The following is a 121369-nucleotide window of genomic DNA, read 5'->3' on the forward strand; positions in this document are numbered from 1 at the left end:
GAGATACCCAGGTTATACCATCGTGTTCCTTATCAGTAAATACAGGATGTATAACTTATAATAATAATAATAAAAAACTTTATTTATATAGCGCCAACATATCAGCTGTATAGATATAGATATATAAAAATATATATATATGGGAGATACCCAGGTTATACCAGCATGGTCCATATCACTAAATACAGGATGTATAACGTATACCAGTAGTATGTATATAATTATATACAGGATATACCCAGGTTTATCACTATATATGGGATGTATAACTTATACCAGCTGTACATATATAATTATATACAGGAGATACCCAGGTTATACCAGAATGCTCCATATCACTATATACAGGGATATATACATCTCCTATATATAGTGATATGGGCCATGTTGGTATAACCTGGGTATCTCCTGTATATAATTATATATGTACTACTGGTATAAGCTAGACATCTCCTATATATAGTTATATGGGCCATGCTGGTATAACCTGGGTATCTCCTGTATATAATTATATATGTACAGCAGGTTATACAATATAACATACCAGCTATACATAAGTATATACAGTGCATACCTGGTTTCACCACATGGTTCGCTTTCCTCCTCCGCTATAAGACACCACCGGCCGGAAGAATCACAACTGCAGTCTCTCAGTGTAGGGAGGATTGCGCCGGGGAAGTCTGCAGCGTGGAATTGGCTGCCGGGTACCAGAGTAACGGTCCCTCCCCTCCCTGAGCGTCACCCAGAGACGGGCCGAGCAGCATACGGCGGTGGCGCGTGGGTCCACGTTCGCAATGGGGTCGGGTCATATTTGTGACCCCTAGCGGTACTCCAGAGATCAACCTCAGACATAGAGAGTTGCATTCCACTCAACAACTCTCACTAGGGGAGGGATTGTTTTTACAATGAGTGTACACTCTGGCGACGCTATACAGAGGGCATCGACATCTTAGGCCGCCTGCATCACCAACATCAATTGCGCAAGTTCTGTGGATCGGACGGCTTCCATTGACTTCAATAAAAAAGCCGTCCGCGCAAAAATGGAGCATGCTGCAAATTTTCCTCCGCAAGCTGAAACCGCAATTGGTTTCCGCTCGTGTGCAGGAAGAATCACTTTGCCATAGCATGCTATGGACAGTATCTGCTGCGGAACTCGGAGACGAACGCCCAACGTGGATTCCGCCATACAAATTCACCCGTGTGCAGGCGGCCTTAATACAAGACGCCTAAGGGATCCTTCATACTGGCGATCGCAGTTTTGTTCTGGCGATTTTTGAGCGTTCGCAATGCTTTTTCTTGATGCGTTTTTACTTACTCTCACACGCGCAATTTTATCGCAGGTGTGAAAGCAACAACAGGCGAACGCGATATCGTGCTGAGAAACCCGCATATCGCACTTGTGGACATGCAATTTACCCGTAGATGCCAGGTGATTTTCAGGCAAAAACACCTCACATCACATCTGCGAAATTCGGATCCTCTCACGCGCCATAAAGGATTGGAAGTGTCCCCCATTTATTTCAATGGGTAACCTCGCATCGCATGCACATCGGACGGCGTGCGCGAGCCATGTGACGCAGTACAGCTCCCATATGGGTGATGCATTAAGAGGAACACGAAGAGAGAGGACGTCGCTTCAGTCAAAAGAATAGCGTTCATATTCGCGCGAGAATTGTGCGTCTCACAACGCACCAATCGCACGTGAGTTTCTCGGCCATGTGAAAGCGGTGTTAGAGTATAACGGCGTAACATAAAAACGGTTGTCAGTTTTGTTCATAGTTTACCCGGTAAAATAGGGGCCGTCTCACATAACAGTATGCGTAAAATGCTGCCCGTATAATACAGCGCTTTACCGCTGCGCAAGGTGGTGATGTGCAGGCATAGCGCTGCGCTGGGCAGCCATTTTACACTGTATCTCACACACACTGTTATGCGCAGGTTTTTTTTTGGTTTTTTTTCATTTCCCGCTTTGTCGCTTAGTGACGTTGCGTATAAATGCAGCACATAGTGGAAATTGCGTGTGTATATATATATATATAGTGTTTATTGGGCGCCCATAGAGAATGATAGAGCTCTGTCACACGTAAAACAGAACATACTGCGCATATTATACGCAATCCAAAAACCGCTAGCGATGTACTTCATTGACTCCATTCACCGCTTATTACGCGATGAAATTACGCAGGTGTGCGCCTGCCCTGAGGTAAAATCACACCTGGTATTAATCATTATTAGTATACTCTCGGTCAGTATTTTTTATGATTACACTGGCATCCCTAGCTGGTGCCATGGTGGCTAGGAGGGTGCATAGTACACTAGGGCGGCCCCCGTGGTGTGAGGTAACTGCGGGACACACAAGTGTAGACGGACTTTGGCGCCGTTTCCCGCAGCAGCCAATCAGATTGCAGCTTTTATGTTTCTCGCCGAGATTGAAGCTAAGAGCCGAGCTCTCATTGGAGCTGCCGGCCTGTGAGGTAAATCATCTGAGGAGAAGGTGTTGCCGTCCCGTCAGTGAGCCGCTGCCGTCGCCTGCCGTGGGAGGGCGCTCTGCCCACCTGGTTCTCCGCAGACTTCCAGCACAGCAGTCCGCTCCAGCTCCGCTGTTCTCCAGTCTTCTCGGACTCATATGGACTTTGACGAGAAAGTGTGGCCCTTGGCGGGCGGCTTCGGGCGCTACACCCGGCTGGTGGCCGCCGCCTCCTGGCTGCCCAACGTGCTCGTGGCTCTGGGCTTCTTCTCCGACGTCCTGTACACCAGCGCCCCGGAGTGCCCGGGGGAGACGGGGGGCCCCTGCGAGGGACACAACAGCAGCAGCAGCAACCACAGCGGCTGCTCCGGGGGCTGGGGGACACAGAGCTGGCTGCAGAACACCATCATCACCCAGGTGAGGGGCACAGCTGGCAGGAGCGGGCAGTGCCCAGGGGACATTAACCCTTCAGACACTGTTATCACTGATCTGCATACAAGTACGGTATTCTGAATTTAGCTGCCACCCCTTTTTAAAAAATGGCGCAGCGATAGGGCGATTTTGTGGGTTTTTTTGTGTTTAGGTCGTCTTCACACGGTGGAATTTTTGCATGGATTTCGGAGCGTTATTCTGCGTTTTCCGACCCACATCACAGGAAAAAACGGAACGTAACTCATTGAAGCGGGCTCTGCGCAAAAACTGTGACGGTTAACAACACGACGCTAATCGGCGGCGCGACAAACTTCAAACACCCGCAGGTTTTTGCCGTGAATTGTTTTACAATTTTGTGTCCGGTTTTTCGGCTTGGAAAAAAAAAATTCCGCCTTCTGATAAAAAAAATTGGGTTACAGTGACTGTTTATAGCGCCCCCTCGCCGTACGGGCATCAGATGTGCCCACAGGCCCCCGTTAACTTTAATGGGGTCTGTCCGGCTCCCATTATGGCCTCCGTTTTTTTCTCGGATGGACCGGCGCGGCGCGCAGACTTGTTTCGTCTTGGATTTTAGCAGAAATCTGTGATGGAACCAGCGGCGCGGGTGTGGAGGAGCCCTTAAAGGGGTCTTCAGTAGCTGATCGCTGGGGGTGGGTTTGCCACCTGGGAACACACTGATTAGCTGTTCGCAGAGCCTGCTGTCAGTGTGGACAATGCATGAAGCGGATAGCGCTGTCTGTACTGCAGTGGTCAGGATTGGTACTGCAGTCACAACTTCTATTAAATTGAATGGTTCGGTAGCTGTACTTGCAGTACTAAACCAGGCCACTGCAATACGGACAGCACTGCCTGCTTCCTGCACTGGAAGCAGCTGATTGTCGGGGATCCCAAGCAATAGATCAACTATTGATGACGTATCCAGAGGACAGCTCATCAATAGTAAGAGTCACAGACAACCTCTTTAATCTGTGCAGTGTGTATCACTGTCTGGAAACCATCAGCAAGTTGCTGTTGATAGATGGGTTATGTTCCGTACTGCATTATTATGGCGGTGTGCTGTGAATGAGCTTGTAAGGACGACCCTTTATCAGATGAGATCGCATCCTTGAGGACAACGGAAAGTAGTGGCGGACATGCTGACTGCCGCCGTCTGTCACTTATGGGGGAAGGTGTAGTAGCTGGAGGGGATGCCTGTGACTACTTTGTAGTCGCATGGTGGTCCCCACGGTCGGTGATGCGTTTTGTGAAAACACCGCTGTACATGCGAGTCGCATGTCCATTTTTTTTTCTTTTCCGTTGCGGCTGCGCTCTCCTCAATGGAAGCGCCGCCGCAACGGAAAAGCTTGTGGCTGAGCGGCTCCAAATCCCGCACTAGTGCCGTGGGTTTTGAAGCAGCGTTTTCCCGGTGGAAATCTCGCGTTTTTTAGCTGCGGCCAAACCGCGATATTTCCGCCGGCAATACGCCCTGTGAGAACCCAGCCTTAGAGTGCGGTGACACATTACTGTATTTTGGCCTCTGTTTTGCGTCCGTAATATGGAAGTGCCTCTCGGCCTGACTGCGGGTATCCTAACCCGAACTTTGAACATTAGATATTTCCGAAGATGTGCAGCGTTTGCTCGCGGTCAGGCTAACACATGCTTCCATATCATGGACGGAAAACGAAGACCGAAGTATAGTAATGTGTCACCGGTCTAATAACGTGGGTCCCATCCCAGGAGGCCGCTGTTAGAAGTTGCTTGGTTTGCTACAGTTTTCTTCCTTTCACGTTCAGTCTTTCTGTTTTCGTCTTTGCTGGGATCAGAGTTCCTCGAGGCAATGAAGTGTGTACATACCTGCCACCAGTTGTGTGGCACCTCGCCTGGTACAGCGTCTCTCACGTACATGTCATACCGCCTGCAGGTAAATCTGACTTCTAATCCTAGTGTGCATCCTACTTCATGCACGGAAGCCTGCAGATCTCTAAATGTACAGATGTAGCAAACCTTAGCTTGGCTGTGATAACTTTCTGCAACATGTTATCTTATTTTAACACAAAAGCCATTGTTAGGCCTCCTGCTCACGGTGGGCTGGACCCTGCATGCAGGATTCCCACAAGGGAGTTCAACCTGGTGTCCAGCCAGTTACCCCAGCCTACCTGTCCGTCCGGCACTCCGTCATGCATGTGCAGCAGCCACCGGCGCTGGCGGGTGATGTGTATCCCGCAATGAGCACTGTGGAAGTATTGCGGAAGTCCCGTGGGACGGACAGCTTTGTTTGACTTCAGTGAAAGCTGGCCGTGCGTAACCCGCACAAAGTCACAGCATGCTGCAATTTATTCTCCGCAAGCGGAAAATTGCAATCGATTTCCGCTCATGGAGATGAAATGGAGTTTTGCCATTGAATACTATGGGCTGTATTTGCTGAGTAGCCAGCCACGGACTCCGTAATGCAAATTCGCCTGTGTTCAGGAGGCCTAAAGCAACTGAAAGGGTAAAGGCCCTTTTACACACAACGGTTGTCGCTCAAAATTCGCTCAAAAGCCATCTTTTGAGCGATAATTGTTTCGTGTAAATGTGTCCATCACTGAGTTCAGGACAATGATATAAGAGGGACCACACGCTGAGTTCTCTGCAGGCAGCGCTGATAACAGCTGATAACATTCTTTAACAGCCACTGTCCCACTGGAGAACAATAGCAATGTATTTAGAGAACAGACAACCCGCTGTTCTCTAAATACATGCAATGAAGTACTAAAGGGCTGATTAAGCCCATTAGTACTCATGTAAAATGATCGGTCAGAACTGTCAATTTTCAGCGATCATCTGTGTGTGTAAATGCACCTTATCCTTTCCAATCCAGTTTTGGATTCAGGGCTTCCTAAAAGGCTTTCTCTTTTTGATGTCATACATCTGCTGGCAAAAAGCCAGTGTGTGTGCGCCAGAGAGGCTCCGACAGTGGAGTGGCTGGTAGACGGTAAGAATATCCTCTCGGACGTCTTCTGACATTGGAGCTGTACAAGCTTCAATCAGAATGTAGGAAGACGTCAGATAGTGGATTGGAAAGGGTTAAGACCCATTGTCCATGGGGAAATTTGCACTGCGGAATCCAGAGCGGGCATCCGCTTCTGGGTTCCACATCAAATACCGGCCATAACATGGCTATGGAAATGCGCTTTTTCCTGCACACGAGCCCAAAATCAATTGCGATTATCCTCTCACAGAGGAAATATTGCAGCATACTCTATTTTAGTGCGGTGTCCGCACGGATGACTTCCATTGAATGCCACAGAAGTCCTCATAACGTTTTCAGAGTCCAGTTAAACTTTGCTACATCGGTAGAGACGCCGGAGATCAGCTCATATCTCCAAGGAATCGTTCACGCTTGCGCTGCTAAATTCTATTCTTTGGCTTCATTCTAAAAACCGAACAATGGTAAAACTAGAAGTGCCAGATTCGGCACATGCTGGACCCAAACAGCGCCGGATGGAACCCAGAGACTATAATGGGTCAGTCTGGCTGCAGATGTAACTCTATAATTTTCTCAAATGAAATGGGACTGTATAGGGCGAAAAAAGGACAATAAAATGTGCAAACCATATGTGAAAGTGTAAAATTCACGGTGAAAATACATTGCACTAAGATGTGCATTTTTGCGCATACACTCCAGCCTAAGGGTGCATTCACATGGGCGAATGCACATGAAATAACCTATTTATTTTTTACCTGGTGACTCGCATGAGCGATTTTTCTCTTGGAGCGATGGTCCAATATAGAGAAGTTACTGCATGTCCCATTTTTGGGCAATTCTCACTTAAAGGGGTTGTCCCGCGCCGAAACGTTTTTTTTTTTTTTATTCAATAGGCCCCCCCGTTCGGCGCGAGACAAACCCAAGGGATGGCTTAAAAAAAAAAGGTTTAGTACTTACCCGAATCCCCGCACTGCAGCGACTTCTTACTTACCTTACCAAGATGGCCGCCGGGATCTTCACCCACGATGCACCACGGGTCTTCTCCCATGGTGCACCGTGGGCTCTGTGCGGTCAATTGCCGATTCCAGCCTCCTGATTGGTTGGAATCGGCACACGTGACGGGGCGGAGCTATGAGGACCAGCTCTCCGGCACGAGCGGCCCCATTCACCAGGGAGAAGACCGGACTGCGCAAGCGCGTCTAATCGGGCGATTAGACGCTGAAATTAGACGGCACCATGGCGACAGGGACGCTAGCAACGGAACAGGTAAGTGAATAACTTCTGTATGGCTCATAATTAATGCACGATGTACATTACAAAGTGCATTAATATGGCCATACAGAAGTGCTGAACCCCACTTTCTTTCACGGGACAACCCCTTTAAGGCTCATTCACACGGCATATGTGTACAACGCTGCGAGCAGCGTACGGGCTGCAATTGGCACTGTGAATGCATGAGCGTATTGACAAGTGTGATATTATTTTTTTGAGCATGGACGCAGATTGAAACACTGCCCCTTCACAATGCCTGCGGTATAGGGGCAGCATTTCATACATAGTCCTTTCAAGGGCTGCGTATGATACGCAGAGAAATAGAGCATGCTGCGATTTATTTCTCCTGTATCGATACAGTGCCCACATAGACTTTCATTGCCTCTGTTCACTGCATATTACATATGGGTAATACGCGTGCTTAATTTGCGGTGACAATACACCTGTGTGAATGAAACTTTAACAATCACCCATTAATTGCTATGGGAACAAAAACAATCGCATTGCACTTGCAGATGCGATTTGCATGCGAGTGCCGTGTGATTTTTATATATATATATATATATATAACCATTTTTTTTCAAAGCGTGTGCAATTTTTTTCACTCACATGAAAACCGCATGGACATAGATGGGATGCGATGCGTTTTTTTTAAATGCAAAAACGCATTGTAATCACAGAGAAATTGCAGTTAGAGTGCGGTGTGGGTCTGATATTCTTGGAACTACATCACACTCGCCTGTGTGAATGCAATGCTAATGCATATGTCATGAGCCTCTCAATAGCTTTCCATGACGTACCTATAGAACAAAAGGAAAATGGCCTCTGGTGACAGGTGCCACTGTCGGATGCATTAAAGGGGTGTGCCAAGTTATAAAGTTGTCTATGCACAGGATAGGGAATCATTTTATGATTGGTGTGATCTGATCACTGGGATCCTCACTGATCTCAAGAACAGGGGTCCTGAAGGTCCCCACATGAGTGGTGGTCTGCTGCTTTATTCATTGCAATGGGAGTGCTAGGAATTGCTCAGTACGATCACTTGGCAATCATCGACATTGGAATTGAAATAAATGGAGCCTCGGCTGCTTCATTCATGTGGTGGCTTTTGGGATCCCTGTTCTCAAGATTGGTAGGGGTCCCAGCTGTTGGACCTCCACCGGTTATAAAGTTATTCTTTATCCTGTGAATTTTGGACAACTTTATGATTTGGCACATCCCTTCAAATGGATGTCACTCATAGGCTGTAATGGCAAATATAAAACATGATGTGAACAGGCTGTAAGCTATGCGTTATAGCTAGTGTTGAGCGATGATTGAAATAATTCGGATCGGGTGTAGCCAAACCCAATTAAAAAAAAATAATTGGGAATCGGTACTCCTGACTTCAATTTCTTTAAAATCAATAGTAGCAAACTCAGGTTCACTAATTTGCCTTCCTTGAACAATGATGGAGGTGGTGATCGACCCAGTGGTTAGCACTACTTTCTTGCAATGGGGTCCCAGGTTCAGATCCCCATCAAGGTCAGATTCAAACCTAGAAATCCCGCACTGCAAGGCAGCAGTAATCGGCCAACGCACCCGTCATTTCTGCTCAAATCGAGAGACAATATTTTGGTGTTTTTTGCTAAAACTTTGATGATCCTATCTGATTTAGCAAAAATCAGCCCAATTCTATCACTGATCACTACAAGCATCACTAGTTACTACATGAATGTATTACATGGTATCCATACCATACTTGGTTGTGATGAGACCTCAAGGGCGTGTATGGACTACTATAGCAAGAAACCCCACTATGATGCCCATTTACCCTGATAAGAAATGTGGAAAGGCTTTGTCCTAATGGGACAATAACGCCTGTAATATCTTGGGCACTTCATCATGTGTGACGTAGTTCTGTCTTGGATTCTAGCTTGCCTTTTAATTCCCAGTCATCGTTACAAGGTTTGTATAAAGAGTCTAACATTGACTTGCAGGAATGCTGCCTTCCAATAGGTGGCGCTGCAGAGGTATTATTCCATCTCCCTTATTTGCATATTACCCAGAGGAGTATGAATGGCCTTATAAGTCTCCTCACTCACCTTCTAGGTGCTCTCCCTAAGTAGAAAAGATAGCTTTCCTGACTGACACACAACACCGGCTCAGCAAATTGCTGTTCATGGAAATTGTCTTAAAAAGCAGATTCTACGCCTACTAAATATGGAACGTTTCAGGAATGCTGCTGAATGCCAGGAAGCACTGAGATGGACGTCAGATCTCAGCAAGGCGTTGTCTAAGAAAAGCAAAATTCCTGTCAGAACCTGAATGGAAGGGGGCACAGCAGGGGGCCATGATGGCTGACGAAACACCGGTGAATAACAGGATTCTCACAATTAAGCTTCTCAGAAATGGGTGTAATATGAGGCATGTGCCCGCTGGAGGGTCAAGCTACTGACATCATTAAGAGACCCAAAATTATTCATGTCGGTCTACTGGGCATAGTCACCCGCTCTACTGACCAACCACAATGACAACTATATATGCATCATGGTAGTATTGCTGGATATAATAATTTATCATTACTATATGGGCACATCTGGTATAGCTGTAGCACTCTGTGCGATGTGGGCACTGCTGGTGGAATTGGGGATTTTTAAGGGCAGAGAGAAGGTGACAGAGCTGATGGATATATTTGAGTGATCAGATAGCACCGCTGGTCTCAGAGTTGTGAGAGGGAGAGTGTGATATCTCTGCTGTAGCAGCTGGAGCATGTTGGCACACAATCCTTGGCACTGCATCTAACCCTCCACCCACACTTAAAGGAACATTCCAGGCAAGAATGGAAATTCAGTGTATGTGTATACAAGGTGTAGCCATAAAGATGGACCCAGCTTTATATCTCAATACTGGTGTCCTATATTGATGTAACAAAGGCGTACTTGAATGGGAAGGCATGGATGCCTACACGATGGCACCCAGACCCTGCGGGCCCCAGAATATGGGTTTCAATATTGTGTTGTGGTCCTTGTAAGAGAGAGTAAAACCCAATTGCAAAGTTAAAGAGTAACATGTGAGAAGCAGAAATCCACTTTCCGCATCTCTCTAAGTCCCGTAGGACCGCTGCTATGACTGAAGTACGGAAAGCGTACTCGGAGTGTCCTCCTTCTGCTGCGATCGGGGCAGATCCTCCAGGAAGTCATCCGCCGTCGTCTACAGGCGATTCTTCTACCGATCCATGTTGAGTCCCTGGAATGAATACAGGTCCAGTGAGGCAATCACGCCAAATTCCAACCAACACGTTGAATCTAAGACTTGCGTTGTCTTGTGATTGGCTCGTGCTCTTACTAGTAGTTTTCATTGGATCTGCACTGAATCGGTGCTCCAGCATTCAGTTACACTGTCCCGCAATGATAGCATCAGCCCTGGACGGCACTGTTGAATGGCTCCATGCATGTATCGTAGCAGAAGGAGGCAACGCGGAGTACGCTTTCCTTACTTCAGTCATAGCAGTGGTCCCACGGGGAAGAGAGACGCGGGGAGCGGATTTCTTCTTCTCACATGCGATTCTTCCACTTTACAGTTGGGTTTTACCCTCTCATACAGGGGCCACAACAAAAAATTGAAATCCATGTTCCGGGACCCGTATGCCATACCATCGTGTAGTACAGCTATGCCTTTCTTTTCAAGTACGCTGTTGTAATTTCCATATAGAACAGCAGTATTGAGATACAGCGCTGGATCCGTCTGTTCGACTACACCCTGTATTTCTGTTGTGCTTGCTACTATTTACTTCTTGCATTTGCTTCACATTGATACAAAGAGGCTTTTTTTTTGGAGAAAGTTAAATACGTTTTCTTTGTAACGTCGAAAGAACAATTTCTATCCCTTTATCACTGTGTCCTGGAGATGGAGTAAAACGTGTTGTGACTGCTCCATTCTGTCATAGATTTTATATATGTGAGTAACTGTGTTGTTCAGGTATTGCTGTGTATATATTTCTGTAGTCTTCTCTACTGGGGTCATGGTTGACAGTCCTGCCTTTTCTACAAGTATCTTTACATTGAGCAACTTTAGTTCAGCTAGTTGCTCCGAAAAGTTGAAGCGTTCGAACAACAATTCACTTGTTTTTACGCAGCACAATGATTGCTCATTAGTTGTTTGAGGACATATTGTTCATAAAGGAGATCTCCATGCAAATTCACGGCTGTGACTTTACACCAGACGACTTTTTATCCACCAAGCACTGTTTTTTTAGGAGTACTGAAATGAAACGACTAGTGAGCGAATTATCAGTTATCACCTGTTTACTATTATTCGTAAAGCCACCCTAACCCACAGAGCCTTTAGTTAGATTTTAGTACAAACCCAAATCTAAACCATTGTGATCTGATAATTGCAGCTATTCACAGCATGTCATATCCTTTTTCAGTGGGACCTTGTCTGTGAGAACGGATGGAAGGTGCCGCTGGAGCAGATCTGTTATCTGACCGGCTGGTTGTGCGGTTACATCATTTTTGGATGTATATGTGACAGGTAAGAAATGAATCCTCTTGTCCCTTGATATCAAGTTTAGTCACTTAGTTGAGTCTTACTCTATTTGCAATTTATATAGAATAGAAAAAAAAAAAGTAGCAAGGGTGAATATATTATATATAACCCGCTCTCATACAAGTGTATTACGGACGCATTTATGTGATCGTAATACGGACGAGTGTCTTGCCGAGCCGCAGGTCAGTGTCCCAATCTCGCAGCCTCATGGATACCTAGAATGTTCTGAGTTTAGATCACTAGATCCATGGTCGGGCTGGGAGACTTGTCCATATTATGGACGAATAAATGCATCGATAATGCGCTTGTGTGAAACCAGGCATACAGACGCACAACTGGCCCACTGTCATCTTAGGGGAAATGTGCTGATTCCCATTGCTCATAACTGCTGATAGTTTACAATACACGGGAGGATTTGGCAAATGAGGGACATACTAGAATAGTTGGATACAAGGGGTCCTTGTCGTCTCAGTAGAGAGCATTACATTCTGTGTCCTCATTGCTGCATTGTAGGGGGGGGTTGTCATTCGACAGGATAAAGCAAGCACATGCAATGGTAGCCCATAAAAAGTGCATTATTGTATCCATCAGCTTAGATAATAGTGATGCAACCACCACCATTCAGACTGATGGGGAAGATTGTCCATAACTATGGCAACAGCTCATGATAATACAGAAATGCCCATGTAGATCCAGACTTACCCACGCAGCATGGGAATAACCTTTGCGACCATACTTTATACATACATGAAGTCACGCACACCCAAATACACGTTTACTGATTGCTAAACCCCTTAAGCATCACCCATGTGGTGGTTTTACTGGACTATTTCTTTTCTTTTTCCCTCGGCTACCAAAACCGTTTTTGCTGCATTTTTTTTCCCCGTGACACACATGGCTATTTTTTAATCTTTTTTTCTTTTTAATATAATATGTGAACTACTTAGCAGTGCAGCATTCAATGCATCAAGTTGCAACTTCCAGCGCTCACAACAGAGGGATGACGAGGGGAGGTAAGTATAACACCTATATCTCCGGATGCGACCCCTCACCTACTTTTAGCCCATAAGTTTAGCTTATAGTGCTAAAAAAAAGCTCACAGAATCTGTAAGTACAAACCACAATAAGGATCCTTTTAGACGAGCCGATTCCAGTTTGAGTGACTGGTGTCACCGCTAGCTCGTTCGCTCTCGTGCAGCCTATTTAGACAGGCAGGCACATTGTTGTTTTGTTCAAATCAAGAATCAGTTAGTCTTTCACTTTCGTTGTATGTGTAAGACTAACGATTGCTGTTTAAACCAAATGATAAGGGAACAAGCCAACAATGATTTCATGCCTGCATAAAATAAACGACTAACGAAAAGTGATTATCGTTTATAGTCCAGTCGTCGGCTCGCGTTTAGACAAAACGGTTATCGTGCACTTTAGCTTGTTTGAACGATTTTTATTTTTTTTTGAATGGTAATCGTTCTGTATAAAAGCACCTTTAGGCCACTCTCACACATACGTTTACAAAGCGCCGCGTTTGAAATCGCAGCATTTTACTGCGATTTCAGGTGGTGTTTTTGAACACGTCATAGTGTTTGACAGCGGTTTTTAATGCACCCCATTATTGTGATGAAGTGTGTTAAACGCAAAAATAATAGAACAGAGTTCAAAAATAGCAGTGTTAAAAACGCTGCATTGGAGCGCAGGTGTGCGAGTCCCCATGAAAATCAATGGGAGCGTTGTACCGCGATTAGCATGGTGTTCGGAATGCCATAATAGAAAGTGTCAGGTGTGAGAGCGGCCTTAAGTAACTGAAGAGTATGCCCTCTATTTCACACCTGGAGGATAAAGGACTGTACATGTCTTGTTTATCGAGTTAGAACATTTGTTTGCCCAATTGGGCCCTATAAATATTCCCACATACAGCCGATGAACAAGCTGGTCAGCTGCACATCTTCTCATACAAAAACACTTTTGCACAGGCTGAGAATTGACTTATAACAAACTATCGGCCGCTCGTTTTTTGCGATTCACACACAGCAGGAGATTGGTGGTATATGGATGAATGATTTTTAGTACAGGAGAATGTTCTAGCCTGATGATTGTGTGGTGAAAGGCATTTAACCCCTCAATACTGAAGCCTGTTGGTACTTTAAAGGGGTTGTCCCGCGCCGAAACGTTTTTTTTTTTATTTCAACCCCCCCCCCCCCCCCCCCCCCCTCCGTTCGGCGCGAGACAACCCCGATGCAGGGGTTAAAAAAGAAAACCGGAGAGTGCTTACCTGAATCCCCGCGCTCCGGTGACTTCTTACTTACCTGCTGAAGATGGCCGCCGGGATCTTCTCTCTCGCAGGGCTTCTGTGCGGTCCATTGCCGATTCCAGCCTCCTGATTGGCTGGAATCGGCACGTGACGGGGCGGAGCTACACGGAGCCGCTCTCCGGCACGAGCGACCCCATTCATAAAAGACGACGACCCGGACTGCGCAAGCGCATCTAATCTGGCGATTAGACGCTGAAAATTAGACGGCTCCATGGAAACGAGGACGCTAGCAACGGAGCAGGTAAGTGAAAAATTTCTTATAACTTCTGTATGGCTCATAATTAATGCACAATGTACATTACAAAGTGCATTAATATGGCCATACAGAAGTGTATAGACCCACTTGCTTTCGCGGGACAACCCCTTTAATGACCAGCTAATTTTTCAGTTTTTTTTTCATGGTAGCATTCCAAGGGCCATAAAGTTAATTTTTTTTCATCAACATAGCTGTGTGAAGGATTTTATTTTTGCAGGGCAGGTTGTACTTTTTAATTGCACTATTTGTTGGTCCATATGACTTTTTGATTGCTTTCTATTTCATTTTTTTGTGAGGCAAGATTAGCTATTTTTGCAGTTTTTTTTCCATGGCTTCCACCTTGCAGGTTAAATAACATTTTACATGAGTCATTACTTTTATTTTATTTTTTTTACTTTTATCCCACTAGGGGGCTTGAAATTCACCACTTCTTGATAATTTTTCTAATGCACTAACATACTTCAGAATTGTAGTGTGTTATAGTGTATTATAGTGCCTTTGAAGCTCAGCCAGAGGTGGCGCCTCATAGGCCACCATAAATGGCTGACCCAGAGGTTATTTCCAAGCCTCCAGGTGCCATAGCAACCCATTGGGACTTTGCGATCGCATTCAGGGGATCCGCTGGGTGACAGAGGGAGCCCCCTCCTTTATTCAGCCCTTTATGTACTGCTGTCGTATTAACCACAGCATGTAAAGAGTTAGACGTCTGATATCGGCAGTTACACCGGTCACCGCCGATACAGCTGGAGCTAGGCTGTCATGAGATAGCCAGGCTCCCACTCCAGCTGGCACAGTAGAGCCAGACTTCTAACACAGCACAGTAAAAAAGCATATGCATCAGAATAAAGTCACTTTAACTGCTATCGCAGAAGAGCATATGGGTGGTTCTTAAGGGGTTAAACAGAAACTTGTGTAGCCAACCAATGATGGCTATATGGGGTCAAACAATTGTATTAGCAATCGCTCTTCCTCATACCAGCAATCCCCTGCTGTGTGTGAATGGTAGTAAATGAGCATCGATTGGCACGCTTTGTCAATGGGCATCTGTATCAATAGTAAGATTCTCAGACTTTCTTAAAACAGCAAATTGCATAAAAGTTAGTATTATATTCTTTTATAATGATAACATCCATCATTTACTCTGTGATGTTCCTTTTTATGCTTTTCATGTCTGTCTATTTTATTGCAGGTTTGGACGACGTAATGCTTTTATCAGTGCCCTGGTGGTGGCGCTGCCCCTTGGGGCGGCCTTATGCTTCTCACCAGGGTACAACAGCTTCCTGGTCATCAGAATAGTCTTTGGTGCGGCTCTGGCTGGAATCTTCCTGTCTTTCTACATAGCAAGTGAGTGCAATATGTGTACTGCTAGAATGGATATTAAATGCAGCTTGGCTCAGTGTCTCTGCCCTTCCTCAAGTTGTCTCCTTTTATTTGCTTTGGGTGGTTTCTGTATTTGCTGGAACTGTGTGACTGAAATGTGAAAGGAGGGGGGGGGGGGGGGGTTGCAGCGTCTGCACAAAATATACATTTAACTCCTTATAAGAACAGACAACTGATGGAAATAAAGCTAGTAGATATTTATTGGGTGACTTGCACCCCCATGCTTTGGCAGCACAAAGTCACTTATGTCTGCTACAATGCTAGGACGGCACCTGGATTTAAATGAGCGACTGACAACACTGAGATCCAATGACATCATGGAAAAGAGTTTGCTGCTCACTGAGCAGGCACTCACAGGGTTAGGGGCCGGGGGACGGATGGTAGTTTGGAAGAGCAGGATGAGCAGGCAGCTAACTGGGTGATAGAAAGGTTAGAGGGGGAAAGAGAACCAGGCAGGCTAGTCCTGAACTGCCACAACCCAACAAGTTGGAAAGTAGGCAGATGAGAGGGATGCCATTACAGAACCAGCACCACTGCAGCACGAAATGCCCTCTGAACGCCAGGGGGATGACTGCTCCAGTGAGAAGGGGACGGGGAGCGTAGGGCAGGTTAGACAGACAGGTCCTAGTGGTGGGGGACTCAATTATAAGGTGGACAGATGGGACAATCTGCCATAAAGACCGGGATCATCAAATGGTGTGTTGTCTTCTTGGTGCTCGAGTCCAACACATCGCAAATCGGATTGACATTACTGGGAGGGGCTGGTGAGAATCCAGTGGTCATGGTGCACATTGGCACCAATTAACAAATTAGACGTCAATGGAGGGCCCTCAAAAACGATTTCAGGCACCTAGGATCCAAGCTTAGGGCGCGGACCTCCAGCGTAGTTTTCTCGGAAATATTACCTGCACCAAAAGCCACACTAGTAAGGCAGCAGGATCTTAGGGAGGTAAACAAGTGGCTCCGGAGTTGGTGTAAGAAGGAGGGGTTCGGGTTCCTGGAGAACTTGGCTGACTTTGCTGTTGGCTACAGGCTGTACCGTAGGGACGGGCTGCATCTTAATGGGGAGGGTGCAGCTGTGCTGGGGGGGGGGGGGGGGATGGCTAGAAGGCTGGTTGAGTGTTTAAAATAGGGGAAGGGCAAAAAGCAAAATGGGGGTACACAGTGTAGATGGCGACCTGGGGCTAAGTAATGGGAATGGGGTTCGAACAGGTGGTAGGGTTAGTACAGTTAGAACTGACAGAACTGCCAATAGTACAACTAGTAGCACAATGAATATAAAGAACAACCATATAAATTGTATGGCAGCGAATGCAAGAAGTCTGATCGGTAAAGTGGCTGAGCTTGAAGCGAGAACGACTGATGAATATTACAGTATAGTGGGCTTAACGGAAACATGACTTGATGATAGCCTCTCTATTCACCACCCAATCGCGGTTATCAAAACTGGGATTAATTACCCTTGAAAAAAGACGGTTAAGGGGCGATCAAATCACTATGTATAAATACATGAGGGGACGATACAAGGATCTCTCCCATGATCTGTTTATACCCAGGACTGCATCGGTAACAAGAGGGCATCCGCTACGTCTAGAAGAAAGCAGGTTTCATCACCAACATAGAAGGGGGTTCTTTACTGTAAGAGCAGTGAGACTGTGGAACTCTCTGCTTCATGACGTGGTGATAGCAAAATCCCTAGAGGAGTTTAATACGGGACTAGACGTCATTCTAGAGCGCTATGATATTACAGGATATAGACATTAGGTGACCAACGGGCTGTTGATCCGGGTCTTGTAGTCGGGTAGGAATTACTATAGGTTGCCATTATGGAGTCGGGAAAGGAATTTTTTCCCCGAATGGGCTAATTTGCTTGTTGCTTCTTCCTCATTGGTTTTTTTTGCCTTCCTCTGGACCAACAATGAGGGGGGGGGGGGGGGGTTATACATGCTGAAGTAGATGGACATTGTTTTCATTCAGCCTAACATACTATGTTACTTGGGATCTTTTTCTCTTTTTTTTTTAAATTTAATATACTGTAGGTATAAGATCTGTTTAAAATACAGCTTCACACAGAATCCCACTTGCATAAAGTATTTCATCCCTTGATTAACATTTCATAAATACAATTCTAATGGCCCATTTACACATAACGAATGAAAGTGAGCGATAATCGTTACGTCTAAACGCGAAGCCATTGTGCACTTTTAGTTTGTCGCTTAGGCTCAGCCTGCATAAAAATCATCGCCGACTCGCTCACTTCTTGTTACATTTAACCCCTTAAGAACATGGCCTATTTTGGGCTTAAGGACGCAATGATTTTTGACGGATTTTCATCTCCATTTTTCAAAAGCCATAACTTTTTTATTTTTCCGTCGATGCAGCCGTATAAGGGCTTGTTTTTTGCATGACGAACTGTAGTTTTTGGGTACATAGACTATATTGTAAAACTTTTTTATTAATTTTTTTTATGCTAGGTAGAGAAAATGCATAATTTCTGCCATAGATTTTTTTTTTTTTTTACATTGTTAATTATGCAGCATAAATGACACAATAAAAACATTTTTTTGGAAGTCCTCTTTATCGCTTGTTACTGGCATCATAGTGGTAATACAGGACGCCTGTAGGTGGTGTCCTGTTACCATGGCAACCAGCGAGAGCCCGATGACGTCACAGCGGGAGCACGCTCCCTCTGTGAACCCTTCCCATGCCGTGATCCACATAGATTGTGGCAGAGAAGGGATTAACAACGGGAGTTGCATCTCCGATGCACCCCCACTGTTGCAGCTGGAGGCCGGCTATAAGTGACAGCTGTCTCCCGCTCCCAGATAGCGTGAGATCTCTTCTGATCTCGCACTATCCACATGACGTAAGGGTACTTCCACTTGCGGGAGGACCCCGCTGCCATGACGTACCCTTACGTCATGTGGAGGGAAGGGGTTAAACACTCCCCACTCAGTGTTTTTTATATAGCGCTAAATGAGAAGTGATGATCTGCCTGTTTAAATGTTCTGCAATTAGCGGTGACGTCGCTCGCTCATGTGCTCATTCAAATGAATATTGTCCCGTGTAAAAGAGTCATAAGAATTTTTCCATGCAGCCCCTGATCAGACAGGTATTTCCTGATTCCACACCAAATCGACAAACGACCTTTTCTTCCATGTCACACTCAGGAAGCTGTTTGTTTAGGTCCTCGCATGTAGAACTTATTTAGCTTGTGGCTGTGCAGGGAGGATCTGGCACTTCAGTTTTTTCCGTGTTTAACTTCTATGACAGAGCTGAACAATGGAAAAGTTAAACGCAGATGTTAACAGACCCTAAAAGAGTTGCACAGTATACCTATATTTGAGCTTTTCAATTAGAAAAAAAAAGTATTTGCAGTGACTGAGAGCCAGTCCTTCAGCCGAGGAGACAGCAGGGTAAAAGATGGCATTGGTTCACGATGGCTCTACCGTGTCCTTTCCTCAAAGGCTGAAGCGTAACCCAGCTCGGCCACTAGCAAGGGAGATAAGATTGTAGCAGGCTTGATGGCTGCAATTCGGTCCTGGATTATAATCGTGACGCCAGTGTCCCTACATAAGTCATTTATTCACGATGAATAAATGAGTTCACAGACAAACAATATGCTTTGAAAACCCGGGGGGACACAGTTTTCTTTTATGCGCATTCCAACTTTGATTTTCCTATACAGGCAGATTTATTAGTGCTTCTTAACATGAAGTTACAGTCTTTGGAACGGTTTCCTAAACTCAGCTGTTCAGAACACAATTGATAATGGACTGTTCTTCTCCCAAAGCATACACCTCCTCAGCCGCTGCTATCTGAAGGGCACTTGCTTGGGTTACACGGTCTCTCATATCCCTCTCACTTTAGGCGTTAGCTGTAACAGACTTCTACGCTTCCCCTCCAAATGCAGTTTAGTGGGGGTGCATACAACTCTTGCATTCTCATACCAACTCTAAAGCAGCATCTCCTGCGCTTTCATTCCCGGAGAAGACAAACGGTCCAGTAGCAGAGACATAGCCTGCCACCCAGCCCCGGCAGCCGCATCAGCCCATCCCTACTGTGCGCACCTCCTTCTCAGACGGCACACATCACACTACTACATTCTCTCACTAACTCCTCTTCTACTCAAACATCCAATCATAACACACTTACAAGATAGGCAAATGAACTTATTTAAAGACAAACTAACAAAAAATGGAGGGACCCTACTGTGTGTGTGTGTGTGTGTGTGTGTGTGTGTGTGTGTGTGTGTGTGTGTGTGTGTGTGTGTGTGTGTGTGTGTGTGTGTGTGTGTGTGTCGGAGGCCTTAAGATACCTTTTATATGGAGTAACTATTGTTCAGAAAGTTGCTCAGAAAAGTCATTGATGCGTACGAACAGCAGTAATTTGTTTGCTTTAACACATGCGACGATTGATCAAGAGTTGTTTGCCAAGATATAATTCATGGGGGGGGGGGGGGGATCTCTGTGCAAATTCATTTGCAAGGCATTCACATGCGATGACTGTGATTTTACTCCAGACTCCTCTTGATCAACCAGCAACCTTTTTTAATAAGCTGAAATGAAACAACTAGCGGCTTATCACGCATCACCCTGTTGGTGGCCATGTTGACACTGAATGACTATCTCTTTCAAGTGATTTTTTTTTTTTTTTTTGGTCTACGGTCTTCCCATGTGAAAGTACCTTTAGACTGTAATTTGTAAGTCATTCACTATTTATTTATCCAGACTGAAGCTATAGTTTAACCAGTCTAAACTTTTCCAGGACACCAGAAAATCTGCCAGTGAGCCTGTTTTGACTAAAATTGTGCATGTAAATAGCAATTAACTGAGTCATTGCAACTATAGTTTGTCTCTGCGCTGATGTTGCAGGATAACTATGCAGTGCTAACGTACATGCACACAGGCAATGAGTTGCACTCTAGATTCTCGGGTGTAACTCGGATAAACAGCGCACAGACATCCCTTCAGTGTGCTGTTTGATGTATGGGGGACAGCACACTGATGTGCTCTTCTCTTCTGAAAATCAGACAAGAATAGGACATGCTGTGATTTATATATTTTTCACTTGGACGATTTGAGTTCAAGAAGTCTATGTGCATACAGCCGTTCAATAGAATGAATAATGGGTGGATTTTCTGACCAAAAAAAAATGGTTCAAAAATCGGACCGAAATGGCAATGGAAAAAAAGCCTGTGCCCATGTACCCTAAATAATAGTGGAACTCCAGGCTAAACTGGTTGACTGAGATACAGAGTCTTCATAAAAATGTCATGTGCAAAACATAATAATGAGCTCCTACTCCCCACCTATCGACCATGGGCAGCTCTGAGTCTCCCTGCTAACGTAATGTTTACAGCCTGCAGTCAGCCTGTGTTGTCCCTTTAACAGGCTGCTGCAGTCAACAATATGTATGCAAGTACTTGAATGAGAATAGAGTAACCGGAGCCGGCATAGGTTTGTAACAATCAATCATGCCAGATTAACCTAATTTCCTTCTATGACAGAATGGCCAACTGGGTTGATCAGGTAAATGCAGAAGATACAGTATATCTTGACTTTGGTAAAGCATTTGACAAAGTATCTCATACCATACTTATTGAAAAAGTGACCAAATATGGCATTGACAAGGCAACTGTTAAGCCTCATGTCCACGGGCATAATTGAATTGCGGAATCCGCGCGGGTCACCCGCAGTTCAATATGCCCATAGACTATCATTGGCTATCCGCAGGTATTTAAATACCTACGGATGTCCTCTTTCTTCCTGGCATGCGAATTGCACGCGGGGAAAAAACACTGCATGCTCTATTTTCTGCGGTTTTCCCACACAGACGGCTTTCATTGAAGTCAATGGAAACCGTCCGGGTCCGCAGCTGTCACTGCGTCCGTGCCACAGACTGCGCGAAAGCAGGAGTTTAAAAAAAAAAACTAAGGCGCTGGCATCCCAAGGAAGATCCAGCTGCGACGGAGGAGAGCCCCGCAGCGTCCGGACAGGTGAGTATAATGTATTTTTTTGGCCTCATGTCTGCGGGCCTGGTAGAATCCGCTGCAGGATTCTGCATGGGGAAACTGTGTGGGCCCGTAGACACGAGGCCTCAGGTGGATTGAAAAATGGATGTGTGATTGTACTCAGTGGTCATAAATGGCTGCATATCCAAGTGAAAGAATGTCTCAAGTAGGGTACCACAAGGCTCTGTCCTAGGCCCAATGTTGTTCAACCTTTTTTCCTAAACGAAAAGATCATAGACTGAACTTGAGTCAACAATGTGATGCAGCAGCCAAAAAGGCAAACACAATTCTTGGATGTATGAAAAAAAGCATAGAGTCTAGATCACGTAATTATCTCCCTCTATTCTTCAGACCTCATCTGGAATACTGTGTCCAGTTCTGGGCACCCCACTTTAAAAAAGACAGACAAATTGGCGCAAGCTCAGAGAAGAGCTACCAGACTAGTAAGCGGTCTGTAAACCATGTCTTATGATGAACGGTTAAAGGATCTGGGAATGTTTAGCTTGCAAAAAAAAAGGCTGAGAGGAGACTTTAATAGCTGTCCACAAATATCTGAAGGGCTGTCACAGTGCAGAGGGATCAGCCCTATTCTCATTTACACAAGTAAAGACTAGAAGCAATGGGATGAAGCTGAGAGGGAGGAGACACAGATGAGATATTTGAAAAAACGTTCTTACAGGAAGGGTGATCAATAAGTGGCAGTGTTCAAACAAAGGCTGGACAAATATCTGTCTGGGATGATTTAGTGAGCCAGCACTGAGCAGGGTGTTGTATAAAAATCACGTCATGCTGCGATTTGCCGCGATGAACCTATTATGGAAAATTGCGGTGACTTTAAGCGTTCTCCCACAGCGGAAATACGCTTGTGTTAAAATGGTATGCCCATGCACAGGCGGCCTTAGGCCCCCTGTCCACAGGCGTTGCGGTATCCCGCGGCGAATATCCGCCACAGGAGCCGGCAGACGGTTCCCAGCAAGACAGCCTATCTGACAGATAGGCTGACCGCGGAGAATCAGGGCAATTCGCAGCATTGCAATCATTCTCTGCTCATGGACACGGGGCGGGCGCTTTCCATAGCAATGCTATGGAAAGCTTCAGCCGGCGTGATTCGCCGATGATTTACCGCTGGCGAAATCACGGCCGTGGACAGGGGGCCTTACACGGGACGGTAATCCCTGGAAACGGTACTGAGTGAAAAATCGCTCATTTGTCGGAATCTCTTAGTTTTTAGCTCACCGGCTTGTGTACTCTGGGCATAACACAGCAGAATAATACGATGTCACGTTTTGTACTAATTGTACGATGATTATGGTTCTTTTTTCTGTAAACTGATCATTATTAATACTGTGAGCTTATATGAAGTTACTAGTTACCCTATATCTGTACACTGGTATTTAACTTCTGCTTTAACATTCCTGTCATTCTCTACTTTCTCGCTCTTATGCTTTCTGGATGTCAGGCTCTCTCAGGTAGGCACCTCTAGTGTCTTCTACCTGCCCTGATGATATACCATGTACAGTACTGACCAGGACTTTGTTGCTCTTCTCCGCAGGGTTAGAGCTTTGCACCCCAGGTCTCCGGCTGATGATAACAATGATTGGAGGATTTTTCTGGTTAGGAGGTGAGCTGCTGCTCCCAGGAATGGCCGTGCTGTGCTCTGACTGGAAAATTTTGCAAGGGGCAATAACCGCAGCGTTATTTTTACTTTCTAGTTATTGGTGGTAAGTGACTTATGTGTTTCATGTATTCTGTGCTCCTGTTAGATAGGTGGAATGTGTCGGCACTGTATAATGATTAGATAGGGGTGATTGTAAAGCTGCCTATACATGTAAGGGAATAGTTGTGTGAAAATATTACACAAACATTCACAAACGACCAGCATAAGACTTCTGTCTGTCAAAAATGTCGTCTGACTAGCTGTAAAATTCCAGCCATGGTTTGCCAAAAATACAAGTGCAAAGTTTGTTTGTCCGATCATTTGCAGTTTACAGAATCCTTGTTTTTGTTTTGTTTTTTACAAGCCGGTTCCGGTTTGGTCAGTTTAGCCTTTCAATTTACAGGTGGGATTGTTCATACGATTTTATGTGCATGGCCTAGTTTAGCCTTATCACTTTCTGTGGTGTTCACATCTCTCCATGCATGTAGCTGCCAGTTACTGTTCCCTGAATCTCCCCGCTGGCTTCTGGCAACACAGCAATTAAATCGATGCAAGGCAGAGCTCCTCCTCTTCTCCAGGGCAAATGGAATAGACACCGGAGATGATTTTGCTGATCGAGAGAATCTGTTTACAGGTGAATAGCAAAGCGGCTCAAATGCTATTAACTATTCAATAAAATTCAGACTTGGGCCTCATGTCCACTTGCACTCACGGATTCCACTGCTGAATCCCGCAGCGGAATCCGTGCATGCCCACGGCTATGGAAAAAAATACAGTTTCTTACCTCTCCGGATCCAACACGGGTCTCCTCTGTAGCGGCCAGATCTTCTTTCTTCAGCACGGCAGATGTCCGGGCGCGGTGCCCGACGCATGGGCAGTACCCTTTTTTTCTATTTTAAATCTCCTGCTTTCCCGCAGATCGGCGGCACATCCATAGTGACAGCTGCGGGTGTGTCGCGGCTCAGAAGGCTTCCATTGACTTCAATGGAAGCTGTCCCTCCAGGATCCACAGCAATATGGAGCATGCTGCAATTCCTTCCCACACGTGCGATCCACACGCCGGGGAAAAAAATCACATCCGCATGCCTTTAAATGCTCTGCGGGCGCCTTAATTTGCAGATCTCCCATGCAGGTGCAGCAAATCACATCTGCCCTTGGACATTGGGCCGTAAAGGGGTATTCCAAAGACGGGACGTTTTTGTTCCAGTTTTCACCTATCCGTTTGATGGATGAAAACTGATAGATCAGTGGGGGTCCAACTGCTGTGATCCCCACTGATCTCAAGAACATGGGGTCCTGTTTTCCCATTACTCCTCACTTCAGGCTCTCGGTGAGGAGTAGATTGAATGGGGTGGTGGTCGTGCATGCGTAGTGCCACTCTATTCATTTTCAGTGGGCTTGCCAGAGATGGCCAAGAACAAATCGCTTGACTATTTCTGGTCACAGCACTCCTATCAATAATGGCACTGTGGGTGGGAAAGTGACCCTAAAGTGAGAAGGAATGGGGAAATGGCAACCCCGTTCTCGGAATCTGTGGGGGTCTCAGCAGTTAAAGCCTTACTGATCTATCAGTTTTTACCCAGACAGTGGATGGATAAAAACTTGAATAAGCATTCTGTCTCTGGAATACCCATTTTGAAAGGGTTAACCTTTTCCATATGATGATTGATCACTGGGTCCCCCATCAGTCACAAAGACAGGGGTCCCATGTCCAGCCATAAGAATGGAGCTGGTTGAGTATGCACACTACTGCTGTTTCTCTATGGAACTAACTGAGATAGCCAACTACAAGCTCTCAGTAGTCGCTCAGAGATTAATGGAGCACCTGTACAAATGCTTGCAGCCGCCACTCCATTCACACGGGAGTACATGAAACACCTGTTTTCATGAGCAATGGGGGACCTAGTCGTCAGACCTCCACCAATCAGTTATTCCCTATCCTGTGGATAGGGGATAACTTTAAACCTTAGGATAACCCTATTATAGAATAACTATCTAGATAGAGGCTATAGAAAGCAGACATCATACTAACACGTGCTGCATTAGAACAGCACCAGCTATTAGCCGTATTAGAAAATGGTAGAATTAGTAATGCTTTTCCACATTAATGATAATCTAATTTTCTTTCTTGTAAGAAATAGACTCATTTTGGGAGGGTTTTCCTCGTCCTCGATATTACAGCTTCTGCAGTCTGTTCAGGACTCGTCTTATTTGGCGGAATGCATTGATTCTTGGATTCACTGCGTAAGTCCCTTCCCAAATGTCTTATGTTTTATCCAAAATTTCTCAATTCTTCCATATATTCAGTATTAAATCGTAGGTCTGCCAGATGTAAATGTGTGTAACTTCGGAAACGCTAATATAATATGCTTACACCCGAGTGAGCAAGTTGAGATTTTGAGGTTTTCCTCCTCTAAAACTATTTCTGCCTTTGCCAAAGAAAATCATCTCAGTCTAGTACGAAGGAAATGTGGAGCAACTGTCCATACCAACAACTGCAGCTTTCGTTTTTCTGAGACCCTTTGGAAAACCGAATTAGTTTTTCACAATTTTTCTAGTGTAAGAGTAGTGGCGTTCACCTGGGATTGCTCAGAGAAATCTTCAGATGTTAGGGGTTTGTCAGGTCCGTTGGCATACTAGAATACAGGCCCCTATGGATATAACCCTATATCTAATTAAATTGGAGATCCTTCCATTACTGGCCAGGATTTGTGCTTTAGTAATTTGCACAATAACTTTGAGTAGTGTTTTTTTGTGCCAGTAATCCTATAGTCACATTTGTTCCATCTCCTATCCAGGTTCATTGGCTGTGGCATCAGACCGTGCTTTACCCGGAACCTCATGGTTCTAGGTAGCTCTATAACTTATTTTCTCCGGGCCGGTAGTGATCTCCTTGCTTGTATTTTCCTCTGCATCACTGTGAACCACTGGGGACGTCGGGCAGTTCTTCTCCTGTGCACCATCCTGACCGGGTTCTGCTCTCTGCTGCTCCTGGCCCTTACACAGTGTAAGACTCTCACATTTGCTATTTTGTCTTGTAGCCTAATTTTATTTCCATCATTACTAACTAGTTTCTCTCCAATCCAGATCTCTTTACTGCAGTTACTATAGCCATATCTGTACTGGGGTCCCTCTCTTCTCATGCTGTAGTGATGCTGAGTGTCTTTTTTGCCAGTGAGGTGTTGCCAACTATAATTCGGTGAGTACAATAATCTGACCTGGTACAGAATGTTTTGATGTACACGCTTTGTCAAAAAAAAAAATCCTGCCCCTAGAAGAACTTATCATTTTTAGTGCAAAACCCTGCACGCAGTTCCATCTGAGGCAGATATGTAAATGATGAGAGTTGTAGCGTGAACAGTCTTGCCACCTGAGGCCCTAAAAGTGGTTCCACCTCTGGCCTATACAAAGGCTCTCAGAGGTTACTTGTGTTTAGTGGACTTTTTTCTGCTTGTGCAGAGCTTGTTGGCCACTAGATGCCTTTATGACTCAATAGAAGAGATTTCACTCCGTTATCAGGGTTTGAATTTGAATCCGAGAATCTGGAAGGTCGTATCAACAAATTGCCTGCCACCCGGGCCATTCTAACCTGACTGTTAGGAGGTGTTGGGACCAATGGTTGACACCCTAAACAGGCCACCAGTAGAGACGATCATCAGACAAGCATGAGCAGCTCTAACTGTTTTGTTGTCTGCCATCCAGACACAGTTGGCGCTATCGTTACAGGTTTCTGTGTCTGTTGGAACCATTTCCAGGCATTTGACTGATGTGCGCCGTGAGTGGAACCAGGTTTTTTTCAGTGAGGAATCCTGGTTTAGTTTGGGCACTGACGGCAGTTTTCATGTCTGGTAGACCTAGGGGTGAAGCCTCAATCCTGCCTTTGCTGTGGAGCGGCACATTGACCCCACTGCTGGAGTGATAGTCTGGGGGGCCATCGCATACGAAAGTCGGTCTCCTCTAGTAGTTGTACGAGGGACAATGACTGCTCAGCGATATGCTCAGGACATCCTACATGTGTTCCTCTCATGGCAGCTTCCAAGAAGCATTTCACAACAGGATAATGCTTGGCTGAACACACAAGGAGGTCATAGGAATGTCTCCACAACATTGTCACACTTCCGTGACTGCCCGGTCACCAGATTTATCTCCTATAGAACATGTAAGGGACCATCTGGGACACCAACTTCAGCAGCCTACGCGTTTGCATGAACTAGAGGCTCAGTTACAGCAAACGTGGACCGATATGCCGCAGGATACGATACCTGTATCACATCTTGTATCCAAGCTAGAGGCAGTACAACAGGGTACTAGAGCCTCCATGCTCACCCGTATCACATCTTGTAGCCAAGCTAGATTCGGTACAACAGGGTTCTAGAGCCTCCATGCTCACCCGTATCACATCTTGTATCCAAGCTAGATTCGGTACAACAGGGTACTAGAGCCTCCCTTCATAGTGATCAATTTTCTGCAATAAATGATCCTTTTGCTCGGATATTGTAATCACTTATATCAAAGTTACAATCACAGAGAAAGTTTCATTCCATTATGACAACTACTTCAAGGGAAAGCATGTTGTTGTCTTTTTTTTTTGTTTGTTTTTTACGAGTATACTTATTGTATGCAAGTTGCAGAAGAGAGTGGAGTGATGACTGCTCTGACCCGATTTTTGTCACTTGTCTACTCAAACTGTACTCTGTTACATGAGCACGAAAAGGCCTTTTACACAATTTCCATCCATTTTATCACTAGATCGAACAAAACTGAATGCCTATCATTCAGTGTAATCACTGCCAGCGACTGAACGACTAATGAGCTAATGATAACTTGTTCGCTTATCGTTTGCTGTACAGTTTATGCATGCATAAACATCAAATAATGATCAGCCAATCTAAACAGACAGTTCATTTGTGAACGACTGCCTATTTACTGTAAATAGAGGTAGGCAATTCCCATTCACTGTGCAATGATCGGTTGTGTAAAAGTGCAGGAGCGATAAACACCTGCCAGTCGTCCTGTGTAAGAGGACCCTTACTTCTACAATGCTGCCCCATATATATAGACAGGAAATTGGAGCTGTTAATTCTCATTGGCTTAAAGGGGTATTCTTTTGTGTAGATTTTTTAAATATTTTTTTTTGTTAATAGAATAGGAAATTCTACACTTTTATAATAGACGCATGAACAAAATTTGGATTACATGTATATCTTATAGTAGTGCATTGGCCAAAGTTGGAAAAATAGTATAATGTGGATTAGGCTCCTTTTACATGGGCAGGAACTTGCCCGTGGTAACAACCACTGATTGACAAGGAGCATGCCGTCAGCGCTCGTTCCCTCTTTGTACACTTGCAGATTATCTCCTCTAGGGGGAATGACCAAATGTTAAAACGATCATTTGTTCCTCTGCGGCTGTCGTTGATCAGCTGCACATCTCCCACTTTACATGGAGATGTGCAGCCAACCAGCGAGTATTTTTATGTTCACCTAAATTACACAATCTGCCTATGAATGAGCATTTGATAATTCGTCCTTACATGGCCTGATTGTTGGCGAGTGAGCATTCAGGTCTGATAATAATCGACCCATATAAAGGGACCTTTAGTCCTGAGTAATACATCTGTAAGATAACGGAATAGAGCTGAACATGGTATAATTCTGGTGAATAGTAATTTGAGGAGCAGGACAGTATTACTAACTACAGCAGAAGGTCAGCATCATGGCTCTCAGAAGCCTCACTGAAGTTGTTCTACCTGGTTTTAATGTACAGTTAACTTTTTAAAGCATCACAAAGTCGCCAATTAGTTTTGCACTAGTAGTCTTAATCCATTATGACATGGATGTGTATTTTATGTTGACGTAGCACATGTAGGTCATACATTCTTGTTACTAACTGAATACCAAAAAGTTATGATGGACGCCATGTTTAGTCCTATTCACTTAGCATGTAGATGCATTAAAGAGGACTGATTTATGGCCAACACCATACTACTGTATGTACAGGAGGCAACTGCACTGATATAAGAAAGGTAAGAGCAAATCATATTTTTTAAATTTTGCTAGCAGATGGTATAGAAAAAAAATGGAATAGCCCTTTAATTTGTAGGTCTATACAGTTCATTACTAGCCTTCTAGAATGGATTTATAAAATCTATTTTTTTTTTCAATCTAGGGGTTCTGGCCTGGGCATTATTCTGGGGCTCAGTTTATTGGGCCGCGCTTCCTTTCCAATCATCATTCTTCAACAGAGATCCGGCTTCTTCCTGCACCATGTTGTCTTCTCATCTTTCTGCATTCTTTCAGTTCTTAGTCTTCTTCTACTGCCGGAAACTAAAAGGAAGGGTCTCCCAGACAGTCTGAGACAAGGAGACAGCCTGCGGCGGCCACCACTCCTCCTACAAGCCACTCAGGATGCAGTACCACTGCTGTCCCACGGTAAACCCCGTGCTGATTACAACCCAGATAGTTATGCCCGGCTAGCAAGCTCTACCAAGAAAATGATTAAAAGGAACTCCACAAATGGGCAGGATAATAAAGCTCTGTCCAATGATGAACTGGACCTCGCCAACCCCAGTGTAAATTATATCTAAAACGGAAGGACCAGAAACTATTTCTTTTCACGGATGGGAGAGATCACTGGGCAGGACACCTGTTTGCCACAAGGATGATTTTTATTACAGGTATAAAATGTGGAATTATCAGAAACTTTTCCACAATGTGGAACCATCAACCCTTTTTCCATCAAGGTGTAATGACATCAGTCCAAGCATCAACCTGCTCCTTCTGCCAGTGACACTCCATTATTTATCAATCCTCATACTTGATCCCAGTGCATTAATATAAGATACCCTTGTTGTCCGTGTGCAAGCTCTCTGTCCTTGTCACTTTAACAACCCACCTGCTGCAGAATAAAGCCCACTGCTTCCCTCTGCTAATACCCTCAGTGTTATCTACATCGCCGTACACCACCTGTTCTCAGAAGCTGGTCCCAATCTTACATCTACTGTAAACAATTATTTAAAACACCAATAGACTGGTGTTGTGCCTCCAGCTGAAGTATTCGACAGAGGATTTATAGTCTCTTCATGGAGATTAGTCGTCATAGTCATTGTTTGCCATACATGTCTGCCAGCCGGCGAAAGCGTGGACCCCACTCCTGCAGATAGTCGTACTCCTGGTCGCTGTCTTCTTCACTAGATAAGATAGAACTCAGTGTCCCAGCAACCGACCCCTCTCCTTCATAATCGTAAATCAGTGCAGTGTCATATGGGGGGACACTGGGGTCTGAATCTACCGCTTGCAACCCCTACAGGAGAAACAAGGGAATAACATTTACATCTCAATCACAAGACTTCAGAACAACGGAAACTATAAAACCCAAGAACTCACATCTTCTATGAAGTCTTCAATATCAGAAGGACGGTCAGAGAGTCTCCGGGGGTATCGGGGAAGTGTCTGACTGTAGGGAGCATCTCTCCGGATTGGAGGCTTGAAACGAGGCGATAGTGGCACTGCCATGGCTGGGTTCCTGAGGCGGTTCATATCATAGGCATCCTGTGTGATAAGGAAAATCAGTATTGGTAATTAACACTGCCTGCCCTTCCTGCTGTCAGTAGGAGATTACAAACTGCAGCACTCTTGTCTGTGGACTGTTTAGGGCAGTGTAGCTCAGTCGTATAAACAAGAGTGGTGCCCTTGCTGAAAAGAAAAATGCAGTCCGGTACCTGGTCCTCTTCTCCTCCTCCCTGCTCGTTGTAGTTGAATATATTGTCTCGCACGTCCTCCTCTGAGTCTGACAATAACCCCTTCTGGCCTGCGCTACCAGCAGTGCAGCGAAATAAGAGAAGTAGCAAAGCAAGAACTGCAACAAATAACATGAGTTACACAGATGTATAATTATTACAGTTTTATTTGGCATGGATCGTATGGTGTCCAGCTGAACTTACTACTAATTCCTTATCTATGTCTCAATGACCAGGATGCCGGAGACTGCTCCTGTCCCCAGGTTTGAAGGGTCAGTGGCCCATAACCCACATTATGTCACTGTGACACTGCAGAGCCTTCTATTGTTTGCCGTGTTTGAGCTCCAATTGAGGAGAAACTATTGCAGTGAACATCTAGTGCACCTGGTATTAAGGTATCTTTACACGGGGCGGTTATCGCCCAAATAATTACTTGAAACTGATTTTTGGCAATAATTTCCCTATGTGTACACAGACAGGACACTGAGCGAGAACTCAGTAGTTGCAAGACGCTTTGTTTCAGCTCACTGAACCAAAACTACTGCTCACTCAGTGTAAACCAGAGTTGTTCTGTCTCTTCGCAGTGCATGGAGGTCGGTGGGAAGAACATTCCCGCACACTCTGCCTCAATTCACTGAATGACTATCGCTACTAGGTGAAAGCAAAGGGGCGATGGTCATTCTGTGTAAAGGTACCTTTAGGAGAGAGATTGCAACTTTTATGGGGGACCCTGTTGCATTGCAAGGCTAGCATAACACAGGTGTAAGTGTATTAACGCTATGAGCATTGCGTTTTTTGAGCACATCTCTGCATATTTTACAGTATTTTTTGCACATGAATACCTTGTGTATTCGCGCACGCAAAAAAAACCCAAAAGCCTGCAAGCATGTGCCTTTGATTTCAATGGCCAGTTACATTTAATATGGGCTAATTGAGGTGTAATACGCACCAAAATGGGACATGCTGTTTTTTGGGGGTTTTTTGTTTGTGCAACCGAAATGCGCTACCAAAAAAGGCATGTGACTAAACCCATTGAAATCAATGGGTTCTATTTACCGCGTATTGCATGTGCAAATATTGCACGTGTAATACACGGCGCAAATGCGGTCGTGTGAATAAGCCCTAACGCACAGCAGAAGAAGCTGAGCAGATTCATATGTTGAAGATTTACTTAGACTGGTGTTTTTATACACTGGCGTAATTGGCCATTTACATGGGACGAATTTGAGCAATAATCATTTAGTGTAAATGCAAAAACATTGTTACTATTTGTTCACTACTCATTATCAATGACTTTCAGCATAAAAACCATTGTCGCTCAGTGTAAATGCTCCCCACTCAGTGTTTCATATAGAAGAGCGAGAAGCCCGCATTCCAGCTGTGAAGTCTGTCTGTCTAAATGCGCTGCATGAACGCTAACGACCTTAGCAGTGAGGTCTGCGATCGTGCATCTGTTAGACGACTGTCGTCCTGTGTAAAAGGGACATCAGAAAAGATTGTGCTGATGTGAAGGATGACAAATATATTAAGGGGCACAAGACTCCTTTGGGCCAAATTTGAAACCTTTTCAGCAAATGTTATTTGTTCAATTTAAGTTCTACGATTTTCCCATTTACTGTCTACATTGTGTTGAAGATTTGTTTGTTATTGTGTAGTTGCAGTGGATGAAATGTGTCCTGGTCATGTGATGGCCGCATAGGTTTACTGTAACGAGCTGGACACCTATCAGAGCTGTCTAGTAACGAGTTGTGCAACTGTGTTTCCATAATGCAACAGGACAGATTTAATTGCACCACAAATAAACAATGGACGTTCATACTGATCAGCAGCAAGCGGAGATCTTTAACACAGTAATCAATGTTGACCATTTTAAAGCACTATTAATTTTAGGGGTGCAGATCCAGAAAGTATAATGAAAGGACTTTTCATTATGCCGCATTCGCACGAGCGTATTATAAGCGCACTAATGCATCCATAATAGACTAGTGTCCTGGCCCAACCGCGAATTTCCTGCCCTGAACTCAGTGCATCACAGGAAACTATGAGGCTTCGAGTTCGTGTCAGAATACCTGCGGTTGAGCTGGGACACTTGTCTGTATTACGAACGCATAAATGCACTGATTATACGCTTGTATGAAATGGGTTTTTATAGAAATAGCCTTTATTTACTCAAACTAGAATATCCATTTAAATTGTCTCACTTGTGGTGGAATCATTTCTAAAAACTATTGCAATAAAAGTCCACTATATCACCTATAGCCACCAATCATCAGATTTTATTTATTTTTTAAAGTGCCCTCTCGACCTGCAAAACAAAGATGGCCGCCTCTGACTACCTGATGCAGTGTGCATTGGTATGCATTATTAGTCTAAGACTCGACATGCTGCGTTGATTAGTCAGTGGTGCCGCCCAACCAGATCAACATGTAGTATGTTAGACTACCGATGCATACTAGTGCATCAGGTAGTCAGAAGTCCATGTGGCCATATTGGTTTGTCAAGACCCGGAGAGTCACTTTTAATTGGACTACAAAAATTAATCTGATTCTAGAAAGAATCTGATTGAGTTGTGAACTATAAGGTCACTTTCAAGTCTCTGTATTTTATAAGGCTTCTTTCACAAGAGCGGATATCGGCCAGCTGATATATGCTACGTCTGTTGAGAAAAATGTAGTGAACGGGCGCATAAATCAAACGTTTGTGCGCCCATTTAGATGGCCTAGTGAGCCCGGCGCAAATGCACAGCTCACCAGGCCATCGCCCATTTTCCCTCCCTCCCCATCACAGGCTCACCTATCTTCCTCCCTGCTTGTTCTGTGCAATGGGAGGGGACGGGGCAGAGCTAAGCGCCAGTCCGCCCCGCCTCCTCCCATTGATGGCTATTGAAAGTGGCAGGGAGAGGGCGGATGCTTAGCTCTGCCCCCACCCCGCCCCTTGTCCATAGCATCAATGGGCAGGGGTGGGGCGGGCTGGCGCTTGGCTCCGCCCCCTCCCATTGCACAGAATGAGCGGGGAGGAAGACAGATGAGCCTGCACAGGGTGAGGAGAACAGAGGGAGGGAGTTTAGCAGCATGCTGCTATACTGCCCCCCACTTACCGCCGCTGCCATGGGTTCCCATAGGAGTCCATGCAGTGGCTGACATATTCCGGCCCAAAACATAATTCCAGAACTATGTTTTGGGTCCGATGTAAAAACGCCCGGCGCTATATTGGCTTGGCCAGGCATTTTTACTCCTCACAAATACGCCCATGTGATCTGATGCATTGGAATAGGCCGGTCGATATGCGCTTATGTGAAAGTAGCCTAAAGCTGGTATCACATGAGCGAAAGCACATTTACGCCGTGTACTTGCATGCGCAGGTGCGTGTTTTACTTTACTATTTGCGCGTGCAAAAAAAAATGCAGCCCCCAAATGGGCAATTAATTTAATAATTCAATATGCACCACTTTTGTGAGCATCCTGCATACTTTTTTGTGTGAACAAAATGCACAATACGCTTACGTGAAACAACCAATTGAAATCAATGGGTTCTATTCACTGCCTATTTTGCATACGTAAAATGCTGTGCAAATACGTTCATGTGACACGGGCCTGAGTGCTTTGTTGGTTTTATAACTGGTGAATTAATCCTCAGCGATAGGCAAGGCTCTTTTACATGACTAAGTATTTGGGGCAAGTGGTTAAAAAAAACAACAACTTTCCAATCACGCACAAATAACATATTTTTTTTTAAAGCTTTTATATCGTGCTATATTTTTAATATTTCTCGCCATGGACTTGGAGTACCTAAAATGTTTTAATGTACAGAATAGGCAATTCTAAGCAATATTTTAATAGGTTTTATCAGCCTATTCTGTACATTTTTCTTACAAAACCTCTCTTGCGTTGTGCAGCTCGGTGAATATGGATTTCTCAGCCCCATCTTCACCTAGCTGCATAACAGTAGAGGGCGCTCAAGATGTGTCTGCAGCTATTCTCTCTAGAACAGCTGCAGACAACTGTTCTGTTCACATATACCAGGGTTTAATAAGACTGTCGATTACATAGAAAAGTATATTTTTTAAATTAAGAAAATGGTTTAAAATGTTTAAAAAATGAACTTGAAATGATTTAACCTAGAAACAATTCCTCAAACATTGAAAGTAAAAGAAAAACAAAACACCTGCCCGTTAACACGCAAGAAGTTTTGCTTCCCACAAGATAAACACCTGCCAGATTTCTGGTGTCAATCTCCTTTCTCACGCCACAGCTGCTCCTCAATTGGGGAAAAGGAATTGGGGCCGACAGTTGTTGACCAAGCTGGTAAAAATATGCTCAGGGTTCTTTTTCTATTTTGAAAGGTTTTATCCAGAAATACCTTTATCCAGTCCGGTTCAGTGATGCCTGGTTTTGACACTAGGTCATGTGGTTTACTTGTTTCCTCCTCCCACCGTTTGACGTTATTGCAGGGGGCTGGCTTCTTGCCACATTTCACTTGCTAAGCCAGACCCCCTACTTTGTCACAGTCTATGCAAGAGGGCTGGATAGCAGGACTGGATCAGGTAAGTATTTCAATCCCTGGATAATCCCTTTAACTTTTTGCTTTTGGAAATCCCCTCACCTTTTAGTACGGGTGCATTGTGTTAATTAAAGGGTCCCTGTCGTCACTTTTTAGCTTATTAAATCATGCAGAGTGAAGTTCATTTGTTTCAAAAATGTAGTGTGTTATTGCTTCTTATTAAAGCAAACCTGGAGAAATTGTCTTTATATATTTCCTAATCCTCATACAAATAGAGACTGGACAGTGTCTGCTGGCTTGGTGTTTCCCATTAACCCACCCTTCGCTGTGCTGCAAGTCATAGGCTAGTGGAGAAACCTGTCCCTTTTATGGGTAGATTTGACTGCACACGCCAGTCCGCAGAGACTCGCATCGTTCTGTGGATAACGTCTAGTACATCATCTGCACCCCAGCAGCAGAGAAGAGCTGGTTAATGGGAAACACTACAGCCAGCAGCGATGGTCCAGCCGGCCTCCTGGACTGGGCTCTATCATTTAGTTACTTTACTGTATCAGAAGGACCTACAACTCAGACAACACTAAGTAGAAAAACAAGCGATTGGGCAAATAAAGGGTCTTAAAAAAAAAATAAACTGACTAGTAAGAATATACCTGCCAGAGGAATGAAACTGGTAACACTACTCAGGTACAGCCTGGAAGCATTTGATGGATGTTGTATAGTAAAATGTGTGAGAGGGGCAGGTAGTTTCAGCTCTGTAGGTTCACATACAAGAATCGTCCAGGGCATGTTGATCCACTCACCTAATACCAAGGCCACACTGCTTAGGATAATGATGAGTGCACTCAGGCTGATACCCACTCCAGAGCTGAAGAGAGCAGCGGCACTGCCACTACAGATGCCAAGTGCATCACAACGACAGACAGACACATTCAGCATATGCAGTTGTGCCAAGGGTGGGTCACCAGAATCGGATACCAGCAAGGGCAAAGTGTAAACCCCTTCCTCAACTTCACTGAGCAGTTCCAGCATAGCATGGGTACCTGAGGAGAGGAGACAATATTTGCTTGGTGAAGCATAAGTATTCAACAGAACTCTCTGTTCTAGAGCGCTGACCTTTGAAGTGGTTAAATTACTGCCAACTCTGGGATAAATCACTGTACAAATATTCACTCAGTAATGGCAATTGCTTCTAACAATGTAAATATGAGATCATATTGGAGTCCCGTACTCCTCCCAGATCCATTGTCAAACTTTGCAAATCTAATCACAGCCGATACTTATGTATTTTATGCTGTAGCTGGTACGGTCCCTGCGCCGTCTCCATGATTTAAGACTGTAAATAGATTTTAAGACCTAGATATATAATGTTCTATATGGGGCATTGCAAACGTATGCACAACTGTTTGTAGCATCGATCAATGAATAGAATATATATATATTTTCTACTTACTATTAACTTCACTGATGCTCCAATTAAGGGTCAAGGCTATGGAGGATTGATCCAGTTGGAAGTGGAATGGGTGTGACTGGGGTGGCATGTCTTCATCCGTGGCACTCAGTAGTATCCCGTGACCATGATGTGAACTACTGCATAGCTCCCCAGAATGCTGCCACAGCACCGGAGCGTGGTCATTAAGTTCTATCACCTCCACAGATAGCGTCCCTGTGGAGCTCAGTGGGGGAACAGCTGAAATACAGGAAGATGAGGGGTTTAGAATAAGCACTATTGTAGAATAGTGTTAACTACACATCCCAGCATGCCCCATTGGCTTATTTTTGGTGGGAGAGGTGGAGATCTTTAGTTCCACAACAATGTATTACATACATAGGCACCTCATCGGCATGCTACAATTGCGTGGCCCATCACCCGCCTGTGCTCTCACCATTATCAGTAGCAGCGATCAGCGCCGTGTACCACCCTCTCTCTAGAAATGGTGACTTCCGTTCCATGCTGTATCTGGTCCCTATTTGCCCACTCTGAGCATCCACAAGCAGCCAGTTTGCAGGGTCAGAAATCAAAGAATATCTGGAAAAATAAACCATTATTAAGGCCTTTATAATGGCTACTCCGCAAATTGGAATCAGGGGTCGTACCTGCTACATAAAGAGGCAGATCTAGGCCCAGGGATAGCTGATGTAATGTCAGCCAAATTGGCTGTCACGCAGCTTTCTGGAACTGTAAGGGCTCTTTCATACGGCCGTGGTTTTAGCACTGTATAGACGCGTGAAAAGAAGCGGCTATACTGCACTATAAGTATTGTGCACAGGCAGTTTTTCACACGCAGAAGACCTAGAGCTTCATGGACATGAAAAATCGCAGCAGTGTGTTGCTTAAAAAAGCACAGCTGCTCCAGATGGAGGGAGAGATGCCCTGCAGGGCTTCAGGATTTCCTCATAGCAGGGGGAGAGAGAGAGAGAGAGAGAGAGAGAGCGGGGCCATGGGGGATTCTCTGAGGGATATCCCCATAGCGCAAAGAAGGTGTGTGGCAGGAATTCCCCATAGCAAGTTGAGGGGTTGGGGCTACAGGGCAGATCCCTCTAACCCTGCCCCTCTCTCTCCGCTGTGGGGCAATCGCTTTGGGGAACCCGATGCTGGAGAGAAAAGTGGAGGGAGTCCCCTGCTGCTGGGGAATTCCCCACTGCTTACAGCAGGACATTTAAAATGTCCCGCTGTAAACTCCTGTTAGTCCCCGTAAGGAAGAAGGTAAGCCCTGAGGGTTCCCTTAATCCCCGCAGAGACTAACAGGAGTTTACAGCGGGACATTTAAAATGTGCTTCTGGGTGTAGCGGCGCTGCTGCTGTGTGGCAGAAATCCTTTTAATGATTTGTAATCTTCTTTTCAGAGCGTCGGACACAGCTAAACTCCAGCTTCCATATGAGTCTGTGGAAACTCCTGCGCAGCACGCACCAAAGATAGGTCAGGTCTAAAGATGAGCGAACGTACTCGTTACGAGTACTTACGCACCCGAGCACCGCCATTTTCGAGTACAGCGGTACTCGCGCGTAAAGATTCGGGGGGCCCCGTGGCGGCACGGGGGGTAGCAGTGGGGAGTGGGGGGGGAGAGGGAGAGAGAGAGGGCTCCCCCCCTGTTCCCCGCTGCTCCCCCCCGCACCGCCGCGCCTCTCCCCGCCCCCCGGCGCCCCCCGAATCTTTACGCCCGAGTACTGAAGTACTCGAAAATGGCGGTACTCGGGTGCGTAAGTACTCATTACGAGTACGTTCGCTCATCTCTAGTCAGGTCCTATCTTTTCACACAGTGTGGACCTTAGATGTGTACATTGTAGCCACCCATGTCCTATCTTTTGAAGGTGCGAATTTTGCGCGTCTAAAATTCCTTTATCTAAACGGTTCTATAGGAAACTATTAGTTCTAATAGACGCAGTTTTTTCACTCGGCTATAGGGCTCTTTCACACGAGCGTAGCACCGCCCCATGCCACCTCCTCCCATTGCTGTCCATGGACAAGGGGAGGGGGTGGGAGCTTAGCTTCGCTCTTACCCACTCCCATTGCAAACAGCCGGAAGTGAGGAGGTGAGTCGGCGAGGGAGGGGGAAATAGCATGGCGGTCTCTGTGTTTATGCGCTGGGCCCATGCCGTCTGAATGGGTGCACAAACGTTAGATTTGTGTGCCCGTTCATTTGTTTTTACGCATCAGATCGTAGCATATATCGTCCGGCCGTGATTAGGCAGCCGATATACGCTCGTGTGAAAGAGCTCATACCGCATGAAAACGCCCATGTGAATGAGGCCTAAAAGAAACGCTTAAATATACAGTTGTAATAAAATAACCCCTATTCGTTGGGCCGCCTGCAGATGGGCGGAAATTACGTGGCGGGATTTCCCGTGACATTTCCGCCTGTGGAAGCTGCCATAGCATTGCGTTAGCAAACGCAACCCTAGGCAGACGGCCGCGACTTGTCCGTGCGCAATCTCGCGCGGCAAACAAATTGCTGCATGCTCTTTCTCTGCAGTACTCACAGAGCCCAGTACAGAAATCTCACTCCCCAGCCGCCGGCTCCGGTCTGCGCATGCGCATGCGCCGGCAGCCGGCACATCAAACAGCTGAAGCCGCGGAAGCAGGTGAGTACACGCTGCTCTCTGCAGGGGTTCGGGTCGGTTCCCGCTGCGAGAATTTTCGCAGCCGGATCTGACCTGGCCGTCTGCAGGCGGCCATAGGCTTGCCAAATTTGCAATTTTTATTTTTAATAGGACAAGAATAAAATTACAAAAAAGAAAAAGTGATTTGTCCAGATTCAATACAGAAAAAAATATACTTCTTGTAATGGCTACTGCAGTTTCAGATTTATCCAACCCCCCCTGAATAACGTTTCTCACACTTGCAAATTGTGCTTTAGCTCAAGCACACCTGATATAACTAATTAAGAGCTTCATTGGTTGCTTCAGGTGTTCTTGAGATAATACACATCAGTCACCTGGAAAGGTTTTGCCTTTGTTGACTGTGATGTTTAATGGCATGTTAGAAATCTGGCTACAGTATTTGTGCACACAAAGCTTACGTGTATAGTACGCAAAAAATATAACCGATGGATTTGGTCACATTCGCGTATTTTTCCTGAGCATTTCAGTCACATTAAAAATACAGCATGTTCATTTTTTCCTGTACATTTGCACAGCCAAACTCTCAATAGAGGTCAATGGGGGTGGGGGTGCGCAAATGCACATGCAATACACTGGGAGCTATGCGATATGCTTTGTAATTCTGCTGGAAAACCCATCTAGCGCTCCTTAGGCTAATTAGCAATTTCAAGCAGCTCGCAAATAAATATACTTTGTGGGTGAAAAATGTACAGTAAAATGCGCTGATGCACACAAAAAAAGCATTGTTTGTTCTGCAAAAACACTATGCTCATGCGCACGCTCGGGTGAATCTGGTCCAAGGCAAGAGAGTGGTCGAAAAAATTAAGAAATCATTGTCTTGTACAAACGAGGAAAATGATATAAAAAAAGATAAAGGCGCTGAATATCCCTAGAGATGCAGCTGGAAGCAGTTCACAAGTACAAAGGTGAAGGACCACTGCAGTGCCTAGATGTGACAGAATGTGGAAGCCGCCACCAGCTTCCTGAGGAGGTAGGTGGTCAAAAACCCTCCAGTGCCTGCAGAAGACCTGCAGCTGGATTTGGTGGCAGCAGGCACTGAGGCTTCAGTTTACACAGAGAGGCACATACTAAAAGCTGAAGGTCTTCATGCCCGAACTCCAAGTTCACCTCTACTGACCCAACAGCACAAGAAAAATCAGCTCTGATATGTTCAATATCGTATAAATCGGCCACAGAGGTTTTGGTATTCTGTTTTGTGGAACAATCAAACTTGAACTTTTCGGACCTGTGGATCAGCAGTGTGTCTGGAGGAGGAAGAATGAAGCATGAGGAATGAGCTAAGGTTCCTCAGGAACGCAGTCAGAAGCCGGTGTCTGGCTATACATCACGTCTGGAGCAGGAGAGAACAGCAAAAGGTGCTCTACTAAGTGGGCTTGTCATGAAGGGGTGAATAATCCTGAGACTGCAGGAGTCATTAAATGTGACCTCGTGTTGACTGGAGAAACCACTTGTTATAGTAGTTGTTTTGAATTCTTTAAAGGGAGACTGTCAGCACCTTTGAGCCCCCTAAAGTACATGATGGGGCTCAAGGGTAAAGGAACGGGGAGTTCAGAGAGGTATGTTTCATACTTACCTAGTGCCCTGTTCCTGCGCAGTGTCCCCATAAAGTCAGTGGGAGTCAGCGGTTTGGGAGGTGTGCGCACAGAGCGAGTCAAGCTGTCCGTGTGTGCTGACTTCTTGGGGACATGGCGCAGGAACGTAGCGCTCAGTAAGTATGAAACATACCTCCTCAGACTCCCCCGTTCCTTAACCTCTTGAGCCCCATAACGTAGGTTATGGCGCTGACAGTGTCCTTTTAAATTGTTCTTGGTTTTGCAAACAGCTGAGAGTTTGTAAATTTGGCAACTAAACCTAATGTCACACAGGCGAGTGCGGTTTTCCCCGCAGATGTAAGGCGTTTTTATATTGATACCGCCTCGCATCACGTCGGGAGAAGTAGCGATCCTCCGCCACGGCTGCCAGATGCAGACGGAGAAGCGTTGTAGGAATTCAAAAAGGAAGAAATTTGAACATTTTTGTTTTTTTTAAACCCACTAGCTGTGGACAAAGATGAATTAGAATTCAGTGTTTTTCAAAAATGCTTCTGATTTGTTACAGAAAACTTCACGCCACGGGAAGGAGATTTTTAAAAAAATTCCCTCCACATGGCTTGTACTGTAAATGCTGTAGAATTACTACAGCGAATAGAAATTCCTCAGCGTGTAAAGTTGGCCTATGGGGTAAGGCTAGTTTCACAAGGCCGATAGTGAAATCACGGCAAAAAAAAACGCAGCGATTTTCTCACGCGAAAGTCAGTAGGAGTGTCTAATGTTAAAAACATATCGCACAAAAATCGCAAGTTTGTGTGTTGCAATACGATAAAAAGGAGGCTTCATAGGGAAACAGTTAAGTGAAAAAGGAAAGAACGGCCTAAATCTAGAAGTGCGCACAGAAGGCAAGTTACTGATGATGTCACACACTGCAGACGCCTCACCGGATCTCCTGGGACAGACTGATGTCCGGGTCCTTTGCAGTGAAGACACCAATGACGCTTCCTGGGTTAATCCTCTCCTTTACTCTCACCATCATGGGGTTCTCTGAAAAGACTGGCGGCTCATTTAGGTTCTTCACAATGACCTTGATCCGGGCTTGAGCATGAGATGTGCGGGGAACTGATGGCAGAAGTGGAGCTTCATTCTCAGCCAACACAGTTAGATTATGGATGCTGCTTGTCTCGTGGTCCAGAGGCTGGAGGAGATAACGGTGATTAACGCTGTATACATAGTATCACATAAAGCCTTTCCACAGCTGTTTTGAACATAACTGTATATCTTAACATAATAAGGTTCAGTAACTTTGAGATATAACTCCAGAGCAGGATAAGGGTGGACACCCACTTGCGATTTTTTTTTTCCCCTGCGATGCGACAGCGATGATTATGAAACCAATGATTCCAATGGTTTCATACTCATTTGCGATGTTTCAGTAGAGCTTCGCATCGCAGAGAAGAAATCTGCAATATCGCTCAGTGTTCTCAAATGGGGCCAACGGCAGCAGTGCTAGCCCCATTGAAAACATAGGGAGTATATCGTGGACTTCTGCCACAGCTGTGGCAGGAGTTTCCTTCATCCCCTCGGGGATGAAAGAATCCTTTGCCACAGCTATGGCAGAAGTCCAGGGTGCTATCCCATTGCTTTCAATGGGGTTGACGCTGCTGCCAGCCCCATTGAAAGCAGTGGTTTTGGCCCAACCCCCGCAGCATGATTTTCGGGGAAGAGCTTGAAATATAAGCCCTTCCCTGTAAATCATCCCTAGCTGGTTAAAAAAAGAAGAAAAAAAACACACCACAAACCCTTACTCTTCGCTCAGACGCATCCTCCGGCTGGCTCCCCTGCACTGCTGTCCAGCACTTTCAGCAGGTGGGGATTTAAAAATTCCCACCTCCTGAAAGGGCTGTGCTGATTGGCTGAGCGCTCAGCCAATTACAGGCAGTGCTTAGCTATTAATTAATGAACTGCCATTGCAAACGCTGGCGGAGGAGAGAGTCAGTGAGGGGGAGGGAAGGGGACTGCTTAGATGGAAGCATACATCACCCGGCCGTGAAAACGCCGGCCAATATACGTTTGTGTAAATAAGCTCTTAACATTATAAAAAGACATTTACCTCTAAAATAACTTGCGAAAGCTGAGCTGCATTTCAAGTAATACAGTTGTACAGTCTTAAGTTTTCACATTTGCAATTTGAAGACTAAAGATCTCTGCAAAGCTTAATTAAAGCAACCCTCCAGTCCTGGAGAAACAAAGATGGCCACACCAGCTTCTCTGACTACCTGATGCACACTGTGTATTAGTTAGTATACATCGGTAGTCTAAGACGCTACACCTGCTTTGATTGACCAGTGCTGTTCATATGGGCATTATGTGCTAGCAAGATCAGCATGTGGTGCCTTAGGCCGGGTTCACATGGACTCAAAATCGCGAGAGGAGATTTGTGTGTTGTGAGACGCACAAATATGACTCGATGCGATACTATACGGGAAACAAATGGCAGCAGGTTCTATCTTGAAAACAATGGGAGAACTCCATGATCCTATACCGTAGCTGTGACAGCCGTGACGGAGGATCCCTGCATCCCCAAAGTGATGCAAGGCTGTTATGCTATGAAAACAAACATCTCACATCCCTGGGGATTCCACATGGTGGGGGTGGGATTCACGGCCCCATACTGCGATCGCCCGTGCGAAGTTAGCCTTAGACTACCGATGCATACAACAGGGTGTATCACGCAGTCAGGCTAGCTTCACACGGACGAGCGCGATATGGGACCGTGACTATAGCCCCCGTATCGTGCTCCCCGCCCCATGTGAAAGCCCTGTACATGCAAGACGGTTTCATTTGAAAACTGCTTTGCATTACTTCAGGGATGCAGGGATCCTCTGGCACGGCTGGCACAGCTGCGGAAGAGGATCGTTAAGTTCTCCCATTGCTTTTAATGGGGCTTCAATGTGAGATCACGCAGCCAGATAGCATTGCGGTGCCATGCAGGAAAACATCACTCGTGTATAAACGCATTCAAATGAATGGGGTTCATATTCATCAGTCTCAAAACGCACAAATCTCACGTGAGTTTTATCGCCTGTGTGAAGCCGGCCTCACAGAAATGGTCTGGCCATCTTTGTTTCTCCAGGACTGGAGGGTCACTTTAATGCAGGTGAGGGCTCTATTAAAGAACGTTGGCAGAGATGGGTTTCTATAACGTGGACCCATATCTACAATTCTGGTACTTTATTATTACAAACATTCTAGGTGTTAACTATCTTAGATTTGACACATTTACATGAGAATATCACACAGTTGTCAAGCGCAGAATATCCCACAAAGCATGACAAAGTTACATAACTCCAGGTCGGGGTGTCCTTGGTAAAATTGTATATTCCCACAGAGTATCCTGACATTCTGTAGCACAGAGCTTCTTCTGTATAATCATAAGGTGTACAGCACCACCTGGGGGCTATTGGAGGGTACTGCTAGTAGTATATGTAGAATTGCATCCTGATCCACTGATGATGGTCCTTGTATTATCAATAATAACAGCTCAAAAAAACAGACCGAATTCAATCCTCTCACCAGTCCTAGAGCATCTTCTATGTGTGCAGGTATTGGTGTTACCTTGACAAGGGACAGAATGCCCTCGCTGGTCTGTGGGTCTGTGCGAATAGAGAATGCACCATGGGGGTCTCCGCTGATGATTGAGTATTTGACCATCCAATTTGGGGATCCACGGAGATCTCTGTCGGTCACACTCACTCTGCCAACATCTAAACCAGCGATCTGCTCTGCGACCTCCATGACAAACTACAACGAAAGAGAAGGAAGCAAATAATACAAAGGGAGCGACAACACAGAGATGTAAAATGTACGGACTTATATTAATAAAATTAGGCATATAGAACTGCAACAGCTGACCAAGATACCCACAAGATATGGGCAAGTCTTGTCTGACTATGCTGTGCCCATCTTTATGACCACGTCAGTCATGGTAATAATACAACATCAACAGTTCCGTAAAAGATGCTCATTCGCCTGTAGCCATTAATATATTCCACCCAGGGTTGCCACCCGGCCAGCAAACCACCAGCGTCGCTGGTTATTAAGGTCCAATCATTAAGGTTACTGATCATTTAAATGGACGGTAAAAAAATAACTTCCCTGCGAGCATCTTTAGCCGGGCAGCAACCATGGCGCCAAGTACTTTACTCGCTGAAGCAGGTCTAGGCGCCGCAGCTGCTGTACATAGAGACCTGGTTTCCTTCCCTGTCATCCGTGTTCCTGCACGTATAGTACGCAGCGCAGATGCCGGGAAGGAGGCAGGATCTCTGCATATAGCAGCCGTGGCAGCTAGACTAGCTCTGCTTTAGTGAGTAAACTACTTGCTGCCATTGCTGTTGCTCATGGGTAAGGAGAGTGCACCATTACTAATGGGGCGACTAGCAGTGGCACTATTACTATTGAGGACACTAATGGGGAAGGAAGGGGGGACTATAGGGGGCACTAGAATAACGGAGGTAAAGTCATACATTGTGATATGCCATGCCTCTTTTACATTGGCTGGTATTTTTTGGTGACGTTTGCAACCCTAATTCCACCTCCGGGCAGATCATTCAATCTAGTATAAGACAAAGGAATACCAAGCACCAAGACAATCACCGACAATCCTGATTTGTTACTATACCTCTTCCTGGGTGAACAGAGGTGCATTATCATTGAGGTCACCTATGGAAATGACTGCATTGGCTGTAGTGGATAACCCGTCTCCCAACATATCCGCAACTTGTACCGTGAGGTTGTACGATCCCACCACCTGTAGGAACAGAGACAGGAATCTGTTGATATTCCGGTAAGATCTCATCAATCTTCTCCATACATGTAACCTGCAGGCAGCCTTACCTCTCTGTCCAGCCCCACTTGGACGGTCCTGATCTCCCCGGTGTCCTGATTAATACTGAACATCTCTGGACTGTCCTGCTGAATTATGGAATATTTCAGCTGACCGTTGTCTGTGTTGGCATCATCTGCGTCGGTGGCGATCACCCTCATTACCAATGTTCCTAAAGGGTATACGAGATGGTCATACCCTATACACTATGTATAAGCAGGTCTCTGCCCATCACCTTCATAACTGAGCCTCCTGCATCCAGGAGGACCCTGAACCAGCAAATATACCACTGCTATAGATATCGCCTTAGCCAGCAAGTAAAGCTGTGCTTACCAGGAATTGCATTCTCCAGCACGTATCCTTTGAACAGCGCCTGCGAAAACACTGGACGGTTGTCATTCTGATCCATAACAACTATCTCTAAATCAGTGGGGTCTTCAAGGGGAACTCCATCACTATCCAGTGCGAAGGCGCGAAGCTGAGGGAGAGGAGAAAAGCTGATGAAGCCTCAGCAATGACTACTCATATCTGCCAATACAGTGAAATAACACATCATGGAGGAGAGAATTTGCATCTGTAGGCTACACTCCCACATAGCAAATGTTTCCTGAGGATTTTGTTGCAGAACCAGAAAAAAAAAATTTGCACCAAAATTTGCACACAACGCATGGCGTTTGCTGCACATTTTAATGCGGATTCCACCCCCCCCCCCCCTCTCATTTGAAGAGAGGAAATCCATGCTAAAAATCTGCAGGATAAATTGATATTCTGCGTGTAAATCCGCAGCATGTTTATTAATGCAGCGGAATTCAACCCTTGAAATACAAATTCTGCAGCTGATCCACAATTAAAAAGGTGCCTAAATTCACACCATTTAATGTGGATTTGGCCACCGTCAATTTCCAGTGGAACTGCAACGGGCAATCCGTTGCAGAATGCCTGCAGCGATTTCACCACATGTGAAGGTGCCCTACAGCTCGTATGTCCTCAAGGGGTGGATTTGTCATGGATTTTCTAGCCAGACTTTCCCACAGCATTTACAGTAGCAGCAAACTGGGTGAGATTTTAAAAATCTCATCCACACATTGCATAAAAAAAAAAAAAAATCTGCTGCAGAAATTTACATGCAGAGCAAACTTTAAATCCACAGCATGTCAATTACAGCAGCGGATTTTCAGTGCAGAATCCACCTTTTCAAATGAGGGTGTGAATTCCACACTAAATTCTGCATCAAAATCCTGTTTTTTTCATGCAGATTTTGCGCTGCGGAATGTTTGCTGCGGACACACAAATCTCACATGAATATGAACCACATGGAGTCATACACATGAGCAGCATGTCCCATCTTCGAGCGTGCCCTCGCATTGCATCACCCATTGTTTTTGATGGGGACGGCAATGCATCGCACTAAGTGCACATGAGTATGATGCGAGGTTTCCCACTGAAAACAATGGGAAATCCTCCACCTCGGCTAACAAAAACACCTCTCATCTGCCGGGAAATTTCACGTTGGAAAGCACAATATTTGGTCGCGGTTTGTGGCCTGATATCGCATTTGTCTGTGTAAAATTAGCCTTAGGGCTTATTCACAAGGGCATATATCGGCCAGGTTTTCACACCCAAGCCGATATATGCTGCACCTCTGATGCATTAGTTTACAATGCATCAGTGCACAGGGGCGTATCTCTGCAGCGTAAAAGCGCCCGACCAGCTCCTATAGGAGCCAATGACAGCTGCAGGAGGTGGGAGGGACTGCTAAACTCCATCCCCCTTCTCTTCTCCGCCCCTTGCCGCTGTTTGCAATGGTAGGGAGGGGGCGGAGCTAATCCCCGCCCCTGTCCCGTTCCTCCCATTGCAAACAGCGGCAAGTTCTGCTAAGCTGCCTCCCCCCTGCCTGACGGCGTATACGCTGCCCCGTGTGTCACACGGTAGTGTATATACGCTCAGGTAATTAAGCCCTTAAGGTGCTTTTTAAACGTAGCTGATTATGTGCAGATTTTTACTCTTTCAATTTAATTAAAATTAAAGGGGTTAAATCTGCTGAAGATCTGCACCAAAATCTGCAATGTCTGAATGCACCCTAAGGCCACTCTCACACAAGCGTTTAGCTCAACGCCGCTTGAAACCGCTGCATTTTACCGCAATTTCGAGCAGCGTTTTTGAACGCATGTCACAGCATTTGACACTGCTTCTTAACGCATTCCCATCATTGTGATGGGTGCGAAGGTGCATTAAAAAAATGCAGAAAATAACACAGACAGCGTTGTGAGGCCCCATTGAAATCAATGGGAGCATTGCACCATGATCAGCACGGTGCTCGGGACGCCGCTCTAATCACGGTAAAAAGCAGCCAAACTTTGTTGCTACTGTAAATGCTGCAGATATGTGCATCAGAAAACCCACAGCAAGTCTGCGCCGTGTGAATGTGACCTTAGAGTAATAAGAGGCGACACAAGGTGAAGACTCCCATACAGCAGGGACTATATCATTGTGTGACATGGTGTATAATATTACCTTGAAGCGATCGATCTTTTCACGATCCAGCACCGCATTCAGATACACAATTCCCGTTGTCTTGTTAATAGTGAAGATTCCTTTGGGCTCCTCGTCGACTCCGGGCCCCTTGATGCTGTAGATCACGCTGCTCTGGTATTGCTTATCTGACTTAATCTAAAAGAAGAACATACACAATCACCTATGTTATATCCATGCACTCTGCTTCAGGGATATCCATCTATCCAGATGGGAAACATAAGAAATTGTGAATCAATTTCACCTGCTTCTGTGCAAATGAAAGTGACGACAGGTGCGCTAGAGAGCCAACGCCGAGACGCCCTCGAGGAAGGGTCTGGTTTTGCATGTTGTAGCTGTAGACAATTCTTCTCTTGTCCTTCCTCAGGCCGGATTCACACAGGCGTAAGCGTACTTGCAGGCACCTTAGCGGAACAAATGATGTTTTTTTTGCATGCGCATCGCCCGCAAGGCATGTTCATTTGCACGCAGCAAACAAAGACGCTTCGATTGAAAAGGCTAATTAGTCCTAATGTATTGCGGATATGTTCTTTTTCCTGTGCAGTCATACAATGTTTCACACGTCTCCTTGCATCTTGTGTGCGCACCCCCATTGACTTTTTTTTGTGCACTGATGAGCAGAACGACAGACACTGATATTACACAAGCGCTATCAGATGCCGCCGGTACTCACATTTCTCTGACAATTGCACAGTTGAACCAGCAAGCGGAGGTACTGCTCAGCAATTGGCGTTACTATGTAAGTGTTAATAGTGTTTGTATAATAGCACCCTTCGGCTAACCGTATACAGACGAGCGTGATATCGCGCTTGTCAAAGTGCATTTTACCCATTAATGCGAGACAAATTTCAGGAAAAAACGCTATGCTTCTGTGAAATTCCAATACTGGATGATACCTGGATAACATGAGACCCACATGGCTCACTGTGATCACATTGCAGGGGGCGGTACAGGACCCCCGGACATCAGTCGGAGGATGTAAATGCCGCTGTCAGAATTGACAGCGGCATTTAAAGGGTTAAAAGCCCTGATGAGCTGCAAGGCTAGTCAGAGTTGTTGCACGCGGGTGTCAGCTGTAAGAAACATCCAGCGCCCACGGTGTATGGAGGGAGATCGCCGTGCAATCTCCATTCATATACGTCCTACAACGGCAGGACATAAAAACACATAGGGCGGTCACTAAGGGGTTTATATTTTGCACCTCAAATTGAGGTTTGCAGCAGCTGTGCCATGTATTCTAAGGAATATTGTACCCTCTCATGTAATATATTATAAAGAATATTAGAAGTCGCCTCAGAATTCCACAACCGTAGATTCTATATGGTCACATAACTCCTTGGTGACTTAATATCCTTATAATTTACTGTCTGCAAACATTTTTGGAAGTAGGTAAACCCATGTTCTGTTATGGGAGTGACCTGTACATGGGGTCAGTAGCAACTTTTCCAAAACATCTATGCTTTGTAATTCCAATTGTGTACATTAGAGGGCAGCATTAACCTCATATCTTGTAAACTACATGAAGAAATTAGATTTCTCGTAATTAAGGAAGTTGATGCTGACATATTTTTGACATAGATAGCAGCCAGTGCAATTTCTATAGAGCCACAATGGCCCTCCGTAGTAATAGTGTCCCCCACAGTTGCCCTCAGTAGTAATAGTGTCCCCCACAGTTGCCCTCAGTAGTAATAGTGTCCCCCACAGTTGCCCTCAGTAGTAATAGTGACCCCCACAGTAGGCCTTAGTAGTAATAGTGTCCCCCACAGCACCCCTCAGTAATAAAAGTGATTCCCATAGTGGCCCTCAGTAGTAATAGTAACCCCCAGAGTGGCCCTCAGTAGTAATAGTGACCCCCACAGTTGCCCTCAGTAGTAATAGTGACCCCCACAGTAGCCTTCATTAGTAATAGTGTCCCCCACAGTGACCCTCAGTAGTAATAGTGACCCCCCATAGTAGGCCTTAGTAGTAATAGTGTCCCGCACAGCGCCCCTCAGTAATAAAAGTGATTCCCATAGTGGCCCGAGTAGTAATAGTGACCCCCACAGTGGCCCTCAGTAGTAATAGTGACCCCCACAGTGGCCCTCAGTAGTAATAGTGACCCCCACAGTGGCCCTTAGTAGTAATAGTGTCCCCCACAGTGGCCCTCAGTAGTAATAGTGGCCTCAGTGCTAATACGATTACTACTGGGGCTGATATAGGGGACGCTGTTACTAATAGTGTTCCATATATCGACCCCAGTAATAACAGTGACCACCACAGTAGTAGTAGAGCCCCCATGAAACCGATATACTTACCCTCCTCCTGGTCTTCAGAGTGCCACTACTTCTCCTCTTCTCGGGGCTGCTGTGGGAGGAAGCATGTGTGCCTGCAGCAGAGCCTCCTCCCTTCCCCTCTCCTCTTGCGGAACTAAAGAGGAGAGGTCAAGGGAGGAAGGTTCTGGATGCACACACTGCCGTCAGTGTGTGCATCTGCTGTGGCGCTGCAAAGTGATTACCGGCGGGGAGCTGCAGCACCCCAGCTGGTAATCACTATAGTGACCAAACATCTCCTGAAAGCACAATAAAGGCAGGACAAACATCCCAAAAGCGGGACAAATGGCTGTCCCAGCAGAAGGCAGGACACAGGGTCACAAAGTGGGACTGTCCCGCCTAAATCGGGACATCTGGTCACCTTATCTACATACAGGAGGTGCACAATACTGTTAATGACTCCTCACATATTGCTTTCCTCACCTGAACTACTTGGAAGGGGATGCTTTTCAAATTCTCAGAGACTGAAATTGTCGGAATCACCCAGGCTCTTTTAAACCTTTGCATCTCGCCAGTTGCCTTCTCTCTCCATAGACGCCTGACAGGGATGTCTTCATCTTGTGGTGTCACGCTGATGACCTGCAGGACAAGATGGACATTGGTTTCATCATAGTGAGATCTGCACTGAATAAGCCAGGGAACAGAACTAGAGCACAACCTAAATATCTGTCGTCCCCCCCCCCCCCCCCCCCCCCCCGGTGAAGAACAGCCTAGTTAGGACTAAAGTATAATGGAAGCCGTACAGTGTGTCATCCAGCTTCCAGGAAATAGAAGAGGACATCTCAAGGAACTTATATTTACAGAGCATTTTTGGAACGCGGCGCTCTTTAATCGCATCTGTCATATTGGTTTATGATTACCTTATGTTTGACATGCGGCTCAATCTTAGGCCAATTACTGTAATCACTGCTGATAAGCCAGGAAGTGTGCGTGATTACTGTTCCTGCAAGTTTCTGAAACTTTATCCACAGCTGCAAAATCTGTCAATCAAAAGGTGAATTTCGGTGATTCGACGGATTATAACAAAGTTCCAGGCTGCTCAGCAACTGCATCCATACGCGTGTATGTAGGTAGTACACGGAAGAGAAGGGCCCCATAGCAAATCGTAAAAACGGCCCTCTTACTATCACTTACATTTTTGCCATCCTAGTCACAAGGATCTGACCTTCCTCTCTGACCCTTAAAGGAGTTGTTCCAAAATTGACTTCTATCGTCAATCCTCCATATGATATAGGACAAAAGTCTGATCGGTGGAGGCCTCACTGCTGAGACCCCCATGGTTCCTGTGTCCCCTCTTCTCCCTCTGTGGGCTCAATGCACCTCCCATACTGAGGAGTAAATCCAATGGAGCTCCATTCATGTCAGAGGGGCTGACAAAAATAGCTGAATACAAGCACTTGGTTATCTCCGGCAGTCCCACTGAAGATGAATAGAGCGGCATCGTGCATGCTCAACCACCACTCCATTCAATCTACTCCTCGCTATGGAGCGTGCAATGATCCCTCAGTGAGGAGCAGAGGAGAATGTTGGACTCCCATTCTTGAGATCTGTGGATGTCTCAGCAGCAAAACCCCCAGCAATCAGAATTTTGGCAGAACCTGCCTTGTTTTCGTTTTTTTCCGGGAAATAGAACATGGAAATCACAAAATTGCATGAAAATTGGGCCATTTTTACAGATCCCAATCGTCCGTATGAATACAGCCTTAGGGCTCCTTTACTGGAGCGTGTGCGTATTTGCACGTGTCTCAGCGCAACTTTTTGGTGAAATGAACTATGCTTTTGTTGCGCACATATCGGCGTATTTTACTGTACTTTTTTCACCCGTAAAGCATGTTCATTTGCGCACAGCAATCAAGACACAACGCTTGAAATAGCTAGTTAGCTCCAGATATGCTCTTTCTCCCATGGAATTATGCAGAGTATCATCCATCTTCTTGCATATTGAGTGCACATTTGCGCACTCCCCATTGACTTCTGTAGGAACCCTTGGTGCACAAATGCATTGAAAAGTAGAGTATGCTGCGTTTTTTGTGCAACCGAAATGTGCGTGTGAAATATGGGAATGTGAACGAACCCATTGAAATACATGGGTTCTATTCTCTGTGTATTGCGCACGTAAATACACCCGTGTGAAGGAGCCCTAAGGCCATATACCATTGTTTGCTAGCAATGAAAAAGGGATGGACAACCAGTGCTGGGCCCCCTCTCTGCAAGGGCGCCACGGCAGCCACATGGTCCTCCTCTATAGCGTGTACGCTCTTGTTACTAGACAGCTGGTTGTCACCCAGGCTTCCACATACCCTTATGGTGCATTCATACATGCATATGTACTTGTGGTTTGTGAAAAACACGCCGTTTTCACTGTGTGTTTAGTACGTTTTTGGTGCAATATGCTTTTTTTTTTTTGCAACCGTGTGTCATCTGTTTTTGACGTGCACAAAAAAAAAATCCTCCGGGTCTCACTGAGATGTGGAAGGACAGAGAGAAAGTGAATGTAAATGAGGAGACTGATAGATCCGCCACTCTGTGCCACCATCATTCCTCTGCGGCTCCATCTGATCCTCTTCACGTCTCCCTGTGGAGTCTGGATGTCTTTGGTTACCTGAACATCAATACCACGTGAGCTCCAATGTGAACACATGGGCACTGCCAATCACTGTGCCGGCTGTCTGAGGCCGCAGGTGCCACAGCACTGGTATCAAGACGTCTGTCTGTGAACACCTGGTCAGTCTCGTTATAGACGACGGATCCTGCGAATGTACAGAGCCGGCCTAATCCCACAAAGACAAGTGTGAAGGAACAGGTGCGGACGGAGAAACCCTACAAGCGGTCATGGCCACCAGGCTGTATTCACACTGGCCAATGTGATGTAAGTCAGTGAAAAACCGTTTCACCTGCGATTTCTCTGCGGTTTTCTGTGTGTACAATGCAGTTTTAAAATAAAATGTGCTTTTTGCATCAGACTTACATCCACTACTATTAACACACATGAAAAAAACTAATTGTAGGTCGTTCCAATAGTACAATGCATGTAAATCGCATGGCATGTGACTGCGGCACTATTTTTATTTTTTTTTTTGAACTCCCATAGAAAATAATGGGCAATTCTTGAACAAGAATCACCTAAAAATAGGACTTGCAGCAATTTGTCAGACTCGGACTATTGGTCTGTGAAAAACAAATCACTTGTGTGAATTAGGGTGGCTTCACATCTGCGCTCGAGGTTCGCTGTTCTGGAAGCAGGAAAGGGGAATCCTCGTGGCTGAACAGCTCTGTCTCTGGACAGAACCGAACAAATGGACCCCATTGATTTCAATGGAGCCTCGCAGACAGGTGCTGGAACACAGCACTGTCTGTTCTATTTTTTGTGTTTCGCACCCCTCATCAATGGGGTGCAATAAAGCCGCTGTCGGAGGCAGGAACGCTGCCTCTGAAAACAAAAGTAAAATCACGGCAAAGCACGGTGATTGAAATCGCTGGGGCCACGTGTGAGAGCGGCCTAGGGGGCTACAAACAAATTTTCATATAGTTCAAGAAACAAGTCATGTTTGGAAAGCTTATGCCAAGGGGCTAGAGCATTATGTAAATTCGTTTCAGTTGTATGTAGCGCAGTAAGTACTAGGCTGGACCTGGGAGAGTCTATTGATATCGTATATCTGGACTTCTCTAAAGCGTTTGACACCGTGCCGCATAATAGGCTAATATATAAAATGAGACAGCTCGGATTGGGAGAAAACGTGTGCATCTGGGTAAGGAACTGGCTCAATGACAGGAAGCAGAGGGTGGTAATAAATGGTTCATACTCTGATTGGGCCACCGTCGCTAGCGGGGTGCCACAGGGTTCAGTACTAGGCCCCATAATATATTTATCAACGACCTGATAGAGGGGCTGCACAGTAAAATATCAATATTTGCAGATGATACAAAACTATATAAGACAATTAACACAACGAAGGACAATGTGCAGCTACAAAAGGACCTAGATAAACTGGGGGCTTGGGTAGAAAAATGGCAAATGAAGTTCAATGTTGATAAATGTAAGGTTATGCACATGGGCAGGAGAAACGGATGTCACCAATATACACTAAATGGGGTACTGCTAGGGAAAAGTGAGATGGAAAAGGACCTGGGGGTACTAGTGGATTGTAGACTTAACTGGAGTAACCAATGCCAGTCAGCTGCTGCAAAAGCTAATAAAGTCTAGGGGTGCATTAAAAGAGGTATAGGGGTGAGGGACGAGAACATTATTCTCCCTCTATATAAGACACTAGTCAGGCCTCACATGAAATACTACGTACAGTTCTGGACACCCGTCCTCAGGAAAGATGTTGTAGTGCTTGAGGGGGTTCAAAGAAGGGCAACTAAATTAATAAACGGAATGGAAGGACTGGGATACCCAGAGAGGCATCAAAACTGGGATTATTCACTCTGGAAAAAAGACGGCTAAGGGGTGATCAAATAACTATGTATAAATACATGAGGGGACAATACAAGGATCTCTCCCATGATCTGTTTATACCCAGGACTGCGTCAGTAACAAGACAGCATCCTCTACATCTAGAAGAAAGCAGGTTTCATCAACAACACAGAAGGGGGTTCTTTACTGTAAGAGCAGTGAGACTGTGGAACTCTCTGCCTGAGAACGTGGTGATGGCAGAATCCATTGGGGAGTTTAATAGGGGACTAGACGTCTTTCTCGAGCGGAAGGATATTACAGGATATAGACTTTAGGTCACCAGCAGGTTTGTAGCTCCAGGTCTTACAGTCAGGTAGGAACTATTAGGGGTTGATCCAAGGATTAGTCTGATTGCCATTAGGGAGCCGGGAAGGAATTTTCCCCCAAATAAGCTAATTGGCTCCTGCCTCTTGGGGTTTTTGCCTTCCTCTGGATCAACAACATGGGAGGATTAATAGGCTGAACTAGATGGACATTGTCTTCATTCAGCCTAACATACTTTGTTACTATGTTACAGTTTAGGTATAGATATGGGTACATCAGTTTTTTCCGCATGTTAAAAAAAACAGAAGGTGACCTAATAAAGTTTATTTAAAACTTCCATTGAAGTCAATAGGTGCATCTACTGTAAAAAAAAGGAACACACTTCTAAGCTATGCGAATGCTAACTGTTTTTAATGCATCAATTGACTTCAATGGGTGATTCTCGTCCAAGAATTGGACCCAGATAGAACATGTTGATTTTTTCTTATTTCTAACTCGCTGTCCAGGTAATAAAACACTCGTGTGAATAGTATCATTGACATCAGAGTTCTACTTCCATGTGAGTTCAGTCTGACTACAAATTGGACCGTATTCGCACGCAGAAAACACCCGTGTGACGTTCTACAACAGCGGAACTACTGGATACCTCTATCTGACTCGATTCCTCAACGCGTTCCACCATCTATTCCAAAGTCTCCTCTGTTGAGCGACTCTTTAGGAACATTGCTGTATATAATTGTTTTTTAACCCTTCCGCTGCCAATATAGTATAAAGTATGCGGTTCTCTTCCTCCCAGTAACACATGAAGTAATTTGTCCCTGACTTAAGAATATCCACTCTGTTGCTGTCTGCCAGAAAAGCCAAATGGTGCCTGTCACAGAAGGGTCAACAATTAATGAAAAGCCATCTGTCGGGGTTACTCACCCTCCTTGGCGCTGGACTCCCACTACTGTCGCCAAAAGCCGCTCAGTTATGTAATGAAGACCGTGGAAAGAGTTTATTGCACTTTGAAGTTTAAGCAGGTTGTTCAGTAAGGCCAGCTTCAGTATAGCGCCAAAATTACAGACAGCCCCCCTTATTTCCTAGATTGGGGGTCCACAGTTATTACAATCATACAATCTGGACATTATAATTCCCTCCAGTACATAAAGCTGCGGCCAAGGATACAAAACATACTCTCCATCGATAACACAGGGAGCATTATCATAATACTCAGTTTGTATCGTAGTGACTGATGGTTATCTATGAATTATGCATTGAGCTTAGACCCTTAGAGGGCGCTCTACTGATACATTACCATATGGAAACCTGACGTTTGGCTAAACCACATGATACGTACTACTCAATGTGGTGGCAAAATGACTATTTCAAGAATTCCATTGGAGGGATTCAGATTTCCCAAATACATTTATATGCTAACAAGAAATTTGAAGCTTCTGGGAACTAGTGCAAAATCAGGGCCCCCGTCTAGGGCCTGGCTGAAACATGGTGATTCGGGGACAGGGCAGATTAGGCAATCCTCCCCCCCTATATTCCCAGATTAGATCCCATAATTGAAATAGATCCCCAGTTCCGACCCCATTATTGAAGCAGATCGTTATCCAACCCCATAATTAAGACAAAATTCCTTCTGACCCTGACCCCATAATTAGAATAGACCCTAAATATATTCAACCCCGTAATTAGAACAGACACCAGATCCGACCCCATAATTAGAAAACACCTCTTATCTGACCCCATAATTAGAACAGACCACATATCTGACCCAATAATTAAAAGAAATCAAAGATCCAACCCCATAATTTGAACAAACCCCAAGTATAACCTCACAAGTAGAAAAGATCCCAGATCTGACCCATAACTAAAATAGACCCCATAATTAAAACAAACCCCTTATCTGACCCCAGAATTAGAACAGACCCCAGATCCGAGCTCATAATTAAAACAGACCCCAGATCTGACACAATAACTAGAACAGACCCCTTATCTGATCTCATAGTTAGAAAACACCCCTGATCCAACCCCATAATTTGTAGACACGATACGCCATATCAGATCCCATAATGATTATAGCCCCATAATGAATCCAGAACTTAGACTAGACTTCAAAAGCAAGCATAAAAAGAATGATTCTCTTGACTCCTTCTGTCCGGGTACTGCCGCAACCCTATGCCTGCTTTGGGTGCTGCCGCCGGTGACACCTCTTGACTTCACTAGGTCTTCCTCCCCTGCAGGCGCTGCGCCATGTCCTGATACCAATGTCCTTAAGGTGGGCCGCACTGAAACTAAGTGCAGCGCTGGTGATCGAAGCAATGGAGAACCAACCCGATGCGAGAAGCGCTGAGCAATACAAAGTATACTCACCTTTCTCTGGGTCTCCTGTACCAATAAGCACTTCCATGACTGATGGAAGTACTCATTGAGGGACCTGTATAAAGGCTTTAATGCCAGTTTCTAAAAGTAAAAAAGTTGCAACTTTTTGCACAAATATTTGTGACTTTTTGGCCTTTTGTGTCGTCCTCACCACTTTTGTTTAAAAAAAGTGTGTCTGAGGGAAGGGGGGGAGTCATGGCAGCTCAAGACTGACAGATTTAAGTATAACCTACACCAGAAACTGATGTAAATGATGTCATGGAGAAGCCGAGATGTGCCTAAAACATGAAAAGACGCATGAGCGGGGAATAATTATACTGAGACTGACGTGGAAATGCTAGGCTTAGGAAATTTTCCCCATTGAGTAAAAAGTTCAGTGTTGCATAAAATTGCCCCCTCATCCACCTGTGGCATGGAGGTGCCATAGGCAATTGTCTACCCTCACCTATTCCTTATCCCCACCTACCATGTGCTTCTTAGAACACTGGGTCTTCTTGGTCTTTAGAGCCCCTCAGTCACGGCCTGGGTATCACTGCTACCTCTGCCATATGTGACGTGCACCCAAGAAACGTCGGCACACGGACCCCATTCACTGTAAATCCTACTTTCCTCCGTAATAACTTCCATGTGAATAGCCTAATTGGCTACGAAGGCTTCATGTGCCATCCGTGTAATACATGGATAGCATATGGACCGAAAATAAGCTGATTAAAAGAGGTCCTGGGCGGAAGGTCCCTGAAGTTCTGTTATGGATGGCATAACTTGTGGTTAAAAAGGGGATCCCCCTTTGGCCTTAAAAAGACTCTCGGCGGCTCCTTGTGTGTAGTGACCTCTTCTTCCGCTTGTTTGGAGTTTGTTGACCAATAGACGTCTCTACGACACAAAGAAGAGATTTCACCCCGTTACAAAAGTCCGAGAGGGGGCGCATTATTGGGATGTGAGAAGCTGGATGGCCGTATCCACGAATTGTCCCCCACCGGGCCGTTCTGACCAGACCGTTAGGAGGTGTTGGGTCCAGTGTATGCGTGAGGGCACACAAGGTGATCGGCCTCAGGACCCCCGACAAACCACCAGTAGAGAGGAACATCTGACCAGACTGTTAGGTTGTGTTGGGACAAGTGGATGCGTGGGGACACACAAGGCGACCGGGCTCAGGATGCCCTCAACAGACCACCGTCTGATCGTCCGACAAGCACCAGCAGCTCCAACTGTTTCATTTTCTGCTATCCAGAGACAGGTGGTGCCATCGTTACACCCCTGTGTTTGTCGGAACCAGTTCCAGGTGTTTCGCTAAAGAACATTTGTTCTCACAGCGCCCATTACATGTACGGCATTGGTGTCGTAAACGACAAAAGTGGATGCTACGGAGTGGAACCGGGTTGTCTTCAGTGATGAATCCAGGTTTAGTTTGGACAGTAACGCCCATGTTCGTGTCTGGGGACCACGGCTGAGCACCTCAATCCTGCCTTTGCTGTAGAGCGGCACACTGCTTCCTGCTGGTGTGATAGACTGGAGGGCCATCACATATGACAGTCGGTCACCCCTAGTGAGGGACAATGACAGCTCAGTGATATGTTGAGTTCCTCTCATGGCTGTTTCCAAGAGGCAGCAGGATAATGCTGAGCTGGACACACACAAGGGGGTCACAGGAGCCCCCACAACATTGTCACACTTCTGTGGCTGCCTGGTAACCAGATTTATCACCAATATACCATCTGTGGTGCCAATTTCGACAATCTACGAGTTTGCACGATCTGGAGGATCTGTTACAGCAAATGTGGAACGATATGTTGCAAGATACCATACAGAATCTGTATGCTTCCATGTCCGTATCACATCTTGTATCCAAGCTGGAGGCGGTACAACAGGGTACAAGAGCCTCCATGTGATGCGCCCCGGTATCACATCTTGTATCCAAGCTAGAGATGGTGCAACAGAGCACTAGAGCCTCCATGCCTCACTTCCTCCCCGTATCCTCTCTTGTATCCAAGCTACAGGTCGTACAACAGGGTACTAGAGCCTCCATGCTCCATCCCCCCGTATCACATCTTGTATGCAAACTAGAGGTGGTAAAACAGGGTATTAGAGCCTCCATGCACCCCGTATCACATCTTGATCCAAGCTAGAGGTGGTACAACAGGGTACTAGAGCTTCCATGCCCCCCTGTACCACATCGTGATCCAAGCTAGAGGTGGTACAACAGGGTACTAGAGCTTCCATGCCCGCCCATATCACATCTTGTATCCAAGCTAGAGGTGGTACAACAGGGTACTAGAGCTTCCATGCCCGCCCATATCACATCTTGTATCCAAGCTAGAGGCGGTACAACAGGGTACTAGAGCCTCCATGCCTGCCTGAATCAGATCTTGCATCCAAGCTAGAGGCGGTGCAACAGGGTACTAGAGCCTCTATGCCCGCCCGTATCACAACTTGTATCCAGCTAGAGGTGGTACAACAGGATACTAGAGCCTCTCTACCCCTTGGTCAGTTCTCCGCACTTAATGATCCTTTTTCCTTGATATTGTAATCACTTATATGAAGTTTAACTCCATCCGCCATCTTCTAGGGAAGGGATGGTTTCTGACAATGAGCGTATTATGGCAGATTTCCTGTCACATGACATACGTCCACGCTGCTATTTACGAACACATATTATTACATGGATTTCATGGAAGCTTAATATATATTTTATTTATTTTCCCCACAGCTTTTACCTTTAATACTGCAGATAAGATGTAAGATTAGCTTCTCCCCATAAAATGTGCAGCGGGACAAAATACAGATTCGTTTCCCTGCTTTTATGGCGCACCGTTTAACCCCTTGGTGGGCAGGTGTGAAGACATTACTAGATCCCTGCTGAGTGCAGTAACTGACTATCCAGCTGCCCAGTGGGGGGAAGGGAAACAAATGTGGGATTAACTGCAGTTTAGCCGTCCCCAAGGGCTCAGAAAGTGCCAGCTGCTGCCCCAGGCCCCCCTGTATTTAAAGGGCAGCATCACATTACAGGCGTCCAAAGAATTTACCTCATTCCTACACAAAAATGGGTGTGAGGCTCGCCCTACTGACTGAGGGAGCTGGCAGAGCATGGCTGCCATCTCCTATCAAGGAGCTCCCTTGCCATTGTACACAGAGGAGGAGAAGGCCTGAGGTGTCGCCCCTAGCAACCATTCCAGGTGCATTTCTTAGCAGACTTGAAAATAAAGGCAAGCACGTGATTGGTTGCTACGGGCAACAGCTGCAGTCCCAGTATATCATAGAGGAACCAAAGTAAAGGCCAACATGGCCGCCGTTACAGCTTGTCCCCACCCAGCTTTCCAAGAGACCTAAACGCAACCTAGAAGTGTAATGTCAACCATAATGGCTGCCACCCAGATATTGCGTAGTGACTTAAAAAACATCATCTAATTGGCTTTAAAAAGCACCAATTTCTGAATCTATTTCTCCATAAAATGTAATAAAAGTGAAAGCAGGAAGGCAGATGGTCTGAAACGTTATAATGAAATGGTAGATTTCGCGGCCTCAGCGGCGTCTATTATCGTCTGACATTTATAGACACAACACAGACAAATAACACATTCCGGGGACGAAAAATAATAACGGAGTTTCCAAAAATGGAATCTGTCGTGGAGTTATAATGTAAGGCAGATCACCGATATCCGCAGCTTATCTGAACTGCTGATGACAGACTGCGCAGCGCAGACACGGGACGCATTACATACACGGGGTCACACGCAGGCTGGTTGCCAGTAACAACTAATAAGATTTGGGCGTTTTCTGCTTTGGTCTGGAAGATACAGACGGTACCTTCTCTTCTCTCTAAGGCTTTATTCACACGTGGCTATTCATTTACGTGGCTATTTAGCCGCATTTTTAAGCCAGACGAAAAGTTGTGGAACGACCAATATGGCCACCATTAAAGCTCCTATAAGGGTCATCATACAGCTATATAGAAAGATCCATCAGTTTGCCCCAGAGGTGACCATCAGTGGTTATCTCTTCTGGAAAAGGGCAAAAAAATAAAGAGTTACATCTATCTCTTTGGTTAATTGATTATCCTATGAATATGGTTTTTAGGGCTGACACCCACTGGCGATATTTTCTTCTTGCGCTGCGAGAGCACGTGAAAACTCTCGCCTCGCAGCGCAAGAAAGACGCCGAATTAAGACCAGCATATCGCCAGTCTTATTAATGGGGCCAGCGGCAGCAGCGCCAGTCCCATTGAAAAGATATGGAGAATGCCGCGGACTTCTGCCACAGCTGTGACAGCTGTGGCAGGAGTTTCCTTCATTCCCGCGGGGACCGCAGAAGTGCAGCATGCTATCCCATTGCTTTCAATGGGATCAGCGCTGCTGCCAGTCTCATTGAAAGCAGTGGTTAGTAGCAAACCCTGCAATATGATTTTCGGGGAAGGGCTTGAAATATAAGCCCTTCCATGAAAATCATCAATAAGTGGTAAAAAACAATTTAAAAAAATTACTCACCTCTCCACCGCTCAGACGCGTCCTCCGGCTGGCTCCCCGACACTGCTGTCCAGCACTTTTAGCCGCCTCCTGAAAGGGCTGTGCTGATTGGCTGAGTGCTCAGCCAATAGCAGCTAGTGCTTAGCTATTGACTGAGCGCTCAGCCAATTATAGATAGTGCTTAGCTATTCTTGCATGGTGACCACAAAAAGTTCCTCCAACAATTGGGCCGTATAAAGTGACCAACGATCCAAGGAATGAACAAATGCTCATTCATCAGCTCATCATTCAGTTTTAGTGAGCATCAAAATGCTAATGGCTAAACAGATAGCCTAGAGGGATCAAGGACTGCAGCAGAGATTGTTCCTTCCTACAAGTCAATTAGCCCTTGTAAAAGTAAATGAAGAGATTGCCAATCAGCGCTCGTCCTGTTAAAGGATCATTACTCTGGAGATCCAACTGAACAAGTTGGCATGGGGCAGACAACCTATACATAAAAGGGACATATGTTACCTATTACATTGTCCTATAATATCATTACATTCCTCTTTCCCTCCACTGTTCCTGGCTTGGCACACACGGAGGGTCAGGAAGGTGGGCACTGGCCATCTGATTAGCTGCTAAATGCATTTTTGCCAGGGATGGTGCCAAGGCATCCAGCACAGTCTGACTTCTGATATACACGGCTGGTACGGTTAGGTGCCCCGTCTGGGAATAAGTGCAACTTGTTTATATTAAATAGACCAGACACTGGTGTGAAGGCCCAGTCTGCAAAGCTTACAGTCACGCTCATTGCTGATGGACAAACTTACAAATGTTGCAAACGTAAGCTTGATGTGTAAGGCTGTATTCACACAGTCGTGTACAGGTTGTTCCCAGGAAAAACGGGCGCAGGACACAGTGAAAAGCACATGGACACCCGTCCTCAATGTACTGTCTAATGCTCACAGACCCCACACATTGCGCGTGCTATTCTCATTCGGTGAAACCAGTCAAGAATAGGACATGCTGCAAATTTTTTTACAAGCAATGTTTCCGTGTGAAAAATCCCCATGGACAGCGCATGACCCAAAATTATGGCCACGTCAATGATCCCTTACACATTAGAACAGTTCCAGCAAACTTTAACTTGACTTTTCAGTGGCTTTTGATGTGTCAAGTGTAAGTTTAAAGTTTGCTAAATCTATTCCCAAGGGAAATTCCTTATAATCTGGAGTGTCGGACTATAAAATATTCTAAAATGCCCTCAAAAGTTTAGATTAAATTTATTAAAGCGACAGTCCTAACTACACTACTTCTTACCATGACTCTGTCTTGATGATCAGATGATTGTTGCAGGTCCAGTTTCTCTAACCATGATGATCAGTTGTTATTGCCCAGTAAACTATAGGCATCTGCAGCGGCCCACAGCCTAAAAGATGAAGGGATTACCCGACCAAGTTACTGCTGGGGGAGGTCACAGGGAAAGGGCAACTAGCAGTTATCTTGCAGTTCTTTGTCACTCGTGACTCCACCATTTCGTCCTCTGTCGTGAATTCCAAAGTTGTAATAAACAGTCCACACAGAGGGGAAACTTTCTGTGCAAAACCGGGAACGGTTGGTAGAGCTTGTTTACTTGGTAAAACATTAATTGTCCATGAACATTACATCAGCCAGCAAAACACACGTGCCATACAGGATAGTTGTGTGACAGGAAGGATTCTCAGGCTGGCAGAAAAGGCCACAGTCCCAGTTATCTGTGGGGTTCTGCTTCCAGTGACTCTATTAACTCTTTCTCCAGCTCTTTACCGGTACACATTCACATTTGAAGTTGCACTCCGCATTGTGTGGTGACTCCTCTCTCACTCTCAGCACTCCAAATCAGCACAGAGGAGGCCTGGGTGACTTGTGCCTAAGACAAGTAGCAGGCCATCGCTCAGACTCCTAATACGAGGCAAGTTTTCTCCTACTCACTAAAAGTTCGTCTCTAGCTTAGACTCAACTGGACTGTTCTCACTAACTGTCCCTCTCTTGCACTCTACTTGCACAAACCTATATATATATAACATGATCACGTGACTAGAGACTGACAGCACAGAAAAATACATTTCTCAGACATAACCCAGACATTAACCCATTCAGAGCTGCAGAGGTGCAATACACAACAAATGCATACAACATAGAAGACACTGACAATACAACGTCACGAGAAAAACCGTTAACATTATGGAGGGGCCCGGTTAACTCTGGGTTACTACACATCCACTTATTTTTCCTGTAGAAGCCACTGCAGAGGAAATGCAATATCACATTGAACCTATTCAAATAAATGGGTGACCCTGTAATACACCATCCTACCAAGCAAGAATCAAATGAACTGTAGTATTTATTTACATTTATTAATACATACTGGGGCTCATTTGGCCCTAATGACGTCGAATACTCTTAGTGGCATACTTTTTATTACTGCTTGATACACTTCAGCTAGAATTTCCCTCCATTCACCCTGCAAATGTTTGGAGAGTCCTCTTAAAGGAAATGCACTGACTCATCTATAATAGGGCAAAGAGCGTAATCATTGGACAGTTGAGTAATGGAAGACGTTCTGTGGAGTCACAATTACACTATTGCATCTTTACATCAGATGGATGTACCTGGGTGTGGAGGATGTCTGGTGAACGACTTTTGCCTGAGTGTGTTGTAGCAGCCGTTTTTGTTTGGGGTTGTTTTATGTGACATGGTCTCCGTCTATTGGTTGTAGTGACAAGAACCATGAACATGGAGGTGTACCCTGACATTCTAGACAACAATGTGACAATACTTATGGAATGAAGGATGAATGGAGGGAAATATCAGCTGAAGTGTATCAAATGTTAGTATGCCACAGAGAATATCCAATGTCATTAGGGCCAAAGGAACCCCACTAAGTATTAACATATGGAAATAAATACTAATTTTGATTCTTGCTCAGCTGTCCAATTACTTCTGGTAGGATAGTGTACCTAAACATGTTGGGACCCCTACTCTATGACATCTATATGCCCTAACGTAGAAACTTGAGAAGGCAAATTTGATTATTAGTACAATCACATGATACTGGTCCAAAAGAGACAGCAAAAAGCCCTTTGGATTTATTTTGAGATACATCTAAGTAGACACAAAGCTTACAATACTGGGTCATTGGAAAAAGTTACACAATAGAAAGAGCGATGAGGTACTATTAGATGGAATTACCATTGGGCTTGCTGTTTCCAGCGATCGTAGCAACTAGCTGCCAGCATCTAGTGTTTCACGCCATGTTTCATTGTGTGCCTGGAGTACGTGGGAGGATATGACACCCAGCTCCGCTCCCATAGACTATTACAAGTATGCCCAGCTGTCTGCCCATAATATTTGCAGTGCATTGTAGGAAGAGGGTACAGTAATGAGTGGCACAATGCGGGGATGGCAGTGAGTCTTATGACTTTATTTAGGAACTGATGTAGACTCATATCATGGACTCCTGCCCCTGTTAGAGTAGCAGATCAGTGTGCCATCACTTGTATATAAAGTCTATGTACTATGTATAAGGCTCTACTATTAGTTGCACTATATAGTTCTATGTATACAGAGAGAAAAAGTCAGAAATGAATCAAATATCTGTTAAATGTCTAATGTTTGATTGATGTTAGTGCAACTATGTATTGTTCCTACAATGTATCCTGGCCCAAGCCATCCTCAACTATTTAGGTATATATATACTCTCGTTGATGGAAAAAATGCACCAAGAAGGTATGTGTGAATGTAATGATAATATAAGTAAGTGATTACAATATTAGAGCAAAAGGATATGTTTATTGGGGACAACTGTACAATTCAAAAGAGGCTCTCGTACCCTGTTGTACCATCTCTAGCTTGGATACAAGATGTGATAGGTGGGCATAGAGGCTCTAGTACCCTGTTGTATCGTCTCTAGCTTGGATACAAGATATGATACGGGCAGGCATGGAGGCTCTAGTACCCTGTTGTACCGTCTCTAGCTTGGATACAAGATATGATACGGGCTGGCATGGAGTTTCTGGTACCCTCTTGTACTGCCTCTAGCTTGGATACCAGATGTGATATAGAGGGCAAAGAGGCTGTAGTACACTGTTATACCACCTCTAGCCTAGATACAAGGTGTAATATGGGCGGGCATGGAAACATACAGGTTCCATATGCTATCCTGCAGCACATTTGTCCACAGATGTTGCAATGGGGCCTCTAGATCCTGCAGCACTCGTTGGCTGACGAAATTGGAATCCCAGCTGATCCCATTAAAGCTCGATCGGTGATAAATCCAGCGAGTGGGCAGGCCACAGAACTGTGGCAATGTTGTGAAGGCATTCCTGTGATATCTGCCTGAGATGTAACTGCATGCCGAGTTTTGCAGCAATCCGACATTTCTATCTGGCTGCATTATGTCTTTTTGTCACCCTTGTGTGTGCGGACGAGCATTATCCTGCTGCCTCTTGGAAGCCGCCATGAGAGGAACATATATGGCCGGAGGATTTCCGGAAAATATCTCTGAGCTGTGATTGTCCCTCATATCACTACTTGACCGACTGTCGTATGCAATGGCTCCCTAGATCATCACACCACCATCGGGGTCAGTGTGATCCTCCACAGCAGAGGCAGGATAGAAGTGCTCACCATGAGGCCTCCATACTTGAACATGACCATCGTCAACTCCCAAACAGAACCTGGAATTATCTCTAAAGACAATACGGTTCCAGTCCGTAGCAGTCCAGGTTTCTTGTTCACGACACAACTGCAAGCAAAGGCGATGGTCTTAGAGTGTTAGTGGCAGGATATGTAATGGGTGCCATGACACCAAATTTCCTTCTGCTAAGCGCCTGGAAATGATCCGAGCAGAGACCGGGTTCTGTAATAAAGGTGCCATCTGTGTCTGCATGGTGGACAACAAAACTGCTGGATCTGCTTCCGCAAACAATCCTCTCTACTGGTGGTCTGTCTGGCTGTCTTCAGCCTGTTCGCTGTGTGTGCACGCCCTCGCGCAATCACTGCTCCCAACATTTCCTAACAATTGCTTAGATGCCGTAAAGGCCCATTTACACGACACGATTATAGTGTAAACTACTCGTTAGATTGAATGGTTTGCACGATAATTGTTAGGTACACACACGTGCAGTGAAAGAACGATCAGCAAGAAATAGCTGATTGGACCCAAAAATAATAGTTGATCTGCAGCTGCATCAGGCTGTGTAAACAGTCCGCCAGTCATCTATGAAGAATGGTCTGCTTAGTGTGAATGGAAGCAAGTGGGCCAGAAAGATCTCCCACGTGTTCTACCTCCATTCACTGAGCAACGATCGCTGTTGTGTAAAAGCACAAGACCGACCATCATTGGGACAACTGTTGGGAACTTTAGCACGCAACAGTCATTCCATATAAAAAGGCCTTAATTCGTGAAGCCAACCATCCTGCTTCTCTTAATCCAATGATGTGCCCCTCTCAAAGTCAGTTAACTGGGCAAAATGTCTTTGAGTATGTCATACAGGTATGTCTAGCAGTCAACGATCTCTCAACAAGAGGTCCACTACACAAATGTAGCCTCTGGGAGTCTTTTGATAGGGCAACGAGGAAATCACTTTTACAGCCTTGGTGGCAAGACCCAGTGTCTAATCATACCACAACTGTAATCATCTACATATCCACCTGAGATGTGACTGCATGCCACGTTTTGCAGTAATCCAACATCCCTCTCTGGCTACATTATTTATTTATTGTCAATAAGTGTATATACTGTAGATACATAACCAACACCAGTTTATCCATTATCCACAGAGGGCATCTGGCAGCCATACATTTTGCCTTGTTGATAAAGCCCCTGGCCTCATCACGTCCACAGCCTAGTATGCATCATCATAACCAAATTAATGTAAAAGCTGTATATAAATTATAGAATTGGGTAAATTTTGTGAAGCTACTGATTCCACATAATAATGTATCAAACGTGCTATATATAACCTTATATATAATATTACATTATGTATGTATATGATGAAGAGCCAGGCCATTGGTGATCCTTTCTTATAAATTCCCATGAGATCATATGTCTTATCCATCCTCGCTGTGACCCAGATAGATGAGGCATCCATACCATGGCTAAATGAAGAACCATTTGGTCCTCGCTGAGTCACAAATGCAAAACATTCCTGACATTTCATGGCTGTCACAGATTCCTTTGCTGTATCCCTCTGATCGGTGTTGGGCTCACAGTAGAGAGTAGAGTAGAAAAACAGGGTGCGGTCGCACGTCCGTTCTCTTGGTTAATGTATCCTTCACATTGCTTTGATATCAGTTTAATTCAGTGGAAACATGAAAGGGATGTGAAATAGAACTTAAAATACAGCCAAGTGGAACGGGCCAAACATGGTGGTATGACAGGCAACATTTATTTGGGGCAGCATCAGCCACTGGGCAAAGGTCTAGTAGCCCCATAAATTGTCTACTTATCACCAGTCCCTATTGGATGGGTTCCTAGCTCAATAGACCTTTCTCTATGGGTTAAAAAGCCTCCAAATGAATAGGGAAGACAGTTATCTGGTCATATGAGGTTTGCTTGGCGGATGGGCCCACATATATTGATCAAAATGTGTGCTAAACCTTGCTTTTTTATGTGGTTAGAATAAAGGACAGTTGTGCAATTATTTGCAGATATTAGCTGTGTATGAGTGCTGAAGCTTGCCTTTGCTACTATAATTTTCGCAGACATATCTTATGTGTACCTTCATATTTAATTTATTTGTTGAAAGTGCTGACTTTGTTTTTTGTTACATGTACACTTGTGTATGACTGGCTGCATACACCTGCCATACACTTCATTCATTCATCTGTTCTAGGTGATTTAGTAAGTGTATATAGCCATGTATCCAGCTTTCCAATTCATTTGGCACCTATTTAGCCCAAAGAAAGGTGTCTATAGTGCTAGGAACCCATCCAATATGGTTCGCCTGGACGTGGCGGATGGACCCACATATTTTGATCAAAATGTGCGCTAAGAACCTTGCAGTTATTATAAACAACAGATGCACAATTGTATGCAGATATAAAATGTATATGAGTGCTGGAGCATGTGTTTGTTACTGATATACCACAGCATGCACTGCGGTGGAACCCAGTGGACTCCATTATAAGTTAACGGGATGACTCAGTTGCTGCTGAATGTCCATCGTGCAATGGACCCAGCTTTGGAGCATGAATTCCACTCATGACAGAAACCCTCGTGCAGTTTAAACTGCCGCCGTTCATTAGTGACCGGCTGCTGTGTAATCTCAATGGAGAGGACCAGGGGAGCGAGAGGAGAGAAATCTCTTGCACTGCCCCGTCCCCCTGCTGGCCGCTCTGTGACCCAGCCTGCTCTGCTAGCTCCTGTGCAGAAGTACGAAAGTGTGGAGACACAGGAACGAGTGTCGGGCATCGTTTGTCCGACAGTCGTCCCGTGTAAGGGGACCTTTAGTGGGGCTTCTTTGGTCCTAATGACATTGGATACTCTACGTGGCATACTTTCTACTAATGTTTGGTACACTTCAGCTGGTGTTTCCCTCCATTCATCTTGCATATATTTGTTGAAGCATCGGCCCGTCTACAATGGTACAAGGATCGTCGTCACTGGATAGTTGAGCAATGGAAGAATGTTCAATGGACTGACTAATCACACTACTCCATCTTCACATCAGATTGATGTACCTGGGTGTGAAGGATGCCTGGGGAACGTCTTTTGCCGGAATGTGTTATGCCAACATTTAAGAACGACGAAGGTTCCATTATAGTCTGGGGATGTTTTACGTGGCATGATCTCTGTCTGTTGGTTGTAGTGACAAGAAACATGAACCTAGAGGTCTGCCTTGGCATTCTAGACACTGCTGACAATGTGGTAATACTCTGGGAATTGTCAGCCATATTTACAACAAGACAACACACCTTGTCACAAATCCAATGCTGTTTTACGTTGGTTTGAGGATATGGATGTTCCATGATTGGACTGCCCGTACAGAGTCTGACCTGAACCCTACTGAACATGGCTGGGATGAACTGGAATGTCGGATCAGGAAATCTGAACAGCCTCCATCTTCTTTGAGAGAACCCCTGTTTGCAGGATGAATGGAGGGAACTACTAACTGAAGTGTATCAGACGTTAGCAGAAAGTATGCCAAGGAGAGTATCCGATGTCATTAGGGCCAAAGTAGGCCCTACTAAGTATTAACATATGGAAATAAATACTACTTTTGATTCTTGCTCAGGTGTCCAATTGCTTTAGGTGTGATAGTGTAGTTTCTGTTTCTTAATGGAGGCATACTACACCAAGTATAGGATGTTTAAGGCATCCTTTCAGCTGGTCCTAGAAATAAGATAATTACTAAGAGCCCTGATTTTCCCCATTAACAGAAGCACTATCATTTGAATGTACCAGCAGGAGCTAAGTGGCGCCATATACATTTGTCTCATACTTGGTATCAAAATTATAAATGTACAAAGACACTGCACTGTACCCACAAGCTTAGCATGATACGGTATGTGTTTTACACTGTGGCCATCTACAGAACAAAGACTAAGATACTGTCCTGGAAGACCCCTAATCCTGACACATTTCTATACAGTCCATCATAGTGCCATAAAGACTTAATGATGACAGCTACAGGTCTTTAATGTTTGAAGATGCACATACTCCACATTGTCAGACAATACTGGGAAATCCCAAATATCCATTACCAGGCCATGGATTGAACATATCAACTGAGCCAGACATACGGATCATCTTACTGACAGACAACAGAGAACAACAGCTTAACACATCCAAGACTTCGTGTTGTCTCCCCATTTTCCTTAAGGTGACTTACATGCCTGAGACCTCACTTGAGAAACCAGCCTGATACAACATTTTCCAGGGAGCCTAATAAATTGCTTACTGGCCTTTAAAAGGGGTATTCTTGTCTCACAAGATGGGGAACAACTTGCTGATTGGTTCAACAGTTGGGACTAGTATGATCTCAAGATTTTGTCGCCAGTACGTCCCGAACTTGGCTCTGGCATTCCAATGGAAGTGAATGGAACAGAGTTGCACAGCCACCAGCACTCAGATCCCCACTGATCAGCACGTTACCCCCTATTTTGAGGATAGGGGATAACATTCTGAGACAAACCCTTTAAAGCTTTCTTACAAACTATGGGCCTAGATGGTGCAATAGTCCAGCGTGCTGGATAGTGATGAACCCTGTTATGTATTCGCCATTACTCAGGTGCTCATGTCTCTGATACGGTGATCCCTCATGTGTAGGGAGCGCCTGGGACCATTTATTATCCCGTCTGTTGCTCATAAGCCAATTCCCACCACCGCAGAGTACGATCTTCTATCTTCTCTCACCATGAATTCTCCCCTCCGCATTTTCCATAATGCGCCTTTAATCACGAGTATAAAGGAGCAGTGTCGTCGTTTAATCATTACATTGATTTTAACTGTGTCATTTCCAGTGTAAGTAGCTGCGAGTGCGTGCTGGGCTCTCGTCTGCTGATTGTATCATAATGAAGAGCGATCATTAATCTCCCCAGACAGATAAAAGCACAGTTACATATGTTTCAGTTCACAGGCTGCTGTGAGAGACACCAAAATTATCATAAAGATTCCCATTAATCAAACCGCTACCACGGGGGATGCAGAGATACATCACTAAGGTGTTATTTATGCCCGCGCTGTCTCTTTAAGGAGAAATTATTAGGACAGTCTGATATGTGCTAAAGAATTATCATGGTGGACATCTGGACATACTCAGTGCAATGCCATAGCTGTCACTAGTAGATCTTCATTCATCACCAACCGACTAACCACACGCTAATATTATACAGTACAGAGCAAAATTCCAATAATCTGGAATAGAAGCATTCTTGTGTGCATCCAGGAGGCTAAAGGCCTGTGCTGATCCTATGCAACTGATACACTGCGACGAGCCCCGCACAACCTCTGGGTGTAAACGAAAATATTTTCATTCCCTGGCAGAAAGCAGAGATCTTGAAAATAGTGAGAACTTGAAATAAAATGGAAATTAGAAAGTTGCAGAATATTCTAATATATGTTTTACTTATATGGAAGCGGGAAATAAATACTCTGAAGTTTTCCTGCTTGACTTGGAAATGGGTCGAAGAGGCGGGCCAGACTCTCCCTGCCTGCATTATACAGAGTGACAGCTTTTGTTTTATGGAGAGAGCTGTCAGTCAACATGCTGCAGGCAGGGAGAACGCGGCGCGGCCCACCTTTGACTCAAAAGCCCCATTACCGAGTCAACGGGCAAATATCAAAGTGTGCTTATTCTTAAATGCATTTCAGAATAACACTCAGATTGGGGGCACTGCGCATATCTGTCCCAGATTCATGATGCCTATAGTTCAGGCAGCACATACCTGATGATGGGTTCCATGTAAAGGGGTGTCAGGTCATGAAAAAGTTTACAAACTCTATTTCTGACGCCAGGCTTAGTAGAGGCATACGGAAGCTTCATGCACCTTCTCAGAAGTCCGACATGGCATACATTTCTAGGTTCTGTTTTTGACCACCCAAGATGGGGTGGTTCCAATTTTCAGACTACCTAATCCCCACAGTGCATTGGTAGTTTTAAACTACTAATGCACTATACCTGCCACTCATGATAACAGCACTGGCCAATCAGAGAGCAGTACAGAGTATGCATTAGTTAGTTAGAAAATTGCTGCAGCCGTCTTGGATGGCGGATTGGAGGGGCAGCTATATGGAATCAGTGCACCTCTATGAATTCAGGTTCTTTAGGAAATTTATAAAGCATTTTACGTCAGATTCGGGCATAAAAAGTGGCACATTTTTGTGTAAGCTGCACTTGCACAAAAATGTAGTAACTAGAGATGAGCGAACGTGCTCGTTTAGGACAATTACTCGATCGAGCATCCCTTTTTTCGAGTAACTGCCTACTCGGGTGAAAAGATTCGGCGGCGCCGGGGTGGAGCGGGGGATAGCTCTTTCTTTCTCCCCCCCATCCACACTCCCCACCACAACCCCCTGCTCACCCCCGGCGCCCCCCGAATCTTTTCGCCCGATTAGGCAGTTACTCGAAAAAAGCGATGCTCGATCGAGTAATTCCTCTAAACGAGCACGTTGACTCATCTCTAGTACTGACTTGTTAACTGCTACGTCAGCTCATGCCACTTTCCCGAAAAGCAGGGGTAATGGCTTGCCAGAAGGGGGTGTGGCCATCCTAGATGGACATATTTATGTCAAGCTTATCTGTGGGGCTTTATGCACCTGTTGGAGGCCAAAAGTGTCCTGTACTGTGCTAAACAAAGGGCCACTGCAAAAACAAAAAGTAAACCGCATGGTATACATTTGTTTTCCCCACAATTGGAGTAATCAAGAAATGTTCCAACATGTAGCTTTAATGGAGGACTCCAATGCAGTGAGCACCGAGCCTTAGAGTGGCTTTACATGGGACGATTACGTTACTCTGCTTTCGCACAGGAGCGATAGTCGTTCGGTGAATGGAGGCACAGCACACCTCTCCGGAGATCTCTTCCAGCTGCCCGCCTCCATCATTCTGAGTAAACAGATGAACGACTGCCTGTTTTCGTGGGCCGATAGACTCTTGCTTTTTAGGTGAGCGACTCAGACAGGTGAGCGATTCTCACTCATTTTCTTTGTTGAGTCCCGTGTTGGCACGGGACCACAGTCACCCATAATCGCTCTTTTGAGTTATAACTCAGGTGTCTGTCGGCCCATGAAAAGCCACCCTCGCTCTACTAGAACCTGTGGGCACAGAGTTCTGTTTCCAAACCATCTAGTAGGCCCATTACTTTAAAAGGTATTCACATTTAAGACCTTTTAGGTATATTCATAGGATATGCCATAAAAATAAGATAGCTGCCGATCCCAACCCTCTCTAGTTCTGGCCCCCGGCCTGGCTGTATACAGTGACCTGCAGTGGTCGGGAGTTATGGACAGGAGCGTAACTATAGGGGGTGCAGGGGATGCGGTTGCCTCAGGGGGCCCATAAGGCCTCTCTTCTCCATATTGGGAGCTGAGTACTATGAAAAAAGCATTATAGTTGGGGGCCCTGTTACAGATTTTGCACCGAGGCCCAGAAGCTTTAAGTTACGCCTCTGGTTATGGATGAAGCTGAGCGGTCAGTCTAAGGGTTCAAACCTCGCTATTGGCTCCATCCAGGGGTCCCGTCAGGGTTTCTGTTTAAAATCCTGTGGAGGGCTGTGCTATTCTTTCCAGCACAAAATGCCAGAACTGAATGGAAACCTGCTGAAACAGAGACCTATTGGTCTCCGTATCAGCAATATTCATTAGTGACCAAGTGAGGCTCCATCTAGCAGTACTGTTTTGAGCATTTTAAAAAGAACCCTTGATAGGACCCCTAAACAGAGCCAGTAGCGAGGTCTAAATAGGCCATTAGGCCGGATTCAGGCGGCTGTGAAACTCGCGCGAGTGTTGTGTGTTGCAAGGCGCACAAATCTCGCATGAATATGAATCACATTCTTTTGAATGGTGTCAAACACAAGCGATATTTTCCTGCACCGCATTGCAGCATGTCCTATCTCTTCGCGTTCCTCTGTACGCATCGCCCATTGATTTCCATAGGAGCTTTAATGCATCGCATGGCTCTCACATGCCATTCGGTGTGCATGAAAGGGAACACTTCCGATCCTCGATCGCGCATAAAACTTGTGTGAGAGGATCAGAATTTCACAGATGTGATGCGAGGCGTTATTGCCTGCAAAACGCCTCGCATCCGCAGGTAAATCGCATGTTCACAAATGCGATATCATGCAGAGTTTCGTGGCCCGATATTGTGCTCACCATTTGTAGGTAGCCTTACACTGTTTACGTAAATTACACATATGTGAATATTACAGGGAGCTACGGTGTTTTCATAGTTCTCGAGTTACGGAAACAATGTAGCTTTCTATTCTACACTATTTCAATAAGTCTCATTGACTTCTATTGCATTTATAAAAATGGCGCACCATGGCCTGCTTTGTGATTCCTGCAGTCCAGGGCACAGCGCTGGGCTTGTATATCAGCCATGGTGGTCTGACATAGGAATACCTTTTTTTAATGCTGAACATGTTGTGTCTTTTTCTACTTGGAGGCTAGAATATAACGCTCTTACCAGAGGCGTAACTTGAAGCTCCCGGGCCCCGATGCAAAACCTGTAACAGGGCCCGCAACTATAATGCTTTACTCATAGTACTGGGTTCCCTATATGTAGAAGAGAGGCCTTATGGGCCCCCCAAGGCTCCTGGGCCCGGGTGCGACCGCATCCCCTGCATCCTCTATAGTTATGCCCCTGGCTCTTACATAAGGGAGTACGGAGCTCCAGTACACTGGGGGTCTCTATGCTATGTCTTAACCTAGAAGTTCATCTTTAAGTTATAAACCTTTTGGGCTTCTATGGGGTACAGCTCATTCCTGTTGAGTGGAACATCCTCTAACAACTTTTAGTAATCTCTAAGGCCAGCTTTACACGAGTGCAAGTGTATAAGAGCGTGTTTTTGAGGAATGAAAGTTGTGTTTTTGCACGCACATTGGCCTATTTTACTGTACTTATTTGCCAAGCCAGAAACCTACTGCACACTGATGAGGGGCAAATATCCCGAAACAGCTGTCTGTGTATGGAATCCTGGCTTGGCTTTCAATTCTCAGTCATTGTTACAAAGCTTGTATAAAGAGTCTAACATTGACTTGCAGGAATGCTGCCTTCCAATAGGTGGCACTACAGAGGTATTGTTCCATCTCCCTTTGTTTGCATATTACCCAGAGGAGCATGGATGGCCTTATAAGTCTCCTCACTCACTCACCTTCTAGGTGCTCTCCCTAAGATAGGATTCCTGACTTACTGTACTATTTGCACACGCAGGTTTTGCACATTTGGACTTGCAAAAAAATATGCACTAATGCTCTCTGACTTTTTATGTGTTCTTCTAAAGCATGCCGCGTTTTTGTCTTTTTTGGCGCTACGCAATTGCTCAAAATATGCACTTGTGAACGAACCCATTGAAATCAATGCATTCCATTTTCTGCATGTTAGTCTTGCAAAAGTTTCATGCGCACATATGTCTGTGTGAATCCGGCGTAACACATAGAGAATAATATAAACAAAGCCTATAAGGCTGGGGTCACACGGGATGGAATCCCGACGGAAATCTCGCGGTTTGGCCGCAGCAAAAACCGCGAGATTTCCGCCGGGTGAACCGCTGCGGAAAAACCTGCGGTGGCTTTGAAGCGGCCTGGCCGTTCGCTCTTCCGCTGCGGCCGGCGGTCCCATAGAGGAGAGCGTGGCCGCAGCGGAAAGAGAAAATAAACAGACATGCTGCATATTCTAAAGCGGCAGCCGCAGCCGCGGTTCCTGCTGGACTTACCGCACCGGATTGGCCGTCCCGTGTGGACGAGATTTCTGAGAAATCTCGTCCACATGGCTGGCTAATCCTGAGATTAGTGTCCGCAGGCGGATTTGCCGTGGCGAAATTCCACGCGGAATTTCCGCGGCAAATCCGCCCTGTGTGAACCCAGCCTTACTGGAAGGTCACGTAAAAAGTTACTACTCGGGGAAAACAATCAAAAGGACATCTCCGGTTACACGGATGTAGACAGGCTAAGCAGTACAAAAAAATTGATTGCTTTAAAATGCTGTAAAACGGAAGTGAGAAGGGAATGAATGGAAAGCATACTTTCCGTTTTTTGAAGGATCCTTCTGATGGATCTTTTCTGTTCATTTTTGTTTCGCTTTATTTTGTACAGTTCCGCTTTTTTCGTAAAACAGGATCTGCCAAAAAAACGCTAGTGCGAACATAATAGAAATTTACTAGGCCTGGCATTTCCCAAGGCGGTCTTAGTATAATTTCCCCCAGTGCAGGATGCGCATCTCAGCACTTCTGTGTGCCTACACTAAAATATACACCATATCCGACCTGCGCATACATATCTGCTGTAAGTTACTCCCGTTTCTGGCATAAATCATACATAAATCTGTTGGTTTTAGGGCGGTCATGCACTCTCCCTTCAAGCCCTGGCCGCCTTTTACAAAATTGCGAGGCTGGTGAGAAAAGCCAAAAAGTCTCGAATTTTACCCAAATCCCCACTTGCTCAAAAATTTGTGACTTTTTTATGCTAGAAACTGGTATATAAACCTAGCTCCAATGAGTACTTACAGTACAACACTGATGCACGGGCTCCCATCTAGGCTGCCGATCACGGATGCCAAAATTACCATACCCATTCATAAACACATCACGGTATACCTATAGAATCAGCCAGCGGTATGGGGCAAGACACTGCTGCCATTACTAGTATCTGCTTTTCCATTGTTATGTTTTATAGGCCAGTTTTAGAAGAGCGTGTTGTCCCACATCCATAATACGGACGCATTATAGATGACGCTACAATAGTATGTCATCAGTATTTGCCTTCGTATTTGCGGTAGTGATTTTTTTTCTATAGGGCAATTACAGATCCGTATTTTCCCAATAGAAAATAATACAGATGAATGCAAATAAGGAGAAAAAAAACGGACAAAATTAGTGCATATGGCGTGAAAAATACGGCCATGTGAACAAATACATGCATTTACATTAGCACCGTACTATAATCTGTAAAACGCGGACTAAATACGGAGTAACAATATGCTGATCTGCAAGCGGTCGTGTAGCGAGTACTTATCCCCACATTTATATATTACATGTTATTATTAAAGGCTGCTTATACACTTAAAGGGGAACTTAGCAATATGACATCAGAAGATAACACTGGTGGCAGTTGGACCCTTCTGATTCCCAGAACATGTCCTCCGTAGAAAACCCTTGAGTGCAGCCCATGACTGCTTCAATTGGGGTCTGAGTGCGCACTTTAAAGGGATTTCAAGACAATACTTTCATTTTATACCTTTCTGCCAGAAACTTGGAAAGTGATCCTATTATTGCAGCCCCCTTCTATAAAGGCTACCTAAGAAGGTCTGACCCCTACAGGTGCACACAGGGTATTTGCCCACATTGGGCAGAAGGACTCTTACCTGCCGGTAGGCAGACATCAGGCAGCACATGGCCAGCAGTATCCCTCTTTCCATCCTGCCTGGAATGAAGTTGTCTCTGTGGGAGAAGGACGAGGGTCTGTGTGCGCCTGCCTGTGTCACTGATTCCCTTTCCTGCTATGACTGACAGCACAAGTGTTGCGAGTTGTAACTTTACTCCAGTGGGGTGGGAGGGGGAATCACTGGGGTGCTGGGGGTGTACGCCGTGTGTTTGTACAGGGGGGGAATGGGGTCTGCAGCTGTGCCCATTACAGACTCTACTCTGTTCAAGGTCACTTCCCGGCTCCGGGACCCCTCATTTCTTGTGGGAGAATTCATGTATGTGCAATGTAACAAATGCCACCTGTCTTCAGATCAAGAATATCACTATGACAAGGCTGCCTATTCCCTGATGGGATAAAGAAAGGGTTAAAAAGGGTCTTGCGAAGAACGACGGCCTCGTTAATGAATCTTTCATCACAAGGGATTTTCCAAACTTTTAGAAAACCCTCATAACAATGTATCGCAGGGATGAAAAAAAGCAGTTTGACATATTTGTCAAATTACGGGACAAATCTTGCTGGGGTTGATAAGTTCACGCCGAAGGATCTCCGCTTTATTTCAGTCGCCCGTTTGTGCCAAAGCATAAAAAATGGAGATGGTGGTGCTGTATAAATTAGATGCCAGCTTCAATTGCAAGGCGATTGCATGCCCCCCTAGTGATAGGTGTGCTTCACTGCTCTTCCACAGGGGCCATCTGTTGTCTGCTGCTGTGGATAACACTGATGAGAATACCTGATCTACAGACTTTGGCCAATAAACTCCATTACACTAATTAAGAGCTGACTTTAGAGATTCGCATGATCCCCAAGATGTCTGTTGTGAATCCAGACTTCCTGCATTTAGACACAACTCTTCTACCTAAACACAAAAATCACTCTGTCCTTACATCATCACTGCAAACAATTCCATTACGGCAAGCTGGATGATATCAAATACGACCATCAAAACAGATCTAATAACTAGGTCTAACTTATCTATAGCTCTACAGGGCAATAAGTGGTCATATAAGGGACCCAAAAGAACTGAGTGACCATCCCTAAGCTGATGCCCATAGTGGTTGTTAGTCTTAGATAAACGTACACTATCCTACCAAAACAAATTGGACACCTGAGCAAGAATTAGAAGTAGTATTTATTTCCATATGTTAATACTAAGTGGGGCTCCTTTGGCCTTGATGACATCAGCTACTTTCCATGGCATACTTTCTACTAATGTCTGATACACTTCAGCTGGTATTTCCCTCCATTCATCCTGCAAATGTCTGGCGACTTCTCTCAAAAAAGATGGATACTGTTCATATTTCCTGACCTGACGTTCCAGTGCATCCCAGAGATGCTCAGTGGGATGCAGACCAGTCCAATCATGGAACATCCATATCCTCAAACGTGACGAGGCATGTTGTCTTGTTGGAAGTACTGCTGACCATTCCCAGAGTATTGCCACATTATTATCTAGAATGTCAAGGTATAGCCCCGTGTTCATAGTTCTTGTCACTACAACCAACACACCAAGACCATGCCACATAAAACATCCCCAGACCATAACAGAATATCTGGTGTACATAACTGTTGTTTTAACACTCAGGCAAAAGGCGTTCCCCAGGCCTCCTCCACACCCAGGTACGTCCATCTAATTTGCAGTGATTCATCACTCCATAGAATGTTCTACCATTGCTCAACTATCCAATGACGAAGCTACTTGCACCTTCTAAATGAGCCGATGTATCTTCTTTGAGAGAACTCACCAGTCATTTGCAGGATGAATGGAGGGAAATGCTAATTGAAGTGTATCAATTGTTAGTAGAAAGTATACCACAGTGAGTATCCAATGTCATTAGGGCGAAAGGAGCTCCACTATGTATTAATATATGTTAATAAATACTACTTTTAATTCTTGCTCAGGTGTCCAATTACTTTAGGATAGTGTACATATTTAGTATGGGGGATGACTAGGGCTTATATTTACTGAGATTTTTCTTTGATTTGAGAGAAGAAATCCCCCCCCCAGTATAAGATGATGCGATCTCTTCAGCACTGGACAGATGAAGCCTCCTTGACCCTTAAAGTGTTAACATCCTGTTATGTAAATTTAAAGGGAAAATTGGAATTTCAGATGTTATCCAGAACAAACCCCGGATTTTGCAGTTACCGTGATGTTCAGATGATATCACCGTGGCTGGTAATTTTCAATTAGTTAACTCAGTCAAGTCCAGGCACAGATGATAGTGTGCAGGTCCCTTTAGTTTGTGGTCACCATGGGGTAAACATAAGGGGAAAAATACGATAAAAGATAAGAGGATCTCCAGGGAACTTCCATCTCTCTGCAACCTTAAATGTCGCTGTCACAACAGCCTTCACTAGCAATGAGAGAGTTACATATAAAAGAGATGGGAGAGTCTGAGACAGCTGTTTTCAGTGACTCACACTTACCAGGCACTAAGACAGTTGGGGATAAACAGCGAGAGAGAAAAAGAAAAGGCTAAAGAGATAAAACAATTCCGAAGACGCGGCCTTTGGGCACAGTGATGTTGTCCCATGGAGCATGGCCAGATCGGAAGGATGCGATTGCCTTGAGTACGGTGGTTCTTAATAAGCCTCCTTTCTCGATAGCTGTTTGGTGACTCAATCTAGTGGAATAGAGGTGGCCATGTATACACGTGGCTCTCTCTTTGAAGTCTAAATGAGTCGCTCACTCAGTTGTCTCCATAACTTCCATACTCTTCAGTGGAGAAGGCTATGCACTTGTAGATGTGCGGTCAATAGAGATTAGCAAGCATACTCGCTAAGGACAATTACTAGAGCAAGTATTGTCGTTAGCGAGTACCTGCCTGCTCAGAGGAAAAGATTCGGGTGCCGGCGCGGGTGAGCAGTGAGTTGCGGGAGTGAGCAGGGGGAGCGGGGGGGGGGGGGGGGGGAGAGGGAGAGAGATCTCTCCCCTCCGTTCCCCCCCACTCTCCCTCACCGCTCCCTGCCGGCACCCGAATCTTTTCTTCCGAGCGGGCAGGTACTCGCTAAGGACAATGCTCGCTCGAGTAATTGTCCTTAGCGAGTATGCTCGCTCATCTCTAGCGGTCAACTATCTTCTGCTCTCTCCTCTCCTGCACCTTAGCTATCTATGACAACAACAAAATTTCCCTTTGTTGTGGACATAAATTGGCTGAGAAAACTTCCAGCGGAGAAGAGAAAAGGGCTGAAAACCAACTCGTCAGTCCAGCCTCACTGACAGATCTCCTGTTGAGACTTAAACTGCAGTGTCTACATACAGTGATATGTAGAAGCTGCAGAAGTGGTGCATAAATTTTAATCAAATTGCAAAATGATTGTCAGCCCAAAATACATACATTTATGGGAAAAAAACGTCCCCCAAAGTGTCCATAAGCTTTAATTTCTCCTGCAGCAAATAGAGACTAACTAGCCCTTTCTTAGGGTTGGCTGCACACCACTGGGTCGGATTCCGCATGCGGGAGCCCGCTTTAGAATCCGCCCCTGTGCCCAGCTGGCGTCCGCGCATACCTGTCATTTCGTCTTCTCTTCTGTACTGCGGATGGTCTGCATCGGACCTGTCGGACATGCGCAGTACAGATTTTTTTTAAACACCTGCTTTTCCCGTGTCATTGCCTAGCGATGACATGGAATCCGCGACCTTTCTGCAATGTCAATTGCGGAAGGGGCGCTGGTGGGACGGCTTCCATTGACTTAAAAAATAGAGCATGCTGCAATTTTATTTTTCTGCGAGCAGAAAATCACAGCCGCTGTCCACTTGTGTGAGCGGACATGCGGATGCTCTATGGGTTTGAATTGGTGCGGAATGCCGCAAATCATCCGCGTGGGAAATGATCATGGATTCCGCAATTCAAACCTAGTCGGGTGCAGCTGGTGTAAGGCAGCTAAGTTGGCTGTAGGGAACTGCATTGAGTGAAGGTGACCTACCAGATTGGTCGGGTTGTCTAGACTTGATGACCCTTATAATGCCCTTTAAAAAGGTTGTCCGAAATTAGAAAAACATGGCTAATTTCTTTCAGAAGCAGGATGGTATCTGGCAGCTTGGGTCCATTGAAGTGAATGGACTGCAATACCACGCACAACCTGTAAGCAGATGTGGTGCTGTTTTTGGAAAAAAGGCGGTCATGTTTTTCTAATACTCCACAACCCCTTTAAATGCATGCACAGGGTTAGGTTAGTAGAAAGGATTGTTAAAATGAACTAAAAGCAACTGTACGAGATACATACAATATAATCAATGAACTCCATCAAAAACGTGTAAGCCGTAGAGTCTACCTTTTGCACACTAGGTGGTACAGTTCACAAAAGCTGTCTACAGCAGGAACCTTCTCCCACTGTTCTGCAATGAGAGACCAACCAGAGCTAAGCTCCGCCTAGAACAACCTAAGCACCACCTCTTTTAGTCTAGCCCAGCCCCCAGCAAAAAAGGACGCTTGCAGAAAGTCTTGCAGACTAACAAACTTTGTGAACTTTTTAAACTTAATCTCTAAGTTTATCTTTTACGAGAATCGGTGATTTTCTTACAAGCTTTTACATTGTGCAGTTTGTAAAGAAATGGTTAACACGCCGTCACGGGTTCCATTGATTTCTGTAACTCATTATAACAGCAGCTGGTAGCGTTCAGGTCTGGAGTGTGTAAAATCACTATCAATAAAGTACCTGCATTAGTCATAGTGATCAGCGGACCATTACTTCTGCAGGATGATGCTCGGTTCACATTCGGGTGAGCAAAAAAATCTAACATCTCTACATAACAATTCATAATATAGGAAACCACATCAAGGGCGCCGCTGGATCAATTGTGATGGAGACTCTCGAGTCCAAATTGTTGTATAAAGACCTCTTTATACAACAATCAGACCATAAAGTACAATGTGTTTCAACCCCTTCTGGGGTCTTCATCAGATAGTAAATTACTCTACCAACTCCTCAAACTTATATAGCGAGTGGGTGGGATTAACCTTACTCATCATCCAATCATACTTCATTAATTTTAAAACATAATACAAATTCACTGCCAGCCATTAAAATATCACTTCTATTCTTAAAAACATATTAAGGACTTATTCCGACATCGGAATGCGTTTTCACGCCCAGCCAATATACGCTGTCCCTCTCTCTGCGGGAGGGCCGGGGGCCGGGCCGGGAGCAGTGCACTGAGCTCCTGCCCCCTCTCCACCTCTCACCACTATTTGCAAGGGGAGGGGGGCGGAACTTAGCACCGCCCCTCCCATTGCAAATAGTGGCGAGAGGCGGAGAGGGGGCAGGAGCTCAGTGCACTTCTCCTGGCCCGGCCTGCCTCCTCCCCCTGCAGAGAGGGACAGCGTATATCAGCCGGGCGTGAAAAACCGTCTGATAAACGCATGTCGGAATAAGCCCTAAGACCGCTTCCACATGGGCGACAGCGATATCACTGCTAGAAAATCATATAAATGGACAATTTCTCGCTATCAAGTCCCAAGCTTAATTAGTGGTGAAATTGCCCATTCACACGAATGGGAGCTGCAATTTCCTGCAAAAGATAGGTCAAGACTAGAGATGAGCGAGCATACTCGATAAGGCAAACTACTCGAGCGAGTAGTGCCTTATTCGAGTACCTGCCGGCTCGTCTCTAAAGATTCGGTTGCCAGTGCGGGTGACAGGTGAGTTGCGGCGGTGAGCAGGGGGTAGCGGGGGGGAGAGAGGGAGAGAGGGATCTCCCCTCCATTCCTCCCCGCTCTCCCCCGCCGCTCCCCGCCCCCCGCCGGCACCCGAATCTTAAGAGACGAGCAGGCAGGTACTCGAATAAGGCACTACTCGATCGAGTAGTTTGCCTTATCGAGTATGCTCACTCATCTCTAGTTAAGACCTATTTTGTCACGCAGCAGGGGATTTCAGTTGCTGAATCCCGCTGCTGATGTCCTATCTTTTTTGTTGCGACTTTTTGACACGGCTAGAAATCGCGCATCCGAAGGTTTCCATAGGAATCCATTGGTTCTATTAGTAGTGATTGTTTGAAGCATGTAACTAACTTAGCTGCAGAAAATCGCCCGTGTGAAGGAGCCCTCAGGGTCTGTTTAGACAAGCTGATTTCTTGTTTGCACAAGCGAATGATGTCATCGCTGACTCGTTCGCTCTCGGACAGCCTGTTTATACCGGCAGATACGACGTTGGCTTGTTCAAACAAGAAATCGTTCATTCATTCACACTCTCTGTATGAGTGACTTAGAATGACTGAACGATCGGTAGTTTTACTTAATGACAGGTGAACGAGCCAATGATGATTTTTATGCCTGCAGAAAATGAACGACGAATGAAAGGTGAATGATCATTCGCCGTTTGGTCTTTGGCTGCATTTAGACTGAAAGATTATCTTTCACTTTTGCTTGTTTGAACGATTTTTTTTTTAATGATCGTTCTGCATAAAAGGCCTTAAATATAGCCAGGGGATTGTCCAAGATTGAGGACTTGATGGAAGGCGCTCTGTTAAAACCAATATTACTCCATAACAAGTGGGAAGTAAATGAGGAGTTGCGGTGAGAACATGAGTGTGAAATGACATGCGAAGCGTTATGTGCATCCGTGTTACTATTTCTCGGGTTAATTACATCAGCATTTAGCAGCAATATCATGGACTGTTTATTCCTTTTGTTTTAATTACTTGTTGTTAGTCTTAAGTGACTAACTTAATATGATACTAAATTAATGAAGTTTTTGAAAGGGGTTGTGAAGCTGCAAACTATCAACGGCCTATCCTTAGGATAGGTAATCAATAGTAGATCGGCACGGGTCCGTTGCTAAGAACCCCTGCCGATTAGCTGTTTTCTGTTCCATTCTGTGGCCAAGCTTGGTATTAGACACATTCATTTCAATGGAAATTTGGCCTGCAGTACCAAACCTGGCCACTATAGTGGGAACAGAGCTATCTACTTCCTGTACACATTAGCTCATAAGCACATTGGCATGGAGAACAGCTAATTGGTGGTGTTCCCAGATCTGCTATTGCTGACCTGTTGTGAGGTTAAGCCATCACAATTGATCCTGCAGGGTCTTTGATGTAGTTTCGTATATTGTAGATGCTTCCTTGTACCGGGTCTTGAAGTGTATTGGACGACACCTTTAATAGATGATTTTGGAGTTGTCTCCTGAAGTGCACAACATTATCAATGGCGTATTTCTTGAATTTTTATTCCTCTCGATGTATAAAATCGTAATATACTACTCTCAGGTCAGCACACCTAGCTGTTTCTTGGGAGCCCGACTGCTGGAGTCCGACTGCGGATCAGGGACACTTTGGGCTAATGTTCTCCCGGATGAAAGGGGTGATGGTAACACATGTACACCACTGCTGCATTTGTTTCAGTAGGACTGCCGGAGACAGCATTCAAGCGCACAGCTATCTCTGGCGGTCCCATAGAAATGAACAGAAAGGTGGTGGGTATGCATCACAATAGCTGCATTCTTTTCGGGACGCTATGGAACACCTTTCTCCTAATCGGCAGCTCCCATCAGACCCTACTAGAAAATACTTATAATCTATCCTATGGTTAGGTAATATAGGTGTGATTCTGAGAACAGGGGTCCCATGTCTCACCCTCCTCACTGCGGGCTCACTGCACCCTGCACAATGAGAAATATTGTTACTCATCTTTATCAGACAGGTGTTAAAATTACCCCAAATTTAGCTAAATTGAATCAGGTAAGTCTAAATCGATTTGGGCGAAAATCGTGGGAAAATCAAATTCCCCATAGTGCTTACTGCAGAGTTCAGCATGCAGCCAATCTTCAGCCAAAGAGCCTTGCTGATGTCACCAAAAGTGCCCCCATCTTGCATATGGGCAGCATTTTCATTGTAAGCCTGCATCACATGACCTAGCCATATATGACATAGGTACAGTATAACCAGTGCCCATTTTACAGTTGAGCACAGGATAAAGAAGCTGCATCGTGTTTATAGGCCTAGGAATAGATATTCTACAGAGGATATATTGCTGCTGGTGTGAAAGCTTGTATACGCAGAGAACTTAAAAGGGGTTCTATTGGAGAGAGCACAGAAAGAAGCTGCATCACATTTATGTGCCTATACGCAACATGGTCTGTATATTGGGAGAAGGTATATTTCTGTTGCTGTCACCGTATATAACAGCAAAGCAAACAAACTACACTTTGGCACAGAATGTTGCAGTTCTCTGTTTGTGGCCTCAGATGTCATTTAAAGTCGCCAGTCCGACCACTATGAATTATTTGCAGATCTTACGCAGCTAACAGTGGGGTTTGGGATATTAAATTATGCTGCACCAAACAGGAACATAGATATACAAGATGTACTGTGTGCCCTTGTGTTCTCACATTGCATGCCACACAGGGATTACAGCTTAATTAGTTGGTGGGGGTGTTTTGTGTTAATATAAAGCAAAAAGAAAATTAAATAGGGAAACAGCAAATACACACAGTGCGCGTCAGCGGCCTCAGATGTGTTCAGTCAGGAGTCCAGCCACTACGAGTTATTTGTAGGCTTAAGGCCGCCTGCAGACGAGCGGAAATCCCGCCGCGGGATTTCCCGCGGGATTTCCGCCGCTGAAAGTCTGCATAGGAGTGCATTACAATACGCACTCCTATGCAGACGGCCGCGGTTTGGCCGCGCGAAATCCCGCGCGGCAAACAAACCGCGGCATGTTCTAATTTTCTGCGGGGCACGCACTCACCTGGCCGCCGGCTCCGGTCTGCGCATGCGCCGGCTGCGCGGCAGCTGGCACATCAAAGAGCCGGGGCTGCCAGGCGCGGGTGAGTACGCGCTCGTCCCTGCAGGCTCTGGGGTCGGATCGCGCGGCGAGATTTCTCGCTGCCGGATCCGACCCGCTCGTCTGCAGGCGGCCTTACGCAGATAGCAGTGGTATTCTGCAAACTACAAAGTTAGCTGATAAGTTACATAAAACTACACTAAAAAGTAAAAACAAAAAATAATAAAAGAATAAAAGGTGGTGGTTGAGAGGGTAGAGGACTGGCCAAGTTGGCACTTCAAGTGGTTCCCACTGAAGCGAAAGCTCCAGCTCTTGCTTTTTGCAGCATACGACATTGCGGGGGAAAAAAATCACAGGTTGCTACAGACGTCCGTGACTTGCGACGTTTTGTAGCCCACGTTTCCCTATGGAGCTTTCCTCTCTCTTGCATCGCACGAAAACACGGTTTTTATGCAGTGTGATGCAACTTTTACAGTAGGAAATCCTAACGTAAAAGCCCTAAAATAAGCCCTAGCTGAAGAAAACCCCCCACAAAAAACACATACATCAACTAAAAAGCGCTGTCCGGCCCTGCCGCATCTTCACCCCGTTTCCCCACAGTTGTCTTCAGGCATGTCTTCTGGTCAGGGGTTGGAAAATCCCCGCCTCCAGGAAGCGCTGCCTCTGATTGTTGAGTGCGCTTTACAGCATTGCACCGCATGGCTTCATGGTTAAGAGAATGCTGATGTGAACAAACTCCAATATTAATATTTGCCTTTATATACTAAACACAAAGTACAATCATAGCAGTTAAAAACACTGAAAACAAACTTGTCTATATTTAGCTAATCTACAAATATCAAACACAACCAGAAGGTGGCGACAGAGTACACCATATGGTTACCCTGAAACGCTGGTCATATAATAATGTTGTATCTTTTGGTCTCAAATATGAGACCATCCCTGATCCTACTTTTTATTGGGCTATATTACCTTGCATGTATACTAGGGGACCATGGGTATTTACATGTGTAATCGCCTAGGGCAGTGATGGCGAACCATTTAGAGACCGAGTGCCCAAACTACAAACCAAAACCCCCTTATTTATCTGAACGTGACAACACGTCAGGGGGCGGGGCTTATCACGACGTATGATTTTACCCCCGTCGTTCTAAAAAGGACAGGACCGTTTAAAAATAGACAGCGTGCAGATTTTGACTGCTTTTTGGATGCGAAAATGCTGCAGAATGCTATTTTGAAACAGCCTTGCCCATTTCCGTCACATGTAAAAATACCCCAGCGGTAATAGTGACCCCCCCAGCGATAATAGTGACCCCCACCCCAGCCAAAATAGTGACCCTCCCCAGCGATAATAGTGACACCACCCCAGTATAATAGGGACACCCCCCCAGTATAATAGTGGCACCCCCCCAGTATAATAGTGACACCCCACATAGGCCCCCATTGTAGTAGTGAGACCCCAAAGCGACCCCCGCTATATTCGGGATACCCCACAGCGGCCCTCTGTATAATAGTGTGACCCCAAAGCGACCCCAAATATATTAGTGATACCCCGCAGCGGCCCCCAGTGTAATAGTGACACCCCACAGTAGCCCACAGTGTATTAGTGACACCCCATAGCGGCCCCCAGTGTATTAATGACACCCCACAGCGGCCCCCAGTGTATTAATGAGACCGCACAGCGGCCCCCAGTCCAATAGTGAGACCCCACAGCGGACCCCAGTGTAATAGTGAGACCCCACAGCGGCCCCCAATATATTAGTGATACCCCACAGCAGCCCCCAGTGTAATAGTGATACCCCACAGCGGCCCCCAATATATTAGTGATACCCCACAGCGGCCCCCAATATATTAGTGACACCCCACAGCGGTCCCCAGTGTAATAGTGAGACCCCACAGCAGCCCCCAGTATAATAGTGAGACGCCACAGTGGCCCCCAGTGTAATAGCGATAACCTGCAGCGGCCCCCAGTGTAATAGTGACACACCAAAGCAGCCCCCAATATATTAGCGATAACCCGCAGCGGCCCCCAGTGTAATAGTGACACCCCACAGCAGCCCCCAGTGTAATAGTGTGACCCCAAAGCAGCCCCCAGTATTTTAGTGATATCCCACAGCGGCCCCTAGTGTAATATTCAGACCCCAAAGTGGCCCCCAGTGTATTAGTGACACCCCACAGCCCCCCTGAGACCCACATACTTACCCCCTCCTCCTCCTCCTGGAAGCTCAGCTCCTCTTCTGCCCAGCGATGATCCCGGCATACACTGTAACGTCAGTGCGCTGCCGGACACCTCCTCCCCCTGCTCTCGCGGAACCTAAGAGGAGACGTCGGGGGAGGAGGATCCTGGCTGCACACTGACGTCAAAGTGTGCGCTGGGATCAGCACTGCTAGCAGCGCTGTGAGTAAATGAGTAAATACCGGCAGGGGAGCCATGGCCCCTGCCGGTATTTTCTAGTGGTGAATGGCCGAGGGCGGCGCAAGCCAGCAGGGAGGGCTCTGCGTGCCGCCTTTGGCACGCGTGCCATAGGTTCGCCACCACAGGCCTGGGGTATAAAAGAGAGAGGGAACCAATGTAATGGACTCCAATCCTAGGGTATTACTTCAGGGAAATGGCTTTCTACCCAAGCATACGGCTGGAGTTGGGAGGGTGTAGTGTGTGGACCTGCCACGGTGGCACTTACCAACTCCTGGTCCCGGAGGGAGTTACCGCAGCAGAGGATAGGGACAGTAGTCCTCAGCATGAGGTGGTAGTAGTTTACAATTCATGATGCCACCGTTCCACACACCGGCATTCATACTCGGCGTATCGTACCTCAGGTCCTCAGAAACGGTTGAGGCCCGGTAAAACTTTATTTGAATAACTTTGCAAAACAGGTGATTACAGGTAGATTCACGGCAGCAGTTACAGGCAGAAGCTCAGAGGGTGGGAGGCAGAAATACACAGAAACAATACGGCCCTATAGTCCACGTTATCTATATGTCACTGGTCCTGGACATGAAATATACTCCGGAGGAGGCAAAAAGACAAGAAGTTCTCAACGAACTCTCTGGCAAGACAAAATAGAAGAAGACGTAGCTTAAATGCACTCGCCGTGGGCGTCACAATCGCATACCTCTGTGTGGAGATCCCATTGGCGGACGACCACACAGGAAAAATAACTGCCGCAATGGTACCTGGTTCAGTAGCAATTTGGGCTTGGTGTCCTCTCTCTCTCTCGCTGGACGGTGCTCACTCCTCTACATCCATACTCCATACACTATGGGATGTCGTTCCTCCTCTTCCATCTTCACCAACATGGAAGCTGATGGTGCTTCCATGCAGTTCTGTGTTAGCACTCCAGGAGAGCAAAATGGAACCCTGTTCCAACACAGAAGGAAAACCCAGAATGACGACACAGAAAGACCACCTCCCGCTCTCAGACACTCACTTTTATAACCTCACTTGTACCACATGACACTATAAGATAGATACATTCAGCATGCAGCAGAGCTGACAGGCAATGATTTTAGGGGAGTTAACCCTTCAGACGCTGCAGCTGTGCAACACACATACAAAAAATAGACATGACAGCTTTGCACAGTGCATCCACATAAGACAAAACATGTATGACAATTATGGAGGGGACAGGATGTTATTCTGGCACACTACACATGGAGTGTGTGTCTTCATTTTTATAATAATAATAATCTTTATTTGTATAGCGCCAACTTCTGCAGCGCTTTCAAGCATGGGAGAAATACAGACAATACAACAATTACATGTGATATACAATCAGTTTGAAACAAACAGGGTGGGGGTGATACAGGAGCTTCCAAGGAGGGGGGGGGGGTGGCATGGGGAACACAGGCAGTACGAGAATTACATGTAGAAATCAGTTATTAGAAAGCAAACAGGGTGGGGCGGTAAGGAGGTGCAGGGGTAGAGGTCGTATGCGATAGGCAGGGTGGAAGGTGTGGGGAGCCATAGGGAGGGGGACTAGGTCAGGAGATTTGGCATGCCTCCCTGAAGAGGTGATTTTTTTAGGCGCATGTGAAATTTCGGACATCGTGAAATGTCCGGATACCCTGGGGTAGAGTGTTCCAGAGGATTGGTGCTGCTCTGTTGAAGTCCTGGAGGCGAGCATGTGAGGTTCGTATTAGAGGCGTATTTAGTCTAAGTGTGTTAGCGGATCGGAGTGAGCGGTCTGGGTTGTGTATAGTTGGGTGACGTCAACGTAGATATGGTATTGGAGGCCGAATTTGAGGATGGTTTGTCCATTTGGGGCTGTGTAGATAGAGAAAAGAAGACCAAGGGCCGAGCCCTGGGGTACACCAACAGCCAGAGGAAGGGGAGAGGAGATAGAGCCAGCAAAGGAGACACTGAAAGAGCGGTCAGAGAGGTAGGAGGAAAACCAAGAGAGAGCAGTGTCCTTTAGGCCAATAGAATAGAGCACAGTGAGAAGAAGGTCATGGTCAACAGTGTCAAATGCAGCAGAAAGGCCAAGGAGGATTAGTAGGGAGTAGGCGCCCCTTAACTTGGCCATCATTAGGTTATTTGATACTTTTGTGAGGATGGTTTCAGTTGAGTTTAGAGAGTGGAAACCAGACTGGAAGGGGCCGAAGAGAGAGTTGTCAGAGAGAAAGCGAGTAAGCCGGGAGTAGAGCAGGCGTTCTAGTAATTTGGAGATGAAGGGGAGGTTTGAGACGGGTCGGTAGTTGGCGGCATCGGTCGTGTCAAGGGTTTATTTGTTTAAGCAGCGGGGCCATTGTAAGCACATTATAGCTCATGGATAGGTGGAATCATAGTGACACACACATATGTATATATATATATATATATATATATATATATATATATATATATATATATATAGTTTAGGAGTAGAGATGAGCGAACATACTCGTTTCGAGTAATTACTCGATCGAGCACCGCGATTTTCGAGTACTTCCGTACTCGGGTGAAAAGATTCGGGGGGCGCCGGGGGGCGGGGGAAGGCGTGGCGGAGCAGGGGGGTAGCAGCGGGGAACAGGGGGGAGCCCTCTCTCTCTCCCCCCCCCCCACTCCCTGCTGCAACCCCCCACTCACCCACGGCGCCCCCCCGAATCTTTTCACCCAAGTACGGAAGTACTCGAAAATCGCGGTGCTCGGGTGAAAAAGGGGCGTGGCCGAGTAGGTTCGCTCATCTCTATTTAGGAGTATTATTTATGAAAGATAATTGTGCTGCCTGTGACAATTAAACAAATACACAGATATGATTGGAGTCCGATTAGTTGCACTTGACACAATGCAATCTTTGGTGGATCTGGGACTATCTATCCATTAAAGATGCAGTATTGATAAAAATGAGCTACAATCAGGGCCGTCCTTAGCGACGTGCAACCTGTTTAGTATGGGGCGCACTGGCGGATTTAGGGTAGAGGAGATCATCCCCCTTAGGTCTACCTGGCCAGATGATCATCTTCCTCCATGTGGCAGCATCTTGTGAAGCTACATGAATCATCCTTCTCCCAGGTCTGTCTCCTCTCTTGTGCCTCAGAGGGACAGAGATATAGTCAGGAGGAGGATGATTCATGCAGCTCCATAAGACATTGCTGAATGGAGGAAGTGAGCATGCTAAACGAGTATGCCTAAATTCTGCACCGAGGAGAGACCTCTGGAGCACAGAAGGGGCACTATTACATTGTGGGAGCAAAAAGCTGGAACTACTACATTGCTGGGCCACTATTAACTTATGGGGCACAAATAAAACACTATTATTTTATGGGCATACAAAGGCAACACTATTACTTAATGGGTGTACAAAAGTAGCACTATTACCTTGTCGAAGCACTATAACTGTCTGTGGGCCATATAATAATGTTGTATCTTTTGGTGTCAAATATGAGATATTCCAGTGTGGTCATGGGAATGACACTGAGGAAGGCTCTCTGGGACACTATTACCTTATAGGGCCACAAAGGAGGCACTATTACCTTATAGAGACACAATCTGGGCAGTATTACATTGTGGGGGCAAAAAGCTGGCACTATTACATTGTTGGGGCACTATTAACTTACAGTGACACAAAGGGGACACTAACTCATGAGGCACAAATACCACTATAACTTTATGGGCACATGTAGGCAGCACTATTACCTTACAGGGGCACAAAGGGGGCACTATTTCATTGTGGAAGCCAAAAGCAGGCTCCATTACATTATTGGGACACTGTAAACTTATGGTGACACAAAGGGAACACAGACCTATGGAGCACAAAGGCAGCACTATGACTTTATGGGGGCACAAATGGGACACTGTAACATTGTGGGAGCCAAAGGCGAACACCACTGCCATAACTATAGGGGATGCGGTTGCACCCAGGCCCAGGAGCCTTAGGGGGCCCATAAGACCTCTCTTCTCCATATAGGGAGCCCAGTATTATGAATAAAGCATTATAGTTGGGGGCCCTTCTACAAGTTTTGTATTGGGGCTCAGGAGCTTCAAGTTACGCCTGTGCGTTAAGAGGTTAAGAGACTTTGGGGGACCACGAGATAAACTTTTGCACCCGGGCCCATGAGCCCTTAGCTATGCCCCTGGTGAGCACCATTACATTGTCGGGATGTTATTAATGTATGGCAATACAAAGGGGACATTATTAAGTTATGGGGCACAAAAAGCACTATTACTTTATGAAGGCAGTAAGGCAACACTCTTACCTGTTGGAAACACTATAACTGTGTGGGTGCGGGGGTCCCCAAGGCGCTATCTAACCTCAATCCGGCCCTGTCTACAATAGAACACATTTAGCATTTCATTCACACAAGTCCGTAGACTGCAATATTTATTCTAGGAGTGGCTTCTAGCATTGTTCATCCAGGGCTTCCTGGTTCATGAATAGAATGCTATGACATACTAAGGGACGCAGAGACATGTAAGTAGGAAAGAAAGAGCAGAAGGCAATGTAGCTCTACATAGCAATACAGATATCACTCAGCATCTGCACAAGCAGCGTGCCAACCTCCTGCAATAGTAGCCAATAGTAGTTATCATTCAACATCTAAGAAATCACATAATAGGTGAAGAATACGACGTAGCAGTTTTCTTTAATCTCCTATGGCCATGTTGGGGAGATCTTTTTTTTAACTATCTCCATAAATTGTGAATTTCATGACATATTGAACAGAGACTTTTATCCAGACTTCAATACCCAAGTTGTGGGTCCCTGTAGAGCCCCTTCTACGGTCAGCGAAAGAGTTAATGAGATTATAGTCACCTTCACTTGTGTGTTTCTGTCAGTGAGACTTACTTCAAATAACTTATTTAATCAGTATGTATTGTGCGAATAAACATACAGAGGCGGGAGAGTTGCTGCCGCAGGCTGTAGCGCTGTAGAGGCCCTCCTGGCTCCTGCTGTCACAGCTCATATAGTCACAGAAGCTGTGCCATGCAGGATGCCCGCAGGCTGTGCCATCTTGTCAGCCCACATATGCTCAGCTCTTATGACAGCAGCTGGAGGTAAGAGGTGGTGTCTACAACACACACACATATAGTGTATATGTTCATCCCACCTGACTGGTCCTTCTCTCTGCCACGGTCAGGAGTTGTACCAAGTGCTAGACGTCCTCGGAGTCACAGCTGGCGACTAGACTGGCGCACACGGCCTGTTTTACACAGAAAATTTCACATAGAATGAAAAGCGATCTGGTTCTCTGCACATAATTTAAAGGGCCGGTAAACGTAATACTTAACACGGAGGTGAAACGTGACAAATGTTACAGTATATGTGAACCACATTTCTCCGGCTGGTATTAATTTGCAGTATTTTTGGCTCTGCAGCTGATGTAAATGGACTCATCAGTTTACATTATGGGGACGACAGATGCACACAGTCCCATAAAAATCAATGATTCATGACAATTGTGAACTCAGTCTTATATACCATTTCTCAGCTTTTTTTCGACATTCTTAAAGGGGCTCTCCCACCACCTAAAATTGCTTCACAACCGCTCTGTCTTTCTTGGTTGCTGCAGACCAGGACATATGACTGCTGCAGCCAATCACTGGCCACAGCAGTGACCTTCTACAGCCAATGATGTCCTTCTACAGCAGTCACATGTCCAGGTCAGCAGCAATCAGGAAGGGCAGAGTGATTGTGAAACAATTTTAAGTAGTGGAAAAACCCCTTTAAACTGAATGTCCATCATTTTACACGCCGTCACCTTTAAAGAAATGGGTCATCAGAAAATGATCTATCGTGTATATATCATTTTTTTTTTCATTTTAAACATATTTTTAAGAAGTTTTGGGGTTTTGCTTTGTCAAGGTCACAATCTAAATTTTTAAAAAATCCTACAATCCTGCAGTTCTCACACTGACCACTAAGCGTAAAAATAGTCTGACACTTCCTGTTCTGTGGGGAAAACTTCTCAGTAGTCGTCTCGTTATGCACAATCTTCAGACCCTGTCACTTTTTTTTTTACACCTATTATGTTGTGGTCTTGTGCAAGTGAAAAAAATATATTTTTTCCCCATTATTTTGCAATAACCCATAGTGACAAAATGAAAACAGAATGTTAGAAATCTGTAAAAATAAATAAAATACTAACATTTAGCATTGACATAAGTATTCAAAGCATTTGGCATGGCACTTGAAATTCAGCTCTGGGGGCCACCCATCACTCTTGATCATTTTTGAGATGTTTCTACACCTTGATTGGAGTCACCTGGGATAAATTCAGTTAATTGGACATCATTTTAACAGACATCCCCTGTCTTTATACGGTCTCACAGCTCACAATGCATGGGGGTGTTTTTGGGCAGCTGGAACAGGAAGACTGGTCAGGGTCGAATGGAACAATGTACTGAGATATTTTTAATGTAAACCTGATCCAGAGCACAAGGAACCTCAGACTGGGCAGAAGGTCCACCTTCCAACAAGACAATGGCCCTAAGCACACAGCCAAGACAACACAGGAGTGGCTTAGGGACAACTCTGTGAATGTCCTTGAGTGGCCCGGCCAGAGCCCTAAGTTGAACCCGATTGAAAGTCTCTGGCGAGTCTGAAAATGGTTCCACAGACGGCCCCCATCCAACCTGACAGAGCTAGATAGGATCTGCAGAGAAGAATGGCAGAAAATCTCCAAATCGAGATGTGCAAACCTTATGGCATCATAGCCAAGAAGACTGGAGGCTGTAATCACTGCAAAAAGGGCTTCAACTAAATACTGTGTACAGGGTGTGAATACTTAGGTAAGTGCAAAATGTTGGATTTCATTTAAAAAAATTGAAAGATTTCTAACATTCTGTTTTTACAGTGTGGCATAGAGTGTTAAGGCAGCAGAAATACAGTTCTAAGCTCTTGCTCACAACCTAAAGGTTGCGAGTTCAATCCCCGCTTGGTTCAGGTAGCTGGCTTAAAGTGGATTCAGCCTCCCATTCTTCCGAGGTCGGTAAAATGAATACCTAGCTTGGTGGGCGGTAATAAATACATTACCTGAAAGCGCTGTGGAATAAGTTGGCGCAATACAAATAACAAGATTTATTTTACTTCATGGGGTACTGAGAGCAGAATAATGGGGGAAAACTTGAATTTTTCCGAATAGACTGTATATATAGATTATAGAGAATCTACCATTCACAATAGGTCACAGCTCACCTCCTCCCCCTCCCTGAACAAAGACCTCAGGCTTACATACTATGTTTACTATTTAATTTTAGAGAGACGGGTCTATTTTTCTGATACAAAGATCCAAATCCCCACCATAGCTGGGTTTAAAGGGAATCTGTCAGCTCCTATGATAAAGTTATGGGCTTATAGGAGATAAAATAACATGATTATTTACCGGTAATCCGTTTTCAATGAGCCAATGAAAGCACCCATGAGAGAACCCACTTCCCATTCAGACAGGAACCAGAAATCTCTAGATCTCTTTAAAGGAGGGAGCACCCTTCACCTCCTCAATTCTGCAGCAGGATCCATGGACTATTATAGGAGGTTCTCTTCTATATGTTTAAACCTAAACTTTTCTTTTTGGAGGGGTGGGTGCCATTATGGGCTCATGGAAAACCTATTACTGGTAAGTCATCTTGATTTTTTCCTTTATGCCCATGACAGCACCCATGAAAGATTAAACTAGATGAATAACTGGGGAGGGTGGTGGTGGTGGTTGGGACGGGGGGTGTTAATAGCCTGAAGTACTATTCTATTGACGACTAATAGCTAATTGGATTGCAGAATCCTCCAATAGAGTACTAGTGAAACTGCAGGAAGCTGTCTTATAGATTTGATAAGTGAAAGTATTGGTATGTTCTGCTCCTGATATTGAGACCGTGCCGCATAACCAGATGGACATTCCAACCCTACAGAAATATATATTAGCTTGTTAGTCCCCAGGATCCAACTGACTCTGATGTAATGGCTTTTCTATTACAGCCATCCAAACTATGGCACTCCCTTCTTCAGATAACTACTGTATAAAACAAGGTCGACAACTGCCTTCCTGCTCAAAGAAAGCCCAAAAAACGGGTCATCGTGGAGAAGGAGTTTAGACTCTTTCAAGTACATTTCTCCTTTCACCGCCAATAGAAATGATCCTTGAAAGTGTAGAGGCAGCCAAGCAACACTTTCCAACCTGTCCCATGGTCAGGAACTGAGGAGTTGAAGCATGTTCCCACTTTAAAGAGATCTCGAAGGTTAATATTTCATGTCCAGATGGGAGGCGTTTTTTTCATGGTTGCCGATTATGGACGTAATGGAAATGCTGAATTTGGGGATATCACTATTATACTTACCTCCTTGACGTTCCCTCGCTGTCCTCTTGCCAAGCTGTGTCTGCGTACATCCCACGGACTGCAGATTTGTGCAGAGTGCCAGGCCTAGTTCTGGCTTTCTGTGTACGCACTTATGTTGTCTTTGGGAACGGTGGGTCTGAGAATGGACCATGGGGGAATGCCGAGGAGGGCAAGTTTAAGAGTGACATCCCCAAATCCAGCATTTCAGCTCCTATGAGCCCATAACTTTAGTTTATGGGATTCATAGAAGCTGACAAAGTCCCTTTAAACGATGACAATCTGCCTGCCTGAAGCCACCACTAGAGTGATGTTAGGGGATTAATGCATACTGTTCACCCATTGAATTTAACAATACACAGTATGCATTAAGCTCCTAAACCTCCTCCAATGGTGGCTGCGGAAAGAAATTTTAACTTTAAGCCTCTGTAGAGGATTAGGAGTGCTGTATCAGTGTAACAGAGCTCCAACCCTATTAAAATAGATTAAGAAATTAATCAGCACAGAATTATGGACCTATTAAAGCACGCTTCACATATATCGGTAGTGTGAGGCCAATTGCTTATGCCTTTTCGTGCACCGGTCCGGCATCCATAGCTGGATAGATAAGAGATGCATGCAACGTCTTTTTGTCCAGCCGCGGGAGAGATCTGAGGCACCAGATGCCATGAACAATTTGGTAGAAACCTATCGGATCGGTTTTGGCATCGGTTTCCCCTTCAACGGTTCACTAGAAGAAGAAATCAACCACTAGATATGTGGGAACCGGCCGAGATGCACAACACCTCCTAGAATACAGGGAACAGGGCGAACAGTTGATTGTCTCGGTTCTTGCTTTTGGCACACCCGACTCAGCTGATCATCAGGTGTGCCAACAGCAAGAACAGAGACGATCAACTGCTCGGACGCTGTAACACTAGGATGAAAGAAAGCCTGCCAGATCCTGAGCCACTCTGGGTCATAGAGGCGGAGGGTCCAGAGTGGAAGACTCTGAACTATGATGTTTATATACCCTAATAGGGTATATAAATAGAGGATGCCATCTTGGCACATGCCCTTTAAGTAGAAACTTTAAGATAGTCACCGAAAGCCATGGAGAATGTGCAACTATGCCAAGTAGCCTTGACAACACAAATGTAGTAGTGCACCATATAATGCAGCATGTTAAGTAGTTTGCCTCAGGTGGCACCCTTCCACGACCAAAGGAGGACCATCCTGGCACATTTACAGTTCATTCTTGCATTCTCCTATTCCAAATCTGAAGAGGGCGCAATTTCACTTTTTGGTTAGAAACTCCTAATTTAATGTAACCTGTGCTGCCACAGCAAAAGCTTGGCATGATTTGAACAACATGGATATACTTTTGCCCCAGCTCCTGTTTAATGGGCACAGGCACTCCCAATAACATTTCTCGTAGATGACCCCAATAAGTCATAGATATCCAATAAGTCTAGCGGCTCATAAGAAAGTGCTGCCCTTGCCATAACTACAAGTCCATTAATCCCCAGCAGAGGGAGTTCTTGAACTGGCACACTATTTTCTGGGTAAAGGTTGGCAGCTGTTGGTACCACACTGCAGAAAAGCCGCGCTCACAGCCCCCTGTAGTCTCCCTGTGGGAATGTCAGCTCCGCAGCAGTGTACACACAGTCAGCCTTATCTTCAGTTATGGCTGAGAACACACAGGACTCCTGGAATACAGTAATGCGGGCTGGAGAGAGCTGGCATTAAGTTTACAACTTTATTCCACCGCTGGGGATAATATGCCGCGTGTACAGATGTGGGGATGGGAATTAGATGCTGAGTGTATTAAAGTGTTAATGGCGGAGTTGTGTTAATTTTTACAGCATGCTGTGCGCAGTGATGGATGTGAGTGCAAGACGATATGTACAGAGGTGTTAACTGTCCGGCACACATATCCAACTAGTTACGTGCCGATGCGGCTGGATGGATGGATGCACAATGTCTAAGTGGATGCACTATTACTAGCTTGCTGAGAGTCATTAGTGGTTGGTGAATGCACTGACAGTATAGGATACTGCATTCCCACTTAATGAATATCCGCGTCCTTCCTGGGATATTATGTGGTGATAATAATAACGTGCTGGTGGTACTTCTGGTTTTAAAGGCTATTTCCACTTCGGCATTATGTAGAAAAAGATGCAACAACATCCCAATATCCATCAAAAAATATATACCCTATGTCGACAAAAGTATTGGGACGCACATAGAAGGTGATGAAATTCGAATTTATTCATATTTTTCAATCCGGCGTTGGACCGCAGTTGGTCTCAATGACTGCAGTATCTCTCCCAGGCCGCTTTCCACTAAATTCCAATAGATGTATGGAGGGATTTGCCTCCATTCCTCAAGGAGAGCTTCAGATAGTGATGCGGGGGATGATGGACGTGCACAGACACGGCATTCTAGTTCGTCCTAAAGTCGCTTGATGGGATTGAGATCCGGACTTTGGACTGGCCAATGAAGTTTACAGATATTCTGCTCCTCAAACCAAGCCTCAATACTGCGTGCTGTCTGACATGGTCTCCGGCCATGTTGGTAGAGACACGGAGCTGTACCAAAGGATTGCCACAGGATAGGTAATGCCACATTGTCCAGAATGTCTCTGTACCCATTGGTGTTGAGGGTGGACTTTACTATAACCAATGGCCCTAGTCCTTCCCAGCAGAAACACCCTACACCATATTACAACCTCCTCCAAACTTCACTGTTGGGACGATGCAGTCATGTAGAAACCGCTCTCCGAACAACCACTACATCCAAGTGTGGCCATCTGATCGGATGATGTGTTATTCAGCTGTCCACAACACTCACTGCCATCATTTATAGTCCAAGAACGACTCTCCAAGCATCGTCGCAGGCGCCTTTGTGCATTCACTGCTGTGATGTTGGGTTTCTGTTCAGCCGCCATTAGAGATGAGCGAGTAGTGCCTTATGCAAGTACCTGCCCGCTCGTCTCTAAAGATCTGCCTGCCATCCATGGTAACCCTTTGGATGGTTCAGGTGCTAATGGATGTTCCAACAGCCTGTGAGACCTCCTGAGCGAGGACAGACAATGTGTGTGATGCCTTCGCGGCTCGTACAAGGCTCCGCTGTCCACTGTTAGGAGGAAACTTACCAGGAAGTCGGGTCTCGGCAGCACGCCGATCCAGCTGCGGGGGTCCAGGCACGGCATTCTTCCTTCCGGGTCCAGTCGCGTTTCCCTTAGGGCAGCCGCGGAGCTCTGGGAGCCTTTTCTCATGTGAGTGGGTGGTATTCTTCCTCCACCCACCAGCATGTCATTGGCCCCGCCCCTTTTCTAGGGATAAGAGGCAGCAGCTGGCAAGTTTCATTGCCAGTGTTTGTTTGTATCTAGTGAGGTTAACTAGGTCTCTCTCTCGCCTCTTAGTCCTTGTGCTTCAATCCTTGCCTTTCTTTGGAGTAGTTTCACTGAGCCTTTTGTGCATCTCCGTGGTAGTTTCTTTCTTAGTTTTTGTGCTCCTTTTCCCCCCCGTAGTATCAGGCTATCCCTAGACAGTATAGGGACTGTCGCCCAGTTGTCCCCCTGGGTTTAGCCAGGGCAAGGCAAGTAGGTAGGGTCAGAGGTGTGGGTGGTTTTTAGGGACTCCCAGTCTTATCTCCGTACCTGCCTAACATCCACGTTCTGTTAGTTTACAAGCTCTCCCTGAACGTGGCTGCACCGCACACACCGGGTGGTTTCCATTTCTGAATAACAATGCCAACAGTGGACTTTGGAAAGTCCAAAAGTGCTGCGATGTCCTGTACTGATTGGTTGCTCAGGTGACATCCCCCCGCCAGTCCCCATTGGAATTCTGACAACTCTATACCTGGTGGTATTCTGATGGCTTCTCTACTGAGATCTGCCTATGTGATCCTCTCCTTCACTAATGCTCACACATCCAATTTGCCTATCCGCTTCGCCTGACAACACAGGATTGGTGGGGATCTTAATACTTTTGTCAACATAGTATATGCCATAAAATATAATGTTCCTTCTAATCTTTGGCACCTCCATCTAATCTGTGGCAATTACTAGAGTCTCTCCTATCCTCATGAGCCAATATTCCTGTAGAACGATTTCATCACCTAGTGGAGTCTATGCGGTTCTGAAGGCCAAAGTCTCCCAACGCACTTCTAGATCGGGGTCTCTAATTAAGTGTCCATTCAGTGTAAGATACATTCATGAGCAGAATAGAGACGTTGGTTTCTATAGGTTGCTATGTGCAGGCAGGAATAGGTCATAATAGGGAGCTGCCCTTACAAATGTATCAGTCTATTCAGAATAAACCTGGCAAAAAGGACAGGTGCATCTTGCGCTTCCCCTCCATCTGTCAATAATACTTTGATATTAGCTATACACATGACCATATTACAAACCATACTAGTAGGAAGAGTTCAGAAGAATAAAGCCACCATTCAGTCTCCAAAGGTAAAGTCATAAAAGGTTAACTGTAGTCATGGTAAGGAAACCTACTGCACACTGATGAGGAGCAAAAACCCCCAAACAACTGTCTGTGTACCGTTTTCTGGCTTTTGGTCCATTCCCAATCATTATTATAAAGACTTGTATAAAGGGTCTGACATTGACTTGCGGGAATGCTGCCATCCAATAGGTGGCACTGCAGAGGTATTGTTCCATCTTCCTTGCTTGCATATTTCCCAGAGGAGCAACATGGACTTATATAGAAAGCGCTGTGGAATAAGTTGGCGCTATACAAATAACAAGTCCCTTATATGTCTGCAACGTCCCATAAGGTGACCCCAGACACAAGGCACACCTTGAGGAGCTGGGAGGGAAGAGTGGTCACTTGTCACGGTGGCACTCACCAGGCTGCCTCCCGGAGGGACACACATAGCCTCGACCAGAGCAGCACTGGGCTTTTTCCGGACACCCCTAGGATAGGGATACCCAATAAACTGGAGAACAGGGATAGCAGATGTCATAGATGACGCCACCTTTCCGTTACCCACCTGTATGACCCTCGGCAGTAAATAAACGGAGTCGCAGACAGAAGTAACGTACTTCAGGGCCTGGCAAAATAGTTGCTAAGGCAAAACCTCTGGATACAGGTATAATTTACATAACATTGGCAGTGCAGCAAAAAAAAAAACAGATTTGAGAGTACCTCCACCTAGTGATCCCAGACTTCAGGATGGTCAGATGTGAAAAGCAAATGGGTGTACCTCTATGCGGTGATCCCAGACCGACAATCACAGAGTACCTCTGCACTAGGCCCAGTCGTATGAAACCTCTCTCTTGCTCAAGCTCTCTCTCTCGGGGACTCACTCAGCCACAGTTGTTGTCACACAGGTAGTCAGGAACCGCTCTTCTTCCTCCATTCTTCACCACATGGGAGTTAAAGGTACTCTCATGCAGCCATCACTCTCTCTCCCAGGAACCCAGAAGAAATGGAAACTGAACTCCTTTCCCGCTCTCAGACACTCCTATTTATGCCACTTATTCTCACTCACTACCACGTGACAAGACAAATTGATACATTGCAATCATCACCCACACTTTTGCAGACACTTAACTCCTCACTTACTGCAGCTGTACAATACACAAAACAGAATGACAAGACAATTTTGCACAGCGCACCAACACAAGACATGACATGTATGACATTTATAGAGGGGGTCAGGAATAGATGTACTGAGCCACTACAGGTCTCCTCATTCACCTTCTAGGTGCTCTCCGTAAGGAGAGAGCATACCATTGGCCTGCATTTTTGTATCAGGCTAAGTGCACACTAGTGTTTTTTCAAAGGATCCAGTTTTACTAGAAACGGAAGTAAACGGAAAGCATTCTATCTGTGTTTTTGGCAGATCTATTAAATGGATCAGTCAGGAAAATGAATAGAACGCTTTCCATTTATTTCAGTCACATTTCCATTTCCAAACAAAAATGGATAAAAACAGAAAGCAATCCGTTTTCATCCATTTTTAATTTCCATCTCCCATTGACTACATTGTAACAAAAAATGGATCCAGTTTTGTTTGGTTTGTGGAAGTGGAAATGAATGTGCGGCAGTCTGAGTTTTTGTTCCAGTGTGAAATGGAATGGAGACAGAAAGTACAGAAACGGATTGAAACAGAAGGTCTTCAATTTCAATACATTTCTATGGGCAGGAAAGCAAAACTCTACTGTGAAGAGGCCATAAACATGCAGGTGTTCAGTTAGTACCAAGAAAATATGGCATTAATCTTATAGATAATACTATAAGGGGGACGATTTGAGGTTGTCATACGTTATCCGGAAGAGGAAAGGCTCAGGAGATAACCTAAAACATTGAGTTTCTAAAAAACAAAAAGCATTGTACTGCAAAGTACAGGTGCAGCTCAAGACAGGTTTTGCAGATGGAAAGGGCGCAGGGTGGCACCTTTCTCACAAAAAAATAGTGGCCAAGTTAAAAGAGGTGCGGTTTTGGGGTGTAGATAGGACACCACTTATAATGATGTATGTTTTTAACTCCATTATTCTAGTGACCTCAACTAGTAATTTTGTGCCCCTCAGTGGCCCCAATAGTGATAGAGCTGCTATTAGTGGACCCAATAGTAATAGTAACCTTGCTAGTAGTCCAAGTAGTAATAATGACCCATTTAGCGACCCTTGTAGTAGTAATACTCCCATTAACAGCCCCAGTAGTGCCTTTATTAGTGGCTCCAGTAGTAATAGTGACCTCCCTTCATTGGCCCTAGTAGTAACAGTGACCTTCCACAGTGGCTCCAGTAAGAGTGCCCCTCCCAGTGGCACCAATAGTAACAGTACCTCCCTCAGTGGCCCCAGTAGTAATAATGACTCCCATAGTGGCCCACTACTAATTGTGACTCCTATAGTAGCTCCAGTAGTAATAGTGACCCCCCCTACAGTTGTCCCAGTAGTACCAGTGACTCCTATAGTAGCCCTAGTAGTAATAATGACCTCCATAGTGTAAGCCCCAGCCAGGAACCTGTCGGACTAGAAAGCGCATTCACTTATTTTAAGTTCAGTTTCCGGATGATGCCTGTTGTAAACTCACAGAATACCCTGGACTCCTCCCCCCGGCGTTTGCGTTCCAGACGTCGTCCATTCACACAGTGCCCTGGACTGCTCCTTTGGCATCTGCATTCGTAAATGTACTGACGCTGGGGAAGGAGTCCTGGGCCCAGGCGTTTGCGTTCCAGACGTCGTCCATTCACACAGTGCCCTGGACTGCTCCTTTGGCATCTGCATTCGTAAATGTACTGACGCTGGGGAAGGAGTCCTGGGCCCTATGTGAGCGTGCGGTGCCCACAAATATTGGAGTCCAGGGCGCTCTGTGAGTACAATGGGCGATGCCGGAACAACACCTCAGTCATGTGAATGTGCTGGTTGCTGCCCGTCCGGAGCTGCTCAATGCAGGCAATTATGTTTTACTGGTAAAAAATAAATAAATATCGGCAGCGGCTGCCTGGACAGACTACCAGCCGGGTGACAACCCTATAGGGAATACAATATAATGAAAGGCTGAAATAGTCACCAAAAAGGATGCTGCGCATTAAGGCCCCCTGCCCAGGGGCGAGGTGGAATATCGCTAGCGATATTCTGTGCCGGGGAGCAGGGGAGAGAACTATCAGTTCTCTGTGATGAGATAGGCTCACCGCGGAGAATCTTGGCAAATTGCAGCATGCTGCGATTTGAGTCCTGCGAGCGGAGAATCGCTATGATTGTCCGCTCGTGGACAGGGGGCTGCGCTTTCCATAGCAATGCTATAGAAAGCGTGCACTGCGTTACTAACGCAATGCAAGATCGCCCGTGGACAGGAGCCCTAAGCTGGATGAACACATTGCTACAGAAATTACTACTATTGTGATCAATTTTGTAAAGTTAAATACAATTTTCTATGTATAGGAACTGCGAACAGACATTCAGCTCACTTCTGGTAAGGAACAAGACAGCGGGCCCCAGAAAATCTTTGTCACCTTCCCTCCCCTGGCTGTCACAGTAGCTGTCACTCCTCCCTGTCATCCGTGCTGTCTGTACATCTCCCCGTGCCCTTGACAAATGTCACTGACGGATATTGTTTATCGTGTTAAAGGACTAGACAGTTTGAACAAGAACGCAGTCCTCCCCCACTCCGCAGTTCACATGAGTGCACATCCTAGACCCGTAGGCACTACCCTTCTTCCCCTCTCTGACCCGCCTGCTGCCATGCAGGACCGGGGCAGCTAAGCAGATGTTGCCTGCCACTGGCACTCTCTAGCCCGGGCATAGCCACATCACATCACATTATGCCAGAGCAGCACAAAGCATATTCTGTCTGTCCTCCACACCAGCTGAAGGATTCACGTTGCCCTGGGCACTAATACTACAAAGGGAGAGACAGAACTGAAAATCTCTCCACCCCCCACTGCCATAATAGTAAAATGAATGCATCACCTCATATACATAGCATCTATAAAGGAAGACGACGTGATGTAGTAATTGTGCGGCACGCTCATGGTGCACTCACAAGCAAAACCTTCGATCCGGCTTCATCCTGGATCATAGAATCTAGCGCACCATCGTCTCTCCTTACCCGATAAGACTTCTGAGCATCTTATTCCTTCTCCAATATTTTCAAGGCATTGTTCTTTATGTAGTATATAACTATGTGCTTCCATACTTTAGTCACTTTAGGTGCATATTCCAACCTATTGAGTTAGAATACTTCCGAATGGCATAACTATAAGACGGTGATTCCAAACTGGGGTGCCGCGGCACAAAAATACAGTGTATCACCCGCGTTAAAACCCACTCAAAATCAGCAGATTTTCCGCAAATTCCATCGAGGTGGGTTTTGACTTGAAATTAGCTGCACTTCCATAGCTGATTTCAGAAGATACCGCACTCCCTCTTACTTCTAAAGTCTTTGCGCGGTCAGCGCCTCCTTCACTTGTCACCCTGTGGCCTCTAGTGAGCGCAGTGCCGCTAGTCAGGTGATGTGGAAGTGGCCAATGGTGCTGCACTCACTAGAAGCAGCCGGGTGCCCAGAATATTAGAGATAAAATCATAAGTCATGATAAACCATGCCCCTAGCCATGTCCCCTGACCATGCTGCCTTCTTGGTAGGGGTACCCCACGGTAAAAAAAAATTTCTAGGGGTGCCCCAAAGCTGAAAAGGGTGGGCAACACTGCTATAAGGGTTGCAAGATTGTAATCGTGGTTGGGCCCCAACAACTGAAGTGTCCATATTCTACCAAGCCGCATTAGAAAATAGTGTGATCATGTTCTAAATACACTGAATAGTCACTGCATTAAGACCAGGTTGGTCCATCTTTTTGGGTGATCATGGTTTTCAGACATCGGGGACAAGATTCCACAAGGTGGAAAACAGGGCAAGCTCCAGGTTTAAGCAGGACCTTAGCAACAGAGTCTCAGTAGGTTCCTTTGCAGTGTTATGACACATACAGCAGTAAATCTGCAATGGTGCCCAATGACCATTTAATGGTAGATACCAGTTCTACACAGGGGTTTTGCAGACCATACAAGTGATTACAGTATTGTTATATCCAGAAATCACAGGTGATGTAATCTCTAACTGGAATCATTCAGGTCCCCTTTTTCTTGTGTATTCAACCCAGACTACCATGACAACTTCTCCTAACCACAACTTGTCTCTACAAAATTTGACACATAGACATCTTTAGATCCTTGCTTTTCCAACACCCTCATGATGTTATCTGCACCTTTACACAATCCCTGCCTTCTATTGTACCCAAGATAGTAATATTGCCACCTGTGGTACCCTACAGAGTAGTACTGTCTCCATTTTTGTGCCCCCTGTAGGCCCGAAACAACAAGTGCTACTCATAGAGACCATCAACACAGTAAAAGTACCCCCACCTAGCAATAATGCCTTCTTTATGTCCACACTCAGTAACACTTCCTTGGTTTCCACTCAGAAATACTGTTCCGTTTGTCCTCATTCACTATTTAATGCCCCCTTTTAGAAATAATTCCGCCTTTCAGGAAGAATGCCCCAATTTAGGAATAATGCCCCTATTTGCCCCCTTTCAGAAATAATGTCCTCATTTGACTTTTTTGAATAATAATGCCCCCAATGGTCCCTTGTATTTAATTACGGTCATGGTATAATCACATGAAGGCTGCGGACCTAAGGCCGGGAATTGACTATAGCGATTTTTGAGCTCTGTCTGCTCTATCTTTGGCCATTTAGCGCACCTTATCACCCATCACAATGATGGGGTGCGCTAAAACACGCTGTCGGATGCAGGGAGCTTCGCCACATTCATGTGTGAGAGGACCCCAAGTCCTAAAAATAAGAATACAAACCTTCTTCAGTGTCTAGATGGGGTCAGCTCCAGAGCCTCTACTTGTCAGGTCTTTTTCTACCTCTAGATGTCAGCACTTCAAAGCCAACTCAGTGTCTGAAGTTCCTATACATCTAGATGTCTGCAAATCGTAAAAGGCAAGCTGCGAGCACTTAGGGCTCAGTCACACGGGCACCGATCCAGCCGTGTTACTGAACAATAAAGACGTTCGCACCGTGTGTGGACGAATCTCCGCATGACCGGCTCCATTGCCAGTCAAATGGGTTTTTTTTCCGGCCGGTGCGGAGAGTCGTCCGCACCTGCAGTGTGGCCGTCTTGTCATCCAGAAACACAGGCGGATCGGCACTCGTCTGAGTGAGCCCTTAGGTTACCTGTAGGTATATAACATTTCCAGACCTTCTAGCTATCAGTCATTCTCTGACACTATTTAATAGTTAGCGGCAGTGCATTCTATGTCCTTCAATTATTGTAGCAATATCCACTTCTGAATAAAAATAACAAGAAAACGCCTCTTTTTAATATTTTAAGTTTATTTTTATTTTCACATTTTATATGGATTTTAAGCTAAACTTTATGCTCCATTTGCATCCAACACTAAATTCAGCTGGTTTCCCGTTTTGCATTATGGTTGACATTTAGGCCAGTTTCACACAAGCTTATTATGGGTGCATTTATACTGCCTGTCAAAAGGTTTAGAACACCTCAATTTTTCCAGTTTTTATTGATATTTACACAGCTTAATGTCTCAAATGTATTTTAAAATGAAAGCATAGAATAAACAAGCTAAGATGAATAAAAATAATGGCTTAACTTTGTTTCACCAAATTAAATCTACAACCCCAGTTCTAAAAAAGTTGGGATGCTGTGTAAAATGTAAAAAAATGTAAAGAATAAAAAATAATAATAATTTGCAAGTCTCATATAAGCATATTTTATTCACAATAGAACATACAAGACATAGCAGAAGGTTAAAGGGAGAGACTGTTCCATTTCATTAAAAAAAATAACTCCCCATTTAGAAATTGATGGCAGCAACACATCTCAAAAACGTTGGGGCAGGGCCATGTCTCCGTTGTGTTGCATCCCCTCTTTGGCAACGTAAGGAGGCCAATTGCTGGAGTTTAGGGAGAGGAATGCTGTCCCATTCTTGTCTGATATACACTTCTAGCTGCTCAACAGTTCTGGTCTTCTTTGCCACATTTTTTGTTTCATAATGTTTTCTATTAGTGAACAGGCCAGTTCAGCAGCCGGACTCAGTAACATATTTCTGAAATTGTTCCACAATTTTTAAATGCAGTTTTTTACAGATTGGTAAACCTCTAGCCATCTTTGCTTCTGAGAGACTCTGCCTCTCTAAGGGCTCACACCCACTGGCGTTTTTTTCTCCACTGCGCTGCGAGAGTAAAGGAAAAGTCTCGCAGCGCAGTGCGAGAAAAAAAACGGCATCACGCTGGGATATCGCCAGTCTGTTCAATGTTGCTATTCATGAATGAATAGCTAAGGGCTATCTGTCATTGGCTGAGCGCTCAGCCAATAGCTAAGCACTAGCTGCTATTGGCGGAGCCCTCAGCCAATCAGCACAGCCCTTTTAGGAGGCGGGGATTTTTAAATCCCCGCCTGCTGAAAGAGCTTAACAGCAGTGCAGGGGAGCCAGCCGGAGGATGCGTCTGAGCGGCGGAGAGGTGAGTAATTAAAAAAATTTTTTTTTACCACTTATTGATGATTATCGGGGAAGGGCTTATATTTCAAGCCCTTCCCCAATAATCATAATGCGGGGCTTGCCAGAAAGCAGTGCTTTCAATAGGATCGGCAGCAGTGCCGATCCCATTGAAAGCAATGAGATAGCATGCCGCGGACTTCTGCCACAGCTGTGACAGCTGTGGCGGAGGATTCCTTCATCCCCGCGGAGATGAAGGAAACTTCTGCCACAGCTGTGGCAGAAGTCCGCAGCATTCTCCATCTCTTTTCAATTGGGCTAGCGCTGCTGCCGCTGGCCCCATTGAAAGCACTAGCGATATGCCGGTTCTATTCTATTTCTTGCGCTGCGAGGTGACAGTTTTCCCGTGCTCTCACAGCGCAAGAAAGAAAATATCACCAGTGGGTGTCCTAACATGCTCTTTTTATGCAGTTATGTGACTTAGTAGAAAATTGACCCTCCATCTGTTTTCCATTAGTACTACTTACTTTTCCAGGCTTTTCTAACCCCTGTCCCAATTTCTTTGAGATGTGTTGCTGCCATAATTTTCTAAAATGTTAGTTTTTTAAAATGAAATGCAAAAAATGTCTCACTTTCACCTTCTGATATGTCTTCTATGCTCTATTGTGAATTATATATGGTTAGATAAGGTTTCCAAATCATTGCATTCCTTTTTTCTTTACATTTATTTACAGTTTACACAGTGTACCAACTTTTTTTTGGAAGTGAGGTTGTACATTTTTGACTCTTCAAAATAGCCACCTCTAGCTCATTTAACAGCTTTACACAATCCAGGCATTCTTTCTAGAACTGCATTAATATATTGTTCAGAAAATGTTTCCCAACATTGTTGCAGAAGTTCCCACAAATGTGCTGCACTTGTAGGTTGCTTTGCTTTCACCCATCTGTCCAGTTCATCCCAAACAAGCTCAATGGGGTTTAAGTCTGGAGGCTGTGCAGGCCATTACATTATTTGAAGCCTACTGGCTTCTTCTTGTCTTCTTAATAGTTTTGACATAACCTAGAAGTATGTTTTCAATAATTGTCTTGATGTAATGTGACCCCTTGACCAACTAGGCGTACACCAGAGGGTATTGCATAACACATCAAAACACAGGCCCGAACACGGCAGGGGCGGGTAGTTTGAGTATATGCTGATTTGTTATGTTACTACATGCAGAAGGGCTTTTACCAACCAACTATAACTTGGACAGTCCCTTTAACTTTACCGCTTAGATGAATCATTGCTTCCTCACTAAAAATGAAACTCGGTAAAATCTGTGGTCCTCTATTGTCTGTAACATCGCATCGCTAAATTCTACACATTTTCCTTTGTTACCTGCATGAACAGGCGGTAACATTTGCAACCGATGACTTAAATGTTACCATAACACACACCAGACAGTTGTATGAGGGATCACAAGTTCTCGACTGGCACAAGTGGCTTTTCCTCTGAAGTGTGAGGTCGCACTCCGCTCCTCCAATTACAAATATAGCCCGTTTCCTCATATTGGCAGTACTAACGATGAATGCTCTTTGGCATTGGTAGTTGAAACACGCTGCACCACAATTACGGATTCTGTCTTGCTGAATTGCAAAATGCAGAACGCCTTGTGCTGTGGGGTTGCCATCTTGCAAATGCACGGAGAGAGGCATCTGGCGGTAAACATTTGAAACTCTATGCCTCATCCATTCAAGTGGTAAGACTTTCATTTATGGGTGGTGGTTGCAAAGATATAGCGATTTCAAACTGGGTCCAACTTTTTGAAACACCATGTACAGCACAGTGGGTTTAAGTTTCTTTTGGATGATCTCCACACTTTCATCATGGCTTAAATTTTGCAAAACCAGGAAGCTGTTATACATACATCAAGCTTCATGGAAGTTGTGCCCAACATAGCACAACTTGATCAGGTGATAGTTTTTACATCATCTGTTCGTTCTCACCAAACCTTGACTGCTACATTTTGATTTACGCTCTTGTTCTCTCTCTCTCTCTCTGTTCAGGTCCAGGAAAAAAGTCTATGGGTGGCAGATGCCACTAAGCAGCATTTATTATATGTATTTGTCCAAGGTTTCCATGATAAATCTTCCCGATGGAAACTTCAGGCATACACAGAAGATATAACATGAACGCAGCCTTTAAGGAGGCACATGTCTGCAAGCGAAAAGTCTGAAACTGAGAGCATTCTTCAAACTGCACATTGTGGGGGTCAGAAAATGAAGGAAGGTTCCGGCTTGAATCTTACTGACACTGTTAACTCAGGGTAACTACTAGTATAATGTATGTAAAAGCTATCTGACCCCTAGCTGCAGTACCAGATACAGTCTCATGGGTGGGAGTAGTGCTGCTGCCCCTTCTTTTTGCAGATGAGAGGGGGTATACCATGGGAAGGACCCAATGACCACTATGGAATATTTGCCGATGAGAAAACAATATTGCAGGTGAACTAAATCTTGACAAATACACTGTAGCCCTACGATACGATTGGCATTCTGTTACGTGAAGCACATATACATCGTGTATATAAGACAAAATAGTGTGATGTTATGAGACCACCCATCTCAATACTAGGGTCTCTGTTTTTTTTTTAGGAGGGGAATGCTATTCTTATTATATTGCAATTGTGCTGTGATACACAGACATATAGACGAGGACTGTGCCCTAAGAAAACGTGGCAGAGGGGCATTATTCCCCTCCCCCCCCCCCTTTTGCAAAGTACCAGAAGTGTACCGTGTGTTGTCAAGGGAAAGAATCCTGTGAGGATAGGATGAGCTGCACATATAGCAGTAATAAAACCAGCCGAGCCTAGAATTTTTATCTGGCAATAAAAGATAATGTCAGCTATAAAGAAACTTGGAAGCCCAGCACCCCCCGGGCACACATTCCACCGTCTGCTGATTGCTGCAAACACAGCACGGGCAGAGCGCAGGGAGTTCGCACAGCAGAATACAGGGAGCAGACAACAATATACCGGGCACAGAGTACAGAGGGCAAAAAGCAACGAGAGCAAGAATGGCATAACCTCTGAGTGATAAGCGTTCATTTCAGCAGACGAGCAGGGCACAGCGGGCACAACGGACACATAATGGCATGAAGAGTTCAGAGCTGCTACCCAATAGACTCTTTATGAAGGGTTACCTTGTAAAATACTAACACGTCCATAGTAAAGGACAAGCGTCACTAGGTTAAAAGCATATAACACTAGGCATACCGATGGATACAAGGGCAAAATAATGTGAGACGTGGAAGTTTATTACGCACGAATGATACCTCCATAGTAATGAAGCGCAGGGCACGGCATGAAAAACACAATACTGGGCATGCAAGTCATGAAATGAACTATGCACGGGATTACTGGAGCACCATGCGCCGTGTACAAGGTGTTAAAGGGAAAATAAACCCACACTCAGTCTTATCCTCTGTCATATGCAATCTATTGTTCTCTGCTATCAGCTGGGTGAGGCTGACTCGAGTGTTTTTCAATGGAATGACCGACAGACATGAAAATCTGAAAAATAGGTCAGCCCTCTATGGCAAGGTTTGACAAAGGTCTGTTTTTGTCCCCAACTCTCACCATATCCTTTTCTGGTATTGCAGCTATGCCTTAAGGCCCATTTAGACAAAACGATTATCACTCAAAAGTCGCTCAAAAGACGTCTTTTGAGCGATAATTGTTGTGTACATTTACACGACAAGATGATCGCTCAAAATTCGCTCACACGGCAGTTTGACAGTTTTGAGCATTCACTTTGCAAAAATGTGTAAATGAAGGCTTATGCTGTATGCAGAAGACAAGCTGGAGCGCTATCTTCTGCATACAGCTGTTGTCTTCTCGGAGTGCTCAGGGGTATACAGAAGACAGCTGCAGCGCTATCTTCTGCATATGCCTGCTATGTTCACGGAGTGCTCAGCTGGTATACATCTGAGCGTTTTGAGCGCAGTATGCAGAAGACAGCTGGAGCGCTGCCTCCTGCATACTTCTGCTGTGTTCTCTGAGCGGGATACCAGCTGAAAAAAATAGTATCAGCGGTATTCCACTGAGAACTCAGCGCTGGCACTGATAAGGCTCATCGTTCTCCTTCAGCTTGCTGAAAGATGACGATGAGCGGCTCATTAACGAAAACTACATGATGTCCGTGCAGTTAGACCCAACAATTCTCGATCAAAAGATGGCTTTGAGCGATTTTTGAGAAAGAATCGTTGTGTCTAAATGGGCCTCTAGTCTGCTGAATGAGGCTGGACTGCCAAATAAGACCATGCAACATGAAGACTAAGCTTGATGCACACTAGCGTATTTTGGGGTTGTGTGATGTCCATGTAATAACAGGCAGCACATGGACCAATTATACACTGAATGATCACTACATTAGAAATACCTACTCCATAGCAGGTTGGTCCACCCTTTGGGCAATTATGGCTTCGGGGAATAGATTCCGCAAGGTGGCAAGTCGCCCCATGCCCGCTGCAGCAGCTCCGTCAGTTGGTGCCCATTATGCAGATACGTGGGAGCAGATTTCACAGCCCTTTCCAGCATCCTAAACATGTCAATGGGGTTATAGTCTGGTAAGTTTAGGTGCCAAGGCAATGTGGAGAATTCCTTGTCGTGTTCCTCCGACTACTCCCTAGTGATTCAGTGATGGCACTGTGGTTAGGGAAGACTTCCTGAAGCTATGAGTGCAGATGGTGAGATATGAGATCCTTGTAGCATTCACAATTCAAGGATTATGGTATGCTGGCAAGAAAATTCTCCCCAGACCATAACATCGCCACCACCAGCCTTTTGAACCCCAACAGTACTCCCATGGGATATGACTTCATGCTGTTTATTCCAGATGTGGACCCGGCTATCTGTATGGTTCAGCATGAAATGGGGCTGGTCACTCCAGACAACCTTCTGCCATGTGACCAAGGTCCACTGATGTCTGTTATACGAGTCATTCTTAAAGATGATGTGGGGTCATATAGGGCACCTTTGTCAGTCTTCGGCTATTGAACCCCAGTCAATGTGGAAATTGGTCCAACTTTTCCACTGTTGTACTGCTTGGTCAGTTGGTTCACGATGGCATGCTGTCAATGGGATACCATAAGTGCCACCTGACACTCGTCTCTAGAATCAGCCATACGTGACCTGCCACTGTGTGATCTGTCGGAAGTCTGTCCATGGTTCAACTAGTCTTGGTACCACCGTGGTTTGGGAACAGCCAACAAGTACGATTGTTTGATGATGGTCCGTGTGAAAAATTGACCAGCATTTCTTATTACTATCCATTTCACATATGAGAAATAGGACATGTTGATGCATGTGCTGTGTCCGTGTATATCGTACAGCACACAGACTGGTGTCCATGTAGTGTCTGATGAGCATTGCGCCCAAGTGTCTCAGGTGCAGCTTGCAGTTACAGCTAGGGTGCACCCAACTTAATTCAGCTCTCCTGAAAGGTTTCGTTCACATGGCATTTGGGTCCACATCTAGGTATCCCATACAAGGGTTCCATCTGAAATACCAACAACACAATATAGGCAGACCCCGGATGGAACCATAGCTTGCCATTGGTAAAACTTGGAACAAAGTTGCAAGCTCACTGTTCGTTTCCAGCATTTTCGTTTGGACAGAAAAGAATATTCTATGCATTTCTGTCCAGTAAAAAATGGCAAAAACAACTAGGAACCTGCTAAAATGGAGACCAAAGGAGCTTTTTTACTAATTACAGGCTATAGTTCCATCTGAATGATGTTTTCGACATTTCAGACAGAACCCTCCAGACGAAAAGGCTGGACAAGGGCCTGAACGCTATGTGAGCGAAGCCTAAGTGGCACATGAAGTAGTTTGTCTATCACATATTAACACAATTCCAGATAGCTGAAGTTGCTAATGAGCAGATGTCTCACCGATGAATAAAACATCCGCCGCTCCTTGGATCACTGAACGGTTCTTCAGGGAAAGTTGGATTTCACAGAGATTTTCCATGTGCAATATAGAAAGTTTAAAATCATGGGAAGCATTCTGTAGAACTGGGCTGTGCATGGGATATAAAAGTGATTAACAAAAAAGAAGACTCACAACCAGATGGGATCAGGAAATAGAATTATGGGTAACAAAAAAAAAGTCACAAAACAGCATCTTCAAAAATCTCATCCTGTTTCTTGACTCTTAAAGCAAACCACTTAGAATAACGACTGTTCTTCACAATATACTATTTTTGCTATATCATTATATTAGGGTATTTTGCTCTTCAACCACAGCAAGGACCAGTCATGGTGTGTACGCTTGGCTGTACCCAACTAAACAGTAGGAGACATATAGTCCTGCTGTGCCTCCTAGGCTACCATCTTCAGTGCAGGACGCAGTGCTCTACAAGCCTATGGGGCTGGCTCCAGCACATTAAACGGTAGCCTAGGAGGCACAGCGTGATTCGGTCTCCTATTGTTTAGTTAGGTGCAGCCCAACAGACGGACCATGACAGGTCCCTGCTGTGGTTGAAGAGCAAAATGCCTTGATTTAGAAAAAACTATTATATTGCAAAGTGTTTCCCAATAGCTGTTTTTTTGAGTAACTAGAAGAGCTGTATGCTTTAATGGGTATGCCCACAGGATAGAAGACAAGGAGCTGATCGTTGGGAATCCGACCATTGGGACCCTAGAGATCCCAAGAACGGGGGTCCAGTGCATCCAGAAATGAATGGCAGTAGCATGTGCGTGCTGCACTCTATTTATTTCAATGGGACTGTCAATAGAGATAGCCAAGTGGTTCAACTCAACTACCTCCGGAGGTTCCATTGAAAAGAAAGGAGGAGCAGAGCACATGTGCAACGGACACTCCCTTCATTCCTGAGCACGCGGGGGCAGTGTTTGCAGATGGATAGGGATAACTTGCTTTCTTGGGACAAACCCATTAAGAAGTTCAAAATTTGCAGTTTTGGATACTTTTGATCCTGATGTCTTATTTTTTTTCTAGGTCTTAACAATCATAAATAAGATAGAAAGTCTAGAATTCAGTGTACAAATTAAAGGGGTATTCATAGAATTATAGAATGGTAGAGTTGGAAGGGACCTCCATGGTCATCGGCTTCAACCAGGGGGGGTTGCTGCATCACATTCCTCACTCATGTTCGGACTATGATCTATTAGTATACCCAAGTCTTTTTCACATATGCTGCTGCGTAGCCCAATTCCTTCTATTCTGTATGTGCTTTCTTCATTTTTGTAGGACTTTGCATTTCTCCTTGTTAAATACCATTCTGTTAGTCGCCACATACTGTGCAAGCTTTTTTAGATCTTCTTGAATACTCTCTCTCTTCCCTAATGTTAGCTATCCCTCCTAGCGTTGTGTCGTCCGCAAATTTGATCAGTTTCCCATCAATTCCCTCTTCCAGATCATTTAAAAAAATGTTGAACAACACTGGGCCCAGGACAGAGCCTTGTGGTACCCCACTTGATACATTCTTCCTCTTGGGTTCAAATAAATTTTATTGAATACAACTTTGTCATGGTAATTTGCTTATACATTCTTCCTCTTGGATGTGCAGCCATTTATGACCACTCTTTGAGTACGATCACTCAGCCAGTTGTGAATCCAACTAACAGTTGCCTTGTCAATCCCATATTTGGTAATTTTTTCAATAAGTATGGTATGAGATACTTTGTCAAATGCTTTACTAAGGTCAAGATAAACTATACCGCAATTCCCTGATCAACCCATGCTGGCTCTGGTTAATTATTCCATTTTCATCCAAGTACTTGCATACATGCTGTTTAATAATTTGTTCAAAGATCTTTCCCGGTATAGAAGTCAGGCTCACAGGCCTGCAGTTTCCTGGATCCACCTTCTTCCCTTTTCTAAGATAGGGACAACATTTGCCCTTTTCCAATCTCCTAGTCCCATTCCTATTCCCATCATGGCTTTTAATGGCAGAGATGGGAAAACCTGGCTGCACAGTTCCACCACTTGTCGGAAAGAGCCAAGAGCTCAGCACAGCCTTGTTCCCATAGTCTCACTCCGAGTTACAGAAACAGCATAACTCGCTGTGCTACACTGTTTCTTGCATTCCCATTCACTTCAATGAAAGCTAAGGAAAGAATGCTGCACTAAGCTCTTGGCTCTTCCCATAGGCTCTGCCAGGGTGGCCGATAGCCATGGCACTGGTTTCCCATCATGGCTATGAAAGACCAAGATGGGAATACTCCTTTGAAGAGCTTTTCCAGGACTGCAATATTGACAAGCTATCCTTAGTATAGGTAGTCATTACAACATTGGCCCGCAAACAAAAATGCTTGTAAGTACACACCAATTTGCTTTAATGGGTCCATGTGTCCATATTCAGTCAGTAAAAAGTATAGACAGCACCCCAAAAAAATATGCCTGTGTGAATGGGCCCTTATTCTCTTTTTGTTGGTCTCGAATCCCTGTGTCATGCACCATCCCTTTAAGCCTTGCACTAGGCCATGACACATTTTGCTTCGAGAGTTCCTTTAAAATCTGACAATTAAGAGGCCAACTCGTGATCTATTGATTTCAGAGGAAAAAGTTGTTCCGATGCTGGAGAGTTGAGAACTGCTAGAGAGCTATAATATTCTAGTAACGCACGGAGTACTGCAGTCTATTTGCAAACTATAAATGCACCGTTTTATGGGATTCATTGGCCCCAGACTGTGCATTGTCATTAGTCTTGCAAGAATTAGTCCTGTCACTAGTCCTGTGGCTAGGTCAGGAGGTTAATTGTAGCATGGCGGAGCCAAACACTCCCATTTTAGATCCCATTTATCACAACAGATTCCTCTGGAATTATACTAATGATACAGACCCCCAGTCCCTCCCGTCCCCCCCAGTCAACACACAAAGAAACGCACATATTCCCCTCCATTACCTACGGTTGAACTGGCCCAGAGATGGATCGTTAGCGGCCGGCCTGCTATTTATTCCCTGCTGGGTCCTGCCTGTCACAAGAGCAGTTATGAATGAGCCTCTGCTGCTCTGTATTGATCAGACTGCCAAGTCCAGAAGATGTCACCAAAATCAGGGCCACACCGGGGACCAAAGCCAACAAATTAACTCTTTGTGCTGCTCATGAAAGCAATCGAGGTATAGAAGTGTAATTAGCAATGTGCTATAATGTAGTATATCGTTTTACATATAGAAGGTGGTTGTGTTTGTTACTAGGCACAAAGAGTTATCTGCGGTTTTATATAGAACTTAAGGGTATTTTCACATGGCGGAATCTGAGGCGGATTCCACTTTTAAGAACCAAGGCAGAAATCTGGGCTAAGCTGTAAATTTCTGTTGCAGATTCATATACAGATTTAGCTCTGTCAATGGAATTTCCAATACTATTCCCTGTGGATCTGTGTTCGGGTATGTTCACACATCGCAGATTTGTTGCGCAATTTTGGCGGCGGATTTCACACCAGAATTCTGCACCAATGTACAATACAATGTAAATGAATGGAATGTTAACAAACACCATTCACTTACAGAGAATCTGCAGTGGAAGATGGTCATATGTGGATTTTCGACATTGCAGCATGTTTCGTTTGTTGCTAAAATGGCGCGGAATTCTTTTATTGCAATGCAGTGAGTGAAAACCGCATCAAAATCCACAATGAAATCCGCACACAGATTTTGGTGAGGATTTTCTCTGTGATGTGTAACCTTACCCTGAAGAAGTGACATCAGCGGTACTTAGAATCATAGACTGGTAGAGTTGGAAGGACCCCCGGGGTCATCGGGTCCAAACCCCTGCTCAGTGCAGGATTCACTAAATCATCCCAGACAGATGTCTGTCCAGCCTTTACTTCTCTAGTCCCACTTGCCCTGCTCATATACAGGATTTCTGGGATTCCCCTTGACATTTGGGGCTTTGTCATCCTTAGGTGTCCAACTGGATTTCTTGACCGCCTTATGGCCCCCCTAAGGCTCCTGGGCCGGGTGCAACCGCACCCCCTGCGTCCCCTATAGTTACGTGCCTTATGAGTTTGTGCAGATAATTACAAAATGACCACATCGCGTTCTGCATATAATATGACTGCTCTGTAGGTGATTACGGTATTGTGCTCTGACCGTGGGACGGCATGCACATAATGTTCTATGTTCTATGTTTTACAATCAGAGGACAGCAATTAATTGACCTTGCAACGTACATAAGACATGACAGCCCTGTGTATAATTCCAGTGCGAGTCTGGGATATTTACGGTATAATGTACTCTATGCGGTTTTGTAGGTAATTACGGTATAATATACCCCATGTAATATGACTGCTGTGCAGGTAATTGCTGTATTAAATACTTCATGTTATATGACTTTTTCACATAATTACAGTATATTGCTCGTTGTGTTCTATTCTGTAGTTATTTACTGTAAAAAAAAATGCAGCATGTAAGAGGACGGCTCTGCAGGTAATTATAGTATAAGCGTACTAAATCTTGTATGCCTGTGCTGTAGGTAATTATGGTATCGGGCACACCATGTTATATAACTGCTCTGCACATAAATATGGTATAATGTACACTATGTTATGTAACTGCTCTGCAGGTAATTACAATGTAATATGCACCATGGTATGGGACTGCTCTGCAGATAATTACGGTATCATGTACTACATGCTATATAACTGCTCTCCAAGTAATTACAGTATAAAATGCATCATAATATATGACTGCAGCTGCAGGTAATTACGGTATAATGCCCTTCATGCGATGTATCTGCTCTGCAGGTACTTACTGTATGAAATGCACCTTGATATATGATTGTTTCTGCAGGTAATGACGGTATAACATACTTCATGCAATGCAGGTCGTTATGGTATAAATGCTTTGTGTTATATGCCTGTTTTGCATATAGTTTCAGTATATTATATTGCATGTTATAAGGGGTGTAGTCAAAAAAACGGATCCAGCGTTATACCTCAATACTGGTGTCCTATATTGAATTAACAATAGTGTACTTGAATAGGAGGACATGGATACGCTACTTGATGGGATGGAAGACGGGATCCTGTGGGCCCTGGAACATGGATTTCAATTTTGTGCTGTGTCCCTTGTAAGAGACAGTAAAACCCAATTGCAAAGCTGAAGAGAAACATGTGAGGAGCAGAAATCCACTTTCCGCATCTCTCTAAGTCCTGCTATGCCTGAAGTAAGGAAAGCGTACTCCGCGTTGCCTCCTTCTGCTACGATACATGCATGGAGCCATTCAACAGTGCCGTCCAGGGCTGATGCTATCATTGTGGGAGCAGCTTAGTGATCAGCAAAGCATCGATTCAGTGCAGAGCAATGCAAATTACTAGTAAGACCACGAGCCAATCAGAAGGCAAGGCAAATCTTAGCGTGAACGTATGTGTTGGAATTTGGCGCGAT

At 45.2% G+C, this 121369-nt stretch overlaps 2 protein-coding genes across 3 annotated transcripts; one reads left to right on the forward strand and one right to left on the reverse strand.

Annotated features, from left to right (window-relative positions):
• The first annotated feature begins 2530 nt into the window (after positions 1-2530).
• Positions 2531-32822, forward strand: SLC22A31 (solute carrier family 22 member 31). 2 transcript variants are annotated; one of them, XM_066582973.1, is made up of 9 exons: positions 2531-2884; positions 11530-11633; positions 15402-15556; positions 23158-23326; positions 23751-23896; positions 25398-25506; positions 26061-26269; positions 26350-26461; positions 29431-32822. In XM_066582973.1, the coding sequence occupies exons 1-9, from the start codon at positions 2627-2629 to the stop codon at positions 29846-29848; spliced, it is 1680 nt and encodes a 559-aa protein (XP_066439070.1). In that variant the 5' UTR covers positions 2531-2626; the 3' UTR covers positions 29849-32822. The 2 variants fall into 2 exon arrangements, with proteins under 2 accessions (XP_066439070.1, XP_066439071.1); XM_066582974.1 differs by having other exon boundaries at positions 2532-2884; positions 25404-25506.
• On the reverse strand, positions 29911-78594 carry CDH15 (cadherin 15). Its single transcript, XM_066582972.1, has 14 exons — positions 78480-78594; positions 51298-51453; positions 48548-48703; positions 46367-46511; positions 46045-46205; positions 45830-45958; positions 44767-44952; positions 42093-42346; positions 37384-37526; positions 36951-37187; positions 36301-36540; positions 30983-31119; positions 30648-30812; positions 29911-30564 (listed from the first exon to the last, which is right to left on the reverse strand). The coding sequence occupies exons 1-14, from the start codon at positions 78531-78533 to the stop codon at positions 30364-30366; spliced, it is 2364 nt and encodes a 787-aa protein (XP_066439069.1). The 5' UTR covers positions 78534-78594; the 3' UTR covers positions 29911-30363.
• Positions 78595-121369: the final 42775 nt, after the last annotated feature.

The sequence above is a fragment of the Eleutherodactylus coqui genome, chromosome 11, assembly GCF_035609145.1.
Source record: "Eleutherodactylus coqui strain aEleCoq1 chromosome 11, aEleCoq1.hap1, whole genome shotgun sequence".
Lineage (NCBI taxonomy): Eukaryota > Metazoa > Chordata > Amphibia > Anura > Eleutherodactylidae > Eleutherodactylus > Eleutherodactylus coqui.

What these genes read in the sequence shown, in the direction of transcription:
- SLC22A31 (XM_066582973.1), top strand. Translation starts at nt 2,627, where the DNA reads ATGGACTTTGACGAGAAAGTGTGGCCCTTGGCGGGCGGCTTCGGGCGC. An exon ending in GCTCCTGGCCCTTACACAGT is followed by an intron (nt 26,270 to 26,349) that starts GTAAGACTCTCA and finishes TCTCCAATCCAG; the next exon opens with ATCTCTTTACTGCAGTTACT. An exon ending in GTGTTGCCAACTATAATTCG is followed by an intron (nt 26,462 to 29,430) that starts GTGAGTACAATA and finishes TTTTCAATCTAG; the next exon opens with GGGTTCTGGCCTGGGCATTA.
- CDH15 (XM_066582972.1), bottom strand. Translation starts at nt 78,533, where the DNA reads ATGGAAAGAGGGATACTGCTGGCCATGTGCTGCCTGATGTCTGCCTAC. An exon ending in GCTGGAGAATGCAATTCCTG is followed by an intron (nt 46,206 to 46,366) that starts GTAAGCACAGCT and finishes TATACCCTTTAG; the next exon opens with GAACATTGGTAATGAGGGTG. An exon ending in AGTCTGTCCCAGGAGATCCG is followed by an intron (nt 37,527 to 42,092) that starts GTGAGGCGTCTG and finishes TTATTTTTCCAG; the next exon opens with ATATTCTTTGATTTCTGACC.